We start from the raw sequence: 122856 nt of genomic DNA on the forward strand, positions 1-122856 counted from the left end.
AAATTCTCAACAAGATTTTTTTTTTTTTTTTTTTTTTTGGGGGTGAAATAAATTCTCAACCAGTTGCTTTCGCTCTAATAAATGGATCCACTAATTGAGGACTTGGATGATTTGATTGAACCAATAGTAAAATCCTTGAAATAGATTCATCTCATGAGTCAAAATACTAAGAAGGTGGCAGTCAAGGAATTGGGTGGTCCACGACTAATAACAAAACCTAAGGGATAGGGTGGCACACATATTATAACCAGTTATTTTACCTAATGTATTATATATGTGTGTGTATATATATATTATATTCCCATCTCTATTTCTGTATTTCTTTACAAAATCCAAATAAAAAAATAGACATCGCTTTTGATATTTTTCTTGCTGTTCAAAGTTCAAAAGGAGTACCGTGCTGAACACGCCGTCCCAAGACAGAATGAGAAATTGATGCTAGCTGGTTGAGAGTAAGGTAGCAAACATTGGCCATGAATATTTGTTGAATTTAAAGTTATTTTATAGTAGTCCCTAGTGTACCAAATCGAATGCATGTATTTAGACAGCATAAAATCTAACCCATTCAACCATAGGGATGGCAAAAATCCTTTTTAATTCCATCCTCGTGGGAACCCATTCCTAATAATATAAGGATTTCTCAATTAAATAAGGAACGGAATAAGATTGCTTGTCGTGTATTGGAACTAATTGCACGGAATAAGATTGCTTGTCGTTTCGTGGATTGGAACTAATTGCACACGGAATAAGATTGCTTGTCGTGGATTGGAACTAATTGCCTGCCCCGGCTTGAGACAGGAGTTGTATAAAACTACTCATATATATACATATTTTGTTATATTTTAAATATATATTTATACTTTTTTATAAACTTATATCTATATGATATATTCATATTATTTACAATATGTTTAAATATTTAAAATATATTTTTAAATTGATTTTTTTATTCTATTCAACGCATAAGGATACAAGAACCAAATTCTTAAGGGGCCCAAAAAAAAAAAAAAAAATAGTTGGTTCCCTATCAACCTCAATGGAATATTTAAGCTACACTTTGTTCAAACATTATTATATTTTACTGAAAAATTGGGTCCAATCCAAATGTAAATCCAGCAACAAAGAGTAAACTGAGAACCATAATGAGGCCCCAATCCATGCATTTGTAAAAATAACAAATCAATATAAATACACCCCAAGGATTAGTTAATTACTATACAAAAGCCTTCCCCCAACTGTTTGTGGATAAAGATGCATAGAAGATTCAGGTCCAGAACATGAGTTAACACCATGCCTATATATAATAGATTAGACTACATCATCATCATCATCAGAGTCCATCCCATAAGAATTTCAGCATGCGGTTAAATAATTTGAGCTTTTGATGAGATGACCTCCACCGTTTAGCTTAATAAAAATGATCATAGAAATTCAAAGAAAAATGATTTGAATATAGTAGATGGTAAACTGATGTTTGCTATATCCACTTAATTCTCATGTCTTAAATACTAAAGTAATTACAGCTTCTGCTTTCATCAAATCCAAGATATAGATATGCTATTGCTAACACAACCTGCCAAACAAAAAAGAACAGTTTAAAACGTAAAATTTAGCATGATAATACTTCCAGTCAATACCAACAAAATACTATAGGACAAATATATATATATATATATATATTACAAAAGAGAGACTAAGTTACATCTAACAAGATTTAGATATTAATAGGATTACATGAAGATCTCTATTTTTGGCGTGTGTGGTTTCTATGGCATAAGAATTAGGACGTGTAACACGTTCTCATAAAGCGGTTTAATCTATTAAACATGTTAGATCCAGACCAAAAGCAAAGAGTTCAGTTCAGTACCGAGGATGCTTACCAACAAGGTCCAGGCAGATGCACTCATCAGCATGGAGAGAATAAATAAAATATGATTATTTGTATAGATTAAAACCGTGTCATTTGCTGCAGCATTTGAGAACTATTTGATTGTGAAACCAACTGCTCCGAACTCAACGAAGGTCTTATTAGGTGGTTCGTACCAACTGGGTTCCCAAGTCCTTGTCTAATCATTTCTTTGGGATTATTTGTATTTGTTTCTGAGTGTGAGGATTCCCTCAGTGTTCGTATCTGACAAAGAGGTTAGTAAACAAACTTTTAATTCCTAGGTTAAACAAACATATGTACAGACAATTCTAACTTACCAGATCCAAACGCTTCTTATGGAGATCACTTGACAACTGCATGTTTTACGATCGAAATATCAAATAGGTCTTTTGAGATAATAATCATATTAAATAATTGACATGGTAGAAAAAATAACTGTATTTATAGAAGAAACTAATCAAACTTAGATTTCCATGCCATAGAAATTCACTTGGCAGTCAAGCATCAAATACAAATTTCAAGTAATCAAAATTTTTGTGTCTCCAAAGATCTTGAAAGAAAACAACACTTACATGTTTATTTTGGTGCTTCCGCTCTTCACTTGAAAATCCTGGAACTGTCAAATGCCAATTTTTTTCTGCAGATTATCCATGCATTAGACGATAAGGTAATCACTCTAATTGCCTCAACAAAAACGAAAATAAGAAAAACAAGTGGCATTACACACTTGTAATGGGATAAATCATAATTCCAATTGTTCACTTACATACAAATAATTATCCATTCTAATTGTAGATATATCCATATAACCCAACTTCACATTCCATCTCTTTAAAGATCCCACAATTCCCTTGCTGTCTGACAATTGTTTATCACTTTTATTTGGTTTAACTCAAAACTCTTTGAAAATCAGGTAAACTAAATTTATACTATCTATTTACCTTAATTTTATATTTTTCTAAGCATAACTTAACGGTTTGGAGGGAAAGCCATTAATATTGACCATAGAAAATATTGAGTTGAACTCTTAAGCAAAAATTAAATCATGGATTAAATGAAATAATGTATGGCTTCAAGGAAACAAATTCCAAGTTAGGGTACAGGAATACTATACAATTTAGGTTAAAGTAATTGTTCCACTTCTGGAAAGCAATATGCGTCTAGAAGTAAAACTAAGGCTAAGCTGGTTAAAACTACACTTGAGAGGGGAGGGGCAGTGGAAAGAGAGGCTTCAGGGTATCACAAAACATGCAAATTTGAAAATTCAGATTTTAACCAGATATGGTTAATAAATAGTACAGCTAAGATATGGCTTTTTTTCTTTTTCTTTTTCTTTTTTTTTTTTTTGGGTCTTATCCTTTTTAATATAGGAACTCATATAAGATCTCTAATTTTAAAGTTCATTTGATTAATTCAACATATAAAAATGTTGTGATATAAATCATAAAAATGAAGAAACAAGCTAATCAAGGTGTTAGCAGATACCTAGGTGTAGTAATAAATCCTTCGACTCTAAAGTTGAAGATTTTCGATGCTTTGCTAAACTGCATGCAAATGTTGTCACCTGCAAATGGGTAAGTAAGTTCGATCTGAACGAAAATAAATAACTCCTCTCATACACAGAAATCATCATGCATTTAAAAATGTGCACCATATAAATCATGCATTAACTAGCTATAATATCATGACTTACAAAAACACAGTGATCTCATATATGTTAATAGGTTCTGTTAAGGAAATGTTATTACAAAAACTAAGCATAATTGCCAAACTGCAGACCAAAGACTCTCAGTTCCATACAGGAAAGCAAATGGCTCATATGAAATCGCTTTTCTTATGCTAACTGCTCGCAGAGAAATCTATACTGCAGCTCTGACAGTAATTGAGAGAGATGCATTAAATGCAAAAACTTTGAGAGAGATGCATTAAATGCCAAAACTTAGTCATTTTGGAGACACATTCACACCTAAGCACATACAAGATGAGTACAGAAAGCTAATCATGTTAATAAGCCTCACAGAATCAATGAAGTCATCAGCAATCTCCAAAAGAAGGTCTTCAACTTCAGGATCCAGCTTTCCCTGTGAATCCACCTAAGCATGCAAAAGCTTATCAACAGTGACCAATCTACATGGGAGTGAACAACATCGAGAAAGATAACTTTGATATACTTTTAGAAAAAAATTAACAGAGTAAAAATACAGGAAAAACCTGTGAAACTAGATCCTGTATCTTCCTTTTCCCAAGAAGTTGATTGGTTGCTTCTGTTCCTTGGCTTGAACTCCCCCCTGGTGTAGTTGTGCCAGATGCAGTAGCATCTGGCTGTGATCCTGTTAAGCTAAGAGATTTCTGGCCTGAGGGTCCAGGAATCCTTGGGGAATGCTGCTGCTGATGCAAGGAAGGTTGTTGCTGTGATTGTTGTTGTGTTGGTTGCTGCATTTGCTGCTGCTGCTGCTGTTGTTGCTGCTGCTGCTGCTGTTGTTGCTGCTGTTGTTGTTGCTGCTGATGCAGCTGTGGATGCCCCATTGGTTGCTGCTGTACAAGCTGCGATAACTGTTGAGGGCTTAGTGCCATAGAACTTTGGTGCAACTGATTGGATGAGGCGAACTGCTGCTGCTGCTGCAAGAGAACCTGTTGCCTCTGATGCTGAAGACGTAATGAAGGTGAGCCAGGTCCAGATATTGGTGGCATTTGCTTCAACCACTGTTGCTGTGACAAAGAGTTCGGCATTATAGCTTGCTGTCCGTTCTGAGCTAACCCAGATAGTGGGTTCATAAATGCCAGTGATGATGACCTTGGTAAGTTTTGAACCTGTTCTATGCCAATTAGATTGGATGCTACAATTGTAATTTAAAATTTTAGCATAAAAACATACATGGAGAAACCAGAATAACTCTAGTACCTTGAAACAGCATACAAATATATGCTACAATTGTGAATTAAAATTTTAGCATAAAAACATACATGGAGAACCCAGAATAACTCTAGCACCTTGAAACAGCAAACAAATATTTTGTCTCCAGAGAAACAGAACAATGATTCTATACCCGGAATGGTAAAGACTAATAACAGAAGGTAAAGGTTGCAAGTTGAAAGAAGGCTGCATCACTCACTTAACAGAAAATCCCTGCACCTCTGGGAATAACACTCACAATTGGGGTCTCTCCTATCAAACCTTAAAACAATGGCCTTCATACGTTTGCCCTAATCAAGTTGCATTAAACATGCTCGGTCCAAACAAAATACCAAGATAATCCCCTTATGAACTCAACTTATAGCAGGATCCATAATAAACACAAGGGTTGGTAAAATAGACAACACTGATATTAAATCAGAGGAAGGAAAGTTAAAAAGATTTCTGAATTACCATATTTAGCAACAAGATAACAAGCCAATAGTACCTGCTGAGATGTAAGTTGGCTTTGCTGTGACAATTGCTGCCTTATTGGGCCCTGATTTGATCGCTGTTGAGCATAAGAGGCAAGAAGAGCCCCATTAGCTCTTAGTTGTGAGTTCAAATTCATAGACCCCATCATCCCCATTGCTTGCATTCCTTGTAAAGCTTGCCCAGGAGAATTACCTGGATGGAACTGTGACCCTTGTACTAATCCTGCTTTTTGCCTAGGCTGCACCAAAATTTTGCTTGGTTTACTAAAAAGATTTTCATTTGAAAAGCATAAATTTTTAATGGTTTTCTAAGTATAGGTCTATAACTATGCAACAATTAGAGTAAAACATCTAAAATCTAAACTACTGATCCAAAAGGACAAAGATAAACAGTATGCAAATGACATTGTTCTAAGCTTTTGTTACAACATCATAACATCCTCAAAGATACTTTCATCATTATTATAAACTGAAAGCTATACAAGTTCCAGTTCCAGGAAAACAAAGAAATAATAGTAATTCAAAACATGCATGCTGATTATTACACAGCATATAGCATTTAAAACCGAAAGATAACAGCAAAATATTATCAGGTGGATAAAATAACTCTATACCGAGGCTAACAGTTGGTTCTGCAAATTGAATTGAGCAGCAGCCGCAGCAGCCGCACCTGACAACATGGGCAAGGGTCCACTTTGCCCCATCAAAGCCGACCTCGACAAATTCCCGGCCCCGATTTGCTGCTGCTGCTGCTGCTGATTCTGCTGTTGCTGTTGATTTTGCTGCTGAATTGCATTGGACCCACCAAAATTCACCTGTCCATACATCCCAGCTTGCTGCCTCATGACACCAAATTGCTGCTGCTGCTGCTGCTGTTGCTGTTGCTGATTCTGCTGCTGTTGTTGAATTTGGTTCATCCGAGACATCGACGGAGACCGCTGCAAGCTTTGTTGGAGCTGGTAACTTGCCATGGGATTGACATTCTGGGTGTTTTGCTGGACCAACGGCTGAGATTGTTGCTGCTGCAGCTGTTGTTGCTGTTGGTGGGGTTTTGAAGAGTAATCTAATCCAACGCTCGAGGCAAGTTGTTGCTGCTGTTGCAGCTGTTGTTGTTGTTGTTGCTGCTGCTGCTGCAATTGTTGAGATTGAGAAAGAGAGATGTTGGAAAGAGGAGGGAGAGGAGGGGAAGAGATTTGAGGAGATTGAGAGAGGGTTGGAGGAGAAGGTACAGGCGGGTTCGTGGAAGAAATTGATGGGTTCGATGGGTTTTTAGGAATCATTGTATTGGTGGCACTGGCCGTTGTTGCTATTGTTTGTGCTGGTGGTGGTGCTGTTGTTGTTGGGTCTATGCTGGGGTTTGCGGATGGTTGGAGGGGTTTTGGAGAAGACGATGCGTTTTCTGCCATTTTTTTTTTTTTTTTTCAAAATTGGGATTCTGGGTTAGGTTCGGCTTGGTTGTACTTGATCCTAATTCATGGCAGAATTGGATTTTAAGAAATCGCGGCTTTTCCGAATTGGAAACCAGTTTTCAGAGTCGGAGAGATTAGAGAGGAAGGGAAGGTTGGCGTAGGGAGGTTGAGTTTGAGGCTGGATGTTGAAGGTCGAATCTGGGTCGTACACGTGGTAGATGAACCCACAAATGTGTGGGCCCACTTTGAAAGAAACTATGGAAGTCAACAAATCGTAGGTAGAATCCGGACCGTTTATCATCGGTAATAAATGATAAAAACTTACAATAAAAAATAATATGTTTATAGTGATTGGTCGTTTTGAGTGTATGATTGTTACGTTTGAATGCAGAGGAATTCTCCTTTTCGGCTTATGATTGGGATTTGGGTTTTGATATTTGGAGGCAGCTCTACACTGTGCTCTCTAACCCGCACACATATGCACAAATATGCCACGTGTTATGAATATTAAAGCACAAAATAAATCTACTTTTATTTTATTTTATTTTATCCCTGCAGGCAACAAATTTACAAGTCTATTTTACTTTTTTAAGAAATTTAAAAGATTACTTTAATAAATATTTTGTGTGATTTCAAATTGATTAAATAAATATTTTATATGCAATGTCTGAATAGATAAACCACTGTTTTTTGTAAAATGTGGCCTATAATTTCAATTTTGAAAAGTTACGTACTTCTAATCATATCTGAAAATGGAAATATGATTGAACATATTAGTAATATATCAAGTGAACAAATCCTATTTAATATAAACAAACTTACTCGTTATCACCAAAAAAACGAGATTGTTCGTTAAGCATATTAAATTAGGGAATTAATGGATTTTAGACAGAGACTATTGAATGCTAGTATTTATTATTTAACGCATGGGCAATGCATAAAAATTACAGGTGAAATTAAGATTTCCTTCCTTATGGTGCAAAAAGCTTGATAGATCATCCGAAAAGTTGCTAAACTCATCTAAAAGTTTTACGTTTCAACAAAAATACAAAGAATAATAATAATAATAATGATGATGATAATATTTTTTGAGAAAACTTATTTTACATACAACAAAATACAAAAATATAAAAGGTAATACGTATTAAATATACAATTTACATTTTGGGCCTTTACTTTCGCGGCGCCGAGCTGTAGGATACCACACAAAACAACTTCACTAGTCACTATAGTAAGGCTGTACTCATTGGATTCGCAAAGAAATGTTCACGGCAAACCAACTTTGATTTGCTGAAGCTGCTTCCGAAGAGTGTTCCTAGAATGAGAGGAGGCCCATTGGATATATATTGATGCATCTTCCTTACATAGATGTGATTATCCAAAATCATCAACTCCAACAATTTTCTACAACTCTGCAACAAATTAAGTGGATGGATTTACATAAATACACAGAGAAAAAAAATACACCTAAGGTTGGCGAAAAATCATCACTATAGATGAGAAATTCGTTGCCATACCTGAGGGTTCAAGACATCCATCCGCCGGATAATGTCATCCTAGAACAGAATTTGGGGGTGGAAAGGAAAATGACGTGAGAAATAATAGTCCAAACTTGCTATAACCAATCAGACAAATTTCTATCAAAAAAAATCTAATATGAAAGCTCACTGAGACAAGTATCAGACCTCGTTTTCTAGTAGATGTGAATTACACAAAAGTTTCCAACAATTTGATTATATGCATATGATAAAACAAACAGGATGAGGGTTACCAAGAGAAAATAATAATAATAATGGTATCTTTGCAAACCAGTAAAAAATTTATCATATGTATAAATTTGAAGCAATTTGCAAAAGACAGCACTTTCTGCAAGACACTGCCAAATTATAGATCTCTAAATGTTATGGCAATGGTGGACACTTTAAAATGATAGCTTTTCACACCACTAATGGGCGGGTAGAGGAACTAGTAGATGAAAATGTGAGACATAGTAGCAAACCAAATTTTACCAACCATGAGTACAACCTATAAAATAAAGCATTGATGGGAAATGTAAATACCTCTAGTATCCCCGGATTTTGCATTACAATTCCAAGGACACGTCTTCTTAGTCCCTTGTAAATAATCTTGTTAATTCTTCCATCTCCATTTATCCAGGGAAATATTGGTACACATAATTCACCAGAAGAAAATTTTAAAGGTTCTTCCTCTTTATCCCCTCCAGGTAAAATAACTTTTTCCAGCATATCGCATTCATGCACATTGCTAGATTGATGTTCGTTACAGACATCAGCAACCTCTTCAGGGAAATTAAGAAAAGTAACTTTATGCACATTATCAACATTCATTTTGGTTTCCCTCTGTGGACAAGCACTGCTAAAATCATTGTTCTCTGAGTGGTTGACAAAATGGCCGTCATCACCTTTGATGGATGTTGTACAGGAAGGCGTTTCAAGCTCTCGAGATATAGTAGCAACTGAGGTCAAAAAATACTTGGAACGGTACAAAGCATCAACAACATGTACAGTATCATAAGCATTAACCTGCAGTAACAACAACCAGAACAAAAATCAACAAAATACTTTTGAAACAGTTGTTTGAAGTTCCCACTGACAAAATTTAAACTCCTAAGCCAGCCCCACTTCAAAAATTTAAAATTTCATAATCAAAAAGCATCCTCAGCCTCCACTTTGAAGAGTCGGCTCAATACATGCTGACAAAAACTTTACCAAAATAAAATTGTCCCCCTATTTTTCAATTCAAATAAAAATAGTCAAGACTGTTGTCATTTGTGTACTAAGTGTGTTAATTAGGGGCCATAATAAAATATGAGGCAGAGATGATAAATACAAGCTGCCATTTGGAGAGATGTACAAAGGCCTGTCAACTTAGTTTTAAGAGGTGTAATGCCATACTGCAGTTATACAACTTGGCAGTTTTATATCCATGTATTAGGGACTAAATAAATAAATAAATAAGCCTCTACCATAAAAAAAAGAAACCTAACCTTTAAGGCTCGTCCAAAAGTTTGGAGCACGTTAATGATAAGTTCTGGCATTTCTCCTAAAAAGAAAAACCAAAATAATTAGTTATGTAATATCCTCATTCCTGAAATGACAAGGAATGCATACATACAGAGACACAAATCACATCCCCAGACAAAAATCATACCACCAATACCTGGCATGTTTATGACCTGGGAAACTTCTTTGATGCTCAAACCTTGGTCACCAGCCTTCTGAATGGCAGTACAAACAGCTCCAAAGACCTCAGGGTTGATGGCACCATATTTTTCTAGATCAAAATTTATTGGTAGCAAATTTTGAGCATAATCTGCCATAGCTTTCCAAGTTGATTCATGGGAATTTTCAGCTAGAGATCCGTTGCTGTCAGAAGAATGAATATGCTTGAAGTGGGTGGAATGAGAAAAACTACTAAGACCTGAAGTATTGTGGAATAACTCATTCCCGCAAACATATTGTTCACCAGCACAAGCATTCTGATCTTTGAACAAATCTACAGCATCAGCTGTAGAAAAGGCTGTCCGATGTATAGAAACCACAATACCTGGAAAACCTTTTTCTCGTCGAGAAATAATTTCACCTTCTGATACCACAAAGGATTTCAGCTTCTTAGACTTAACACCATCAGAAGATTCATAACTATCAATCTTACGTTTTGAGCTTCTCAGATCTTCAGCTTCTCCAACTCCTTCATCTGGCAAGCATGGAGAAATTGACAGTTGACCTGAAGAAACTAAAGCAAACAAATGGAAGACGTCCCCACACTGTAAGTCATCAGTTAGATCAATCCCGCCTTCCATAAGGTCCCTCTCTCTCTCATGCAGCCAATTAGAGAATTTAGTAGCTCTGTCTCCACAATTAGTTGGAAATGATGACTTGGAAATGCTATGCAAAAACTGTTGTGAAAGGGAAAATGGTTGAGTGCCAATACCCCCCACCTGCCAAATTGTGCAGAAATGTCATCAGAAAAATTAATAATAAACAAATAATTGTATGGACTGTTAAAAATGGGAATCCAGAGCAAGTGATACATACGAAACTTAGATGCTTTTGAAAAGAAAAAAAAAAAAGATATGCACAGCGATGTTATTCAGTAATATAAGTAACCATGATGAATTTACAAGTCTTAAGGTGAGTGAACAAGGGACAATTTAGATACAGAAAGTGCTAACATTTTCGAATTACTAATAGTTGCCCTTTACTTCAACAACGAATGGAAAATCCATTTAATGAACACATCCAATCTTCTAGCACCTCAAATCCTCTTTCTGAGGCCATAGTACCAATTCTTTTGGAATAAGCAGCACGCTTTCTCAAAAGTCCAACACGATAAAATGCAAAACCTACTTTAACACCAGAACTGAAAAACGTTGCTCAATTTCCCATAACTGAAGTATTTTAGTTAGATCAAATATGACGCTCAAAAGAGTCTATATGCATGGTTCATACACAGTGAACATTCAATCAAAGATAAATATATATATATATATATATATGTATACATATTTAATTTAAGAAAAAAGAACTGACCATGATTCTCTTATCCCTAAGGTAATTGAAAGCTGAAAATAGATCATGTTCTGAGTATCGCCGCAGAATTTCTGCCAGAAGATTCGGTACTTCAGGCGCTGTAGAGTTACTCAAGAAGACAAGCTTAAACAGCTCTACAGCATTCGAAACAGCCAATGAATTATATATTTGTCTGCTAACATTAACTTCTTCATTTAAGAGCTTAATAAACTTCTTATGAAGTCGTTGACGCCGTGATCTTCGTGTACCAGTTTTCGATGGTTGTCCAGGCTGATTACGAACATCCTCACAGGGAGTTGCTGCGAGATTTTCATTTTCTTCAGATCCTTGAAATTCCTGCAAGCATACATCAATATTAAGTCAACCGGCTCCACAGAAAATGAAGCATAAATTCAGATGACAGAAATTTGCACATAAGCTTGGCTCAAATGGGAGAAACCATCATAAGCATCAGTTTCCATGTAAATAAGTTACTGATAAGGGTGAGTATGAGAGAGAGAGAGAGAGAGAGAGAGAGAGAAGAATCAGTTCAAAATTTTGTAGCAACTGTAAGCTTCAGTAAGTCCAGACTATAAATCATATATATGGAACTTAAGGAAATAAATGAGGTTATAAATAAAGCAAGAAAGTGTAATGGATTAGGGCTTTACATATTCTTCAGCATTCATATTTAGATCTTGCCACTCCTCACGGGAAGACCCAACTCCTCTGGAGGCCTCCAATTTAGCTATCCTCTTGTATCGAAGAACCTCATCTAGGGCAGCTTTCAAGTCACTTTTATGAAAATCATCCCATGATTCTTCCTCAACATGTGTCTCTTGAGTATGCTCACTGCCATCTGAAAACTTCCTGCTAAGAACTCCTCCTAAAGAACCTTGCATTCTGCAAATATCTTTTTCTGGAAACCTGTCTTGGGTCTTCTCCAGGAGTTTCACATACCGTTCACTGAGCAAGTTACAAAGTCTCATCAAAGCTTTTCTAAATTTTATGTTAATTTTGAGTGATGCCATCCTTTTCTTACAGGTACTTGGAGGTGCCGGAAGGTCAGGAAGTGAAGCCCAATCTGTACGGTGAAATTTTGCCCCAAGAGCTGCACGGTATCTAGCATACTGGATCAGCATTTTCCTGAAAGGATAATGTTAATGAACATGAAATGCCATTGGGAAAAACTAAACATGTATGCCAACAAAAGCAATAGTTATCAATTAAAGTCTCCATTGTTTTGGCATGACATATGGTTGTTCCTGTATGGCAGTTATCAAGTATCTGTTATTTTGGCATGAAATATAGTTAAATCCACTTTTGATCAGCTTAAACTTTTCAAAAATTTAGTGTAATCTTAAAATATGGCATGAACACTGTAATTGTCTATCAGAAAGTGTATTTGCATGCATGCCCAATTTCTATCCCATTACTGGACAAACCTACATGTGAGAGGAAGTATTAAGCATCTATTTTATCTGAATTTTTTGTCCTATTATTGGACTAACCTATACATGAGGTTGAGTTGGTTTGAATTACTTGAATCCATATGATATGCATGGATAAAACAGAAAAAAACTAGAAATTCTAAAATATCCCCTTTCAGGTTTTCTCTTTTTACATATATATATATATATATATATAGGAGATTTTTTAATCTGTGGTTTTTACCTCTTCAGGTAGTCTTCTATCTTAACAATATAATTTATCATCATTACCATAACCTTCCATCTTTCAGAGTAAAAAAAAATAGTTATATTGCAAGCGTTACTCAACCAGCCCGAGCAATGGCAGTAGGGGATTAGATATATGGACCTATCCTTTAAGGATCCCATGCTTCCCTCCAGCCGTTCTTTCACAATTGACAAGACTGCTAGCTTTACAGATTAATCTCATGCTATATAATATATTTTATATATTTTATTTTCTTACCTATCAGCCTCCTCTGTCCATGAAAACCTTCTTTGACGTGTTGGCTTCATCTTAGAAAAGGCACACTTACTAATAACAGAATAACACCCCTCATCATCTTCATTTGGTTGAGGTTCCTCAGTTTCTAAATGATCATCCTCCTGAAATAGCGGTAAATTGTTTTTGTTCTTTCCTAAAGGAGAAACTAAGAGATCTTGTTCTTCCACAAATTGGTTCACGGCATCAGGTATTGTTGCACATCTCTGCTCATTCAACTGCCCAGTTGCCTCATCAATTTTTCTGAACTTCACTGACCTCACTTCTGGAGATCTCTTCCTTCTCCGTGAAGATGAACCTCTTTTAGTCTTAACTGGTTGAAAGTCACCCCCTTCACCTTGAAATCTATTAAGACGTTGTTGGCGCTTATCATAATACACACGAAGCACCTGCAATTGGCAATTAAGAGATTAACATGCATAACTCACAAGCAAAGGGTTAAAGAAAAGATCCTCCTATAACGGTTAGGAAAATCAGCAAATAACCAGTAATGACCATCAAAATAACCATTAACAACTCAAAAAAGAAACCAGAATTCATGACAATAATTGACCATATATATTAGCAAGCACCATTCAGTTATAAATAAACCATAAAATCCTCAGCAGGATTATAAGCAGCAGTAAATCAGGACATAATCTTATATACCACATTCTCAGCAGGGAACTTCAAAATAAGAGTTCCCCCCCCTCTTTTTTAAACTTCAGCAACAAATTCAACATTATTCTATTCTACTTTTCAATAAAAGTTACATCATTCCACATGGTTAAATCTACAACAAAAAATTTTAAAAATTTTCATTATCACAACTTACCAAGTCAGGAAATTGGCTTGGAAGGATTGATAAACTGTACATCTTAGGGTTTCACTTACTACTTTATCAATTCACATAAGATAAGGTTTGGTAATTCATCATCCAAAGCCATCAGTGAAAAGTATAACTCTGTCAATTTAGATGATCAAATTTGATCACCTGTAGAGTCCACAACATGGTCTTCTTCAACGATAGAAGTAAAGAAAAAACAGGTGCATACCTAATATATATATATATATATGAAGCTCTGCCTTGAATCAAAATTAAATTGAGAAAAGACATTCAAACCCTTAAAATTCTTGGTTATGCAAGATTAACACAACAGGAGCACAATATTAGTTAAACACCATGCATAATTTAGCAGACAGCAAACTTAACAAAAAAAGAGAGGCACTCAAATACTGAATCTTTCACAGCTTAGTTGATAATCCATTACAAAGGGTACATCTTGCTTAAAAAGTAACTCTAAAGTCAATAAATCCAAGTGATTTAAAAGTTACAAAGTGGTTTTAAAAAAATAAAGTGCGTAAAGCCAAAAAACACGTTAAAAAAGAACAGCAAAACAAATGAATGAACCAATGGAAAAATGATTTGGTACAAATGTAAGGCATGAAAAGAAACAGTAAAGCCCTCATGTCCTGAAGTTGAAAGTCACTGACGCCATGGCAAAATGCTGATATGGCTTTAGATAAGTCAAATCTCAAAGACAGATTCCTTTAACTGATAACTAGTCGGTGAGATCAGAAATTCTTTGTGTTGGAATAACTTGGTCATCAAATAGGCCACCATCAAAAGGACTCTCCTTATTTTGAACCAAAGAGCAAGCACCCAAACCAAATATTTCTTACCCCAAAAAAAAAAAAAAAAAAAAAAAAAAAAAAAAAAGTCTAATTTGTTACAATGCTAATTCTAAGTTCCAATTTTTAGTCAAGTAACAAGATTTCAGATTTGCTTTTAACCAGCATTTTGTACATGTCTTTACTTTAAATAAACCACTACCAACTACAGTTTTCTAATTTCATGCATGGTTAACATTTTTGACAAACAACCAGAAGTTACAGCCATTTAACTGAAAAAAAAAAAACAACAATCCTTATCCTCAGGCAAACTTCTCAATATATATATATATATATATATTTATTCGATAAACGCATATCAGTTCCAAGGTGGTATATATAATCTACTAACATTCAAAATCATGTCAGCACATAATATTTGTATTTAACCTGCTCTAAAGTCAAATTCAGATCCTTTGCAATCTTTCCACATTGTTTATATGAAAGTTTTTCACTTAGATCACCCTCTGTTATGCGTTTCAAGAGCTCTGCGCGCTGATCAGCTGTCATAACTCGAACTGAAGCCCATGACCCCCAAGAAAATAGCTGCAAGGAGAAAGATAATAGCAAAGATATAGAGGGTCAGACAATTCTGCCTAGGCAAGTCCCTCGGAAGGGTGCTTCATGTAAAAGGCAATCTAAAAATTACAAATACATAGTGAGTTTTGAAAAAGCAGGATAGCTCCATTAGTCAACAAGAAAAAAGGAGTACTATAATAGGTAAGCAAGCACTTACCATGAATTTAGCTATAAAGTTTCTCACTTAAAAAAGAATTGAAATCAGTAAATGGTGTAAAAAACAAAAATAAAACATACCCTAGGCATGAATGAAAAAAGTATAGATAAAGAATCTCAAAAACAGAGAAGAATTTAAGTGTAAAATATGCTTAATTAGGAGTAAGCATTAAACTTTGAGCTACAAAAATAATAAATTAAAACACTCCGTAGACAATCGTTAAAAATGAGGAAAAAATTACTACAGCTCATACCTCATGAACAGCAGATCCAGGGAATGCATGCAAAGCAGCTTTTGGGTGAGCAGCTGCATAAGCATACTCTAGAGTTTGCCAATACTCATTAACGGCTTCTCTGTTTGACAAAATAAAGTCATGCCTGATTCTTGGGCGAAGATCAAGATAACCAAAATTCAAAGATAGTGCATGCTTTGAAATCGGTTCCTCTATATAAGGCTTTAGCTCCATTGCATGTGTATAGGTGGATTGCAAAACTTGGACTCCATCTTTTGGATGCTCATCACTAATCATCCGAATCAACTACAAATAACAATTTGTTAGGCATGACAATTGTAAACATGGAATATGAGCATAGAATGAACCAATTCAGGTATGCTATCAAATACAGAAGGGTACAAGAAACACCCTATATATATAGCCCATGGTTGTGACCTGTGGCAGGAGGGGAAGAGGGTTGTTTCGATCAAGAATACAGTTTATATGCCACATGAGCTCATCAAAGAGAATTGAATGGAAATAGAGATTATTCAATCTAAAAAGAGCAGAATACGGGTGAGGAAAAACTTATTTGAGAGCTTTGGGAGTGTAGAGTTTAAAGCCATCAAACATTCTATTTTTATTGCTGTCCCTAAATGATCTATTAGTCCATCTAATGGAAGTGTTTATTTATTAAGGAGGGAAGGAGGAAAAATAGAAAAAAGAGTTAGACAGAGAATCATACATTGCTGGTTATCAATTGTTCCTCTCGCTGCACCAGGAATGTATCATAATCTAGATTAACTATGAATCAAAACCAATTAAAACTCAATAATAGCTAACCGAAGTTAAAAATACTCAACCTCCAAAAGGAAAAAAAGTTAAATGCTTCAATACTGAAGCAAATCCAAATTATCAAAACGTAATAACTCAAACAAAAGTTGTTGAAGTGTGTTATGTTGACCTCAAATACATAGTTGAATCCATTTCTTATCAGCTTAAATTTTTCAGATTGATAATAATATTACATGATATAAGAGAGGTTATCTATTTAATCTTGTATCAAAATCTTGTGAATCCTCATTTCCGGTAATTAATTTCTTTTGCACAAGCAAAGCCCAAATCTAGTCACCATGTCTGCAGACCTCTACGGATTAGGGAGTCTGTTGACTTTATTATGTTGACCTGATATATATAATTGATTACATGCCCTATCAAGTTAAACTAAAAATGAATGATAACAAAAGTAAATTGGATTTGGTTACAACTCTGAAACCAATTAAGTTACCTTGCATAACTATTTCACACACCTAAGCACCCAATATTGACACGAATATATTTCATATATGTGTTGGATGTAAATATTTATGCAATGCATACAAAAAAATAAAATTGTATAATATATTGTAAAAAAACTACTTAGTATTAAACTAATTTGAACCAAAGACTGTCACTTTGGGATCAGTAAGTTTCAGTTAAGAAATTGGATTCATCTAGATGCAAATGAGCCTCACCTGTATCCTGTTAAGTCCACACAGATTCAACTTATAAAAAGTGGTCAAACAGTTTAAAATGGAAGCACTGATTGAAATCTGATGAACATTCTTAAAGATGGATGAACCTTTGAAAGTTTAAATGGATGAACTGACGAAAAATGGCAGATACTCTGACAGATAGACTAAATGTATATAGGGCATGTAATACATGATAATAGGTTAGGATCAAGATGTAAATGAAGTGATACTAGATTAGGAAAGAAGAAAAAAGAGAACAGAAGATTATAGAATTAAGCATAGGATGAGAATTCTTTACTCTCTCAAAACCATCATGTATTTATATCATTAAAATAATTGCAATAAAAACAATACTCTTATTAATATATATACTATCATAATAAAGAACATTATACGACTCACAGAAACCAAAAAATAATTATACCTTTATCCGTCGTAAGATGTCAATAAGCAACGAAAGCCTTCCAGTTGCACGGGTATCCATGAGAGACTTGTATTCCTGAACAGAGAGGTCAGATAGATGCAAACCCATCTTACACTTCTTGATCATATCATCAAACTTTTGAGTGGATCCAACAACTTGTAAGAACAGCTCAACCGGAATGGCCCTAATTGCTGCTTCTAGGGAAAACAATTTACTACTACTATGAGGATTGCTTAGCTTGTTGACATGTTCCTTAGATGATAAAGAATTATTAGAAACTTCAGAACTATAGAGATAATCCCAAAGGAAACAATGTAAAAGTTTTGCACGAATCATTTTTGCCAGAATAAAGCCATTAGTGCGCATAGCTTCCGATTTAACTGCTCGGTCATCTGAATTGGCATGGTTCTGAGTTCTCTGAATATCATCTAATACAGGAACAGATTCATTTTTCTTCCACCGGGATGAGCATGTCCCACGACTTTGAATCTCAAAAGACCTCTGTCTATCGTGAATTTCAGAAACTAGTTCGGGAGATGGCCTTTGAATGGATGGATGCATAACTACCTGAACCGTACGGCTATGGCCAAAATTTGTGACAACAGGGACACTGATGCTCCTAACTATGCAATTTCCTTGTTGCTGAAGTTTGTTTACAATTCGGTCAACAGTTTTCCTGTCTGTTGTTGTGCACTTGTCCTTCTCAAGACTCACAAGCCACTTATACAGCTCGCCTCGTAAAATGAACTTCTCATTCTACCAAAAAAAAAAAAAAAAAAAAAAGAAAAACAAAAGGAACGGTGACAAAGCTCACAAAAGAGTAGATAAAACAGAAAAAAATTATTTATAGAAAAAGAGCCATAAAGGAAAGGGTGATGAAACAGACCTGTAACCGCTCAAGTATCCTTTTCTCCCTCCGAGAACTATCCACAGTCAACGACAAACATGGATACCTCGGGTATGACCCAGAAGAAACTGGCTTCAACATAGGGGGTGGTGTTTCTGATGAAGTAATATTTGTTTCCGCTTCTCTACTCACTAGATTTAGTTCAGGCTCAGAATATATATCTCTTGGCTCAAGAATACACTCCTGGGAATTGCCAGGACAAGGAAGCAAAAGGCTCGACTGAGTATCCACAGGGGATACATTAGAAAGGTCAATGTCAGTTTTTCTACTCTCCATTTCTTCAGATGTAACAGTATCACCTTTCAAAGTTAAAGGCTCATTCTCTGGACGGGTCTCCACTGAACTGTCAAGAGTATCTAGATTGCAAACGTGCACATTAGAAACTTTATCATCATTGACTACATTAGCCAATTCAGAATTGCGTTTTCCAGATGTCCATAGTCGATATACTGCAGTTTTCTTGTGGTTTTCTGCCTGCAGATCCATTCCAAACCTAGAGACCATATTAAAAAGTCGGTTGTGGTTCTTCTTGTTGTCAAGCCCAAGCCTCCTGCAGACCTGTTTGTAACAGATACAAAATTTCAAGATAGTTATAGTTAAATTATTTATGCATTTGAGAAAATGTATCATGCAAAGAAAGCTCTAGACATACACCTCTTAAACAAAAAGATGTTAAGTTGCCAACTTATCATCAAGCCAAAAAGATTAAGCATGCCTAACCATGTATATCAAGATAAAACAATAGACAGTTAACACTCACCCTTACACGTAAGCGTGTTCAATATTAAAAATGAAATCAGGCTTTACACATGTGGCTCTATAAATTAACAAAAATGCAAATTAGCAAAGATTCAAATATAAGATTGATTACATAACTAGACTTTGATACCACGTTGAATTTCCATAAATATAAATACTTAAATTGTTAGGAAGTAGGCCTAACTACGTACACAAGCTAATAAAATGGACAATTAACCAAAGAGGAGAAGAAGGGAAAAAAAGAACATATATACCACCATATACTTAATCCAAGAATCCAATAAATCAACTTTAGTACTACATCCCAAGACACACAACTACAAGGTAACTAGTAGTTAATGCAGTCTTATATTGCTAGTCAATAAAGGCAAGGATGCAAGACTATTTGATTGATGCATGGACTATATCACAACTCTAGTTCTTACTCCATCGAAAACTTTTTGTCTACCAGCCTTAAGAATGAGTCTAGCTGAAAGATTTATAGCATTTGAAGCTTTACATATATACACGTACTGAAATATCATCCTCCTATTTTTCTTGATCCTTCCCCATGCATTTTTTGATGCAGTGTAGAACATAGAAGGCACTTAAATTTTCAATGTTCCCCACAACACTGTCAGTTCTACTTCTCAAGGACACTCATGCGGATCAAATCAGCAATATTAGGCATCTTAGGCACCCTTAGTGCCAGTATGAGTGAATGATGCTACAATTTAAAGGGATCCTTTCATCATGTAGACTAGATGTTGGGTTTCATATGTTTGACTCCACTGATCTCAACAGTTTAGATTTAATATAAGAGCTCGATGCCAATTTCATATGTGATAGAGAGCAAATATAGACATTAAAAAAGTGTAAAATAAAATTTATGACTAAATATAGAAAGCTAACCAAAATAGACTAAAAACCACAATGGCAGCATGTTTACATATTAAAGCAAAGACAAGAAATCAATGCACACATCCACACACCTCCATGAAAGTCAAGCCCTCAGATCCAGCAGCATCAATCATATCATAAATTTGATGCTCAATAGGAAGTTCCATAAGCTGACTGATGGCTTGACATTTCTTACCAAATCTCAACTGTTGTACCTCACAGCCATCACCTACACATCCAAGAGCTTTTGGCTCAAAACTCTTTGGAGAAAACTGTTTAAGCATACGGAGGCAACATTCAACCTGCCCAAAGTGCAATGGAAAAATCAAGTTTTGACACATGAAATAACCTGAATGATCCTTGTTCCTAAAAGGCCAAAAATTAAAACCAAGTAACCTTATCATTCACTTTAGCCTGAAACTCCTCCACAATATGAGCATCTTTCAACCTGGAACGAACCTGGAGAACAAATTGTAGGAACAATGTCATGAGAACAATCCAAATAACCAACTTACGAAGTTGCTAAGTTGAGAATTCAGAGATTAGAGTATATAGATGACAAAAAAAATAGTTTTACCCTCCTCCACTCCTTATGTCCTGCAGAAGATCCAACATAACCTAGCTCTTTCTTAATATCTGCAACAACAAGAACCTTCAACAACAAAATATCATGGAACAAAATTAGCATATTTTAAAATCAATATGGCTTAAGTTATAAATACAAGCTGATAACAAGATTAACCTTGCCATTGGCTTTTTCAAGTAGATCGCAGACTTTTTCCATTGCTGGCAGGTAATCCTTAACCAGCACATCCTCTTTAACCCTATTGCCCGTAAAACCATCTTCATTAGTAGTACTTCCATTAACATTCTCAAGAACTTCAGGAGCATGTTCTTCTTTGGTGATCTCCAATTTTTGTTGAGATCCCAAATAATTAGCATACCGAGATAAGTACATTAAATTGGTAGTTACACTTGGACTGTTTCTTGACTCCCCTTCATCTAGAGCTTCTTTAGTTTTTACAAGTGCAGCTTGCCTCACTATTAACCCTTGACACTCAAGGTTCTTAGCTATATAATGGAAGTTTCTCCCTTCTATGCCAAATTCTTTGGCAAGTTGATTTTGTGTAATTCCATTTTTTCTGCCAAAAAAATAAAAAATAAAAAGCCACAACTATAAACGTTCATTTGCAGTCACTCTACAGTTCTATGCGTACGCAAGTGCATTGGTGTCTGTGTGAGAGAGAGAACAAGAGACAAGTAAATAAACAACACAATCCAACAACAGCAGGAGTTTGCAATAGCCTAGAATCATTACGTTTCATGTTAGTCTTACGAAATATCACCTCATTTCCATATAATTATTCAAGTTTAAATACCAATTATACAGTCAGAAATCCAATTAAAATTGTCTAATCCATCATTACAATATTTGGAATTCTTGGGAAAAAGAAGGAGCCATTTTTTCATCCACAAGACCAATGACGCACATAATCATTGATTCACTAATTAAACACGTGCTAACTTCGAAATCAATAACCTAATCGAGCATATAATTTCCAAATTACTGCCATTTGTTATATTTACAATATTACACCCAAATTTGGAGTCCTTCCAACTACCTATCCATGCTACGATACTAGCTAATCATATCCATGAAGTAAATTTCAAAATTCAGATATCAGAAAACCAGGAAAAGAGTCTTAAAACTCGAAGACTAAAAAGCGAATAGGAAAACGAACCGAGCAGTAGCAAGGCGTTGGAGGGAGCGTCGCTGCTTCTCAGGTATGCTGACATTGGCCGAGTGGACGTTGTAGAGCCCCAGAAAGTTGTCCCTGAGACGCTCTTCGGCAACAAGCTTCAAATTGAGTTTCTCGGCGTCTTGGAAAGACTGAATGGAGAGGTCGGAGGCGCCATAGCACGCCTTGTTGGCTTGGAATTGGATAGTGGGAACGCCGAGGAGACCGGTCCATACGGCTTGCTTCAGTGCCGGAGAGAGGTCGAGGTTGGCGGAAGAGAGGGAGGGGTTGAGCCTGGACCATAGAGTTCGGAGAGAGACACCGGCTTGGCCTTCCAAACAGATTTCTTCCAACGCGGAAGATATGATCGAGTCCATGCTATAAGCATATACGGAATCGATTCTCACCTTCCTGTTTGTTTCTATAGAAAAATAGGCATTGATTTTCTCATATCGATTTAGAGAGCGCGGATGTTTGGAAAAATAGGTTGAACCAAAATAAATAAATCAATAAATAAAAATCAGTAAAAATTAGTGCGGTGTCGTACGGCCGATGCCAACCGGCATTATTTTTTATTTTATTTTTGAGTTTTGACTTAACTAATTGCATTATTAAGGCCCCATGTCCATTAGCAATACCAATATAATCAATCATTTTTTTTTGGCATTTCTATCATCAAAAACATAAAAAACTGCATATTTTGTTTTCATTATTAATTTATGTATTCAAATAAATAAATAAATAAATAAATAAAAATATATATATATATATATATCAAACACTTTATATAAACTGTTAAGATAGAGAGAGTGGTTGATTTAATATTATATCATAATTTCTTACTAACATTACCTGAAAAAATTAATCAAAATAACCAAACTTTGACACATCACATTTCATGGATATTTAAAAACTAATTGAACAAGATTTTATAGTACACACAAAAAAAAAAAAAAAGAAGGAAAAGACGTTATTTTTAAATTTGAGAACAATTGACATTCACAGTATAAATATACATATTTCTCGTCCTTCCAAAACATGGCGATTCGCTTGTCTTTTATTTTATTAATAATTATAGTAATAAATAGATATAAAAACATATCTATATCAAACTTATCTCAATAAATGCTTCGTCCTCATGATAAAGAATTTATGGCAAAAATCTTCAACAGCGTCCCAACCTCACCCCCAAAATAAATAAATAATTACAAAAAAATAATATTAAATAGCAATGGCATCCACACCCAACCCCACGGTGTGGTGTACAGTATCACATATTTTCTCCTCCATAAGACAACATATGAAAGCAAAAGTGACGCAGGTGAAGTAAACGAGGACAACTAGGTTAGAGAGAGAAAGAGAAAGAGAGAGAGAGAGAGAGAGAGAGGGTCTGACTGTCAATCAAATCTCATACAAACTCTTATCCCTCTGCTCCATGTTTCTTTCATGATTTCTGGGCCTTCCACTCCCGCCAGCGCCCTACGTAGATTCGATTCCTTTCCAATACTTTCTCGAGAAAATTCATTCTTGTTTTCTTGAGGAAACTAAAAATAAAAATTGCTTTATTTTATTATATTTTTCATTTTTTTTCTCCCACCTTCTTATCATTGCTTCGGGGTCTTCCCAACATGCTCTATATTTTCAAGGTAAGACAAAACCCAAATGCTGAAAGAAATTTCAGGATTCGATTCTTCTGTTGACTTTTTTTTTCAGGCCGTTTCTTTGGTTTCTTGGATTTATGGGTATGCTGTCTTTTTTTTATTTTTTATTTGTGGTTTTAATTTATAACTCTGAGGACTCGTTGATTCTGTTTTTTTTTTTTTTTCTTGTTTTTCAATGTTTGAAAATTTTGATATATATGCTGTCTCTATCTTACTTATGAAAATATATATATATATATACAACAAGAACAACTTTGTTGTATTTTATTTAGTGTTTGAAAATCTGGGTCTTGATATTTTTCTTCCTTATCTTCAAGTCTGAATCACACAATAAAGAGTCTTGTGCAGCAAAAAAGGTATTTTTGGAAAAGAACTTTTGGGGGAAGCGAGGTGTTTAATTTTGCAAGTTTGATGAAACTTTGTTGTTTTTCTTCTTAGAGGCAATTTTTTTTTTTTTTTTTTTTTTAATTTGTTCTGAGTCTTTTGGCATGGGATTTTTAGAAGGGGATGGATGCTCATTGTTGAGATTCTTTTTCCACTCAAAAATTAAATAATAACTTATGTTGGAGAACACAAAAAGGAAAGGTTCCTTTTCAAGGTAAAGGGGTCTGCTTTCATGTCATAAAACAACACCTGTTCCTGGTTTAATTTAATTATTTATTTTATTTACTTATTTATTTATTTTCTACTTGGTAGGTTCTCTTTAATGTACAGTCTTTATTATCTTGTTTGGTTGCTTAGAATACAGAGGAAAGAAAATTAAAATAGAAAAAGTAGCCTGTTATTCTGCTGAAACATAAGAATTGAGAGCATAAAGGAATTGTGGTTTATGCATACCTCGGTCCCAGATTGCAAAAAATTAAGAATTTTTAACTTTATAATATAGTTTCTTTTGTTGTGCCTACATTTATTGCTAATTGAATTATAACCATTCATGTTGCATCTTGATTTTCACTGTAGAAATACTCTGAGACTGACACAAGAAACAAATGGGTGTCCGCTGGATTCAAGTTTGAGTATAGCTTGTTCTTTGTTCATTTCCATTTCCTGATTCTGCTGTTTGCTAATGCAGGAAAATTCCTGGTCTTGATTGAAGTTGAATGGAAATGGAAGGTGGTATATTTACAGGCTTAGGTAATGGATCGCAAGTGGATGGCAAAGTTTTACAGACATTCCAGACTAATTTTGTACAAGTTCAGGACATTTTGGATCAGAACAGGTTGCTAATTAACGAGATTAACCAGAATCACGAGTCGAAGATCCCAGATAACTTGAGCCGGAATGTGGGATTAATCAGAGAGCTTAACAACAATATCAGAAGGGTGGTAGATCTCTATGCTGATCTTTCAAGTTCCTTCACCAAGTCAATGGAAGCTTCATCAGAAGGCGAATCAGGTGGCACTTTGAAATCGGATGGAAAAACTAGTCAGAAGAGAGTTAGATCCGGGTAGTTGTTCTAATTTGATCTTTTATTGATTCTGTACTCTTCCGTTATTAAATAAGAAGAATATTCTAACATCCGAAGGCAAAATTCAATGACAGTGTATAAAACTCTTTTGTATCCATTGATTATGTATGAGGTTCCTGGGATTCACATTGATCTTTACAAACTTTAATTGAAATATCATTGCAAAATTTACCACTTTGGCTGTAGATATTCCATGCTGGATCTACAACATAATTGTGAACTGAGCTATACCCTTTGTTAATTTGGGGTATCTATCCCTTGTTATCTTAAGAGTTTCAATTTTGGGTTCCATAAATTTCTTTAATCTATTCAGATTTTAGGTTTTAATTGCTTAAAATAGTAATTTGTCCAAAAATCTAAATAGAATAAAGGGTTACATGTGCTTTTATTTCTTCATTCGCTATGATGTTTTGATGAGTGACCGTAAAATTATTTCATAATAGTACTTTGTGTGATGTCCAATTATTGGTTAAAAACAAAATGCCATCCACTTTGAAATTTGCAGCATTTAACCTCTTCCTTCATCTTTAAGAATGTAATAAAAGGCTGATATTTTGATTTTTGGTTGTTGTCGTTTAGTTTTTGTTTCACAATCATTATCCGGTATCCAATCTTGTTTTTGATAGGAGCTTTCAACAACCCCACTTTATTCTTTTCCCATGTTTGTCAAAAGAGAATTCTCATTGTGTCTGTACCTTCTCAAGAAGTACCGTGGAGGATTGGTATATACTATTTTTCTTTTTTTTCTTTTTTTTTAACCTCAAATGGTGAGTTTCTTTGTGAGCTCTGTTTATGATTCTTTTTTCAACTTTGTTTCTGAGTGTGGAAGTAAGAACATTCACTTTTTTTTTCTTTTTTTCTTTTTTTCAATGACCTTGAGCATTATTGAGCTTTTGGGGATTTAGATGCTTTGGACAATTGAAGAAAGCAGCTTACAATTAGATTACAATAATAAATATGTGGTTCTGAAACAAAAATACAACAGAAATTTGAATCTCCTGCAGTAAATGAGTATCCTTTTTGACCAATGTTTTTTTTTGTTGGGATAGTTGTAAAAAGAAAGCACAGTTTGCTTCAGGAGACAGAAAGATAATCAAGATTACAGTACATGGACCCCCCAGTGATTTTTTTCATTTAGATGTGGAACTGCCTCAACTTTGCGTATCTTTGCTTATGCTATTACTTCTTTCTGATTGATTCTCTTCCTTCTTCTAAAGTTTCAATATTGTATCTGCTCTTGGACCACTTCCTATCTATTTGATTGGAGGATTTTTTTTATTTTTTTATTTTTTGCGTGGACCCATTAGCTTTTGATTTATTAATTTTTTTTGGTAAATAGCTTTTGATTTATTAATGCTTGCATGCATTTACTGAGCACTACATTAGCTGGAAAACCCATGTGGATGGTTGCTGAAAATAGCTTGTACCTACTGCCATAGTTGTTTTAGACTACTTTATTAGTTTCACTTGTTATTTATAAATATTAGAATAAGTTAAGATTTTGAGAAATTGTTAATAAAAGCAAGGCCACCAAAATCAAAATAATTGTTAAATTCAATTTTTTAGTACATAATCAGTTTTTGAAAACCCAGTCAAAACGAGAGCCCCTTCGTATTTCTCTCACCATGATTGTAATTGCGCTGGACCTGCCCGTAGCTTCAATATAATATTACAAATTTTATGATCGTTCAAACCGACTAGTTCTAAGTCGTATTGATGTCTCCTATTGAAATTTCATGCTCAAAGAACTCGTCATTGGCCAAGAATGATTCATCTCCTAACAAAGAACGCATTATGACAAATACAAAAGGAACACTTTTTGGCCAAGAGATAAGGAAAAGGAAAATGTCAGAAGACACTTTGATATTTGGATTATTGACGACTTAGAAAATACATATATGTACATATATATAATATCTTTCGGGAATCTAATGGACTTTGACAACGATGGGGAATAAGATTTTGGTTTTAATAAATTAAAAATGAAAGGCATGCACTCCACTTGAAGTGGTAAATTAATCAGACAATAAAAAATTGTTGAGATTGCGTCCGTACTTTAATGTTGTCTTCTAGGTTTTTTTTTTTTTTTTTTTTTTTTTTGAGATATTATTGAATAATAGAAGCCGGTGAAGTGTTTTCCAGTTGGGCTTGCACATAGCTAGAAAAGTCACTTGTACAGACTCATTTTGACCCATGCATGTTGCTCCGAAGTCATGCATAAACACGCAAACCTGCTTATAAATAAGCACACACACACACACACACATATATATATATATATATATATATGCATCTATCATGGTGCAGGTCATGCAGGAAAGAAATTAACAACAAATCCATATGCTCTTCTTTCTGATGCAAAAACATTACAATCCATAAATCACCAACTAATGAAAAGAAAAGTCAAAATGAGCAAATTGGGATGATCAGGGTTCCCCTTCTACTTTATCCATCAATCTGGCCAAGCATTCTTTCCAATCTGAAATTTTCTCTCCTCCATTTACCACCTATTGTCACAGTAAGACCACCAAAATTGAAAACTCTTTCTCAGAGAAAAAAGTTAAAATGGATAAAAATGAATTGATGAAGGCCTAAGGGGTAGTTTCATGGATGAGTTTGTCTCATTATATGAAATTTCATCTTTGAAACAGATCCCTTTTGTATTTATGTACTGCTTTATATTATTCAAATATTTAATTATGTAGTACCTACTTTGCGGTTGGTCATGAATTATTTCCAATGCAATGGCTCTTTCTACTTTGTTGCTTTCTTAAGAATCAAATATGCTCTCTTACTATAGTGGAAAGCAAAATTTTTAAAATAGCAAGTTGACTGCATTTGGCAAATGACCAAGAATTTCATTGAAAAAGACTGCAACGGAGGTGTCTTGGAAATATTGGCCTCACTTCAAGTAATATGCTCTTGCATATATGATACCTAAATAGTTCAGTGAAAGTGACTAATATGAATATATGCATGCTCTCTCTGTTTGGCTTCTTCTTTTTAGGTTTTTCATATTGCAGCACAAGAAAAAGACAAAAAGTTGAAGTTACTTATGTGGAATTGTTGATATAGTTGAGGGATTTTCTAGGAATCTGAATATGTGTGTGTTCTACTTGCCTCAAATGTGAATCCTCTTTGCGGAACTGTATCAACAGCTTCCACACAAATAAAGGCAGCATCCTCCTTGCTAAGGCTTCCTTTTGCAGCACTGCCCTGTTATGGAAAGAACCAAGCAAAGTTTTAGGAGTTTGATCGAAAAGCATTCATTCACATTACATGTGCTTACCAAATCCCACGACAGTTTTCCGTATGTGCTCGATTAAAAAATTTTAATTTTTCATATATTTTGATTATTAAAAGAAATTGCATAACAGCAACAATAGTTTCCAAGCCATGTTGAAATTTTGGGTATATAAGCTTTGCTCTTATCAGTCCTGTCTCGAAAACCAGAACAACTAACATCGAAAAGTACCTTTTCAAAGCTAAAGCCTAGCGTTCCACCTGGAGAATCTTTTAACAAGCCAGCCCTGATGATGGTGTATGGGATTCCTGATGCTACCAGTACTGATTCATCTTGCTCAGCCAATTTTCTTGAATTGCTTTTCATGAAGGCTTGAATTCCACCGGCACCTTTATAAACAGACAACTGCAAGCTAATTAAACCGCAATAATGAATATTTGTCTGTTTGAACAGGCAAAGCTCCATCGCCTCTACCAAACAAACATGCACACAGATAAAGATGTACCTGAGATAAAAGAACTACGTGTTGTACCCCTTTCAAGCTTCCAACATTAGATAAAAAACCTTCCTGAAAAGAGTCATAAGGAACACTTGAGTAGCATGCATGACCATACTTACCAGCAAAAAACAGATAAACGGCAGTAGTAATATGAAACATAAGGATTATAAGACGAGTAAGATTGAAATCAAGTTACAATTAGATGGCTCAAATACAGTTAGCAGAGCACGTAACCTCACAAGAGATAACTGCTAGCACTTAATATGGCAGTTAGTTAATTTTCAAGTGAAGATGAGAGATTGAGACATATGGATCGAGAAATGCATACATTTGGGCAAATTATTGTCCGGACTCCTCTTAGAGCTTTTCTCAAGAAGGGTTTGTCCCTAGAATCTCCTGTCAATGACTGCATGTGCAACAAGGCAAAGACAATCATGTAATGAATAATCCATGATCCATATATAAGAAAGAAGCACAGAAAAAAAAGGGAAATCAGATCACCAAAAAGTTACACTGTCAAGATGGAGGGAATTTAATTAATTAATTTTGTGAAATTTTACTCTCACCCACCTCAACATATGTCCCAAATGCTTCGAGTGCAGCCCGTTTGTCCTTCACCAGCGCTTTAACTCGCGCTCTTTTCACAATCAATGACAATATTACCATCTACATTGGCTAGATATCACAAGGCTCAGAGTTTACTAGCTATAACCCGATCCACAGCCAAAGACAACCGTGCCTTGGGGGAAAGAGGGTTTGAAAAATGCAAAGAAAGATATATAAAGAAAACAGTACATATGCTCATTGATACTATCAACATCAAAGGGAGATCATCAGGGCAAAACACACCTGACCAATATCACTATCTCCATTGCTTACTAAAACTGCATCCCTGGCTTCATCTACTTGTGCATTTCAAAACAACAAGTCATAAATCATTCAAACATACAAAGGGGCAACATGAAACATGAAACATGAATAATCCTTGAATTAATTATGTTAATTAGATTACCTTGATCTTCATCCTCATCTTCAACAATGGACCCATCTTTAGGAAGGAGATCAGGTGCTCCATACCATTTCCTCAACTTGGGACCCCCTAAACATATACAATATGCAAAACGACGTATGAGAAGGTAGCCAAGAAAAAAGCTTCAAACTTCTAAATGATCTTAGCAAGCACAGTCGACAATGGCAATTCTTTAGAACATGTTATAATGGGTCTCCAGTTAATGGGTACGAGCTAATTAAGAAGACATGCGGATTGTAGAATATTATCTGATAATATAATATCTAATAATATAATACATACCTTCTATGTAATCGAGAATTTGGTCCGTGAAGCTGATTTTCTTCTTTGCCCTGCAACGAACAAGAGCACGCTTTTCCTTTTCTTCGTTGAAGATGAAAGAACTAAAGTTCATGGCTCTGCAACTGCATGGCTTTTGATAAGGACGAGTGAGCGAAGTCTGTGGAGAGAGTATTGAAGGAAGCACACCCGCCATGGATATCCGGTACGTTTCTGTTTGTCTCTCATCCAACCGTTTTCTTTACTTTGTGGTATAGAATATAAGATAAACAAAAATAATTTTATACATATGTTAAAATTTTAATGCCTCTGCGATTATATATTGATTGAATTTTAAAACCTTTAAAGTGAAAAAAAAAAGAAAAAAAGAAAAGAAACTCCGAAATAAATTAGCTCCAATTCATTTCAAACCTCATTATATGTGTATATATATATATATATCGCCACCAATTTGTAATTTGTAATAAAGTTCAAAGTTATTTTTAACATTCATAAAATTTCTATATATGTGATTCTCAATCTAATAAAAAGATTTCCTATATAATTTTAACATTCCACATGTACATGGTGATCTATAAATAATCTATATTAACCACTATATTATGCTTTGTTTTTTGCCAACAATAATAATAATAACTACACTATTTCAATTTAGCAAAAAAAACAAAAAAATACTATTTCACTTTAATAATTAGATTAGATTTTTTTTAACAAAATAAATTATTTTTTTAACATTGATAATAATTTTTTCTTTTGATTTTGATATCTTGAACCTATAATTTTTCCATTATAAATATAAATAATTTATTAAGTAGACTAATATCACTTAACAATGAATTGTGTGATATAGAAAGGAAAATACACCTTTCTTAGGCATAACAAATAAAAATACTCGCTTCGTCTGTTTTTCATGTTTGTTGACAAATATTTTTGCACAAACAGAGATACTACATGTTACTGAAAAGTGCTTATAATGATCCGTCGTTACTAGCTCTATCAAATATATCCATACGACATGTCGTTCACTCTCGATCAAAATCCACAAACGACCTTATGATCCTAACCGTCAAAGTAAGGCGCTTTCACCGTCGGATTATCTTTATCAACTCCAGTATTACTCTTCTAGGGTTCTCTTCAACCAACAAGGCTTCGGGCAGCAGAGCTTCTCTAGTCCAATACTAACATCCAACTATGGCGACTCAAATGAGCAAAAAGCGAAAGGTAAGTTTTCTTTTTCTTTCCGACTAACCAAACGGCCCCGGCTTTTTTTTTCCTTCCTTATTTTGGTTCTTTTTTGCAGTTCGTAGCTGACGGAGTTTTCTTCGCGGAGCTGAACGAAGTTTTGACCAGAGAACTGGCGGAAGATGGATACTCTGGCGTTGAAGTTAGGGTTACGCCGATGCGAACGGAGATCATCATCAGGGCCACTAGGACTCAGAATGTTCTTGGTAATTTTATAGAACGCCTCTTTCAATCGAATAGATTATCCTTCGTTTTGCTTTGATCTTATTTCAATTGGAAGTATATAGAGAAATACGAAGTGTTCATGTGCATTTTGCTTTATCAGAATGCAAAATTCTAAATTTCTGCCCCCCCACCCCGCGGCCAAAAAAAAATGCTGGAATTGTTTGAGATTTTAATATCTGGAGCCATAAATAAAATGGGAGGTTATGTATTTAAAAATTTTGTTTTAATTTAAAGACATATTATTCGTTAGTTGAACAATTTTGTTTTTTTAAAACCAAAGAAAAGCATGAAACAAGCAAGTTTGGATTTAGTTTTACACGTTTACATTTGAAACATATACACAAATATAACTGATTATTATGTCTTTGTTTAGTTGTAAATGACACATACAAATGGAAAATATTTTATACCAAAGTACTTGTCAGATGATGATTTGATTGCTATAGCATTGGTCAATCTGGATATTGAATGTTATTAATTACAATTTAATACCAGTGAACCTTTTTTTACATAAAATTAATTGTTACAAAACTTTTTAGATTGATAAAACCCATTTTGAATTTTATATAAAGAACAGCACCAACGTATCGTTGTCCTATTGTTTGGTTATTTAAATATATGATTGTGTAAATTTCCTTGTCTACTGTTAATAAACGTAAAATTTTTTTTCACTAGGATAAATTGGGAAAGAGTAAAGCTATTTGTTTTTGGTTTAACTTGTTAAGATGAAATTTAGCTTTCATTTTGCATTTTCTCATTTTCGTTTATTTAATGGTCTAGGTGAGAAGGGAAGAAGAATTAGGGAACTTACATCTGTTGTTCAGAAACGTTTTAAGTTTCCTGAGAACAGTGTTGAGCTATATGCTGAGAAAGTCAACAACCGAGGACTCTGTGCTATTGCTCAGGCTGAGTCATTGCGCTACAAGCTTCTAGGAGGGCTTGCAGTCCGAAGGTAATCCTGGATTTCTTACCAGATACATTTGTGTCAATTTGTGGGCAAAAATATCATTATGGGTCCTTAAATGTGGAACATAGTGGTCTTGTTAATTAAAGTAATTGCAGTGTTGGTTGGTGTTGAATTTGTTGGTTGTGAAGTTAATTTGTTAAGCTTTTATTGGGTACATGATATTCTCCAAGTTCTTAAATTACCATATACTTTTTTAGGTTTCTGTTGCTTTATAGAAGTCTAGATGCCCTCCTGTTGTAAAATATAATTTACTTGAAAAATTACTTGAGATAGAATTTGACTGAAACTGGTTGTGTTATGTCAGATGTATTCTTTTAGAATATTTGTTAAAAGGCATATCTTTTAGAATACTCGGGTACAGTATATATCTTGTATTAGCATTCATTACACACATCCTTTGCCCAACATTTATTGGTCAACAGGATCCTTGAGAATGCTTATATTAATATTAGGAGTTTTGTTAGTCTCTTTGAACTGTTTTTATAATTGGTTCTTGGAGTTCGGGAACTTCTACATTTTATGATGTCGCTGTCATCATCTAATACCTAGAGGACAGATTACTTTGATGATCAGCGTAACTCTATGCAACGTAAAATGTTTAAACAGTTCAATAGAAATATATTTAGCTGGTGTTCAATCCTAGTTGTGTTCCTTTTGGTGTGATAACTTCAAATGAAAGTCTGGACCCAAAAAAAAAAAAATATATATATATATATATATGAATATTCTGTATCGTCTGCTTTTATTACCACACATATCCGTCTATGAGAGTCCACATATGTGTTTCCTGTTTTAGAGAATCTCTGTTTTTGTATAACAGTTATGCTAGTTACCTGGCAATTGAGGTCTTTTACTTAGAATTAATAGTCTTTATCACCTTTCTTCTCCAGGGCTTGCTATGGTGTCCTCAGATTTGTCATGGAGAGTGGAGCAAAAGGATGCGAGGTGTGTTCATGGAGTTATCTATCACGTAGCTGATATCCTGTTGCGTTTAGAATTTGTATATTTATTTTTTCAACTTGCAGGTTATTGTCAGTGGTAAGCTCAGGGCTCAGCGTGCAAAATCTATGAAGTTTAAGGATGGATACATGATATCATCTGGACAGCCCGTGAAAGAATATATTGACTCTGCTGTGAGGCACGTGCTCCTTAGACAGGTTAGCTTCCTCTTATACTAGTTAAAGATTGGATAATGACAGTGAAAATTGCACCAGGCTTCTCTTGTCTTTTAGTTTCTTTTCAACTGATAATTCTTTTAATTAACAATTTTTTGCAGGGTGTTCTTGGTATCAAGGTAAAGATCATGCTCGATTGGGATCCCAAGGGTAAGCAAGGTCCCACAACGCCTCTACCTGATCTGGTTACCATCCATCCACCCAAGGAGGAAGATGAATACAGCATAAGGCCGTCTTTTGCGGCGACAGATATACCAGTTGCTGTTGCTTAAAATTTCTTTGTTTTCCTTTTACTTTGAGTTCCTCTTTTTCTTTAGAAAATGGATCTAGTATTTGGTTAAAATTAGGAAGTATTGTTTTGGAGTCTGTTTATGATATATTACTATCCTTATGGTTTATGATATTTTGAATCTGTCATGAACTGTTGTATCCTTGTTTCTGAACCAAAACCTGGTGCCAAGCAGTTGTTTCATTGATAAATAGAGATGGTAAGAGAAATTTTTTTTTATTACATACAATATAGTTTGGGGATGGTGCACGATTATGAAGTGGATCTCAGCTTGTTTTTTATTGGTACATTTTTGCATTCGAAACGACATTTGATTGCTCAACCATTTTATTTAACCCAAAAAGGAAAAAAAAAATTTAATTCCTGAATGTCTTGTTCAAGACAATACTTGATTCGGATAGCTCAAAATCGACAATTGCCAGAGCAGTGAATATTTGATTCAGATGTTTGCTTAAAATCAAAACGTTTCAATAGACCAGAGTATGTCAATTCAAATGATAAGTTTTAATTCATTTTTAATTCAACAAGCGTCCAATGGGCATTTGAGAAGGCCCAAGAACACACCAAGCCCAAAATGGTATTCGGACTCCACGGCTCATTTCTCAACTTCAGTTTATAATAAACTTCGAGTCCGAAACTGTATGATAGAGGAAATCGCAGCGTACTAAAAAAGCGAGCCAAAACTCACACATTCACACAGTCACTCGCACAATACCCTGATCCGATTGTTGTCATTAATTCCCCCCTTTCGTACAACTCAAGCTTTCTTCTTCTTCTCCTCCGACGACTCGGTATCCCCTACTCAGTTTCCGGCCTTTCTAGTTTTGTCTTAAGCTGGGTCGCTTTCCTGGTCACACGGACTGAGTCCACTCTGCAACACGCACCAGTCCTATGGTGAGTCCCCAACTCGCTTAATTTCGCTTACAATTGTTGCGCAATTTCACCATAATTCTCTGTGTCAATTTTCTGCTTGTGCATGTGAATTTGGGAATTTAGGTTTGTTTATTTTATTTTATTTTTTATTCTTAATTAAATGCTAATGTTGTAAGCAACTTTCAGTTATTATAAAGGTCGTTGTGTTTGAAACTTTTTGAAAGCATTCAGAGCAAATTTGGTCCAGTAAACACTGTTTTCTTCACTCTTAATTAGTTTTTTTGTTAATTTTTAATATTTGAATTGTATAAAATAGAAATTGAGCCGTATTTCTCTGGTTTGGATTGGTAGTATGGAATGTCAATTTTGAATTTGTATTTTATGTCATTTCATATGTTTTTTCAGGGATTTTAGTGTGTATGCGTTAATTGCATGTATTCAATAAGATTTTAGCTTTAACAAGATAACACTTTTAACTTTGTTTATTTATTGAGTATGTCTGCTTGAATTTTGAATATACATTTTTATGTCATTTCATAAGTTTTTTCAGGGATTTTAGTGTGTATTGAATTGCATGTATTCAATAAGGTTTTAGCTTTAACAAAATAAATTTTTTTAACTTTGTTTATTTATTATGTACGCTTGAGTAACCTGTGTTGGTTAAGGTTTTGATCATCAGAAAGATAAAAAATTAACTCTGTTTATTTATTTTTTTGTTTTCTTTATGTATCTTTGTTTTCAGTTTTTGTATTTGAGTTGCATGTGCTGGATTTTCCATGGAAACAGTGGTTGTAGTTGAGGGGAATGATGAAGAGAAGTATGAGGACAGTGGGGTTGAGAAAGGTAGCACTTCTTTGTCTTCACTGAAGGAGGTTGCTGACCCGGTTGTATACAAGCTTGTCCGGGTACAATTTGATTTGTATACATATGTATTTACATATCTTAAAGATGTTTTTAATGCTTTTTCGATACTGTTTCTGAGGAGGCATCAAAATGTTGCCTTGGGACTGTTCATGATGTAGAAATGCCATCTTGTCTTGCATTGATTTAATTATGACAGTGTAGCGAGGAATAAGTTTTACATATATAATTGGAGTCATTATACTGTCGAATAATTTCAAAGAACTTACTGCCGTCTTGTTTAGCTTTGAGATGTTGTTGAGCATGATGGTCTTGTAGGGTATTTCTTTCTATGAGACTGTCAAGCAAACATGGTGCAATGGATGAAATGGTTTTTTGCTAATATTTTACAGTATGGGCACCGTAAAATATTATAAATGTTGTAGCAAAAATTCCATTGAGTATATATCTATTTATAATTTGTTATTTTTTTGATTTCCAGGTTGAAGGTGATGGGAGATTAGTGCCTGCAACTGATGATGAAGTGATGGAGGTTGAAGATTTTCTTATAGATGACAAGACTGAAGTAAATGTCACTACAGACACTGGAAAGACTGAAGAGTGCATATCAAGTGGAGGGCCTTCCTGTCTGAAGCTTCAGTTAGAAAGTTCAGAAGGTTTTTAATGTTACAATCTTATTAGTTATTCAGTTCAGATTTATTAATATTGAGATTTTGCTTTTTAATTACCACTTTAGAGTCAATAGTATTAAAATTTGCTTATACGGTGCCTATAAGGGTGAGCAGTTCAAGATCTCCCTATCAAATGACTAAAGGGATATTCTAGCTTTAATCAATCCCTTTCTCTTGTTCTGTTTTGTTTACATTCTTTCTTTCCCTAATTGAGTTCTTCTTTTGCATGTTTCAGATCTTATTTGCTTCCATAAGCGTTACTAAGTCTTTCTCTCTGTTATTTTTAATTTTCATTTGTAGTGAAGTCTTAAGTAAATGTAATAAATGGATGGCTCAAAGATCTTCTAACCATCCAGTATGCTTAGTCATCTAGTCATTCGAGCACATTTTGATTTCCATCTTATGGTATCGGTGCAATAGTATTGTACATGTCTAAATGAGCACTATATTCCAGGTTTGCCAGATTCTGAGAATAAAAAAGTTGATGCTGAACAATTAACTTCACGACTAGAGGTATGGATTTTTTCCCCATTACTTGTTTAGATTGGTTCCTATTAATGGTTCATAATAAATTGAATGGTAGCCAACGGATTATTATTCTTGTGTACCACGTCGTTTCATAGGATAATGAGTATATCAAATGAATGTCTTGTTGGAAAATATCTGTAGCAAATGGTTCTTATGCATAGTAGCATATTGGTGGGTGTTGCCTGTACGGTTTAGTGTTATGAAGAACAGTTTGTTAGTTTCGAAATGTTTTGAAGCATAGTTCTTACTTCATGGTTGATTTAATGTAGTTGTTTATCTGCAAAAATTTTGTAAGGCTGGAAATTCCTGCCCCTTATGCGGCATGTATAATATGTACCTGCTGCATCTTTATAAACTTCTAGAGAAGGAAATCTTTGTTGAATCTGTTTTGTGTTTTAACTACTACTTTGGATTTCTTCTCCAAATGGTTCATTTGGTTTCCCTTTCCTTATAACTTGTGTGTGATCTTTTTTTGAAGAAACAAAAATTCTTTGCTTGTATGTCTGAAATTATATCATAAATATAAGCTTGTCTGCTTATTGATTGTCTTGGATCCATCTCGACTAAAAATCTCTTGTAGTACATCGAGGAGATGTTGCAAAAGGTCAAACAGGAAGAGAGGCTCCGCTTAGCATGTGGATCTCCTGATGATTCTTCTGCTTTTATGAATGTAGACAGGCAGTGTTCTGATCCACATGATAAATTGCTCTTTATTGATGTGAAGCTCCAATCTGAAATTCCCTTGCAGGAAATTGTTCCTTCTTCAGCATTGATTTTAAATGGAAACCATAATAATGAACCTAGAAGCATTGGGGAGTGCTCAAAACCTGCAGATGAACCAGGGGAAAGTAGATCACCAGCTTCTGGTGCGTGTGCTAGTTCAAAGCCCGATTTTTCAAAGTTAAAGGGAGAAATTTGCTTGGACAACTTATCAATTCGAGAACTTCATGAATTATTTAAAGCAACTTTTGGGCGAGAAACTACTGTCAAAGACAAATTATGGCTTAAGAGAAGGATTGCAATGGGATTGACTAATTCCTGTGATGTTGCGACCACAACATTTACAATTAAAGAAAATAAATTGGTTAAGGGAATGGAAGAAAGCTGTAAGAATGCTGATGGTACATTGACTGGGCCATCAATGGTTGAAGCAATGGATATCAGCTGTAAGAATTCACCAACTAGCCACTGTAGTCAGATAGAAGATCATCAAATTGTTTCTGGCAAGAGTGTCAGAAATAATAGAGTGGAATTTGATGGTGGTAGTGACGATCTTCAAACTGAACAAAGAGCTGCCAAAAGAGTCAGGAAGCCCACTAGGAGATATATTGAGGAGCTTTCTGAAGTTGAATCTAGAGATTGTAGTCCAAAAGTGTCTAGTTCGGCTAAGAATATTGGATCTGAACAAACATCTCCAAAATCTTGGGTCAAGCCTATTAGAAAGGTGTCTTCAAATGAGAGACCTGTGGTAACCAGGTTAGACTCTCTTGGTGGGTCTGGAGTTCAGGTTCCATATGTTTCTCGGGTGCGAAGAAGCCGTCCTAGGAAAAATATCATGGCTCTTATGGTATGTAAAACTTTTATTTTCCTGATAATATGACTCTCTCTCTCTCTCTCTCTCTCTCTCTCTCTTTCTTAAATACATTTTTCTAAATTTAAAATCTGAGTATTGTTTTTTACATCTCAAGCTTAGAATTCAAGATTATTTTGGAAAAGAATAATTGATGCACACAAAAAGAATTGAACAGTTTGGAATTTGCCTTGCAATCAATTACTTGCCTCAGGAAATTTAGGCATGTGTGCTGATTTTGAAATTGCTTGGATTTCTGTTGGCATATTTGAGTTGAATAGAAATTAGAGGCCTTTAAGCTCATCTGAAGCTCTTGTTACTGCTGCTTTGACGAACTTCTATCACTTTTGGATAAACTTTTTGTTTTTTTGTTTTTTGAATTTCTATATACAGTTCCATCCGAGTGGTATGGGAATGGGCATGGCAGCTAAAGTGGTGAAAAAGACCCTTATGGTGCATGGTTCTCAGCCAGATAGTGAATGTTTGGATCAAGTCTTGAAACCCAGATCTGCATCTGAACAGTTTCAGCCACTAGTAAGACCTATTTTGCATATATGATGTAATAATTTGTTCATTTTATTTGAGAATTATCTCTTGCCACTGGGAATTGTGATATTGGGCTGGAATAAATACGGTTTTCATTTCATTTTGTAGTATTTGTAATGGCTCTGTAGCAGGTTATACACCTTACCCCCGGCTCATTTCTAATATCCCTGAAAATTAGTTTGACTATATCATATTTAACCTCCTGACTATGAGTAAATGGGAGTGCCAAAATCAAATTTTACTTTGGAAGTCTTGTAGCTTTAACCTAGTGCCATTGTCTGTTGTGTTTTGTATTTCTAAAGGTTTAATATGAGTGGATATTCTGCTTGTCTATTGGCTTTGTGGCTATACAAACCAATTCTGTGATGCATAGCATGGACAAGTCAAGAGGCCTGAGACAAAGGTTTTAGAAGGGCTTCTGAGGACATTAAAACAGTGTCCATGCTGAAGGTAGTGTATTTTAGGGTAATCGTATGAAGAGAAGGCAACTGAAAGGTTTTGTGCACATTTATTCAAAGAATTCTTTCCGTGCCAAAAATTATCAATTTTTATCTTTGTTGAAGAATTTAAGATGTGATGCTGCAGATAGAAGGATTTGTAAAGAAAATGGAATAATTCACAATTCAAAAGTATCACAAGGCCTACAGCATTGCGGAATAGTTTTCTCATATGGATGTTTTGTGAGGATGTGTGTTCTCCCAGCTTTTACCAGGGATTCAATTCAATTGATTACTATTTCCGTTTATGAGTGCTTTTCTGGTTTCTTGGTTTTCCATGTAGCGAGTGATATATTGCCATATCATGTTGTTTATGATTGTGTGCATCCTAATTGTCGTGTTAATGTTTCATGTCTTCGTAGTTAACTCCCGAAGATGAGAAAGATCACCAGTGTTCAGTAATTGACACGATTCATCTGGGGAAGAATCTGGGTTTGAAACAGTCAGATTCATCTGAAGAGGCTTCAGATGATAACTTGGCGACTGTTCCCACAGCAAAAGGTGGTATGAGAAGGAAACATCATAGAGCATGGACTCTCGTTGAAGTTATGAAACTAGTTGAGGGTGTATCTAAGTGTGGTGCTGGGAGGTGGTCCGAAATCAAAAGGCTTGCATTCGCATCCTATTCCTACCGCACTTCTGTTGATCTCAAGGCATGTATTGCCATCACAATTGGTATTGCTTTAATATCTTATTGATTATGCTGAGATATGGTATATAGCTCTCTTAGACTGAGAAGAGGCTTTATTCTGTAGGACAAGTGGAGGAACCTTCTAAAAGCTAGCTTGGCACAGACCCCTCCTGATGATGGAGTGAGTATTGGCTGCCATTCTTCTTCTGTGCAATGCCTGTTCTGTTTGAAACTTTTTCCTCAGTACTTAATGCATTTTCTATGATAATATTTCTGCTCTGCATTTCTGTTTTTCATTGTTTTACACATACATCAACCATATATCTATTATGCTCAAATTTTAGTTTATGCATGGCCACATACCACTTGATAAAAAAATAAAATAAAAATAAAAGGAAAAATAGTATTAAGTGAATGGGTATTTTCTGCCGTTGCTGCAATTTCAACCTAGTGGCCTATTCCTTGATTTTTCGTAAATTTGTTTTGCGAACGACCTTATAGAGGAATATGATTTTGAAAATCGAAACTCTGGGTATCATATGAGTTTCTCGCTTTTATTTATCTTTTTGGAGGCAGCTTTAACAGTCGTTTAAATTTTCATATTACATTTTTTATTTATTTTTTATTTGCCATTGACTATCTAGATAAATTCTCGGAAACATGCTTCGGTTCCCATTCCGGCCCCAATTTTGTTAAGAGTGAGGGAACTTGCAGAAATGCATGCCCAGGCTCCTCCAAAGCTTGGCTCAAGCAGACTGGCGGGAGTTGGTGGAAGAAGTGTACAAGAAACAAGATCGGGCTACTTGTAACATTGTAAATAGTAACATTAGCTGTCCAAATTGACAATAAGGATATCAAACTGTAACCCTGATTACCCTATGTTCCTTTGATGATTAGTATGGATTGCAGGTTGTAGGCAATCAAAGTTAATATTACGTTGCCATCAAAATGTTTTTTTTTTTTTTTTTTTTTGGGTGCCGTAGCCAGTACTCATTCTGCTAGCCTGAAAAAATTAGCACGTTTTTTCCTGCTGGATCCTTTGTATATATGCAAACCACATGATCAAATTAGAGCATTTGTACCGTACCGGAAAGTAATTATCCTGTTATTTAAGTTGTAAATATTTCCTTAAAGGTTCCTATTGTTCAGTATTTGGAGCTATAGCCTGGTGATTAAATGGAATGTGCGTTTGATTTATCGTTCAAATATCATTGTAATAAGCTCTATCTAATATTAATAAATTCTAGCGCTTTTATGTTGATCAATAAGTTAAAATTTCAATGTTTAAAATGGTGCAGAGTACAGTAATTTCGTACGACTGCTAAACTAGGTTTGCTTCCTCAGTCTGATGATAGATCTTTGCTTATTACTTCAAAAAAAAAAGGGCTAAAAAGAATGAAAAATAAATAAGATCTCATTAAATCAACGTAAGATGGCGGCGCATAAGCCGATCAACAACCAAAGGAATTCGGTGGCATCAACGAAGAAGTAACTGTGGGAACCATTAACCTCGCCATAATTTCTTTTGATGTTTATTTATTTATTACATTTATCAATATGATAAATAATTTTACAATTTGTTTGCTGAATGATAAATAATTTTACATTCAAAAGCCCTCATCGATTTCTTTGATATCTAAATCTATGGTAACCCAAAAAAATTGATTGATTTATTGTTTTTTTTTTAAAAAAAAAAAAAAAAGAAAACAAAAAAATTAAAGAAGAAAAAACCATAAAAATGTTGCTAAGCTTAATCCACCAGGCTTAAAGCCCAAAGAACATCAAGCGAAATGAAGTGGATCTGTTGTCGTCGATTGGGCCGATTAAAAAAACAAGTCCTCTTTTTCTCTCTCTTTTTGTGAGCCCTAAGGTCCATTACTCCACTCCCTCTCTCTTTCTTTCTCGCTCTGTCTGTCTCTCTCTGCGTTCTGCTTCCCAGATCGTTGCCAACTCAGTCACGGTGAGCACCAACCAATGCGATTTTCGCCATTTCCGATTCGCTTTATTATTCCTCTCTGATGTTGTTTCTTGTTTGCACAGAAACTAAACTCACCTTCTTTTTTTGTTTATTTTATAGAAACTGAAAATAAAAGGACAAAAATGGGGATTATAGAAAAGATCAAAGAAATTGAGGCCGAGATGGCTCGGACTCAGAAAAACAAAGCCACAGGTCCTTTTAGCTTTTATCAATTACTTTTGGTCCTCTAATTCAATATTTCTTTATTAAAGCTATTTTATGGATTGGATTGTACCTGATTATTTTGTTCTCTAATGATTGAAAAAAAATAAATAAAAAAATTAAGAGTATCATCTTGGTCAGCTCAAGGCAAAGATAGCAAAGCTGAGGACTCAGTTATTGGAGCCTCCAAAAGTATGACACTTTACTCCTCTGCTATATTTAATTGCTCCCTATTTATGTGTATTTATATTATATCTATAATTCGTTTGTATAAATTGTTACGTATATATTTTTAGTTTGATTTATGGAATTTTGATGTATAAAACTATGATTCAGGGTTCAAGTGGAGGTGGAGACGGTTTTGAAGTAACAAAATATGGCCACGGACGTGTTGCATTAATAGGATTTCCAAGGTTCGCTTGCCATCTTTATGATCCAAACATGTTTGATATATCTCTTTATTTAATAATCTGACTAGATGAGTTAAAAAAATGACCAAACTTTTTGCCTTGTTAGTTTTCACAAAATCAATGTGAACCCGTGTATGTGTGTGTGTGACAAAATATTGGAATGTATTCTCTTTGCGTACATGTTTACAATAATATGCTGGTCTATGCATGCTTTTGATTGCAGTGTCGGGAAATCCACGCTTTTGACAATGTTAACGGGCACTCATTCAGAAGCTGCATCTTATGAGTTCACAACTCTTACTTGCATTCCTGGGATTATACACTACAACGATACAAAAATTCAACTGCTTGATCTTCCTGGGATTATTGAAGGTGCTTCTGAAGGCAAGGGACGCGGGAGGCAGGTGAATTTCTGACTGCTTGTTGACTTGCAAGTTGGTGATAGTACATGGTCATCAGACTAATCTTGCAAATATTATCAACAAGAATTTGACAACACTATGTTTCACTCAGGTTATTGCTGTTTCCAAGTCTTCTGACATTGTTTTGATGGTTCTTGATGCCTCAAAAGTAAGTACCTATCATGCAATGGAGTGTTGTTGCTCATTTCTTGTTGTTGTCTTTCTCATGAGCTATTAATAGTTTTTGCAGTCTTCCATTTTGTTTTCTGTTGATTGGTTTAATCTAAAAATCTTGTTTTACTCAATTTTTTGTAAACTGTATTAGAGTGAGGGTCATCGGCAAATATTGACGAGGGAGCTGGAAGCTGTGGGCTTGCGCCTAAACAAAAGACCACCTCAAGTATGTTTGTTAATTGATATTTATTGATGTGTGATTCGCCAAAACTTTCTTTATTGGTTGCTCTGTTTGTGTATCTCTGTTGTTTCATAGGCTCTTTGGTCCTTAACTGGATTTTTGTCATTGTTTTTTCGCAGATATACTTCAAAAAGAAAAAAACTGGGGGTATTTCGTTCAACAGCACTATTCCTTTAACTCATGTGGATGAAAAACTCTGTTATCAAATTCTACATGAATACAAAATTCACAATGCAGAGGTACTTAGATTTCAATCTATGTTAGTTAATGTTCTGCTTTAGCACAATGAGCATTAAGTACTGATACTTTTTAGTTAATCATGTACAACCCATGGTGATAAAGAGAACAACTTCCTTAAAAATTTACAGGAATATAAAATAAAACTAAGCCATATTGCTTAGCCAGGTCATAAAACTACTTGGTTATGAAAATACCTTTATGTTCACTGTCATGACTTAAGAAATGGTTGATAGATGGGAACCTATGAATTCCATTAATAACATGTAGAAGAATAAGTTGCTTAGCCCTGTTCTGTTAACTGTAAATTCATACTATCTGATAAACAATTTTTTGCAGGTGTTATTTCGTGAGGATGCTACAGTAGATGATCTTATTGATGTCATTGAGGGAAACCGTAAATACATGAAGTGTATATATGTGTACAACAAGATAGATGTTATTGGTATTGATGATGTGGATAAATTGGCTCGGCAACCTACTTCCGTTGTCATTAGCTGTAACCTGAAGGCAAGTTCTATCCTTCATTTTGCTTAATTTGAATGGAGAATCATGGGTAAATTCTTGTATATTATGACCCTTGGAGCAACCTTCAAATGTTGCTAAGCATTTGGCCAGTTGTCAATGATGGATAACAAGTACAGTATCTAATGTTGCTTTCTTTCCATCAAATTTTATTCAACGTGTATTATTATGCATTAATTTGAATGGTTTGAGGTACATAAATATTGATTTATCATGTTTCCTAAACAGCTGAATTTAGATAGATTGCTTGCAAAGATGTGGGAGGAAATGGGGCTTGTTAGAGTTTATACCAAGCCACAAGGCCAGCAACCTGATTTCACTGATCCTGTAGTTCTATCTGCTGTATGTTGCTTATTCTGATATATTATTACTCCAGATCAGTTTGTGCTTTAAACTGCCTGGTTCTATCCATATTCTACCTTCTTTTCTTTTTTTTCTTTTTTTTTCCCCCCCCTCCTTGATCAATAAAATATAATTCCTCTTGGCTTCTCTTTATAGGACAGAGGAGGCTGCACGGTTGAGGATTTCTGTAACCACATACACAGGAGTTTAGTGAAGGATGTCAAGTACGTGCTAGTGTGGGGTACAAGTGCTCGGCACTACCCTCAGCATTGTGGCCTTGGTCATCTTCTTCATGATGAGGATGTGGTTCAGGTTGTTAAGAAAAAGGTAAAAATTTAAATCTCCCTTTTTTAAGAAAAGAAAAGAAGAAAATGTAAAGGAAGTTGTACATGAAAAGTCTGCATAGCTGCTGTTTCATCATCATTTCATAAATGATTCTTTCTAGATCTTTTTAACAGTGGAAAGAATTCCAGGTCTTATGATCGTTTCAATTCCAGATTTTTTGGATTTCTGGTTGTACTTTCCTTCCAACCAATTTGAAGGTGTATTTTTTCATAAACGTCTAAATGTATTTGTTTTGCATTTCCAGGAAAGGGAAGAGGGAGGAAGGGGTCGATTCAAGTCTCATTCAAATGCTCCTGCTCGAATATCTGACAGAGAGAAGAAGGCTCCATTGAAGACATAATATTATTAACAGGCTTTACCATGCAAACACAAGCTTAAAATTAACAGGCTTTACCATGCAAACACAAGCTTAAAATTTGAAGCTGCATTGAGGATTGATCCATTAGGGAATAGTATAGAATATCGATTTGGTTTAGTTCCCTTCCCACTTCAATCAGCCTGAGAGAAAGGTAGAATTCTCGTGTCCAATTGTTGTAATCTCTAGTATTTATTTACGGGGAGTCATTTGAACTTTGAGATGTAGCCTACTGCAATCTCTGGTTTTGCGAAGAGGACAGATTAAATAATATAAATGTATTTCATATTTGTTTATTCTTCCTTTGGGAATTTTTCTGAACTTGCTTTAGAGTCGAGATTGATGTTCTAAAACCACTCGGTTCTGCTTTTTGTTCTGGAAATTCCAATATACCGTATTAATTAGTAATGATGCTTTATATGATGCTCTGGTACAGGATAAAAAATATATCTGCTGAAGATTGGTAAGGAACTTTGATACACCCTAAAGACCTCCTACTTCTGTCTGGAGGCTCTCTCAACTTTCCAAATGATAGCAAGATGTGATTTTTATATACAAATAGAATGAAAAAATAAATTTATAATTTGCTTTCATAAAATAATACGATGTTTACAGAGACAAGCATGCCCTTTTCTCATCGTCCCATTGAAGGTGAAGCAAGTGAAATAATCCACCTTCATTTATCTCTGCCTCTAAATCCAGCTACGTCCAGGGGATTTTCTTATACCTCTTTCACTCATCATCTTCCTCACTCTTTTAGCATCATCCCATTTATTCATTTCTGCATATATGCTTGCTAAAAGCACGTAATTCCCTGTATTCTCAGGCTCTATCTTAAAAAGATGCATAGCTGCAATTTCACCCAATTCAGCATTACCGTGAACCTTACAAGCTGCCAATAAAGAACCCCATAACTTGGCATCAGCAGCATCCTCATTTTCCATTATAAGATTGTATGCTTTTTCAACTAGCCCTGCCCTTCCAAGAAGGTCAACCATGCAAGCATAATGCTCATTTAGCGGTTCAATTCCGAAAACATGAATCATTAGCTCAAAATATCGGCACCCTTCCTCAATCATTCCAGCATGGCTACATGCATTGAGGACGCCAATGAATGTAACCTGGTTGGGGGCTATTTCTTCTCTATGCATCTTTGAGAAAAGTTCCAGTGCCTCCTTTGCCTTTCCATGATCAGCAAGAGCTATTATCAATGTTGTATAAGATATGACATCTCTGTAACTCATTCTGTCAAATTCTTTTCTTGCTTGGTCTAAGTTACCACATGTTGAATGCATGTGGATTAGAGCATTGGATACAACAAGTGTTCGTTCTGAAAAAGTAGTATGTAGCAAATGAGAAAAAGACGCTGATAAGATTTTAAAACATGGAAACATAATAGGACCAACATACAGAACAGAGAAACACCATAAGAACATATACTAAAAGAAATCACCACAGCAACCTTCATCCACATGCTTTGCTAATTTGGTTGCCATTTCAACATCCCCGAGTTGTATACAAGCTGAGAGAGCTCCCACTATTGCCACCTCATTGACTGCTATGTTTTCTTTCCTCATTTTCTCGTAAGTTTCAATGGCTTCTTTTGCATACCCATTTTGGGCATAGCAAACCACCATTGCTGCCCAACATGATGCATCATGCTCTGGTACTTCATCAAAAACCATCCGGGCCTCTTCCACATTCCCACATTTCCCATAGCCTGCGATCATGGCAACACATAAAACCGAGTTTTTTTCTGTCATTAATTCATATAATTCTTTTGCCGCTTTCATGTCACCCTTATTTGCGTACCCAGCAACCATGGTGGTCCAAGAAATTGCATTTCTCGTCCCCATGTTGTCAAACAACCACCTAGCATCATCCATCATACCCATCTTGGTATACCCATAAATCATGGCCGTCCAAACAACCACGTCTTTATCAACCATCCCATCAAAGACATCTCTCGCGTCTCTCACACATCCGCATTTTGCATACATATCAAGAAGCGCAGTCTGCACAACTTTATTTCCCAACAAACCTGATTTTACAACTGTTACGTTGACTTGTCTTCCTTCAAGGATCGCTGGTATGCGAGCACAGGCGTTGAGCACCGAAGAAAAGGTAAACCCAGATGGTGAAATGCCTTCCCGGTGCATCTTAGCATATAAACTGATGGACTGTCTGAAACGTCCGTGGAGAACATGGGAGCGTACAAGGGAGGTCCAAAGGAACTCGTTTCTGCGGTCGCGAATTTGATCGAACAGGTTTCGGGCATAGCAGAGATTGTCATCAGGGAATTGCACTAATCGTCTGAGCAACCGAGCCAAGAGATGATCATAGTGTAGGGAATTTGTTGAGGTTTTGAGTAAGAGAGAATGGGTTTGTTTCAGTTGGCCAATAGACTTGCTGATGTGGAGGTAGTGGTTGATGGCATCTGGCTGTCTGTAATGTGGATTCGGTTTGGATGATGAGGATAGAAATTTGGTTGACATGAATTTCATTCATTTTTTATTTAGAAACGAAGAAAGAAAGACACCAAAATGAACATGGTACTAATTAAAATATATTAACCCTCTTGATAAACCCAAGCCAACCCAAGAAAGACAAAGAATTATTTGCATGTACATCATACCTCTCTGGGTCTCTGTCTCTGTCTCTGTCTCTGTCTCTGTTATGCTAATATAAGGATCAAGGAAGGTTCAATAAAATGGGTGGGATGTGGGGCATAGCTTTACTTTATAGTGGTCAGGTAAAGCTGCTTTTTCATTTTATTTTATTTTTGCCTCGAGAGGTAGTTCCTAATCCTATCAAGTAATTAAAAGGCAATTTTTGAGCCTGCAAATATTAGCAAATAAAAAGCACGTCATTCACAGCTGGTAAGAAACTTAGCAGACTCCTACTTGAATATAAGTTTAGGCCTTGTTGCTTGCAAGTTGTAGCTTGTCATTTTGTGAGGTTCAAACAAGATAATTCATTTAGTTGTATATAGGGAGAAGAAGATAGAAATTCATACAATCTTTGACTTAGTTGTCGCCGCCACTATACTGTAGTTTCAGATATATATATATATATATATATACGGTGAGGATAGTCCGCGTATAAAAGCTTTCTCTCTCTCTATATATATATGTATATATATATTAAAATTAAAATTAAAAAAAACCGAAACATGGTCCTCCTACGCTATACCAAACCTTGAGGACATCGCGCACATTGTAACCCGACTATCTCAATAAAATTCTTGTTCATGCAGTTCACAGATTCTTTCTGGCTACAACATGAATCATAAAACCCAAAATGATGACTCAATATTAATTTTACGCAATAACCATTATGGTAAACTCCAACAAACTCTCCAACCCTTTTCATTTTCGAGTCCATCTGATCATTTGGAATCAACATATCTTGTGATAATCGGATGTGAAGTTTGTTTTTGTATATATATAAAACCTCAAATTCCTTGATTTGGACATATATATATATATATATATATATGAGAAAGAAATCATGCCCCCTATGGATTTATTCTCTGGCATTGTGGTAATTGGTGTATTGATCATTGCAGTAGCAATATACATATTTTGCATAATTGCTTGGTATGCTTATCGTCAGCACGTCTTGTCTGTTGGTGAAGGAAATGGTAATCTAGAGGAAGCCAAGATGGAAAAATACTTTCCTTCCATGAGGTGGAAGCCATTCTTGAACACATTCAATATTCTAAAGAAAGAAAATGGTAATGGAAATTATGCTGATGATGATCTAGAAGAAAACAGTGGCGGATCAACTGTTTGTGTAGTGTGCCTGAGAGTATTTGAAGATGGAGAGTTGGTGAGACAGTTTCCACAATGCCACCACACATTCCATGCAGATTGCATTGATAAGTGGCTCTATTCTCATTCTGAATGTTGCCCCCTCTGCAGATGTCCTGTCAATCCACAGGCTTCTTATTCGCGTTGTGGGGGTGAAACGACACCGGGAAATAATTCCCACGAGGTATCTGTAGATATTGGTACCTCAACCAGAGCCATCTCAACCTCTTAACCCCTTCAGATTATCTAAATGCTTTCGGAACTACTACTACTACTACTACAACAAAGTGTTCATCTTCATGTTTCAGATTTCTTTAATTTATTTCTCTTTCATTTTGTTTTCCATGGATTAGTCAAATAGAGATGTTAATTTTAACTCTGTAAATTCACAGATCAAACAAGAATGTGCTATTTAATATGCTTCAACACACATCAGCATATGCGTTCATCTTCATGTTGAACAAGCAAAGGCAACTAGAAAAATTCATGTCTCTTTGGTTTTGTTTTCCTAACAAAATTACAGACGTTCTATGATTAACTTATCTCTAGTTCGTCCAAAATTCTTTACAATGTTTAGTTGAACAGTTCTAGATTTATTAATTTGCTGCTAATTCATTAAGTAAAAAATACTGATCAAATGCATAATAGGATAAACTAATGCTTAGGATCAACAATGAGCATTACAAATATGCTTGATCTTGGCAAAAACGCCTAGAGTGGTAGTGAAAAAAACAAAATAAAGAAAAGAAGAAAACAATTTTTTATAACTAAACCAGCAAGATGTTGTTCATAAATACAACCCTGCTTTGCTTCCAGGTACGTGCCTTTGGACATATTGATATGCATTCCTTGAAATCAGTACTCTTCATATATATCGACTACATGTACATGGCCTGCCGGATATCTTGGGCTTGTACTAGTAGACACTTTTTTTTTTTTTTTTTTTTTGGGGGGGATATTTTGGTAGGCAATTTGGGCTGAAATACCCATATGGGACTCCTCTCTCTGTTTTATTTCAAACACGTTCCATTTAATAGTAATCCCTAATAGAAAACGCTCTTAACTTAGCTTAGAAGAAACTGTTTGATTCACCAAAAGGTTATTAATTATACATTCAAAGCAGCCAAAAATATTTTCCAAATTACCATTTCTTAAATTTTGTGTTGAAGATCAAGCAATGAAAGCAAGTAATAAGTTTTTTTTGCTTTTGTCCCACATTGAAATTGCTGCATCACAGCCAAATGAAAGCTGTGCCCTTCACATCATATTGCGGCCTGGTTTAGTATTAAAGTCTGCGTAAAAATGTAAATCATTGTCAAACAGAAGATGGGTCTCGTCTTGAATCAATTTTTCTCCTCACTTTGGTACTATTAGCAATGGATTAAGGTTTAGCAGCTGACAGTAGATTTGACTACACATACTGTTGGCTTTTACAGTCTCATGCCTGAAAATCAGTTCCAGAACTACACTATCCACGCAACTGCGACTCATTCCTAATTGCTTTTATGTCTGTTTTTTAGAATATACAGAAGCATGATATAGAAACCACTAACATAGATTAGCAATTAAAGAAAAAGAGCAAATTCCATACACATGTTGAGTGAATAATATCCTAAATTTCCCCAAATATTTAAGGCAGGAGTAGTATTATTACCTCTACTAGTGGTTCGTTTTCAACATTCAAAGCTCACTAGTTGTTGTCTCAATCAAGTAGCTAAGAAAGGACAACATGATATATATATATATGAAATCGATTGACATTCAAGCAGTTTCAGTACGTTGCTTTCATTTTACAATATTACAAATTTATTTCAACTTCAACTATAAATGTTAGGTCCACACTATTCTAATGGCTCTGCTTCGTTTGAACTATTATATATACTGTTTAATTTGGTTAGATATATTGGTTTGAAATGGAATCCAAACTTTAAGTTTGACAATGAATTCCATGATTTGATTACCTAAAAAGACCAAATTAGTACTACAACATACGAAATCTACCTTTCAAATTCACCACCACAACAAACAAAAAAGGGGTTAATTCAAAGAACCAAATTTCTTCAAGAAAACTCAAAAAAGATGAAATTTTACATACTCGTTTTGGTTTTGAAAATCCAAGAGCCAGATAAGTCTTAAGTATGAAATGATAATGACATTAGATTCCAAGGCTATGTGTTTTTTCCAAGGCAGACAGATATAGGTACACCATTGGTGAAATTGGCTTGAGATTACAATGTCACATACAACAAGCACAAGGTGTACATGTGCGGAAAAGGGCCAAAGGGTGTGGGGGCACAACCACCAATTCATTAGCCACCACAAATAATGATCTCCCTTTGAAATAAATTAATATGCTTTCCCCCACTATAGCTTCTCTTGTCAACGTTCATGAAAACTTACGATTCTATTAGATTCTTGTTAAAAGCCATAGTAGGCGTGACATAGCATTCTTTGGTGGCATTTTTATTTATTTATTTCCAAATAAGTGCACAAACTCTAAGCCAATTACTATCAATATCACAATCTCAAACTGAGTTGTTTTTTATTTTTTATTTTTAAATTCAATTCTCATAGAATGCCTCTGCTGAAAATTACTGGCTGACACTGTTTTTTTTTTACATTATCAATTGTAGGTGATTTAACTTTTGTCAGATCCCATGAAAAAACTTAAAATTGCTTCATCATTGGGGTGAGTGAATCAAAACTTTCTTTGCATGAAAATATGAAGCTGTCATTGTCTTTTCTTGTCAAAGATGAAAAGAAAGAGGGAAGCACTTCATGCACATTATAGCTAGGAAATTAAAACACTCCATAATTAAACTAATGACCAAACTATAGTCACAAAGTAGTATGTAAATCCCACATAGCTATTCCATCATAGAATCAAAAATAGTCCTGAAAACACTAAAACCATTTATCAACAATTCAATTTGGTTTGCTACTTCTAGTTTAGTCATAAAGGTACAAAGTTTAAAATCTCTATCACTCTCATGTAACATTGCCCAGTACCTAAATTTGTAGTTTCTAAGACCCCAGAACCCCAAACCACCGCCCAAAGAAAAAAGAGTGCAAGAAGGGAAAAAAGGCAAGCTCTCTTTAATTGGTTACCTAGAACAGTAAAAAGATTCATAGAGTATCACATGTGCCTTTATTTCATATTTATCCATTTTACATATTTCTCTCTCTCTCTTCTTTTCCCCCTCATTCCAAACACAAAAAGAAAAGCTGCAACCTGTTCAAAACAGTTTCACAATAAGCAATCCTCTTGGGATCACCAAAAAAAATAAAAATATACTCTTACCACTTTCTCTTTTTTACACACCCACACACATTCACACACATACACATACAACAACAATAACAACATCTTCTTTTCTTTTCTTTTACTAAAGCTGCCTTGTCTCCCTCTCTTTCTCTCAATTCCAAAATTAACCATCTCAAAAAGATGATTTCCCATTGGTGGTCCAGGGTGAGTTTAGTACTTTTATGAAGTAGTGGTGACGTATCACAAAGTAACGGAGCAGTACAGGTGTCAGAAGATAAGTGGTGGTGATCCTGTGCAAGGCAGTAAAGGGGGGCAAAGGTAATCAAAGAGAAGGGTGTTCGAATGAAAAAACAGAGAGAACGATATTTTGGTGTGTTTTGTGTGTGTGTGTGTGTGTGTGTGTGTGTGTGTGTGTGTGTGTGTGTGACAGCGGATCTTATGGGGATCTGTGTAGGAGGAGCCACACGTGTGCATGCGCGACAGCTCTCCGACATGATGGCCCACCCCATCACGTGCGGTGTATAAAGTCACTGTTCCCTGCCTTCCCAAATGTGTTACTACCACTTCTGTAGCACGCATGGCTACCTCTCATGCCTCTGTTTTCTTGGTCTCACGACACTATGGGCCCACTTTCTTCCTTCATTCTTTTTTTTTTTTTTTTTGGTTTTCTTATTTTTTTCTTTTTACTTTTTCCTCCTCTTCTTTTCAAGTTGTGGAAATATTCTCTAGTTTGAACTTAAAAGGCAAAGGAAAATTTCACTCAATTTAATTGAAAAATAGCATAAATGTAAATGTTATTCTTTGTTCAACTTTCTTTTAATAAAAAAATTACTTCTTTTTTATTTGGTTTCGTGTCCTGTTGGAAGACTATAAATATTTCTTGATTTTTATTATTTTTAAGAGGACAATTTGGAAAATAATGATCATATATTTATTGTTCAATTTTGATATCAAGCTGTGTATAGAATTTCTACCTCTAAATTAACATATGATGTTTTTATCTTTTCAATATGTTGAGACAGTCTTTACTGGAACAGTTAGCTTTTCTCATAAAATGATTGTAAGTTGGAATGCTCACATCCAATATACATATATTTATATATGTTAAGATATGATTATTTATTATTTTTACTATGTAGTTTAAATAAGAAAAAAAAGTTAAATTACATGGATACTTTGCTCTTTCCCACTTCAATTTAAAAAAAAAAAAAAAAAAGGAAAAAGGAAAAATAGCTTTTTAAAATCCATGCATGTAGAAAAAACAAACTTAACAAACCAAAATCTCTTAGATTTTATGAGTTGCTATGGCTGGCTATTTTGCCCCTCAAATTATTGAGAAAAATATAATCATTTGGCAAAAACTTGTGGATAAACACGCATAAACCAAAATCTGAGGCTCAGGTCCATTATCTCTACACTCTATGGACAGACACACATAAAAATTAGTACAACGTGTGTGACCCAGCTTTGCACCCTGATAAATGGACATGGCCTTGCCAATGAGTCAATGACCAAACCATTTATGGTGTAGGCTCGAACCCCTAACGGGTCCTACTACGTAATAGCCACAACATATTTACAATAAATCCAACACAAATTTCAAACTGCTCTTTTCTTTCTTTCTTCTCCTTTCAGCTATGTCAATGCCAGTGCTATCTGCGTGGTTGTTGAGTGACATGCCCAACCAAGGCTCGCCCACACAGTTACGTATTATAACTAAGCCTTCTTTGACAGCAACAACTCGTCTTTATTATTTGGAAACATATTCATTTTGGTTTTTGTAATTATAGTTATAATATATGCTTTCAAATCGACCATATCCAGTTTCAATAGTTTCTTTCCAAGTATTATTATTCATAAGATTCCGGTAATTTGCTTCGTTTTTCAATTTCAATCAAAATTAATATAAGTTGTAGTGGTTGAAAAAAGATTGAAAAAAGATTGTGAGTGTTTTTTGTTTGGGATATATATTTAAGATTATATATGTAATATATCTACCAAATTGTCTGTTCTTAAATTAATTATGTTTTATATAGCAATTAAGGCACACACAAAATCTCCATTGAAATGACTTGTTTTAAAATAATGCTTAAAAGCATGAATATTATTTAAAAGAAAAGGACAATTCTGACAATTAAGATGCATGTTCCAAAGCTCACAGATGATATATAGAAACAAATTAACAGACACTGTAAGCAAATTTTAGCTAGACCTTTTTATCATATGGATTATTGATTGATGGTACAAATTAATGAGGCAGACCAAGCAAAAAGTTTGTGATTACGCGGGGAGGGTAATATAATTAGAGTGATGATTAGAGTTTTATTGTGAGATTAAAAGTGTCAACGGTAGCTATGGATTGGGTAGGTGGTCTCACACCCACTAGCCGTTGTATTGGAAATCATGGTTGTCAACTTCTCCCACTTCACCAACCACATGGCAGTAGATGATATTCTTTTGCCCATAAAACGATCCATTAATTTATTACTAAAAATTAAATGATCCCATTAATTGGGGATCCATTAATTTATTACTAAGAATTAAATGATCCCATTAATTGGGGTTTTTGCATAGCAAATCTTAGATAAATCGATCTTTATCAGTCTATTTGTTTGGTTGTTCAAATTTGTGTAAGAAAAACCCAATTGAAGAAAAAGTAGCGATTTTAAAGGCAATCATTTTTGGGGAGTGCATGGCAATTTGGCCTTGACTAAGTTGCTTCTTAATATTAATATATTTTAATTTAAATATTCTGGTCCCATACAGTACTGTTTTAATTAATTTTTTGGATCTATAGCCATTTTGAGCCTATAAACACTTTTGACCCTAGGTTAGCCTTTTCTTTTCCTACAGTCCAAGCTAACTTTAAAAATTGTTGGCTTAAATAATTTAGTTAGGAATATTGGTTATCATAATTTAATTACCATATCACACTGTTATGATTTAGTGGTCCTCTTAAGTCTTTGAAATGACTAATTCGTTTCTTCCAACAGTTTTAAACATAATAACAATAATAGTCAAATATGTATATTTATATGACTCACATCTAGCCGATGGTTGGTGTCAAGAATCCATGTGAAAAAATAATGATTTAAAGAACCGTTGTTGTTATTGTTGTTGTTATTTTTTGAACATTTAAAGAACAAATTTCTTCGTACTACCATCGAATCTAGATGCATACATATATATGTATAGGCATTTTATAATGTGGTGTGGATATCCATATTAATACACGGATCTAAACATAAAAAAATAATTATCAATAATAGTTTTTTGAATTTATTGTTGATAATAATTTTTGTTTTAAATTGTATCCATAAGTTTTTATTTTCTATTTTCAATTTTTATATGTATAGATATACAGATATAGCATTTCAAATATATATATATATATATATATATATATATATATATAGAGAGAGAGAGAGAGAGAGAGAGAGAGAGAGAGAGAGAGAGAGAGATCTACATCTAACACACTAAATATACCATGTGTACATAGGCACACGAAATTAGGTTGTGCTGTATCCTATCATATTAACTTTGGTTACCAATATGTTAAATTAATCAAATAAACTTACTGTGTTGAGACGACAAATTCTACCTTTTTCAAATTAAAAGTTGCCAACAACAGAGGTTGTTTGCCTATGGTTTGGAGCTTGTAAAATTAGTGCTAGCTTATAAAAAAAGTAAAATAAAATATAAATTATTAAAACAGAAAACTTAAAAAGTAAATTTCGGCAATTTTTTTTATGAACAAATAAATGAAAAAATTATTGATGAATTAATTATATATGTACGTGCCTAGATAAGCTTTAAAATCGTCAAAATATTCAATATATAGGTTTGATTTGATTTCTGGATCTATCTAGATTAATAGTTTTATGAGTTGTCTAATTTGTTCTTTCCTTGATCATATTCCCAACAACCAAATGATTAGAGCTTCCAAAATATTTTCCATGTGTTAATATATTTTAATTTAAAAAAAAGTTGTGACTCCCTATAAAGTTGCGTTTCCTAATGACTTTTTCCTCTTACCGGTTGATATTTAAATTTTAGTTGAAGATATTTTTAAGTCTAAAATTGGTTTCAAAACCCTACTGTTAAAGTTTTTCTCTTTTTGACATTTAGCATTTTGATCCAATAAAGTTTTTAAGTTCTAAGCTAGCACCAATCGTGGGGACCCTATGATCAACAGCCATAAATTAAATTAAACTTCTGCAAAAATTAAGAAAAATGCAAAATTTAGGATGTTGTATAATTTATTTAAATTTTGGTCTCAAACTCAAAACAATGGTTTTTCTATATATATATATATATATATATATACACATGGAAGAAAACAAGCTTTCATTTCACTGCCAAAATGTATACTGTTTTCTTTGTACTTTTATTTGTGAAAGACAAGGGAGTAAAAAGAAAAAGCTAAGAGAATACCACGAATTAGCTTTAGACTGATTGGTTGCTTTGAAAATGAAGTTATATGGAAATACATATTAATTAAAATAATCCCAAAGAAATAAAAAATGAAATTGAAATAATACTTTTTGAGCTATTCTCTTAGCTTAGAAGCCAACCAAATTTGACATCTAAGGTTTAGAGGATCAAAGATTAGATCCTTTTGTCCACAGCTTTGGAGACCATGCATCTATCACCTTCTATCTTTCCATTAACCTCATCAATTCATCTCCTTTTTACTGCCCGGAAACGTCATCACCGGAAAACTTCTCTCCGGTAGGCAACTTTCTATAAAAGTATGCTAAAAAAGAATCTCTTATATGTGAAAAATAAACCTCCAAAGGATTAATAAGAGCCACTTTTTTTGAGTACTACTAACATATATCTTCTTCTATATTATATAATGTAGGAATTAGATGGTGTTATGTTGAAGGAAGAGAAGAAGGACCCCACATGGTGATGATCAGAAGGAAAGCAAAAGCTTTCTCTCTCTTCTCTTTGTCATGGATGAGAGTGTAGAAAATCTGCCTTTGCTTTAACCTCATCTCTTCATGATCATCATCTTCTTCCTCCCCTCTTTTAACTTTTTGTTTTCCATGTACAATTGTTGATATAAATATATATGTATACGAATGCAATCTCATAAAAATCTATATTTAAGAAATTAAAAAATGATCAGCTTTCATATTTTATATATGATCTTGTTTTTTAAATACCCAAAAATAAAAATTGAAATAAAAGACACACATTAATAATATACACTTAAAAGAAAGTAATTAAAAGAGAGAGATCAGAAAGAAGTAAAATAATTCACAAAAGTACAGAAAATAGAGAAATATATTATTATTCTCTAATGTAAACCCCCAAACCATTAATTCAAAAAAAAAAAAAAAAAAAAAAAAGCTAATAAAATTTTTACCATTTCTTCTTCTTTTTTTTTTTTTTTTTTTTTTGGATGATGACGAAAGAAATTACAAAATCAAACCATTAGCAATGGCTCGATTAGTATCGAAATGGGTAGTTTCATACACAGGCAATTCTTCGCTATACCTTTCAATCCCAATAGCCGAAAGATTATCCAATTCAAACAGATCAGAGCTTGAATAACTCGCCGCATCATCATCATCATCATCATCGTCGTCGTTTTCGTTATCATACATCACCACATTGTCGTTATGATGAACATGTCTCATATCCAACTCAACCACCATGTTATCGTTCTTCTTCTGATGATTATAACTCTTTAACAACAAGTCTCTAGCAATTACTTCTTGAACTCGACGACGATTATAATCAACGACCTCTTGTTGTTGTTGTTGTTGTTGTCGTTGAATATCTTCATGCAAATTTTTATGCCCACATGGACGACAATCCTCATCTACTATCACACTCACGGGACAAAACCTCACCGACCTTTTTGTTCCTCTTGAAGAAGGCGTTTTGGTTAAGCAAGACCTCGAGAACGACGAAGCGGAAGAACATGTCGAGGTGTTTGTGGATTTCGATTTCATTTGAGAAGCGGCCAGATCGTCGTGAATCTTCTTCTTGGGTGGTTTCTTTGTGTTTCCGGCCGTGAAAAGTGAATTCAAAAAGCTCGCCAATCGACCACCTGGAGATATTGGCTGCTTCACTTTCTTCAAGTCTCCGTAGATCTTCAAAGCTTTCGATTTCGTTTTCATGAAGCCGTTCTCGTTCTTCTGTTTTTGTTTCTGACCGGAATTATGATCGTAACTTCTCGCGTACTTCTCCAATTCCGGGCCCGAAACGCTGGTCCGAATGGGCTTGGGCCTCTGCTGCATGATTGAGCCGTAGGAGGAGCAAGATGATGAAGATCTGGATTTGGATTCGGACTCCGAAGACGAAAACCCGCTCGAATCCGAGGAGCTGGAGCTCGAATTGAGCAACATGAAATCATGATTGTGCACGGAATTCCGACGGACGACGACTTTCTCGGTGACTTTCTTCTCCATCCACTTTTCAATCATGCACGCTCTTCGAAAATCCACCATTTCTGAATCGTCACTCTGCTTCTTCCTCATGGTTTCTCTGCAAAATATCAAGTCTCGTTCACCGGAATCACCTTCACCTTCACCTTCACCTTCGTCGATGGAGCGGTAAATAGCGTCGAGAAGAGTGGAAGAGAAAGATGGGTTTTCTCTGCGGTTTCGTCGTCGATGATCTTCTGCTGCTAGTGATCTATCCCATCTATCCATATTTTTTGCCGCTCCTTCTTTTTTATATAGTTACAAAAGTACAAAAATAGGATAGCAGAGGGGAAAAAAAAAACAAAAAAAGAAACCTAAGTGGTTTTGCAACAGTGGGTTTCAAATGATATTCAATTATGTATGTCTCAGAGAGTGGCAAAAAAGCTGTGTGAGGTAAAAAAAAGAGAAAGGCAAAAAAAAAAAAAAAAAAAAAAAAAAAGAGAAAGGGATTATGATTATGTGAAAGGACAGAGAGAGTGAAGTGTTGAGTTATCTTCTTTTTGTTGCTCTCACTGTTTGAAAACAAAGAAGAAGAAAGAAACAAGGCAGGGACATGAGGCTTTGATGGGGTGTTTTTGATGATGGCTTTACAGAGAGAAAGAGTAATCAATGCCAGAGGCCACGCCTGATGAAGAGAGAAGAAGATGATTGAGTTAGAGAGAGAGAGAGAGGGAGAGTTTTTCTGTTTGTGTCTCTTTTTTACACACTCTTTATAAGGATTTTGCGAGCCAGTGTATGAAATGTCCAAGCTGGAAACAAAAATTCCAGATCGACATGGTGCCGTGGCATATTATTATTACGTTTTGTTTTAGAATCCAATCTTTATAATTTTTTTGGCCATTATTATTGAAATTAAACTTTTCTTTCTTATTCTTCCCCGTTCTACACACTTTGCCCTCTTCCCCTCATCACATGAATTGACATAAGATCCTTGCTTTTGCTCCAAAAAGAAGAAAGAAAAGAAAAATTAAATAAATTAAAAATTAACCACAATAATAATAAGCATATTTATTAATCGGTAGGGTCGTAAATACAAGATGTTGATAACTCAACCCCATATTGATTAGGGTCTACATTATTTATCTTTAATTTTTTGCCCCTTTTCTTGCATTCTTTGCAAATTTTTTTTTTTTTATTGGGTGTTCTGCAAATTTAAATTTTTTGTGAAACCCAATATTGATATGGGTCCAAATGGTTCTACCTTTTTGCTTTTTTTTTTTTAATGTTTATTTTTTCTTTTTCTTTTCTTTCAGTAAATTCCTCATACATACATATATGCATGTGTATATGCTTAATTTCCTCAAACAGAGAAGAGTGATCTGATATCTACCAGTTAATATTAACAAATTTAGCCAGTTGGAAATCCAATAGTTCATAATTTAGTATATATCAAACTAAATAACTATTATGAATCGTAAGTAATTAGGAGGACATATGTACTTTTGAAATAATTCAGATTAGAGACAAAGCAGATATATAAATAGTCCTTTAATTAAGGCTTTCCTTTTGACAAAGCACATGGGAGTTCCAACTTTGTATAGAAGGAGAGGTGGGAAACATATGTGAGGATTTGGAACACCACTGAGTTTGGTGTCGACTGTATCATTAACTACTATAATTGCCTGCTTGCACAGTCAACTTCTGCGGCTCACTATAACTCATAATACTAATTGCTTAGATATATATGATCGAGGTGTTGCACACCTTCATGCGTATACAAATATGTAATATATACACACATAAATGTAAATGTAAAGTTGTGTGTCTGTTAAACTCGATAATTTTTTGTCACCATTTTCCCTGTGATGTTCAATTCAAATAGAATTTGTTAAAAGAGGAATTTTGTCTTTTTCCTTACCCACATATATAAGAATATTGGATACCTGCCATCTAGAGTTTCCCATTATGTATTTGTGGATTTAACATTTCCCTTGTCTTTTCTTTTTACAGTCCATATATGTCGTGTATATAAATCATGCCGAAGTAAGATAAATCGCAAAATCTTGAGGGGTTTCTTTGATAATATATAATATTAGAGTTTTGCAATTTGTTATCTTTAAAAATTATCTTTAATAACAACCATATAGATTTAATATCTGCATTAATTGGTTACATTTATTTATTTTTTATTTTTAAAATCTAAAATTTTAATATAGACACATTCAATTGTAATGGATCATCAATAATGACATATAACAATTTTCATAGTATTATAGATCACATACCATTTTTAACAATTGTTGAACCATAGCCATTATTGGAGAGAAAAAGATTCAGTAGGACTGTAAAAGAATTAATATATAAAACACACTTGCTATAAGGCAAAAGGGGTGTCATAACATTTATGGAAATAGGAAATAAAAATGAAGAATGCTTGTTATTGAAAATTTGAAACATGGGTGACATACAAAAAGGGACAAGCAAACGTAACAAAAACTTAATAATTTGATCAGAATATTTTACAAATTAAAGATGATTAGCGTATCCTCTTATAATCACAGACCAGGCAATATTGTCAGTAGCAAATGAGGAATATAATTGTGCAGCTGATTTGGTAAACATTACCTTCACTTTAGCCATAGATAAAACAGTTAACTTCAATAGAATATAAGGAGTATAATTATGCAGTTTAATGGGTAAACACTGCTTTTCATATTATAATCGATTTTACCTTTGCTTTAGTAGATTTTGTATTGTTTTGTTCATATAATTTTACCTTAATTGTTATTCTGATCGATGGTGGGCACTCTTATTGCTTTCTGACTATATCCTGTCACAAGGTTCCAACAGTTTGATTACCAGCGAATCCATACATAATTTACCCACTATGTAATTATGTCGTTCTTGTGATGATCATATATAGATCGTCTTTTGGGATTTCCAGATACTATATATAAATATATATTAATATATATATATATATATATATATATATGTGTAATATGAACATTGACTACTGATTATATGTAATGGATGGGATAGGAGCAGAAAATTTCTCTATTTGCATAACACTGTTATGATTGTATACGATCTCACGACTCGCAGCATATACGTGTCGTTATTTTTATTTTTATTTTTTTTTATTTAAATATACATGCAATCCTTATATATACTTCTTTTCATAAATTTTCTTTATCACAAGATCAATATTTCAGACAGGAGATGGATCCAACTCATCCTATCCTTTTCCATATCTAATTAAATCTTTTTACTTTTTCCTTTTCTACTTTTTTTTTTTGTTTTCCCTAGTATTCCTTTAGCAAAATGCTATATGCATATCCTAAATGGCATATATAAACATAGATATATATATAGATAGATATACATATATAATTTTAATATGTTAAAAGATTTATGAAGAGAGATTATAAGGGATAGTCATCTACAATTATCAGATCATGAAGATTATGCAAATATGATAATTGTAAATAGTTATCTTTCACAGTCACTTATCATATCGTTTCTATATAAATATATATATATATATATATATGGGAATTTTTAGGTCAAGATCCTCATGATGATTTTCCATTATGATTCCCTTTCTCAATTTTTGCATTCTTTCAAAGACTAAAATTAAATATATATGAGTTTATACATAGTTTACTTTGTCATTTTAAAATTTTAACATTTTATGAGACTTATATAGTTTACAAATATTTTTTTAAATCTCAACATTTTAAGTAATTCAAAAGCTAATACTAAAAATTTTACCATTTCAAAATATTCCAACAAAAGAATGATTGTATATTATATGGTGATAAGAGAATGATTGCACATCATATGGTAAAACCATTAGCACTTTTATTATTAGAGCTTCTCCACTTAGAATATGAATTGTCAAACTAAACATGCTGCATGCAGAATATGGATAGTGTTTTAAAAAAATTGTTCTCCAATGAATGTAAGATAATGCAATCTAAATTTTGTCAATGTGAGTATCTACTTCTAAAGGCTTTGTAAACAATATAAAGTATCCTAAAATGTAAAATTTTCTTTAAAAAATCAAACTTTTCAATAAAAAAAATATAATTAATTAACAGCTATAAATAATTTTTGTGCATTGGAAAATGATTTTAAAATTGGCTATACATTTATGCTATATAAATGCATAAATTTTAAACAATATCAATTTCTATATTACATAGAAAGCAATTCATATTTGCCATTGAAGATATTTTTAGTCTTTGGATTAATTTAAAAGTTAAGAATTAAAAATGTAATATTGCACTATATGAGTTAATTTATTAATATAGTAAAATTTTAAAAGCAAAGTGAATTATTTGTAGACTCATTTAAATACTAAATACATTTATAAATTTTAGTTTTTGAAACAATTCTAATAAGAGAAACTTGATAATCTTTAATGAAGATGATCATTTGAATACATATATATATATATATATATACACATATAAAAGAAACAAATTTAGGAGTATTAATTAAAATGAAGTTGAAAGAAAATACATTTGTAAGATTGAGGTGTGGAACTTGTTAGCATAAGATATCAAGAAATGAATTTGATCAGCAGAGATGATGATATGGGCTAGGTTCACTTCAGTTGTCAAATCTTTTATGCGGATACATGTGTTTTATTTGTCGAGAAAGAGAGAGAATGCGTGTTCTTAGTGGGTAGTGCTTATTTGCAAAATGATTGCGCTCGTGGCTCCTAAACTTTTTGGGGGAGAGAGAGAGAGAGAAAGAGAGGAGATGGGTATTGGAAACTAAATCAAATAACAAAGGTAGAGATGTGATTTGCTTAATGTATATATATATATATGTGTGTGTGTGTGAGAGAAGATTAGTACAAGCTAAGAGAGTTTAATGTGTGTGTGTAAAGAAAAAAGAGAAAAGTAAGATCAAGATAATATATATCATTAGACTATAGTTAAAGATAAAGCCACACACCACAAAAAGCAACGTGCGTGTGCCTTGCTCTACCATCTAGCTAGCCACACCTTTCTTTCTTTCTTTCTTTCTCTTTTTCCTCACAGTACAACTCCACTGATTATCATCTTCTATCTAATTCCCTTCCAACTCAAGAAAATTCCCCCTTTATCTTAGATATTCTATTAATTTTCTATACCTATGTATGATGTAATACAAAATCCCTTAATACTTTTTACCTTAATTTAATTAAATATGGTGAACTAATTCTAAGCAAAATTGCATAGCTAGCATATACTTCTGATATGTATATATGTATACATATATATAAATATATATTCCTCATATACCATCCATGCAAATCACATGCATAGTGGAATTATCCATGAACTCAATTTAATGGGGCGTCATACTGGTAGTCAATGTGTAAGTTTGAAACATAAACAATATATTTAACTAAATATTAAGAATAAATTATTTACACTACTCCTCTAGGCCTACGAGAAACGTATCTATATTCAATTCCTCCAATATATCTCCGTTCTCTTTCTCTCCTATCGTAATGGAGAAAGAGAATTCGAAACTTTATGCTTAGCTAATTCAGCAGGAAGCAAAAGTTAAAGCGGCATATAGAAATTGGCTTGGTAGTTGCTGTTTGGTGAGAATGGAAAGTACTGGCTTTAAATGAAGGCTGATGATCTTGAACCTCTACCATATGCATGTACAGTAGAGTAGAGAGAGTAGGTCGGTATAGGGCTGTGGAAAGATTGAGAGATTCTTTTGCGATGATGTGAGAAACAATGAAAGAGGAAGATTCCATTCAGATCAATATGGAATGACCAAAATTGGGACCCAAAATCACATGGACATGCCCTGACCCACATTGAAAAAGTTGTTTACCACCCATACTTCACCCCTCCATCATCCCACTCCCCACCTTGGAAACGTATCAATTCCAAAAATTCTCTGATAGATGGATGTAGACTCCACACCCTCCACTACCGTCAATTTTCATTCATGGCTGTACCGGCACTTTTTTATATATGGAGAGCAATCACCTATACTTCAAATATAAATTGAGCACGTGTGTTAACATATCAAGTTTTAAAGATAACATTTTAATTAACAAATAATATTCATCAAAAAAATTACGACTAAAAATCAAAATTCTAGTTCTACAAATTGTACTAACATATTAAAATTTCTATATCGTATACATAGCAAACTTGAGGACAAAATAAAAGAAACTATAACAATTAATTTGATTCAAGGACTACTGCAAACATTAAATTAATTTATGAAATTAATGATGATATGATGAGTATCTTATTGAAATAAAATGGTTGAATATGAAAGAGAATATATATATATATATATATATGTGTGTGTGTGTGTGTAGTCTTGTGTAGCCTTTATATAATATATATCCACAAATTAAAAATTTAGAAATATACTTCATTTAACATATATTGCGTAAGAAAAAACATCATGAAACATGTTTTATATGCATTGGCAAGGTAAGATTTATTGATATCTGCACCATAAAAATATTTTATATACACATATATATATATATATATATATATATATATCTACAAATTAAAGTTGTAATTTAAAAGATATCCATATCATAAAATTAAAAATAAAAATAAAAATTATATGTATAAAATTGTCACCATGTAGTATTTGTTTGCTAGCACATAGGTAATATTGTCTCATTGCATGTAGAATTCGCTGAAATGATAGCATGCACACTAATTAATATCTGCATAAAATCCATAAATTAACGATATAAAGATTTCTGTTTTTATGTTTTTTGTATTTCACTGTATGAATAAATTTGTCCCTACAATTATTAATTTGAAGTGCATATATATATATATAATATGAGAAATTCACACCCAGCATGGCAAGGATGGGGATATTTCTTGATTTTGATCATTTCATTTTGTACTAATATCACTCTAACTAGTCTAACCCAAGTGGTGGTGATGCTTGGTGGCATACAAATGTCTATATATATATATATATATGATGGCTTCCACAGAATATTTCACATCAATATTCTTCCTTTTTTATGACTAATTTTATTTCTTTTTTTTTTTTCTTTTCAAGAAAAAAAATGGTTTCATTTTTCTTTCCACATGTCAATTTTCCACAATTCATTATATGTATATCTTATATCTTTCTATAATGTGAATATTGATAAATTTTTAATTTGCAAGTACACATCAAACAACATATTACTTGCTTTGGACTTCCATAAATTAACAATCCGTAAAAAAATTATAAATATATATATATATATATAACACTAAATATTCCACCATCTTATATATCCCGTATTTTTCGGAAAGATGAGAAAAATTGAGGTCCATATATACTTTTTCCACCTTATTCTTCATTCCACTTGTCAGTTGTGGGTCACCCAAAACTTAGCTCCAATTGAAACCCTAGATTGCTTTGCTCACACCTTCATCATTTTATTATAAAGCAAAGACTACCCAAGATGTTCCACCCTAACTATAAGTTTATAAACTATATACAAAATAAAATAAAATAAAAAGTAAAATATATATATATATATATATATATATATATAAAATATTATTGGCCTACGTCAATTTTCATAATGCAAGTTCTTGAGTCATGATGCGTAGATTTCTTTGGTGAAAATCTATTGACTATACAAATAATGCATTTTCTTTTAAAGTGCCAAACTATTAATTATAACGACTTTTTGAAAAAGATTGGTAAATACCACAAATATCTAATGCCCGATTTATAATCAAAACCAAAGATCTATAGGTTTCAAAAGTATTCTCGTAAAACTCAACACTTGAAGTTAGTGTCTGTTAATCAAAGATAGAATAATAGAATCACGGAACGAATAAAGATTGATCTCAATTAATTAACGACAAAACAAATTAAAAGTATGACCATGAAGTAAGCAGAATATATACATATATAAAATATAATAATTATAGTTTTTAACCCCAAAAAAATTATATAATATTTTATTTTATGTAAGAAGATATATCCCTCGGTTTTAGGTCCTTTTCTTTTTTCTTTTTTTCTTGTTTTCTTTTTTTTTGGGTAATAAGGTTTTAGGTCTTCTATTAATTGTTGAAGTTGGTGAATTAATATGAGAACGCCATGCTTAACGAAACGGCTACTCTATTATGTACGGGTTGTACGGAGAGATACTTGGAAGTGGACCCCAGCCCAACGTTACTCTGAATACACTACTTTTTATTTGGCTAAGATTTTGAATACACCACTTTAAACCCCACTCTCCATGGATGGAGAGAGAGAGGGAGAGAGGGCAATGGAAACAGCATAAATCACATTTGCACGAGTTGCCAACTATTCCTCTTCTTTTATTATTATTATTATTATTATAATAAATTATTTTTAAGGGAAAAAAAAAAAAAGAGCTATTAAGGAGAGGCATGCGTAAGAGTAGAGAGGACCACCATAGCACCAAGAAGCCACCCACTGACTGACAATCTGTCAGAACCTACACTTTACACTTACACGTGCAACCTCCAACCTTTGCTTCATTTGATAGTCTCCCTCATTTCTGTTCCTCTATATCATCATCAAAAGTTTTTTTTTTTTTTTTTTAAATGTATTTAGCAAAAGAAGATGAATTTTTTTTTTTTTTTTTTTTTTTTTACATAATCGGATAATATGGTCTTACAATCCATTATGTTCATAATGGATGTTTTATTCTATACCTGCATGACATTGTGCGACTTGATTAAAAATCGTTTTAAGTTCACATTGTCTAATTTTAAACAAATTTTCAACATTCTCTAAATTGAACTCTTCTTCAACTACCATTCTAAATTTTACATTCTTTCACAACTTGCAAGTGGATTTAGATCCTTTACATTCATTTCCCTTGTAATAGAGGATCTCAATTTAGTTTTAGTATTAATAAATTGAAAATTTTCTAACACAATTAGTGGGGTGTTAGCTTCCATTTAGACTAGATTTATACCTCGCGCAGAGATCATCAATCCGTTGCCCAGTCTCCTTTGTTATGTCAAAACATAAATAAATAAATCCCTTTGATGTCCTTTAAAAAGAAAAATCAATCTGCGTGAGCAACTCAAGAGTAAAATTTCAGAGCTGTTAGAACCCAAAAATCCTTGTATAAACCCCCCACACATTGTGCATACGGTTTTGTGAGATGTGAAGGTGAAACTAAACAGCTACCAAATGGACAAGATAATTTTCAGCCTCCCCCAACACCACCATCCAAAAAAATAAAAATAAAAAGACAGGATGATTGAAAACTAAAGGCCGGATGATGCATTAATAAAATTATGTGTCAATTCATTTCACCGGTAAAGAAAGAGAGACCCTTCTATAGCTAACTCCAGTCCCTTACAACGAAGTGAGGTTAGATTCACATTCACATTCTTTTTCAGAAGTTTGTTGTCCAGTTGAGATGGCTCAATTGAGGCTGCTGATATGCACCGACCTGTGCCCCAGGAGCAGCTGCTGCTACCCCAACTCCAACATTACCGCCCATTGCCGGGCCCAAATGGTGTGGATTGGCAATTGCTGCGGGCTGTGGAGGAGGATGATACAAACCTGGGAATTGCATGTGGGAAGACTGTGCTGCAGCTGCATTGAAGGAAGCGTGACCGGTGTGAGACGGCAAATAAGCAGCGTGAGGCGTTTGCCCAGGCATGTTGTAATATGGAGTGGATTGCAATCCTGGGATCTCCCTTGGGTTCTGAATCCAAATCTCTGATGTCTCAGCCTGTCATGTCAAACATTTAAATAACAAAGGTTAAAATCACACCAAATTGTAGTTTAATTCTTCATGCTAGTCATACGAACTTGTATCACAATAATTGGGGAGCAAATATGCTACAGCATAACATTATCTATTAAATCGGTTGTGCCAGGAATTTTACTACATCAATTAAGTATTTGACACAAAGAATAGAATGTTGAAGATATTTTATTATAGCCATATCATAGTAGCATGCATAGGATTCATTATTTTTCAAACGAACTATTATTCAACCATATGGCAGACATGCTGATGAGATAATCAGCCTGAAAGTTAAAAACAATTTAAATATATTGCTTTCTCAGCCATAAGTCACACTTTCGGTTTTCTATGATTCTATCTTTTACTCCTTTGCCAAAACAATGATGAAACAATGATAACTTATCCTTCTTTTCACTAGACTTGACAATGGATACACATCCTACTAAAAGCGTAATTAGATGTGATATAACATCTCAAAGTCATTATTTAGGCCCCAGGTTACACTTATTGGAAGTAAAAGTCCCTTACATTCTGCTTAAGTATCATATCCAAGCAATCAACTCAGGCCAATGCACTTCGAAAGTTTTAATAGTAGAAAGGTATTTTCATTTTGTCCATAAATCTTTGCACATAAGGGTAAACTTCTCACCTGAGGACTTGGAACATAAAGATTGCCATCTTTATACTTGATTCGAGATGAATCTTCAAGCCCAGTGGCACCCCCAACAACACCAGGTGCATTGATAGCATACCCATTTGGATTACTGAAATTTCCAAACCCTGTAGGACTGCCAGCAGGAACAGGCTTAAACTGCGGAACTCCATACTTGAGGCTGTTAGCATTTAGATGAGTACCACCTCCGGGCATCAGTACGTAACTGTTGCCACTGGATGGGTGAGGATAGGCAGGGTTACTAGAAAAGCCAGGCATGGCCATTGGCGGAACATAAACTGGTGAAACGAACTGTCGATATGGCATAAGATTTGCGAAATGAGAAACATGAACTTGCGGATACATCTGTGCCACAGGAGGTTGTTGCTGCTGGTGTACCATGGCAATGGTTGATGCAGGGCTGCTATTGGCATTGTGTGAACTCAAGCCCTACAGTCAAACAGAGTAAATAGAGTAAGTTTCAAATTAGAAAAACAATACATAAACGTCATAAACTGATGCTCAATCGAAAAAGAAACAAAAAACAATAGTATTTTCAGTTGTAGTTGTCCATGTAAAAGGCTCTGAATGCACATATAGATATAACACGCATGAATAAACCGCATATGATATATACAAACATCATTACAGATACAATACACCTTACTATGCAATCTAAACTTTTAGCTTAACAATCAATAAACATGACTACAAAAAAGCTAATGGCAATAGACAAGCTCGACCTATTCTACAAAACTCAAACTCCATGTCACCATGCTGGATAACTCAGCTTACCTCCTGAGGAGATATTAGGCCTTGACCTCTTAAAGTTTCATCCATTGTCGGTCTAAAATAAGGAATGTCATAACCAGTCTGGGGATCATAAGCCTGCTAGCAAACCAACAAGAATCAGAAACATTCAGCCACAAGTTAAGAACAGAAACGCCATATTAAAAAAATAAAAAATAATAAAAAAGTGTTTTTTAAGGGAAGTCACACATTTGCACAACCAAACAATACATCAAGTGAAGTACTTCATGGGGATCAAAATTTGGCTCAGAAACTGAACTGTCATACAACATGGAGAATAAACTCACCGAAAAACCTGGTAATTCTGGAGGAACTTGCTGATGCGACTCTGAAGGAGCATAGGATGGACTGTTATCTCGAACCAATCCAATATCTCCATAACTGTCCAAATTCTGAGGACTTGAGGACTCATTCTTATCAGTCAATTGCTGATCGGATGCTGCAGCTGATGGCGGGGAATCAGATCCAGAATTCATAACTTGGTCTTCAAGAGAATCTACCAGCTTGCTGCCTGAAGCATCATCATTGGAAGACTCCGGAATCGAAGCCGATAAACTGCACAACATTCAGAAATAAGTTAAAACATTATGCCACAGATCTTATAACCTATTTTGCTTTATTAAATATTAAATAAATATTTAATGTGTAAATGTATCATAAATGCCAACAATTGATGACAAATTCTTTTGACCTTCATATATTCTATGCTAATGGTAGGAACTCAACCAATCATTCCTGTACATGTAGGTTCCAGACAAATACAATTGAATAAATTCATGCATTCAAACTTTCCAATATTCTTCTTTCAGTTACCAAATTATAACATCCCAAAAGATGGATAATTATTTCAAAAAAGTAACACCAACCTGGCCACAGGTTCCCCATTTGATTCCTCCATTGATCCTGTTTGAAATCCATTAACTAGATTCCTAGCAGAATCAAACTCCACCCCTATGCTACCAAAGGTCAGCCGACAACGATCAGTCTCAGGGACTCTAATATGCTTCGCAATTATGACATTCTGATTCTCATATATGTTTACTCGTGAAAGCTTATCTTGCATCTTAGCTGCTTCAGTCGCCAAATCTTTAGAATCATGAGCAGGAGGTGAAACAGATATAGTAGGTGTTCCAATCACTCCAGGGCTACTAACACTTGGTTTTTGGCTTGATTTAGGTTTCCACTCCTTGTTAGGCTGGGAAGCTGCACAAAATCCCATTGTTGTCAGTATGAATGAAAGGGTATATTTAAAAAAAGAAAATCCAAATTTTATTGAACCAAGGATAGTAACTAAATGTGAAAAAACAAAAGAAAAGACCTTCAACAATTCAATAAAATTACTCCTTTAAAACTGCATAACTTTGAGCTTCTTATATAATGTTGTCGTGCTAGCAGCTTGTGTAATGGGTTCTACATAGCCCAAATTGGGTACACACAAAATCCCACACGCAACAAAATGAAAACCAAATGGAAGCTACTACAGAGCTTTCCCTCGTAAACTTAAGGCTTTTCGCTAAAAAATTTGTAATGCAAGGCTTTTAAAAATATAATTCAAAACATTAACTTGGACCATATTATAACACAGCTTCTCCTATATTTGAGCCATAATTTCCACTTAACAATGTTTCTCAAAAGACAGTTTGTTTCGCGTTTAATTATACCTTTCTGATGCCCCACTGGCTGTTGATGTTGCCTGCTATTATACTGACTACCAAGGAAGGATCTGCTCACTGGCGTTCCAGGCATAACAGATTCAGAAGCTTGACTAAGTTGATCATTTTTAGAAACAGTGTTAAAAGACCGAAAAGATTCTGTAGAACCATCGCCTCCCAAAAGTGAATTTGACAAAGAACCACTTGGTATAGATGACTTGGAGTCAGAAGACTGCCGACGAACACCCACCACCCCAACCTCACGCTTAATAGCTCCAATAGCAGCAGAAGATCTGGAATCAGGAGATGGCACATGGACAGGATCAGTGGAAGAGGAATACACCCCAATAGTAGAACTACTTGACGCCACAACTGCAAAATGTGGTTGAGAGGTGTTTGCCTTCCCTGCTTGTACTCGTGAAGCTGCATTTGAAACTGTAGTAAGCCGCTTCTCTTCAAATGCCTCTTTTCTAACCATGCCACCGGAACTAGCACCTTGAGCAATTCTAAATTGAGAATCAAATAACTCCTTCGAAGGTTGAGATGAAATTTCACCACCAGAGGGCTTTTGACTGCCTGAACTTCCTGCTGGACTGACAGGAGTAAAACGGCAAATATCAATGTCTTGCCAGAACAATAACATATCTTTGCACAGTTTTCCAACCAAAAGAAATCAACGCAAAAGGAAAATGCAAAATTGTGAGAATAGCACAAACTGACCCCTGAAATTGAAGGCTTTATAAAAAGTGGTCTCTAACAACACCTTTAAAATGATCATCTCTACCATCAAATGAAACTCAGTTTCCTTGAGGTCCCAGCTTAGCCTAAATAAATATCAAAAGGGTTATTTTCTGTATTGGTCTTATAAGAATATGGTTTTTTTTTAATTTATTAATGGAGGGTGAACACAAAAGGCTCCATTTAAGTTCCCTCATTGCTTCTGCCTTCTCATTTCTTGTTTACCCAAAATCCTTTTTAGAAGCATTCCATGTGAAGATCAAATTCATCAAATGCTACAGGTTGCAAAAATAACTCACCCTTGTATCAGTTATAGAGCCAGATTTTAACAAGAAAAGCGTCAAATTTAGGAAAAAGCCAAGCTCACTGGAAATTAGCCCTACAATGTCAACCTTGAAAAAGCTTACTATTTTCCAGGCACCAGTAATTATAAACATTATCACATTATTCAGCATAGATTACAGCTACCTTGAGGATTTTTTGACTGGTTCCTCAAAGAATCAGGAAACATGCAAATTTTTCTCTAAACCGAAAAGACCATTTTTGATGTTTTCTGCATTAAGCAATCCGAAAACTTTTCTCTAAACAATCCTAGATTGGTTTGTTGTTACAATTTGTGAATTAACTGGCTTGCATACTCTCCAAATCCAAATTCATACTTCACTACCAAAGCAAGATAAAACACCTTTTACATCGTAACAATGTAGCTCATACCTTTTACATCATAACAATGTAGCTCATCTAACCTTGCTTTTTCTAGTATTATTCATATATGTAAACAATAATAAATATATCCATACTACAATACTAGAAATATCTAAACGAATAAGGCATACTCTAATACTACATGGCTTCTTAGTTGCAAACAGATAATATCTAGATAATATATATATATATATATTACATTTTATCACAGTTTTGACAATCTGGTGTTCTTAAATAGAACTCTTTGATTCACAGGAACAACCCATTAAATTTTTTATCGTTAATATTTGATAACATTCAGTTAAGCATAACCTTACCAACCAAGTACCATAAAAAAAAATTAACACACTAACAAAAAGAAAAATACATACCCCTTTCCAGAAACACTCGATTTCACTTTCTCATTGACAGATTTTGGACGTTGTGGTGAAGCAGACTTCAATTCTCTGCTCACATTTCGGTTCACTCTATTGTCTCTCACAACACGGAACTCTTTGCTGACTCCTGCATGTAGTAGGGTATGAATGATCACTAGCAATAAAATGAACATAAGACATAGCAACATATGCCAATGAAATAAATTATAGAAAACATGCTGTCAGGAATTTCCATGCAAATATAACAGACAGAATGTACTGTCATACAAAATGACCAAGCTCAATTAGCTGAACTTCATGGAACATAATGCCCAAAAAAGATTCTTAAATGTACATAATGTCTGAAATACAAGCCACAACACAAGGTTTAAGAGTATGCCTTGAAGACCTTAATTAGAACCAATGTTGACCAAGTCATAAAATTTGACCATGCTACTCATCCTACTTAACCACAATCTAATAATCAGGTTACACAAGGTTTTAGCTTCCAATCAACCACTGTGTGAAGACCTTGAACACCATGTTGCGGCAAAATTACACAGTTTTAGACCAATTGCAAGAATGTTACTTTTTCTAAAAGAAACAGAAAGTAAAATGCACCAAGCAAAACATAAAATGAACTTCTAACATATCTGAATTACCAGGTAATACATTTCGAGCATAAGCTCCTTTACGAACATTACGATCAGAATACGTATTTGTTTGCATTCCTTGACCCACACTCTCAGAATATCTTCTAGGATCCGCAGAGCCCTCATGTCCCATATTCTAAGACCAAAAGTACATGTTAGTAAAAGTTAAAACATTACCTTGGAAAAGTTCAACAAAAGTTAATGCCAATACAAATAAACACAATTAATATTTAACAACAAAAAAGAACCCAGACATCTTCCATAACTGATGACATAATGATGCAAACAAGCAAAGCCAGCTTATTTGTTGAACAGTTAGGTACTATGAAAGTTTTTATCTCTTATTTCCCCTGTTTCTCCTTACTGTTTATCCATCACAAAAACTATAGGCTCTAACCATTTTTTTAAACTAAAAATGAAAGAAGCACATATGTTTATTTGCCAAATATAGTATGGTTCAAGCATCTAACATGCGGTCAAAGCTTGCATTGTTTCCTCCCATATCAAGTAGCCATAGTCGTTAAGCAAGAAAAAAACTGCTTAGGATCAAAGCATGCATACTCTAGGAAAATAAAGAAATAGTCTAAACTGACAGCTTATAGCATAAAAAGCCATGATGTCAAAAGCATTTTATCCACAAACACATTTTAGCTAAGACCATCAAGGAATGCACTTAAAATTTGCGTTATTATTTAAACGAGGTATTTATTACAATAACAACGCCGCACTAATAGTTGGAAGGCACAAGGATATATAATAATTATCCAAATCATAACATGAAAAAAATAGTAATAAAATATCAGACATACCTCTTTTTTCTTGTCTCTTTTTCTCTTCACCTCATGAAATGTATCTGCGTAATAACAAGTATACCCATAATAAGAAAACTTCATCTCCATATTAATTAAAAGCCATCATAATATTTTTAAAAATAATAATAATAAAGAGAACTCCATATTTCAATATAATAAAAGGTATATTATACAATTTGCAGAATGGAATAACAAATAAGAAATTTCTTCCTTGATAAGAAATTTATAGTGGAAGAAAGGTGAGAAAAATGAAGAGGAACATGTTCATAACAATATCCAACAAAATAGAAGCACAAGATAATTAAGCTATCACTACATCAAAATATCTGCTAAGCAATCTATGAATACGAGCACAACAATAAATGAAATAAAACTTAACCACTAAGACTGCTAGCAAAAGCCCACCTAACTTGGGAACTTCCAAACATGAACACAAGCATTCCAAAGAAAGCCAATTGTTCTAAGCATTAGAATCACAATCGCACAAAGACAAATTACACATATGGTTTCTTCAGCATAACAACTAATCTAGGAATACAGAATAATTCAAATTTAAAATTTCAGTAAATAGGCATCTTCACCAACTGAATTTATGGTCATTTTGTCTTCCTTCTTCTTCTTCTTCTTCTTTTTTTTTTTTTTTTTTTGGGGGGGGGGGGGGGATGACGATGGCTTTCCAAATAAAAATCAGGCTTCAAAAGTAAATATTCAGTCAGCCATAAACCAAAAACCAAACAGCAGTCAAAGTAAAGTTTTCATAAAAAACCTAAATAGAGCAAACTGAACTTATTTCATTATTCAGGGGCATTATGAACAAAGTTCAGACATTTAACCACAACCCATATGGCTATTTCAACCCAAAACTTTGAAACCAAAAGAAGAAAAATTTAGAGGTGAGGTACCTCAATACACACAAGTATAATTATGGCAGTCCATAAACCAACCCCTAGTTCAACATTAGTATTGAAAACCCAAACACATTACCAAACGACCTCAGTAACCTCAATACTCACAATAGCATCGTCAATATCCAAACCAAACACTTCCTCAACTCAAAAATATGCGGAAACCAGAAAAACCCATTATCTAAAACAACACGAAAAAGCCGTAAACAGAGAAGAAAATTCAGGAAAAAAACAGTCCACAGCAGTACGAATCCCACCTTGGTTGAGCAATTTCTGGGCGGTTTCATTAGGATCCATATTCGTTTCTTTGAGTGCCCAATATATATCAATATCAGAGTGATTACCCACTATCTCTTTGATGGATTGTATGGTTTTGCGCACTCCCGCTGAGAGTATCTGTGTCCCACCTTCGACTCGCAAGCCAGAGACCATCTCTCACTCTATTTTTCCAGGGGGGGGGGGGGGAAAAAAAAAAAAAAAAAAAAAACAAACCCAAACTAAACGGACCCAATATGTGTAAATTTTTTTATATGAATAAAATTTTATATCTATTGCTAGGAATCAAAACCCAAACGCTGGGAGAGAGGATAAGAGAGAAACGAGGCTAGGGTTTTGCTTAGCATCGGCACATAGAGAGAGAAAGTAAAGAGAGAGGGAGTGAGGTGGGGGAGCGAGGGTTTTGAAAACGTTATTACCACTAAGAGACTTTTGGGGTCAAATTCTTTGAATTTTGGAAACGCTGATTTGCCCTCGATGTTTAAACTAAATTGCGGGAATACCTTTCATGTTATTAGGAAATACAGTTAATGTGGATTGGGATTGAGATTAGCAAAACCCTAACCCAATGGATATGCTCATAACCCACCACGGGGTCCGCATACGATTTGTTATTTTCCTTAAATAAATAAATCATGTATTTCATTTTTTAAAAAGAAAATTAATAATCATATTTTACCACGTAAAAACTAAAGTAATTAAGTAAATAATTTTTTTATTAATGAATACTAATTAAGAATAAATTAAAAGTACCTTCTATTAAAGTATGAATTCTTGTTAAATTTTGAAGGAAAAACAGAAATAAGTTTTATAACTACACTTGATAATATAAATCTCTCCACTCAATAAAAAATTAATAATAAATAGAAAAAAAAAAGATCTCAATGCAGAAATAATGTCGTCATCTTAGTAATTATTTTCTTATCATTTTAGCAATTGTTATTTTATAATTGTCAATTATGACAATTTATTGTTTTTTTATAATTAGGAAAGTGGTAGAATAGTAATTTTTATTTTATTTTATTTTTTGGAAAGGGTGAAATATTAACTTGTCCAAGAAGTTTTTTCTTTTTCTTTTTTTAACCTTTTTGTTAAAAAATTTCAAATTGTACTCTTTTTTACCAAAAAAATAGTGCTCTTTTTTTTTTTTTTTTCGGTGTCACTTTGTGGGTATTTTGGTATACAACAAAATTAAGTGACTTTATTAGCTCCATTATTTTTATTTTATTATTATTATTATTATTATTTTTTTGCATTAGATCCAAATAAAAGTTATAATTGATCCCAAAAAAAAAAAAAAAGTTATAATTCTACTATCATTGTCAACAAGTTGAGACGTATTACATTTACCTTGTTATAAATTTTATTTAAAAAAAAAAAAAAGCAAAAAAAAGTACATTTCACATGCAACTTTATTTTGGTTTTCCATAAACGCATCTACCCAAAGCGGTCGGTTTAAAATGCTATGAGTCAATAATTATATGTTCCAGTTCCAATTTCATGTCCATGTGTGACTCAAAACTAAGTTTTGAAAATATAGTTGACAACATTAATATATAGTTGACAACATTAACAAACATCAAACATATGATAAAAGAAAATTTAATGTTACTATCACTTGCCTTTTAAGTCGTCAAATAAGATTTGGGCTTACCTCATCTTCAGATCTAGGTGGGTTTCCATTTTATCAAATTATATATAAATAAAATTTGATATGTATTGCTTGGAATCAAAACCCAAACGTTTGCAGAGAGGATAAGAGAGAAACAAGGTTAGGGTTTTGCTTAGCATCCACACAACTGAGAGAAAGTAAAGCAAAGATAGAGAGAGAGAGAGAGAGAGAGAGAGATGGTGGAGCGAGGACAAAGCGACTTTCGGGGCAAATTCTTTGAATTTTGGAAACGTTGATTTGCCCTCGATGCTTAAAGTAAATTGCGGGAATACCTAAATACAGTTATAATGACCCTAACCCAACCAAATGGATTTACTCATAACCTACCACCCGGGAGGGGCCCACATTTTTATTTGATATTTTTCTCTTAAATAAATAAATCATATATTTTCATATTTCAAAAAAAATTAAAATTAAAATTAATAATCATATTTTACCATGTAAAAAAAATTTTAATTAAATTAATTATTTTATTAATGAATAATAATTAAGAACCAATTAAAAATATCTTCTAGTAAAGTATGAATTCTTGTCATTTTTTGAAGGAATAACTGAAATAGTTTATGGCTACTATTTTATAATACAAATCTGTCCACCAAATCTGGCTACTATGGAAATAATTTTATTATTATTTCCTTGTCATTTTAGCAATTGTTATTTTATAATTGTTATTTCTTTGCCATTTTAGCGATTGTTATTTTATAATTGTCAATTCTGTATGACAATTTATTGATTTTATATAATTAGGAAAGTGGTAGAATAATAACTTTCTTTTTTTCTTTTTTCTTTTTTTCCTTTTTTTGGTTGGGAAGGGTAGAATAATAACTTGTCGAACAAGTTTTTCTTCTTTTGTTTATTTTCCTTGTGCCTTTTTGTTAAAAAATTTGAAATAGTGATTTTTTTAAATATTAAAATATTTATTAAATTTAGTTAGCAAATAATAGATATTAAAATATTATTGATTAATATATTCGAATTATATATATAAATAAATTACTAAATAGATACATGATTTTAATAAATAAATTAATTCAATAATATTATATTTTTGATAAATAAATTTAATGATCATTGTATTATGGTAACTCTAAATTTTTTTTTAAATAGTGCTCCTTTTTTCTTTTTGTCACTTTCTGGTTATTTTGGTATATAACAAAATTAAGTGACTTTATTAGCTCCAAATATATATATATATATATATATAATTTGTTTTGTATTAGCTCCAAATAAAAAGTTACAATTTATAAAAAATAAAAAAGCTGTAATTCTACAATCATTTTCAGTAAGTTTTTTACGATCATTTTCAATAAGTTGAGACGTACTACATTTACCTTGTTAATTTTTTTTTTTTAAAGAAATTATATTTCGCTCAAAACTTTATTTTGGTTTTCTTTTTCTTTTTTTCCTTTTTTTTTTTCTGTTTTTGATGAATAAGAATTTCTTGGGCTTTTTTTTTTTTTTTTCTCTCCAAAAAAAAATTGTTGGTTTTTCAAATATTTATTAAAATAACAATTAATGATTTGGGGCAGGCTCGGTACTTGCCCAACCACCAAAAGCCCATTCCAGCTGACAGATTTGATTTTTGAATCATTTGGCACAGAAAGGGCATGCATACATGTCCAATGCTTTTTAAGTGCCCGAATTCTAAATTTCTTAACCATGTCAAGGTCTTTCAAGTAAAATACATGAAAGCAACCATTTATGCAACAAAAACTTTTTCAGAGAAAATTCTCTCTCACATGTGCAGTGAAATTTCCATACATATTATAAGTGGCTGGTGAAGCATATATTTTGCTTAAGGAAGAAGTAAACCATTGCAGGACAGCAACTTTATGAATACAGACCCAATCTACGGAATGAATCAATGCTCACCTCATCCAGCTTAGGTTAGCAAATGACAAGAACATTCCACTGCAATGAATAAAAACAATTCTTAAAGAGGAAAAGTAAAAAGTAAAAGACAGTTCGAGATTAAGAATAAAGAGAGACGAGTTTGTCGCTATAAAATTAAATTTCATTTGTCACCGGTTAACATTTCCAGCATCTTGACTTCATTTTTCCCGCACCCACTCCACAGAAACCAACACTTACATATTATCCACCAATAAAGGAAAAGAACAAAGGGGGAAAAAAAAATCCACAATTCTCAAAAGATATATTTAACCAGAAGTAAGGTGATCAGAGTTGATCTATGATTGCTTTGTTGTCTTAACATTCACATGTGAAGAGGAAGCATAATTTGAGCTCCATTATCACGAAGATACGCCCATTCACAAGTATTGTTCTTGTATCCTGGCTTTATTCTCTTCCCACCACAACCTTGCATGCATTTCCCCGAACCTTTCTCGGCTGCAGAAAATAGAACAAATTATTATCCAAGCCAACTTGACCGTACTTGCAATTGCTTCACAAGAGGTTTAAAGTTTGAGTTATCAAAGTAGAAAAAACAGGGGCTATGCCAGTAGAGGAGTGTGTTTGTGGGGGGCATAATATCACCGTTGGGACAAGTAGAGCATAATATTTTATTAAGACAATTGAAGAAGCTTCATGTTCCATGATGGGATCAGAAGAACCATCTTCACAAGTCAAACAAAACTAATTAGAGCTTAACTATAACATGAATATCAATCAGGGACAATTTTGAAACCTTGGAAGCTGGTTGCATTCATTTGTACTGAAGAGTCATCAAATTCCAAGGCAGGAAGCAAATTCCCCAGCTAATGTTTTCAAAATGTTAAATGCTTTGTGGATTAAATTTTAACCCAGTAACCAAACAAACTTAGAAAAGGGGTGAGATTCATATTAAATGTTAGATAGAAAAATAACCAACTGTAAATGCTAATGAAAATGATAAATCATCTTAAAGTGAACACCCCTACTTATAATGCCTAATTGAAAAGGATGAAAAGGAAGCAGTATTTGCCAGGGTAGGTCTATCACTCATGGGATGTTGTTTGCAGAATAATCTCTCATCTTCGGCGGATTTGTGTTTAAGTACTTCACATGTAGGCCCAAAAAACAGCAAAAGATTGTGCATATCAGCGAAATTTGGTTTCTGATTTAGAAATTAACGAACAGAACACCCAACAATTAATATAACAGAGAAGCACCAAATAACACCGTATATAATAATTTCAAAATCCCACTATCATCCACACTGTAACCTACTAACCTGAATCTGACACGTCTAAGCTCCCGAGCACCGCCTGGCAGTGCTCTGATAGTGATGTAGACTCCTGGTTCATCCTGTTCAACCCATTCAGTCTCCATGTCACTGGCATTACTGATTGAAAGCTCTCCTGAACGATCTGCATCCCTTGATGAACTAGTCCTTACAGAACCATCAACTGATGATGTCTCAGTCTTCACCCCACTAATGCTAGATAGTTTAGGGGTTGAAGCTAGACCCCCTGCATCATAGTAATTACGGGATTGCATTGGGTGCTGGTCAAGTGAATCTGAAGAAGAGTAGCCCATCCCCATTGGGCGGAAGTTGCGGGGTAGGCGCTCTTTGCTCAGAGGAGGAGTTGCAGGGCTGTCTCTAGCAGATTCTATCTTTGGGCTCTGAAAGATAATGGAAAACACTTTTAACACCCAAAAACGTTTAAGGCCACAGATTTTTCACCAAAATATTTCAAATTAGTCTATAGGATCTTGAGGTGCCAATCCATCCAGTAATGGATCATTCCCATATTTAATAGTAGACAAACAAAATAATTGTGGAGATTCCAAATTCTCATAATGAAGAATAAAATGAAAAGAAAGACATACAGAGAAAGATACTAAACACATCTCCCCAAAGAGGTTGGTTTTAAATGCTAAATATCTATAAAATGCTATGAGTCGGTAATTCTATGTTCCAATGTCATGTCCATGTCTGACTCAAACTAGGTTTGACGATTTATTCAACAACATTAACAAGCATCAACATATGATTAAAAAAAAGAAAAAGAAAAATTAATGTGGCTATCAGTTGCCTTAAGCAGTCAACAACAAAGTTTTTGAGTGGAAAATAAGATTTGAGCTTACCTCATCTTCAGATCTAGGTGGGGTTGGAAGAGGGACTGCTTGGCGATTGAACCTCTGAACATTGTATAATTCCATGACCTTGTCATAATTTTCTGCCCACCACCTTTGAGCTTGCCATTTATTAAATAGTTCACGGCTGACCAAATTTTGAAAACAATCATTAGCAAAACCACCGATCTCCTACTAGAAAAATGCCCCAAGTACTTTCACCGCATTAAAATTTAAAGCTTAGGATATCAGAATCAGTTTTTGAATAATTCAAGAGAAGTTATTCAACAAAATCATATAATTATACATGTTAACATCTTATTAATAGTTTAACTCAGCTCAAGTCAACATGCACGGATTACTGTGATCAATTTCTTCAACATTATATACTATTTTTCAGATCCCTTCCGTCCCGACTGCTTATCAGACCTTGTCTTCTAATTCTCAACTGAAGCAAGCAAATTAGTAAAACATTCACCCAAGTAAAATGATTTAAACTACAGATAGGTTAAACGTATGAACGACCATAAATGCTAATTATTAACACCCATATTCAACTGGTAAACATAATAGATGATAATGGTTCCAGTGGATAATTGGATGAAGCTAAATTATGATATCAGAATCAATTTTATGCAAATTTAACTCAGAACTCCTACGATGGATAATAACTAAAGATGACTAAATGAATGCAATAGTTTTGAGATTCTAAACAGAAAGGCGTCATGTAGAAGTAGAAAGCATAGTTTTGAGATTCTAAACAGAAAAGGGGTCATGTAGAAGTAGAAAGCGCTGTATGCTTTGTAGAACTTCTGGTTCCATAGAATAGTGAATGGCAGTTAAAATGCAAAAAGAGCATGCTTGCATAATTGAAAAATAGTTTTGAGATTCTAAACAGTACATTACATTGTCACCTCCGCTGCATGGTGCAGATGATGTAAATTCTATTCATGACAAAAGGCACCATCATACCGGTATCCATACATACTTGGAACAAAAAAACTTGGATATACATACTTGGAACAGAAATTCTCTTTAGTGCTTAAAACGTTGATCAATCCAACATTCTACTGCCTTTAAAAGGATTCTGCATAACCAAAGTCCCAAGACAGTATAAAACCTAGTCACACCATTGCCTAAATAACTTATCAAAAGCAGGGGAACTAAAATATCCCAGTTGATTTCAATTAGGGCAATAAAATTATTGTTTTTATTGTATGAGTTTCAATTATAGACAAGGAAGAAAAGAGAACCTTGTTGACTCCACCATTATTTACAAGGAAATACAGAAAAGCTGTAACCCATATAGACCCCTCCTTTAGTCCATGCCTGTATTTAAGACCCACAGAGAGGGCTATCCACCGTACAGGTGAATATGAAAAGTAAAAACTCCACGTGCAATTTCCCAACCACAGTCTACTCATACTGTCAAAGACCTAAATACAGAGGCCAAAATATGGCAAAGGTTTAACCCCTAAAATTCGAGTTAAACCCATATTCAAAATTTTCCAATTTTCAGATGAGGATAATAGAAAAGCTCCAATCATAAAAAGACAAAGTCCAAACTTGACTAAAACCCTAATTACCCCCATTACCACTATTTTTACACTGTCACTACCAAATCACAAAACATGTGACACAACACTCAAAGCAGATCGGAATCTCCACAATCAGATCAATAAACAAAAAATAAAAAAAAGTACCTGAAACGAATCCGCTTGAGATCATTCCCACCCTGAGGCAATGAAATAAAGGTAATGAGCACACCAGGCTCCACTTGAGCAACCCATTCTTTTGGCTCATCTTCTTCCATGAACACAACCGACTCGGTTCTTCCGCTCACCGAAGCTGGTGTTCCTTCCCCACTTGAAAGCGCTTTTAATCTCGCTTCCATTTCCTTTCCCCACACCCTCGGCGTGGAGTTTGAGCTCCCTGTTCGCCGGTACACACAGTGGAACCTCGCCGAGTCCGACGCGGCATCGGATTCCGAGAAATTCCGATTCCGATTATCATTCGATGATCCCGAGCACGGTTTGCAGTTCTTATAGACTCCCGAGGCCTTCAATGCCATGTCTTTAATCTGAAAAAAAACAAAAACAAAAACAACCACACCCCAAAATCAGTTTTAGAATAATTCAATTCCTTTCCACTGTATTATCTACGAATATTGAGAATGCAACTGGAAGTGGAAACTTCAACATCTGTTTGGCTTCTAAGAAACTGAAGGAAAAAAATTAGAGAAAATAGAAGCTGGGTGTTTTACCTATTTACCAAAAGGTTGACAAACTATACCAATCAAACAAATCAAATTGGGGTCAAATAAAGTGGAATTCAAATCCTTTCTCGTCCCACATTTTCACGCAAAACCAAACAAAAGCCGAGGAAGAGCACCATTACCTGAGCAGTGAGAGTCTTGATGGCTTGCTTAGTCTTGGGAGTGCCGACGACTCCATCTTCATCTTCTTGGTGGGGCAGAGATCCATTGTTGAGCTGCTTCGAGCGCGCTATACACGTCAACATCTCCAAGTCCCTATTAAAAACCCAAAAAAATAAAAAAAAAATCCGTACCACCAAACGTACGGATCAGAGACTTGGCATAAACACAATCAGAAACCGAAACAAGCTGAAGATCTCCTTTCTACTCGAATTTGATCAAAAACCCACCATGGAAATTGACAACCAACAAAGAGAAAAGTAGAAAAGAACAAAGCTTGAGATAGTTTGGTGGTGCTTACAAATAGAAAATAATAATAAAAAAATAACCAGTGGGTTGAAGAAAGAAAAAGTCAGTCAGAGAGGAAGAGGTGGTGAAGTGACCGTTAATGACGGAATTAGGTCAGGCCAAGAACCGATTTTGTGAGGATGTTTTGGATCCAAAATGGCTTTAAAATTAAAACCCCATTTCATATTTATGTTTTTCTTTTATTTTTTTCTTTTTTTTTTTTATTAAAAAAGAATTAGAGAGAGACACAGAAAGAAAGAGGAGACGCTGAGAAGAAAATGCCAGTTAAAATGAGTAAGAAACACACTCTCTCTCTCTCTCTCTCTCTCTCTCTCTCTCTCTCACTCTCACTCTTTTTCTAATTTTCTCTTTATTGGGACATTGAGATTTGGGCAAACAATTTTGCTAGTGGTACTGCCAAGCTAATAGGCAAAGGAGGGCGTGTGTGGGCTGTGGGGGTGAATTGGTTTGGCCATGTGTGTGCGCGATCGACCAGCTGGTTTGTCTTTTGTGGGGGCTTGAGCCACCTGCGCCACCCTACAGGATCTTGTGGAGCAAACACTAAATAAAAAATTTTACTTTTCTTTTCTTTTTTTCTCTATTTAATATTTAATATATTTATAACTTAATATTATCAGTGATGAATATTTATGATGTAATTATTGAGCCTGTATATTTTGGTAATCCCCTGTCTATTGCAGTAAATGTTGGCGGGACAACACTGCTAGAAAAGTTACAAGTAAAAATGCTTTAGGGTACAAAAGCATTTCCTAATATACTTAGAAAAATCATAAATGTGTAAACAAATTTGAAAACATTGACAACTATTGGAAATCATGATTTGTGAATCCAAATATACATAAATTTTGGAAGCTAAACTTAAAAGTTAATGGAGCAAATTTTAAATTTTGAAAATGCAGCCCAAAAAATAAATAAATAAATAAAAGAGGTTAAAAAATAAAAAGAGAGGACATGGTTATTATTTTTCACTTTGGAGGTGATTGGACAGACATATTTTGCAGTCCTGAGCTAAAACAGCACGAGTACCCTACAGTGGTGAACATGGCCAAAATAAAAACATACATTGAAAAGAAGATTTTGACTTTTGTTGGAATGGATTGCGAAGCAAACTTTCTGAACACCTAAATCTAGTTTGTGCAATTTTGGGAGTGAAATGCCAGACTCTGTTTCCTCTCAAAAGACGTTATCCATTTTAAAAAAACCACTGCTTTTACAGCCAAAACACACACAATAAAAAGCATATTTTCAATTTCTGCTAGAAAATCATCTAATTTTCTTTAGCAATTGGGAAAATCACAATTGCAGAGATAGAGCACTTTGTCACGTGAACTACCACTTGCTTTCTTTTTATATGGGGATCATGTATGGAAAGCAATGAATTTTGCTCTTACATGTTTGGAGAAACCTATTGGTCTACACTAATCAGTTCCCAGTTCCCACTTTTTCACTCTTTTTTTTTTTTTTAATTGAGATTTTAGTTTTTGGGGATCAAACTTAAAGCTTTGGCACATTTAATAATTTTTTATGATTTTATAATTTTAAAAAAAAAAATTTGTTTAACAAAATTAGCATTCAAATTGATGGCTTTAATATATATGGGCACATAACATAGTACAAGTAATAATGTGTCACTAAGCTGTCTAGATTTTATGCAATCTTTTATGTAATCAAAAAGCCAAAGAACAACCGGGCATTCTTTGAGTGGACCATGGATACCCCAATATGATGAATCGTGGATTAATTATTTGCATTTTTTCCCGGGAAACAAACACCTTGGTCATGACCTTCAATCTTTCATTAGTTCACATGTAGGATATAGCAATGTTGGGGAAGATATTAATCTTAGTAGGACCCTCTACCATACTGTGATTGTTTTCCCCCAAATGATTTTACTGCTACTGGTTATTGTACTCCTTGTTTCCAATGTACACACAAGTTTCTCCATCGTGCAATCTTTTGACTGTTATTTTTTTACTTTTGATTTTTTTTTGTTTTTTTATCCCAACCCATAATATATAACATATAAAAAAACAAATTAAAAAAAAAAAAAAAAAAAAAGGTCTTTGTCTTCCTTATAACCTGGAGACCAGTGTTTTGTCAAGTTTCAAGTAAAAGGTCAAAATTTTTTGTTTTCGACCCCTCTGGGAAATGAGAGGACAACGCTGCCAAAAAACAAAAGAAAGTAATGTAGACCAAGTTGTTGGTATGCAGACAAAGGAAAATAAAAACGAACAGTACAACGACTGCTTTCATTTCTATGAGGTTGTGTCAAATTTGGTGGAAAGGAAAAATTGTTTTATCTTTTGAAAACTAAAACGATAAATAGGAATTAGAGCAACAGTTTGTAATAGAATTAATTTCATCTAACTCTTTCATGACTTAAATACAATTTAATCTTTAAATATCAAAAATATTTTCTACCCCTCATATTGGTTTAAAATTTGATCATTTATAATATTTTCATCTACACTTATTTAAAGGATTTTAATGTAATTAGCGTAAAATGTACACTTGTAATATAATGGATATTTAATAAAATTCCTAGTTTAAAAAGAAAAATAAAAGAATCTATCTAATAACTTTTATTGGAATTTTTGTTGACATATTTTGGACAAATTTTAGCCTGTGGACATGGTGGCCTAATTTTCAATGGATGGTGCCTTAACTTATACATGTATAAAAGTGGGTGACTGAAAATTGGATGAATTTGCCCATAATAGCAACTCTTAGGTTATAAAATAAAACATAAATCTTCCTTTTTTTTTTAATTAAAATATTTTTTTACAAAGCAAGCAAAGCTTAAGGTCCATTTGAAAATGTTTTGATACAAATTACATTTCATTTAAATAATGATTATTAAAAAATCATCTAATTAGTATTTATTCTAAAATCAACAAGTAAACAAATTTTCTAAAATAAAATCAATAAAAATACGCTATAGAAAGGGCCTGTAGCCAATTTGTAGCATTTGTATTGTCTATGAACAAATTGCTCTCAATTATCCAAAAATAAATCTAATAATTTTTGTATTGTCTATGAACAAATTATCCAAAAAGTCAAATGTAGTGAAGAAAAACAAGAGAGAGAGAGAGAGAGAGAGAGAGAGGTGATATATATATATATATATATATTTTTAAGATGAGGATATAGGTTAGGAAAAAAAAAAAAAGGAAAGAAAAGTGACATAAGGTGATAAAATTTGAGTGTATGATAGTGAATCATGGTGTTCAAGGGTACAATTATGCTTTTTGGAGAGGAGAAAAGGACATGCTGTCCCAATGTTCCTTTTGTTTATTTCTTACTATATCGACAACCAGCTCCTTTAGCAAAATTCTTTGACAATTGTTGCTATACTCTCTTCTAATCATATAATTTTCCACGACTTTGAATTTATGTGCACCTTCAATTTTTTAACCACTCAATAGCTTATTCTTTTTGAGAAAAAAAAAAAAATATATATATATATATAGAAAATTGATCTTATTGGAATTACATCCCAATAAACATTAAAAAATAAAAATAAAACATTTGTCTTATCCATTTTTCAGTCTATCTTTCTCTGTCGGTAGTTCATTATTTAAATGTTAAATAAATAAAATAAAACTGAACAGTTCGATTAAAAATAAATTAATATTTTTAAAAGCAAAGTGAAATGAGAATGTAAAAGATTTAATAAAATATAATTAAGCAATATAAAATATAGCATTTCAAAACAAAGAAAAGGAAACAAACACAGCAAATGACAAAAAGATTGTCTTTTTCTTTCTTTCTTTCTTTTTTTTTGTTTCTCTGGGTACTCACTTTCCCACGAGACCATCACTCTTTCGAATATTTTAGTGAGAGAAAAGATTTGGCATAATTCTCAGGTTAATTATTCGGAAATATTAATGAAAAATGAAAATCAGAATAAAAATTTATTGATAAATTTTTGCAATTAGTCAAAATAAAAAAGAGAGAGAGAGAGAGAGAGAGAGAGAGAGAGGGAGAAGAGTAAGACCGCCTTTTTTCACGCGCGAAGGAGAATGATGATCGCGCGAGGACTCGTGTCCCCAAAAAAGCTGGGCCCCGCATATGACAAACAAAGGTGGGTGTGGCCCACAAAAGCGCCTCTTCCTAGACTCACCCCGGACGATCCTCCCCCAAAAAGTAACTCCTCGTCTCCACTCTCACCATCTCTCTCTCTCTCTCTCTCTCTCTCTATTCCTCTTACATCTCACTCAACTGTTTGGCAACACGGCTCAACCTGTCCTTTCAAACTTCAATTTCCTGCCAATCCGCTATGAATTGAATTATCCAAAGTTTATAAAATTCCACATAATTTTATTATTAAAATAAGAATGCCCACTGTATTTGTCCATACATGGTACTATATATAGTCAAACGACATTATACATACAAGAATCTGTGTTCGATCTTTTTATGTTTCATAAATTCAACTTGGGGGATCATCCACTAAGATATGTTGTTTTAACTTTTATATGTTTTTCTTCTTCTTCTTCTTCTTCTTAGACTTCTTTTAGTTCTTCTGTCATGATTTTCCATTAAGCATGCTTTTAAATGAATTACCCACTTCGTAATATAATATATTCTCTTGTATTTATACTGATTATTTTGACTTTCTTCAAAAAAAAAAAAAAAATGGATGCTAACTATTAAAATGGGGCCACAAAGGGTAGAAAAATATTATGGTTTATGTTTTGTCTCACATTAGAATAATGAATGGAAGCAAAATGATTTATACACCGAACAAACATTGCGGAGTGGAACCTTATTATCACCAGCTACATTATTGTGATGCTTTTCTTTAAGGTGACAACCACCAGCATTCCTTTCCAAAGTGGAAAGTTCAAGTTTTTCTTCACAATACAGCCTACCTGTAGAGTATATTGTAGGTAAAGCCCCCTTCTTTCTCTCCTTGCAAACGAAGTATATATGTGGCAATATATATATATATATATATATACACACAGTTAAGCTATCAAGATATATTTAATTTTTTAAATTCTATATGAGTAAATTTAATCATTTAAAACTGTTGAATTATATATCATTAAAAATATGTAATCTAATAATTTTAAATAATTAAATCCATTTTTAAGTTGAAGATATCTTCATTTGAATACAATTATATATAAGCTTATAATGAATCCTTTATTAGGTCAATTTAATAATATTATTAAATATTTTAATTTAATTGATGAATATGATAGATTTACTTTTTGAAATTAATTTCAAAATTTTGATTTTATATATTTTTAGTATAATACATAACTAACCATATATATATATATAATTGTTATTTTGTAACAATTATATAAATGATACCTCAATACTTTAAAACTGAAAACCTAATTGAAGATATAGAATTTTATATATTTGTTATGCTATTATAACTTGAGAGATAATTCATAAGAAATCAAATCTGTACACATGCACGCAGTTTGGGTGACTGTCTTATATGCACGCAGTTGGGCTGTCTTTAGAGATTTAAGTATGGGTTCTTGTGCTTTCCACCTGAGTATCCTTTTGTATATTCAAATGTAAACTTTGCCTTATAATGTAGTTATATATGTATATATGCTTTGCTTGAAGTGTTCGAGATCGTACTGTAGGTGATAAAGTAGTCTCAGTGCCTAATAAAGCTTGTCCTAACTCTAGAAAGGCACAACAAAGAATGTACTTTTGGCTTTGTGTTTATTTTCTACATAAAACTAGCACGTTACCTTTAAAGTTAAGGACTTTGCATGTCTAATAATGCTGATCCTATATTTTTTAACTACTGTTAGCAAATTTCTTTCGGCCCCACAGTTACGTGCAAAGTCGAGCACTACCATATTATTTAATACTGTTTTACCCCAAAAAAAAAAAACAAAAAAAAAAAACAAAAAACAAAAAAAAAAAAAAAACAAAAACAAAATTCTTTAATACCGTTTCGAATGTTGAATAAATTATTGCCCTCCATAAGATAATTTTATTTATTAGTATTATTTTTTTAACATAATCATTGTTTTTTTGTTTGATAGATATTTTTTTTGGAGCTCAAAAGAAGTGATCCAAGCTTAACATTGACAGGAATTATAAGCCTAACTTGGTGCTAGCTGATGCTGGGGGGGTTATTGGAGATGACCATGGTCATTGGAACTCTAGTTTTGTTGTCAATCTTCGAAAAGCTAGCTATGTCCTAGTTGAGATATGAGGTCTCTACTTTGATCTCAAGCATATTCAGTCCTTAAACTTTAGTAAAATGATCATTGAAATGATTCTGCTGCTGTTGTTGATTGGATTGTCAAGGGCTTTCATTCTCAGCATCCTTGTACAACCTTATTCAGAGGTGAAAGAGTATTCTTCACCATAATAAGGACTTCCCTTTTGTTCATGCCACATGGAATGTAATAGGGTTGTTGATGGTTTACCTAACCTCAGCTCTAACTTTTGCAGATATGTTTTCACAGTACCATGCTATATTATTGAAGTTGATAAACATATATACATCTTGTACCATTTGATGCATTAGCCTAATACAGTAAGTTAAAGCAAAGCCATCACCTTAATCCCAGCATGGTGCTTGTTGACTATAAGAATAGTTAGTGGACCACTTTCAACATCCTCAGCCGCAACAAGAAGTGATCTATTTGTCTGTTTAACATTGGATTGCAAAAGGAAGAAGGAATGAGTACACCCACTAAAACATATAAGATTATTCAATAAGAAAGGCTCATCACCTTCATTACTAGCTCTAGTATTCTCACAAGTGAATTCATGTCCGAAATTTTCTTTTCATTAACGAGGATTAGAGGGCCTTCAAGTTAACCTGCCGTCATAGATAAAAATAGAAAGTAAATAAAAAATAATAAAGCATGATGTCAAGAAAATAAAAGTTGTTAAACAAAAATCACATGAGAGATGTAACAGAAAAACAGTGCCTTTGAATTATAGATAAAAAGATCAATACAGCATAACTTCAGACTGAATGAGAGCAAAACATACAATTTGCTGAATTTTTATTAAGCAACCATCACAGCATGATAAGTTGAGACTTTAGATCTTGTCTGCTCAAGTGCTCAGAAGAGAAAAAGTACTAAAGCAACTCATAGACAGTCAAGTAAAAATTATTTATAAAAACAACAAAAATCTTAACTTACACATTTGGGAGTCTTCTAATCCGTAATAAAGTAAGGTTAAATATAACCTCTGCCTAGCTTCATTCCTTCCACCACTTCCAGTTCATTATATAAAGTTTTTATACTTTCCAAGAGAATAGTGTACAAAACCAGGGAAAAAAGATGCGTAAAACAACAATAATGACACCTTCTTTCCCAATTTCTCCATTGCCCTTGCTATCAGTTCTCCAATTCTCACGTTCTCCATTTGCAGAAACTGTGGCGGCCTATATTATGTATTCAACAACAATTTTAAATCACCGCGAAATTGCCAACATGCAATTTTAAATGAAGATAAATGGGATGGAATAAGGCTCTACAACTTCTTCGATAACTTTGAACTAAATGAGATTTCAATCTATTTTCATCTTCTATATCAGAATAGTAGTAAGTTATCTAAAATTGTGACTTAAGGATCAATATATCGATAGTTACTCAAAGAAGCATCATAAGTCATAATCTTAGTAACTTATTTTCTTCAATAAGAAAAGCAGTCGCCTGGGTGATCTCATCTCATCTGGATGTCTTTGTCATAAGATTTTGAATAGAAGAATTCAAACATATTGACATAGCAATGAAGGAAATGAGTGTTTTACAAATTGTAAACACCTATCACCAAGAAAGTTCTTTCTTTTATAATTGTTATCATAGAATCAAAAAGTTAAGAAAAGATAAACTGCAATGAAAAATAAAAAACAACAAGACATATATTTTCTTCAAGTAGTAGGCAGCGAATCATGATTCATGAGGTGAAAGCAGGACAGGGAGCGGAGGAGGGATGACTCTTCACCGTGGAGACGGTGGACGTGACGGTGGTTCTGTTGAATTTCCCGCCAGTTTTTTACATCCTATAAAACGCACATACAGCTTGAACAATATCTATCTGTCCACAAAGAAACTTCCAGAGCACCAACTCCAGAATACTCGTAATCACAAAAAATACAAACCATCCGAATCGCCAAAATTTATCTTTCAGGTAGAACCCACTTGCAAATAACAGTCCTCAACGACCTTTAGATAGGTCCTCGTACTTGTCGTATGGCAAAAACCTTCCTTTATATTGTTCTATACTTTCGGTAACGTATTCCGACCAATGCAACCAATTGCCATAGCATTAGCTAACTACACCCCAAGAATAAAGTTCCGCATGTCTTCTTCAATTGCAGAATCGGTCGGCCACTGAATACATGCCCATCCTCAAGCTTCTCAGGTTCTGCAATTCGGCTTAACATTGATTTAAGCTTCGCTCAAGAGCTTAAAGTTGATCATTGATTTGCCGCCGTCGTCAAGGACTCTGGCTTCGACAATATACCTCCGCCTACACCGAAGACCTCTTCATAGGTAAATTTTGGATCTCCTCCACCAGATCCAGATTCTCCTCCATCGGACCCCCCCGATGAGTCTCCACTTCCTCCGCCTCGGCCGCCAAGGCCGAACCCACTTCCCTTTCCGCCGAGCCCAAACCCCCCTCAGTGACACATTTCTTCTAGGAGAATTTGGCCCAATATCCCTTTTTTAAGAGGGCCTGATGAAATATACCTTCTCCGCTTAAGTAGTTTTTGTTTTACTCATTTTTTTTTATTTTTAATATTCCTAAATTACTCTTATTTAATATAAAATCAAATAAAATTCATTTTCCTTTCCGGTAAAACACTACCTCCATTTTGGTCCTTCAAATCATTGTTAACATTCCTTTCGTTAGCGAAGCTTTCAAACTCCTTTACCTGCCATTGAAGTGTTCGTAGGTAGCCCTTATAGCAGGATCTTCATTCCAAGTAGCCTCCGACTGGTCGCCATGGTACTCTTCATCCTGGGAATGGTTCGACAGAATATTCAAAACTGCCATCACTCTTGTCACTTGGTTCTGAGAAGGGAAGCACTGCAGAAGTGCCCCTTCGGGTCTATTCAAGAACTTTTTTCCCATCTATCAAGCAATTTTTTTTTTTTTTGGTGCAAATAATCCAACTAAAAAAATACACAGATAACGAAAGTGAGGGATGCTTTTTCACGAAGAAAGAAGAAAGCTAACAGAAGAAAGTAGAGGTTTTTTTGTTTTCAATGGGAGGGATTATTTGTGTAAAGAAGGAAGAAAGAATGCAGGAATTTGGACACAAAATAGGTGCAGGATTATCTGGTGTGGATCTTTCAAAGGAAAAAGGGGGGAAAAAAAAAAGAAATAGGGACACTCAAGTCATTTAAATTTTTATTAAGGACAAAATAGATATAGAGGGGTAAATGAAAAAAGTATTAGAAGGTATAGGTATATTTTATTAAAGCCTCCAAACGAGGGATAATGGGTAGAATTCCCTTTTTTCTAATGATATCGCCAAGGCCAAACATAGATGACCTACTTTCTCCTCCACGATGGTGGCGAAACTCTGATGAGCCTGTTTGTCATGGGGCAAACCCTGATGACCACGTAGATGATGCTGGACCTCCTCAGAATGGGCCTGACATATTTGACCCAAATCTAACACCATAGCCCAAACTCAAGCCAAACCCATTAGCTTGAGGCCCACCACCCACCATCAGGGAGAAACCTGAACCAATGATCTAGATCCATCCAACACAAATGGAGGCCAGAAACTCAAGCCCTGAAGATGATCATGGCCATGTTATGCTTATATCAAAGTCAAACCCTGATGGTCATGACCGTCACATCGATTGTTGTCATCCTCTGAATGGGGTAGAATCATTGAGTCTAAAGCCCAAATGAAACCAATTAACAGAACCCAAACCCATACAATTTATCACCATTACCAGCCGAAAACAATCTCTTTCCTCCACCACCGTTTCTAGAATGATCATTGGGAACCTTGTTGGATCCAAAGCAAAACCTTAACCCATCACTTTCAAGGCCAAACACCCATAGATAATAGTCAAACTGATTTGCACTGTTACCTAACCCTCTCCTTTCACCGCTTCCATCATGATTTCCGAAAAGCTTTGTTAGATTAAGAGCGAAATCCTAGCCCACTATTTTCAGGGTCAAACACCCATAAATTAGAGTACTCATCAACATTGGAGCCGTTTCCATATATTTCATCATCTAAATAGTCAGTCAAGCAACCATCAACATTGTTGCTGTCCGATTCAACGTTGGTATATTCAAACGTTTCCTCTTCCGTATCTTCCATCACGTTGAGGATATCAATGGTGACATGAATAATGAGGGAGAGATAAAGATAGAATAAGGAGGTTTGGAAAAATACTCATTCATTCATCATAACCCATCCCATTATAAGCTTCCATCTACTTATATGAGGTATAGTTTCTCCTAAAGAAACTATAACTGAAAGTAGTGGACTACATGGAGTAATGACAATTAATAATAATTACTATGATAAAAGAAACCAACTACAAAGAACTAGTGGACCTTTCCTTCAAGTTTCTACGTGCATGGGATGCGGACCTCAAGGTTTTTATTATTCCAACCTAAATCATCTTTGTCTGCAAGGATGAAAACAAGATAGAATTTCCAAGAAAGCCTTGTGATGGATACTAGCAACCATTATAGCCGTAAGATCCTTCAAAGTTTATCATTAGATGACTAAGACCATTTGGGCTATATGACTTTATTACAACAACACGTGAATCACCTTGTCAATTTCAAAACCATTTTGAATTGAACCACCTTTTCGAGGATTCACAATGTTACCATCCACCATATGCTCCACATCATGTTGCTGTTGAACCACCTTATGTGAAGATTCAACAAGGGCTTTAAAAGATCGAAAGAACTCATGTAATGAAATACAAAATTTGATTTCAATCAAACCACCATTGATCAAAATATGCAGAAAATAGAATCCGAATGTTTTCATAAAATAAAACACATAAAATACATATAAAGATACAGTTTATGAATTTGTGTATTTTGGCTTTGATACCAATTGTTAGTGCTACCATAATATAAACAATTTCATATGCATCAACTATAGCATTGTAATCCAAGATCGTCATATATATAATTACAAAATTGTATTTAATTAAATTATTAACCTTTAAGTGCAGCAATTGATTTATCCGATTTACTTGCCAAATAGAACATGAGAGTAATAAAAGCAGTGCCTAATGGATACACTGCTCTCTAACATTTCTTCCTCAGATTTTCACCAAATAAACATTATGGATACCTCAAAACCCTAATAATTCAATATGTGAATGGTATATATCACCTGCTATTCATTCCCAATTTATTTATATATGTACAAAATAATTAATAAATAATAATAGTAATAATATAATATAACAATAATAATAATAAAACAGGGAATAAGTCAATTGGAAAGAATAAATCCTTCAGTCCAATGGGTCAATTGAAGTATTACAACGAGTGTGTGACCAAGAGCCCTATTGAAAATGTCAATAAATAAGCCAGTTCCATTACTGATATAAACAAACCTTATAAGTGAGTTACATACTTATGATTAGTCCACACAATATCTAACAGATTCAACAAGGGAGAAGGGGTTGATTTCTCGCTCCCCATCTTCCCATTTGAAATGTCTAGGCCTACAATTTGGTAGCATTTATCTTTTCAAACTTGGACTCATGCATATCCAAGATTTTCAGGACTTCGTTTTAGAATTCTACATCGATTTTCTTTGGAATCTCCAAAGAGTCCAAGGCTTTGATACCAATTGGTGTGTTCTTAAATTAACAAAAGAGAAAATAATTGAGAAAATGAGAGAGAGATAGAATAAGGGGGTTTGGAAAAATACTCATTCGTTCATCGTAATAATCCTATTACAAGCTTCCATCTATAAATATGAGGTATAAATATAATTGCAAAATAGTGGAGTACATGGACTAAAACAAAGCAACTGACAATTAATTATTACATGGACTAAAACAAAGCAACTGACAATTAATTATAACGACCATAATAAAGAAATCAACTACAAAGAACCAGTGGAGCCTTCCCTGAAACTGCATATGCATGGGATTCGGTCAAGGTTGGTGAGTGTTTAGATTAAGGTTTCATAAAGAAAACTGAAAAGAAAAAAAAAATGTGAAAAGAGAGAAAGTAACTATAGATTTTCACTTGTTTGGAAAAATGTTTTGAAATCAGACTATTAGAGTGCTTGAGCATTGTCTTGCATTTAGGCCTTACTAGTTCATTACTCTTACTAAGGCACTAGTGTACCTGCTCGGTTGCTTATTGTAATTTGGTTTTCGAACACCTATTTCTTTTTTCAAAACCAGCCTTTATTGTCTCAAACAATTTAGGAATACCAACAAGGCTGACTCAACATTAAGAGGCTTAGGCAAAGAAAAATAATAGAACCTTAATTATATATGATATTAAAAAAATAGTTGTTAACTTATATTAAAAAACAAATAATATATTTTATTCTATATTATAACATGAAATGACTTAATAAATTTATCAAGTGAGTTTAGCTTAATATTATACCCATAACACTTGTGTTTATGAGGTTTCATTACACTCACATTCATGAGAGGCATGTATTTTATTGAGAGTGTGAAAATACTTATCGTCTTACTTTTTAGCAACGAAACTTAGAAAATAATTTTGAAACTTTGACTTTTCTATACAATATTTCTTCTAAATTTTTAATAAAAAGAAGTGAATAATATTATTGTTTGTGGAATAAGAATTTGTTTAAATATAGTTAGTAGATTTAAAAAAAAGATGGAAAGATGAATAAATGTAATTATATATATATTTTGGATAGAGTTATTAAAACAATTTTATTTTTTTTTTAAAATAAAGTTAGGGACCTTTTTTTTTTTTTGGGTTTTTTTTTTTTTTTTGGCTGAAATAAAGTTAAGGACTTTGCATATCTAATAATGCTAATCCTACATGTTTTAACTACTGTTAGCAAATTTCTTTTGGCCCTACAATTACGTGGAAAGTCAAGCCTCCCATATTCTTTCATACTGTTTGGAATGTTGAATAAATTATTGCACTATATAAGATAATTTTATTTATTATTATTATTACTTTCTTTTCCTTTTTTGTTTTTTTTTTTTTTTTAATAACACAATCATTGTCGCTTTGTATGGTTGATATTTTTATTAGAGCCCAAGGAAGTGATCCAAGCCCAAATCTGGACTTACATTTTGGACCATTTTTTGGGTCAGGGGAGGGTGAACAGCTTAACATGACTGTGAAGAACCAGCTTGATTGGATGAGAACCAATAAACTTTCTCTTAATCAGTCCCAATACACTTAAGCCCTAAACTTGATGAGTGGACCCAAATCCATCCAAAGCATGGAATTTTTTTTGTTGGTCAGGATGAAATTGAAAGCTCGTATTTATTTATCTATTTAGGTTTTAGAAGGGAGCTTGTTTGTACTTTTAAGTAGTCCTTAAAGACAAGCATTTATTTGTCATTATATTATTATTTATTTGAACATGGATTTTGTAAGATATCATTATGAAAATATTTACAACCCAGTACAATTTAAAATATTAAAATCTATACATATACCTTTTTTTGATTTTGAAGGTAAGAAAATTCAAATTCAGAATTTAAGCAAAAATGAAAATTCAAATTTAGAATTTTATTCAGAAAGATTGACATTGTTAGATTGACATTGTTACTCATAAGGATAAGGAATAATAGTATATAAATGGGAAAAAAATAAAATATAACGGAAGCTCATAATAAATAAACAAATAAATGCTTGCACATGGATTGAACGTAAGGTCCCAATCTGAACTGCTCTGGGCAGTGACAAAATCCTCTACAGTGATAACAATCTCCTTTACATCTTAAAACTTAATGGACCAAAACCATGCCACGTGTTCAACAACAATTGAATTCATAAAGTTGGGCCCACCGTTAAGTAACCACCACTCAATAACCAGCTAGTCGCCCATGTCGCTGGTGATTCAACGCCCATTCCTTTGTTACCATTCCCACTCAATTTCCGTTAGCCCTACCGTTTGGTTGCCCAGAAAAAAAATAAAATAAAATAAAATAAAATTCCAACAATCCAACATCGACTGTATGGGTATTTACCGACTGTAGAGTTACAGTCATGGGCTTTGTAGATTTGTAGATTCGGTGTTATCTTAAAATATTGTGTCACCTTGAAGTTTGGTACTTTGATGTCGTAATTTAATAGCTTTTGAATCACTTTCTTTTTTTTTCTTTTTCGAAAAAGTTGTACTAGAAAAAGAAAAGAAAAGAAAATTTTCTCTGAAAATTCAAACTTGATTAATTAGCTCGATATTACCAAAAAAATAAAAAAATTCTTATATTATTTATTTTATTTTATTTTATGTTATGGGAAGCATATGAAACTTGAACAAGTGCGTACCGTTACTGTGCTTGAGATTCACACGGTTTTGGTATTTTTTGTCGATTAGTAGCTGAAAAGCTTCTACGCACAGTAGCGAATAATGGCTTTGTTTCGGCGAAGAAAGACTCCTTCGGATACTTCAAAGAACAGGAGCGAAAACAGCAAACAAGAAGAAGAAGAAGAAAAGGAAGAAGAAGAAATAGAGGATGATAAAAAGAAGAAGATACCACCGAAAGGTAAAATATGGAGGCAGAAGAAGAAGAAGAGCAAATGGTCGTGTTTGGATACATGCTGTTGGTTAGTGGGTTGCATTTGCACAATTTGGTGGTTTTTGCTGTTTATGTATAATGCTATGCCGGCTTCTTTCCCTCAGTATGTGACCGAGGCGATCACGGGACCGATGCCGGATCCGCCCGGTGTCAAATTGAGGAAAGAAGGGTTGAGGGCTAAGCATCCCGTGGTGTTCGTACCCGGGATTGTCACCGGCGGGCTCGAATTGTGGGAGGGCCACCAATGCGCCGAGGGACTGTTCCGGAAACGCCTCTGGGGCGGCACGTTTGGAGAAGTTTACAAAAGGTATTTTACGATTTCTATGATTTTTTTTTTCTTTTTTTTTTTTTTTGAATTTTTTGTGTAATTTTCATAACTTGACGTTGTTGTGGGATTGTGGTGTTGGTCGAATAATGAAAATTGGATTATATTGAGTTTAGGATTTAGGAATAGAAACTTTCCAAATTTGATTATCTAAGTTTACCAAACTTTTGTGATCAAGGTAACTGGTAAATAATTGAATTACTCTGCCTTAACAATAAGAATTCCGGAAATTGGTGGTCGTTGATAAGGACTGGGAGGTAATGATCAGATATGGTATTGCCTTACATGTACTTGAAGAACAGTTTATTTCTAATATTGGATTGTTTCTTTATTTGGTGCATCGTAGTAATATTAATATATTGACAATCTTACAGCTTTACTTCTGTTGTCTTTCAATTTGAAAAAGGTGAGGTCCAAGTGTCCAAAATTGTCGCCAAAGTAACTTTTATTGCATCTTGATTCTTTGTTTTGTTAGTGTGGAAGTTTTTTTTTTTGGCCAAGTGTGTGTTTGGCATTGGCTTTAGCTAAAGTATATGAGTGGGTTGGATCATTTGCAATTTGGAATGCAGACAAAATGTGGTTTCGGTTACAATGTAAAGTTTTTGCAGCCAGTCCAAATGCCAGCGCCTTTTAGGAACTATTTAGTCTAATGGAATATATTCATATAGGTTTTGTTATTAAATTTGATGCTTGCAAATTTTCATATAGTTAACTGGTTAAGTGCCTTTCAGGGCTAGCATTCCAGTGAGAATGGTTGGTTGGCAAGTTCTAATTAAACCTTTTGGTCTCGAGATGCTTTTAGAAATACACTTTGTTGCCCCTGTTTTGCATTTAACTTTAGAACTGGATGAGCTTTTGATACTTGGCAATCAAATTTCAATCGTGCATTTGATCTTTTTCAGACCCTTATGCTGGGTGGAGCACATGTCACTGGACAATGAAACTGGATTGGATCCTTCTGGTGTAAGGGTCAGGCCTGTGACTGGACTTGTGGCTGCTGATTACTTTGCTCCAGGGTACTTTGTGTGGGCAGTTCTGATTGCTAACTTGGCTCGCATTGGTTATGAGGAGAAAACAATGTATATGGCTGCATATGATTGGAGACTCGCGTTTCAGAATACTGAGGTATTCTTTTTAGCTTGAACTTTAAGTGTGTCGTTGTGCTTTCTGTGGATTTTTCATTGATGTTGCCATGTTCTATTGATATCCATATATTTTTACCTATTGTTTTCTTTGGCCACAATATTTATGTAATCTCATGTGGTTACTTGTTAGGTAAGAGATCAGACTCTAAGCCGGATAAAAAGTAACATTGAATTGATGGTTACTACTAATGGTGGGAAAAAGGCAGTTATTATTCCACATTCAATGGGTGTCTTGTACTTCCTGCACTTTATGAAGTGGGTTGAGGCCCCAGCTCCAATGGGTGGTGGGGGAGGACCAGATTGGTGTTCGAAGCATATTAAGGCAGTGATGAACATTGGTGGACCATTTTTGGGTGTTCCAAAGGCTGTCTCTGGGCTTTTCTCTGCTGAAGCCAAGGATATTGCAGTTGCCAGGTTCCTCTTTAATCTGCCATCTTAATGGCGAGTAGGAACTTAGTTTGCTTTATGATTGCTTGCCGAGGCACTTTCTTTTTCACCCTGCAATACTGTTTTCACAGTGTTTGTTCAAATTCATATATTCATGTTTATTTACTGTCTGAATATGACCAATCTAGTTTACCCGCATTCCATTTCAGCCAATATTTTGACAACTCTTGAGAAATAGCATACGAAAAGAAAATACATATATAAGATGTCAGTTTCTTCTTTTTATGTTAACTTGTTAATTTTATTACGCTATTTTCATGTGTTTATTGAGCCATATTCTCATATACATTTTGTGGAGTCATAGTCTCTTTTTTTCTACTACATACGTATAAATGAATGGTAGAACTTTCATGTATTAAATGTGTTAAACATGACATGGCGTATTGGTTACTTTTCTAACTGTATGTAATAACAAAAGTGCATGAAGCCAGTATAGCTGCATATGAAATATCATTTTCATTCCCTTTGATTCTATTCCGAGATCTCTTTTCTTTTTTTTCTTTTTTTTTTTTTTTTTTTTTCAAATTATTACAGCTGCATGTGGTCTGCTGTTATGTAAAATGCAAATTCAATCTTTATCTTTATTTTTCTCTTTTCAAATGAGAAATCTTAATGTTTTCGTATTATTTTTCTAACATAGGGCCATTGCACCTGGTTTTTTGGATAACGATCTATTTCGTCTTCAAACTTTGCAACATGTAATGAAGATGACTCGCACTTGGGACTCAACCATGTCTATGATACCAAAAGGTGGGGACACAATATGGGGTGGTCTTGATTGGTCTCCTGAGGAAGGGTTTCGTCCTAGCACGAAGAGACAAAAAAACAATGATACCCAGTTTACAAGAGAAAATAAGGCTCATGATCTAGTTTCTGAATCAAAAACTATTAAATATGGAAGGATTATATCATTTGGAAAAGATGTAGCAGAGGCACATTCATCTGAGATAGAAAGGACTGACTTTAAGGTAAGGCTGTGTTTTTGTGAGAACTCGTAATTCTAAAGAAATATTAGAGTTTCTATCTCCCTGTCTTTTTCCCTCTGTCTATTTCCTTAGTGATGAACAGAATGGCATGTGGAATCTAGGAGTTGGAAGGATCATGCGTGGGGGTTCAAAATAATTATTTAATTGATGAGATCTTGTGCCAAAAAGGTTCTATATTTGATGAGCTTATGAATTGTGGATGGCAAGTGTATTGTTTATTTAGGTTTAAACAACATTCAAGATTTTTGAATTATTACTATTATTATACATTATTTATGCTACGTTGAATCATACTTTGCAAACCCTTGTGCAATGATATAGTTTCCTATTATTTCCTTTCTTGTTGTTGGTTACCATTTTTTCCAAAATTTTATATCTTAAAATAAAAAAACCCAAAGAACAAGTTAACCCGTGTAGCAAAAAAATCAATGGGGTTGGGTGGTTTGGTATTACACTTTGGTTGTTCCGTGAGTGTTTTAACATCTTAATTATTCTGTATAAAGTTATTGCATTTATGTATTTTACCTTTGAATTGGTTTACAGGGTGCCATTAAGGGTTTTAATGTTGCAAATACTACTTGTCGGGATGTATGGACTGAGTACCATGACATGGGAATTGAGGGTATCAGAGCTGTTGCAGATTATAAAGTATACACTGCTGGATCAGTTGTAGACCTGCTTCAATTTGTAGCCCCAAAAATGATGGCACGTGGTAGTGCTCATTTCTCATATGGAATTGCTGACAATTTGGAGGATCCAAAGTACAATCACTACAAATATTGGTCTAACCCATTGGAGACAAAGTGAGGATTTTTATATCCTGTTGTTTCAAGTTTTTAAATATGATTGTCAATTATAATGCTATTGTCCATTATATGTTGTCAATTATAATGTTATTAAGAGGAGGGACCATCATCTATCACTTCATGTACATTAACCTCTACTCTTCGGTTCTCTCTCAGTGTCTAGCAGGAAAACATGCATGGATGGACTCTCGATTTTTCTATTATGATTGATTTCAGCATGAGAAAATTTAATATAAGTTTTATTAAAAAGAGACATCTTGTCCTCTAATAGTTTGGATTTACAATCCTTGTTTATTTCAGACAGCTTTAATACCATGCAATCCAAAACTTTTAGCAGTCCACAATGCTCAGATTTTATTGTTTCCTCTGGTTCAGTAAATTATAGCAATTTGCCTTTTTTTCAGATAATTAGGTTGATAACTTCTCCATCTTCACTTGTGTTTTGCAGATTACCAAATGCTCCTGATATGGAAATCTTTTCTCTTTATGGAGTTGGCATACCAACAGAAAGAGCTTATGTTTATAAGTTATCTCCTTCTTCAGAATGCTACATTCCATTTCAGATTGATACTTCAGTTAATGGTGAAGATGAAGACAGCTGTCTGACGGATGGAGTATATGCTGTCGAGGGGGATGAGACTGTGCCTGTTTTAAGTGCAGGCTTTATGTGTGCTAAAGGTTGGCGGGGCAAAACCAGATTTAATCCTTCAGGAATCCGAACATATGTTAGAGAGTATGATCATTCCCCTCCAGCCAACCTGCTCGAGGGTCGGGGAACCCAAAGTGGTGCTCATGTTGACATAATGGGAAACTTTGCTTTGATCGAGGATGTGATAAGGGTGGCAGCTGGTGCTAGAGGAGAAGATTTGGGAGGTGACCAAGTTTTCTCCGACATTTTTAAATGGTCTGAGAAGATCGATCTACCCCTATAAGATCCACTGGTATGTACTCTTTTGTTTTCAATTTCCTAAAATCGAAACTAAGACATTATTTTAATCGTAAATCTAATGCTCTTGGTGACAATCTTCTTAAGACGTTATTTTAATCGTAAATCTAATGCCCGTGGTGACAATCTTCTTATTGACATTATGCGATTATGGAAAAATGCATTTAAACATTGTTGGAAATTGTAAATTCGCATTGAACTGATGCACCAATAGGAGTATTGAATTTTGCCAATGAGCTTTTTTACATCTTGTTGTTCTGGCTTCTGAAAAAACAGGATAAGAAATAACAAGAACAGCTTCAGACGCGTGGAAAGGAGGTTTTACTTGTCGGTTGTTGATCTCTTTTGCATGAAGACCACTGGATCACAACCTTCTCTAATGGCTTCTTGTTCTTGTTATGTGGATCATGATTGTATGTGGATCATGATTGTATGTGTATACTAATTATTGAATGAGGTGATTTACACCCATATCAGTATATCTGTGGACAAGCTGGAATTTCTGGCTCAAAAACTAAATAGAGGTTGTTCATAGTGTTGTTTTTTTTTTTTTGGTTACTATTATTAATTAGAGGTATAAAAGGGAAGCCCTAAGAGGGAAAATGGAAGGACATTAGAAGGAAAGAAAAGACGTTGCACCTAAAAGTCCTAAACTTTCTGCTAAAAACATGAAAAGAAAAGTGATAGTTTTGTGTTTATAAAGAATTTGAAAAAGTTTACTTATTGTCCTTTTTTCAACAAAGTGGTTAGTGACATTAACATATATTTTTATGATTATGGAAGAATATAGAATATGACCTGAACAACATTCGAAGAAAGCCCATAGGAAGTAAGAGTGAATTTCATGTTGTGATTCTAAAATCTCCATTATTATATATTTATTTCAGTACTTGATAATAATTGCTAAAGTTATTTTTTATTTTATTTTATTTTTCTGATATGTTTATGTATATGTCAAGTGAAAATAAAAAAGTGTCCTATTGTCATATTACAAAAAAAGAAACAAAGAAAAAAGAAAAAGGGTAAAAGTGTCTTATTGTGAGGTTAGTTAATCAACACACTGATTCCCAAGTCTAAGTGATTCTTTCTTTTTTTTTTTTTTTTTTTGAAGGATACGCAGAGTGGTTGTTTTTTCAGTTGTTCACATTTTTATTATTTATTTATTTTTTCTAAAGCTATAAAATACATCATTTAATAATTTAACAGTAAAATAATCAAGTGGTCAATTTAAAATTTTACTGGAATTTTTTGTTTCATTCAAAAAATACCTTTTTCTTTTGGTTTGATCGATAACCATTTGTTACTATTATCATTTATTATTACAAAGGCTTATATCTTTATTATTTTTAAGGCAAATGAAGAAAAAACCAAAGTGGAATTAATATTTATATATATATATATATATATATATATAACCCACATTTTTCATACTATAGCATTAAAAAAAAAATTAAGATATTTCATAAAAATCAATTTACTTAGAAAAAAAAAATTGAGAGTGAGAGAGAAGAAAATATATTATGAAAAACGTGTTGGGAAATAAAAACAAAAAATGGAAAGCAAAACGAGTTTGGGAATATGGTGAGCACGTGGTGGTAAAAGGATCAAAGTCCATGATATTATCCAACTCCCTGCTGCAGGGGAGTCTAATCCACGTTTTCGGATTTACAATTTTACGGCCTTGAAAGAGGTCTTGCTGTTTCTCTCTCTCACCGTCTTCAAAAATCACAGACCCTCTCTCTCTCTCTCTCGCTCGCTCGCTCGATCACACCGAGGACTCTCCCTCCTCCTCCTCCTCCTTCTCTTCCTCCTTTAACCTCTTCTAGCCTGCCATCAGGGTTCGTGCTTTGATCCTCTGCTTCGATCTGTTCCTCTATTCGAGCCCTAAACCTACCTCTATTTTCTTAACCCTAACTCACTGAGTTCATTTCCCCAACTTCCCTTTTTCCAACTCGGAAGCAGCTTCAGAAGCAATTATAGCGCCTCTTAAGCTTTATTAAGGTGAGGATCATGTATTTTGGGGTTCTTGCTCTTGGGGTTTAGTTTCGGGAATTCGCGGTTTACTTACTTGCCCGGTCTGGCTTAATCTCTTTCCTTTTTTTTTTTTTTTTGGGGGGGGGGCTTTACTCGCTATTTTCGTTGCTGATTATAAATGGTAGAAAGTATATGAAACAGAAACTGGATTATGTGCTTTTTTTCTTTTTGGTCAATGGCGTTGCTAGGTTGGAAATTATAAAATTTGTATTGAGTTTGGACAAATTATTGGTTAGAGGTTTAAGTTGGGCTAATTAGGCTTTTAAGAGATTCAAAAATACATTATTGGATTGTGGATTGCATATGTAATTCATTGCTGGGTTCATATGGTTATGCTTTTCTTTTTGACATATTATGTTTTGCTTTTCCTTGACTCTATATTGTCGTAATTAATTATGTACGTCTTTTGTGTTTCTCCCCTCGTTGAGCTTATTTATTTACTGTTGTACTCTACTGACATTGGAGTATTGGTGACGTGAATGCTGAAACTTCAACTTCATGTGCTCGCACGCACTCTCATGCATGAGCATTTTAATTTCTTTATTTATTTTTGTCTTTGTTGTGGTTTTAAAAAAATATTTCCTATTTATCTTTATCCTTTTTATAGGTATTGATTGGAACTTCAGGTAGAATTATTGGGAGTAGCTCCAACTGAATAAAGGTGGCATCCAGTTTATCATTATTTTTTACTTAAGCTGTTGGAAAATTGTATTTGAATTAGTTTTTATGGAAATTGCTGTTGGGATATGTTGTGGTTGCTCATTTAGAATCTACTGCAAAACTTATTCTTTGGGCTTCTTTAACCTTGATAGAATACTATTATTGAGCCTGTGATGCATATTTGTGCATACGCACACATTTTAGAATTTAGATGGTCAATGGTTCTTAACATATTGGCTATCGTTGTTGAACTTCATATGTTGCTTGTAGTAATGAAGAAGGAAGTAATCAAGATTTGAGAAAAGAGTTGAAACAATATTTTTGACTTTCTAAGTGATACTTTTATTGCAAAATGGCACTTATTCTCCACTGTTCTTTGTCTAAAATGGACCAGAACTTTCGGGCCGGGGAAATTTTCCTGTATAGGTCATCATATTGCTTGTATTTGCACATTTGTACTCGCACATTTGTACTCCTAAAATAGTTTTTTAACTAAATATGTTGCAAAGTCATAATTCTTTTTTTTCTTTGCAAGTTATTATTTTATTATTGTGCTGTTCTTGATGTTATGTTGCTTGCATTCTCTATTTTAACTGCTAAATTATGTGTTGTTGTTGTTGTTGTTGTTGTTATTGATTTTTTCTTATAGTTTCTTGGTTCCACAATTCACTTCTTCTATATGTAAATTTCCATTTGAAGCACCGCTTATACATGCTATTGGAAGATTTTCCATATACTATATAAATATATATATATATATATATTTTGGCTTTTTGTTACCTCAAAAAATATAGTATTCCAGTGGCATGACTTATTCAACGTCAAGTTCTTTTTTCACAGGTTGAAGATTTGTGGTGAGGATGAATGTTCAACGAGCTGTCAGATCTTCATCAAATGGATTTGGTCGACGTAGAGGTGGAGAAGTGGGGACTAGGGCAGAAAATAAGTCGCAGTCTGGGAAATTAAATGCCAACAGATTAGCAAATGCAGGTTAATTTCTTTGGCATGATCCACATGAATCTTTTTATTGGTTGTGTCTTTCTTTCCTTACTTATCATGTAGATTCTCTCACAGGTACCAAAGTTGGTGGCTATGAGAGTTCTTCTCGTGATCGATTAATGTATTTGGCTACATGCTTTATTGGGCATCATGTGGAAGTCCAGGTGAAAAATGGATCCATATACTCTGGAATATTTCATGCAACAAATGGCGAAAAGGAATTTGGTAAGTTTTTTTAATTTTGCTTTTGTTGAAGAGTGGATGTTTCTGGGTTTGTGTCTTTTAAAGAGTTATCGACTGTTACTGGTGTTGACTTAGTTTCATGCATTTTATTTTACTAATATCATTATATGAATTAAATTAGTTAGATGGCATCCCTTTTTCTTCATGGTGCCAACTGCTTTTCTTAATGTTCAGTTGCTTGTCATATTCAGGGATTACCTTGAGAATGGCTCGCATGACTAAGGATGGTTCTCTACGAGGACAGAAGTCTGTTCAAGAGTCGGTTAGCAAGGCCCTGTCAAAGATTTTAATTATATCTGCTAACGAACTTGTGCAAGTTATAGCAAAGGTTTCTGCTATATTATCATGCTGTCTGAATTTTGGTTTTTAGAAACTTTTATATTTGTGGCAATTTTATGCTATCTGTGTTCTTGTTTTTACATTTGTAATTAGCATTTTGTTTCTGTGAGTGATAGAAGTTAATTCAAGATGTTGACATGTGGTTGGTGATGGTGCAGTCGTGGTTCTGATGTTCTAATTAATCATGGCAGGATGTGCCTATAACAAGGGATGGCTCAGTGGATGAAGTCCCGGGTGAAAAGCAGCAGGAAATTTTGATAGACTCCTTTATATCACAATCTCGTCAAGTTGAGGTGGAGAGAGAGCTTGAACCATGGGTCCCAGATGAAGATGATCCTCAGTGTCCTGAATTAGAGAATATCTTTAATGGCCCTTGGAATAGGTTGTTTTACTATTATTTCTTTCCCCAAATTGGTAGTTTTTTGTGTTCTAATATTTTCTCTGCGAAGTAGTATGCAATATAAGAATATTTTTTAATGCTCTCTCTCTCTCTCTCTCTATATATATATATATATATCCCCACACCAAAAACCCCTTTCCCCTGAGGAAGATATTTGACAATATTTTGTATCTCGGTGTTTGTGTATTTTATGTTTGCTGCTTCTTTGAGAATCTTCTTTTTTATATTTTTGCTCAACTGATTTACTTGTTTTGTTTTCCATTAGGGGCTGGGATCAGTTTGAAACAAATGAAGCGTTATTTGGAGTTAAAAGCACATTTGATGAGGAACTTTATACAACAAAACTTGAGAGGGGTCCTCAAACGAGAGAATTGGAAAAGAAGGCTGAAAGAATTGCAAGAGAAATTGAGGGCGAGGAGACTCATGATCTTCATTTGGCAGAGGTGAATCTATGTTGAATGTCCTGTTGTTTCTCTAAAACGTTTGTCATAATTTTCTTCAAATCCTTCCCTTTTGAATCTTGATATACATTTGTTTTAAAAATATGATGCAGGAAAGAGGTATCCACGTCAATGAAAGTTTTGATATCGATGAGGAAACCAGATTCTCTTCTGTGTTTAGGGGTAAGATGGTTGATGATAGTGGTTATGAAGAAAATGAGGACATATTGTTGGACTCTCATAATGATGAAACCTTTGGAGATTCATCTGATTCTATAATAAAGAATCCAATTGACTGGAGCAGTGGGAAAAGCAACGATGTGGCTCGAGTGTCATCAAGCTCTTGTGCTGCGGTAGTTTCCCAAGTACAAATCCCTTGAATTTAGCAACTGTAGCTAACTGCTGAAAGTTAAATATATTATGATTTGTTTGATCTAGTTCAGTGATCTTCTGTTGAACTGTGGATTCATTGTTAGGAAATTGTTTATGTGATATCCATACATGTGCATTTATTTTTTGGGTGGGTCATTGAAAAGTGATTTCAGAATGATGCTATAGCTTCTGCTGGACATGAGCTTAGTCAATAGAGTTTTTTATTACTGGTTCAGAAAATCTTGCAGAGGCCTTATGGTGTGATCTTATTAATTAGCTTTGAAGGGATAATGCAATTGGATGATATGCATGATGAATTCTCATGCATATAGTTGATGTTATACTATGTGATGGATGTCGTCTATAGGAAAATATTTTTTAGGGTTCATACTTGCCCTTCATTTGGTTGAAAAGTGTTTTTAGTATCCTTTGTTGAACTGAATTTTTGGGTGTGATCTGCTGTCTAATATTTGCTATCCTATCTTTTACTTGCCAGCTTGCTTCTGGAAGTTGTGATATATTTGATGGTAAAGTATGATTCATTAGTTTAATGGATACCTGCAGTTAGGTATTTACATGTCTGCAGTGTATTTACAACTTTGTTTGTTGCATATGTACACTGCATGTGTTCTGTAATGTAAAGGTCAAATGCCTCTTTTGAGTATCATGTTATGCTTCTAAACAATTGCTAACTGTATGCTTCTAAACAATTGCTAACTGTATTTGATGGGTTTTGGATATTTCTTCCAACAAGAAGATATCATTAAAAAGGAAGTTTTTGTATAGGAGCCAATTAAAGTATCCAAATAAAATGAACCACATAACATTTCGAAAAAGGTTATTATAGCTGTTTGGTTTTTCTATAATCCTGCAGAATGTGGCTCTTGGTAATCCGGATGTTAAGAGCTATTGCTACCCTAAAAAAAAGAACACTACAGATCTCAAGCTTTTACCCAAATGCTCTCTTTCTCGACATTTTAAGAGTATTTTTTTTAAAAAATTATGATTGTTTTTGGACAGAGTGCTGAGTGTATTAGCATTGAGAATTATTGATATTATTTGGCCTTTCGTAAAATTCCGTAAAGTTTATTTAATGTATTTGTAGTTTAACATCATCATACCTTGTTTTTTGAGGCAATTTACGCTAGTAATAGATTGCCGATTCTGTTCCTTCTTCTTGTAGGATGAAGCACAATCTTCCCAATCAAATCCTGGTTTGGACTTAAATAGGTCTGATTCTTATGATCATGTTGGGGAGCTGGCATCAGAATCATCTTTCAAAAGTTTGTACATTACAGCCAGTGAGAGCAGGTTTTTGATAAGTTTTTAATATATTATATATGAATGGCTATTCTGGAAATAAAATAATTTCAATTTTTTAAATTTTCCTTTTACCCAATGTTTGAAATTGTAGAATCCAAGATAATCTGCTAAGTGAACATGGAGGGATAAATAATGGTAATGAGTTTGTAGAAAAGCAGGCGGTGAGTTAAACTTCCTTTTCTTCTTCTCCTTCTTTTATTGGGACTGTCTGACAAGTTCCAGGTGCCTTGTATGCTTATTGTTTTTGGTTAGCTGCTTCTAATGTTGTTTTTTTATTTGTTCATTTTTTTTTTGTTGATTTATCTTTTGTACTTCTTCCTTTTTTTTTTTTTTTTTTTTTTTGGGGCATAGGTAATTGAGGACCCTCAGTGTTCAAAGTCTGACGGTGAGTGCAATTTCTTGATTGGCTGCCTTTCTTTTTCTCTTATAAAAGAAAAAAAAGTATTTCATCCTAGGACTTCTATAAGGTGACTTTACTGCATAAGTTGCAGGAGGAAAATAGACGAGTCTTATTTAGTTTTTAGATGCAATCTTGGTGAAGGTCTTGTCTTTCTCTTTCCATAGCTTAGTTTTCCTAAAAATAATGTGTTTCTTTGTTTTACTTGTGCCTACTCAAATATTTTATCCTCTCTGTCTGGCCACATTTTTTTTTATTTTTTTTGGGGGTTCTCCATTACTGAAATGTTTTGTTGATCATGGAATGTAGATTCACTCTCATCACTGGGTGGGAAGAAAGATGGCGCTGATAAAGGGGGACTATCCCCTAATGCTACCTCTTATGCTCCATCTCATGTTTCAGTAAAGGATAACGAGAAGGTGAATCCTTCTGGTGACCTAGTTGAGGGTTCAATAACTGGCAAAGCACATGGACAAACGCAAAATGTAAATTCTCATGGACGACCTGGTAGTTCTGCATCCTGCAGTTCAGAATGTGCAGCTGCTGCTTCTGCTTCTAGCGGTCCAGGATTATCACCGAGTTCATCAATGGGTTCATTGTCCTCTGAAAAGTCAACATTGAATCCCCATGCTAAGGTGTGATTAATTCTTCCTTTCTTTCCTTGCAGGGAAATGCTTTCTTGTCAGGTGGTTTTCTCGTATATAAATGATATATCTGGTTACTCTTTTTTTCCTCTCTCTCTCTCTCGCTCTCCATTCTTAACTTTTTTCAGGAATTCAAACTTAATCCGAATGCGAAGATTTTTGTTCCTTCTCAAGCTCCTGTTAGGCCTCCTTCCCCAGTGTCTGATAGTACCTATTATTTTTCACCTGCTGTACCGCAGATGCCCCCCATGCCCGTTGGTATTGGAGTAAGTACTTCAACATCTTTCATGCAGTATCTTCCCCAACTATATTATGTGCGTGTGTTTGTATATATAATTTAGAACTATCAATTAATCGGATGCACTAAGGGGTTGTTTTATTGGTTTATTCAAATGGATTTTGAATTGACATGTTACCGATTAGTTATAGGAAGAAGTAATTCTTTGTTAGATATTTGTCTGAGTGCTCTCTCTCTCTCTCTCTCTCTCTCTCTCTCTCTCTCTCTCTCTCTCTCTCTCTCTCAAAGAAATGACTTTTTGCTTCTGAAATAACCATATTTTGCATTTATGTTTGTATTGCTTTGCTTTAAACTTCCAAGTAATGGATACATATAAGTTACTTGAATCAATCAATTCTCCATCCTTCAACTTGAGTTTGAAACTTTTGAAAGATCTGCTTTATTGTATTCTCAGAATCTTGCTAAATTATGTATGTGCACTATGTCTACCCTGTCAGTTGAAATGGATTGAGAAACCATATTGTGAATTTGGGGGGTGGTGGTGGACAGAGTGTTACTGGTTGTGTCTGCCTGTTTGTATTGTTCAATGAGGGTATGATGATTGAACACCCCACCATTATCTTATTCTGTTAAACCATTACTATTGGGTGTGTTGTCATTTTTCAAAGGGAACTAATCTGAAAATTGCCTTCACAAAATTTTAGAGATTGGTAACTTGGAGTTTGATAGAAAATTAGTTATATCAGAACTGAAGGAGAGTGATTTATTGTTGAGTTGATGTAAAAGGAATGTTGGAAGTCAATTTGGATTGCAAAATGAAGAGTTAAGTAGAAAATGCAATTAAGTGGTAGTTTTTTGTTAAGTCTTAACAATTTTACCAGCTTATGAATTACATTTGGGGTACATAAGTTTATTTGCGATTGCTTCTAGGCTTCTCATGATAGGTGAATCTATTTGTCTAGTTGTGGTAAAGCACTATCTGCTTTGAAGGATGTTTTGATGATTTTATGTAGATGTAAAGATGTATGGAGGTAGTGACTGTTCGGAAAATGATAGCTAATTGGACTGGAATGTAATGAATTTTGAATTTGTATATATTTTTTAGCTCTGGGAAAAGAAACATTGATATGTAAAGAGACTTTTCCTTTAAATGGTCGCATGGATTCTTCAATTTCATTTAGAAATATGTTGGTAACACTGTTATCTGCTGTTTCTGGATACTGAAAAGCAAAAATAGAAGGCATACTAAGAGGGCGTGGTATTTATGGTTAATATTCACTTAGATATGTAATGGTATGGTATTTATGGTTAATATTCACTTAGATATGTAATGGTATTTGTAGTATGTTTTCATGTGTCATGTGCTAATTTCCATGCTGTTTACAGATTGGGCCCTCATATGTGCCTCAGCCTGTAATGTATAATACACAGGTTGGACCAATCCATCCACCACAAGCATATTTTCATCCAAATGGACCTCAGGTACTGCATTACTTAGGACTTCTCTGGGATCCATATTGAAACAGTTTGAATTCTATTTCAATTAAGCAGTAATGAATTTCATTTATTTTTCTATTTACAGTATGGGCAACTCGTTGGTCACCCCAGGCAAGTTTTATACATGCCAAGCTACCAACCGGTAAGTAATTTTCATAGCGTTCCCACTTCTAAGCTTGATTGTTCTAGAAAATGTGCTATCTGATTGTTCTTGAAAGTTACTTAGAATTGTGAGTTTTGTTTCAATACCTGGGAAATTTTGTTCTGAAGTTCAAACAGAACATAGTCAGGCGGCATCAGCCTTTACTCCGTTTCCCCCAACAGCTGATGCTTTTGAAAAATAATTAATATTAATAATTTCTTAGAATTCTAAAAGCATGTTAATTTGATTTTTCATGAGATCAATTATGTAATCTGGCTTCATCAGTCTAATGGTGTGGGATAACTTTATTGGTTACTGGGGGTGTATTTTTATACGTTGTTATGTATAATCAGTCACTGCATACAGATTCTTGTAGTTTATATGCTATATATATATATATATAGTTATTTATGTTGCTATTTATGATTGATGTTGAGCAATTCATGAAGGTGAGTTTTTTGTCCTGTCAGGAAATGCCATATAAAGGACGAGACTATTAACAAGTTTGTGACATGTCGGCTGAATGATTGTTGGTTGTTCTGGTCAACCGCTAAAGAACAGAACAACCAACCCCTGAAAGACTTGGAACAATTTTTGAAGAGAAAGAGCCCCTACCAGTCTATAATGATCAATCCGGTGGTTGACAGTTTGTATGCCAAGATGAAGGTTACTCCTCCCCAGATTTAGCTTCAGCTTCATGGCCCTCTATGCGTTTAACCCCCACTGGACCATGCTTGACTCAGGATTTCCCAATTCCATATAGTGAATTCACACTTATCCCAACTTTTTTTTTTTTTGTTTTTTTGGGTTTTTTTTTTTTTTTTTTTTTTGGGGTTAATTTAAGCAATATTTATATTTTATGGATTTCACTCATTTGGATTTATTTAACATTGATTTTACATTAAAAAAAAAATTGAAAAAAAAAAGAAAGTTTGTTGCAGACACTTATGCATGTTATCATATGGTGGCTATAGCACCAAAACCCGACCCGACCCCGTAATGTTATTATGTATTCTGACCCATATCCCCTAAATCTATATGTATTACAATAACTTCTGATACGATAATAAAAGTTCTCTATGTTGGAAAGTTCTCAAAGTTGATCTGCTAGTTTGTTTCTGAAAATCTTATTGGAAAAGTTTTTGAAAAATAATAGTAGTAGTGCTACGAAAAGTTACTTTTGTTAAACAGTGAAAATTGAAGAAACTAGAAACACCATTTTGAAAATTGAAATTCAATGAACCCACAAGGTAACCGCTGTTTTATAAAAGTGACAAAAGCAAGCATGATCACCTTATCTTAAAGAATTATTTGATGAGAGAATATTAATAAAGCTACTTACAAGAATTTCAATTAAATAACAAAATTTGGCCGCTAACATCATTTCCTAAGTATACGAGGTTATGGACGTAGGCTTTGCAATGGAAGCCACGACATGAGACATGACCTACAATGTTCCAAGAATTGTATGGTGGCAATTTTATTTCATTACATTATGAACTTAAGATTTGGATCGACTTTCTAATCATATATTATTAATATTAAATATCTACCCAATATTCAACATTGCCATAAAAACTTAAACGTGGATCATGCTTATTAGTTGTCCAATCGATTGATACCTTATAAGCCTGTTTTATTACTTAAAATAAAGGGGATATTTTTCTAGAGTACTAATAATTTAGTATTTAATCCTGTTTGGTAACGTGGATTCTTTTAACATTAAGATATTAATAAATTTTATTTGTGTACTATGATATGATTTTTAAAAGATAAAACCCTTTTAATTTATTTGATAAACATCGCTATTTGTATTCCATCCTTTGCTAATTATACCCTTGTTTATTTTATAAATTAATACTCATCTAACTGGTTTCTGTTTCTACTTTTAAAAAAATGTGTTTGGAATGATGCTTGTGGTTGTCATTGTTGTTGGTTTTAATAATGTTTCATCAAGATAAGAACATGTTTAATTAAATGCAATTAAACTAATTCTCTTATAGTGAAGCCAAAAGTATATAAACTTAATAATGTTATTATTAATTAAAGAGTAAAAAGACAATAAAGACCTTGGCTGAGTTTTGTCTCATAAAGGATAAGAATTTTGGTTATGCTTATGTCGGGGTGAGTTTACTATTTAACTTATTATTACCCAAAAATTAAAGGGTTATTGAGTTTGAAATTATTCAACCTTTAAATATAGGAAAATTTTCATCACTTATCACTTACGAGGTTTGAACAATCATCATTTACCACTATTGGATTTTTTTTTTTAAATTGATTTATGCAAAGTCTATTTTATTCTTGTATGTCAAATAAATATTACATTATTATTCTATTAATTACTTTATAATAATGTATATTAAAAAAATATCATTTACTATAAATTTCATTTATATAATGATAAACAATATATGTAAAAATGATAAATAAAATTATAATTTTTAACATGACATATAAAAAGACCATAAAATAATGTTTTGATATTTATCTTAAAATTAAGGGATAAAATAGAATTTTTATAAATCAGTTTATTTAAAAAAATAACTTAAAAAATGATAAATGATTGTTTTTTCAAATCTAAAAAAAAATGTAAATGATAATTTTTTAAATCTTAAAATATTAGTGAATTTTCATCAAACGTTAACGTGTAAAAGAAATTTTTCTTTAAAAATATCTGTTTCCATATATTTATTGACATTTGACATCGACTAACTCAAGCATTATATGCCACAGTATTTAGAAGATAAAGTTTGAAATTTCTTTGAGGTGTGTTTTGGAGTAATGGTATTTGGAAACGTGAATAATTTTGTTTCACTCAATTGCATTTTTCAAGCAGAAATTTAAAACCAAGTTGACGATTGAAAACAATTAATAAAAACATTAAATTCTAATAAAATGTAGGTTGTGGCACTCATGTAATAAATAACCATAAGCAGGGAGAGACATTAATCAAAAAGCTGCAATATCTCCTCCTTTTTTTCTGTAGCATGAAAAAAAAATTGTTGGAAAAATACTCACAGAGAAACGCGTGCATTAAGAGGTGGATTTATTAAGAGGGTGACAATCACACACGTATAAATGCTGAAAAAATTATCATAAGACTCATATTTATACATATTTTAACAGCGTTAAAAATTACAATAATGTGTACAACAGATAAGTATTAACTTAAAATACTATTGAATTAAAATTGACTATAAAATATTATTTAAAAAGGACTTAATAAGATATTTCATGTAATGATTGTATTAGATTTGATTATTTTATAACAATAACATAAATACTAAAATAATGGTTATTATTAAATTGCCAAATTTTTGTCTCTAACAATAAGTGTTTCCTAAATTGCCAAAATTTTGTGTTTAAGAATAAGTGTTTCCATATTTAATTGGATATGGCCTTAATTTCGTATTTTATTTTTAACATTTTTTTTAACCAACTTAACTAGCATTTTATTAGTGGTAATATCAAATTGCTAATTAAATAATAATTGTAAAAGTAACCATTTTTTTAAAATCAACCAATTTTTTTTACCATTCAAAGATTAATGAAAAACCTCAATTATTGCAATATAAATTCCTAAAATTAATTATTTGTTTTAAACTTATTATAACATGCTTTAACATATCTTCAAAAAAGAATAAAGATTGGGCAGAGGAGAGTGGGTATCACGGACAAAGAGCGCGTGGAGTGAAAAATGAAGGCGGCTAATGAGGTGGGGGTGCATTGAAGAGTGAGTGTGTGTAATAAGAAGAAGAAAGACAAATGAAGTTTGTGAGAGTGGATTTAAAGCACATTCATCATCATTACTACTACGCGACAAAACCAAACTACTATACATCATAAATAAAATCAAACCCTCTATTATATTAATTTAATTTATTCAGATAAAATAATAAATACAAAAACCATAACATTGCTTCATATATATATATATATATATATATATATATTTATACATATATTATTTAAAAAAAAAAAAAAAAAAGAGGAAAGATGGGAAGGTGGTAGAGGGAGTGGTGAAGTGAGAGAGAGAGTTTTAATGCAAAAGAAATCCGCATGTAGTAGACCTCTCAGGCTTAGCACCAAAGCAAACAGCGCTCTCTGGCCTCAGTTCTCAACCCCTTAGTGAGTTTGAGAGAGAGAGAGAGAGAGAGAGAAAAAGTGAGTTTTTTTTTTGTGGGATTAAGGTAAGGAAGAAGAAGACATGCACAATTCCAAGCTTACAACAATACCCATTAATTTTTTTTCTCTGCACTTTACCAAATTTCAAAGGTCTTTCTCTACTTTTCTATGCCCCCTTTTTTTTTAACCCCTTCAGCTGGGTTTAACTTTTTTTTTTTTTTTTTTTGGTTGTTTTAGCAACTTCATTTGGAAAATCTTTGTGGGTTTGAGTCTCTCATGTGATTGCATGTGGGGCTTAAGATGTTTTTAATGTTGAAATGATGAGCTACTTGATTTGGTAAGGCTCATATGGGTAACTGGGTTGCTGGTTTATGGGTATTATATGTTGTTGGTGATGGGCAGATAGTTTCCTTCACGTTTTGATACTCCAATTCCGAGTATTGATGAAATGGTTCTGTTTTAAGCATCATATTTCTTGTTTTTTTCTTTGCCTCCGATTTTAAAAGTTGTTTTTTCTTTTTTTTTTTCTTTTTTTTTGTTTTTTCTGTGACAATTTATTCAACGTTTTCGCCTATGGTTCTATTTTCCGTATTTTTTTTCCCCATTTCCTGGATATAAAATGATTTTCTTAATGAATGATTTATTTACTATTTGCAGTCTGATATTTAAGGAAATTCATTTTGATTTTGTTCCCTGTTATAAGACCTGGTTGCGAACCCATTTTTGACTTATTTTGTTCTTTAATGTAATTTCTTTTACTTTTTATCTGTATGTGTAGTGATTCGATGTGTGCTGCCTTTTGATTGATCTTTTGGGTTAATTGTTAACTGAACTGATCATATTTTCCAAAATTATTTTTACTTTTATTTGGCCATGTCAGTTGAAACATTTTTAAATTCTTGGTTTTCTGTACGGCATGTGAAAGTGAAATTTAGTACTGACGAAAAGTAGACATGCAAATTGGTACCTTGATTTGGGGGATACTGACTTGGTTCTTATAGCCTATATTTGTTGGTAATATAAAGGCTGCCGTACTGAAGTTGAATAGATTTAAAAGACATTTATGCCAAATTATGATCATGGTAATGGAGGGTAACCTCTGCAGCTTAAAGCTTATGTACGATAAAAAGATGTCTGGAAATGATTTTTCTTGGCTCCAAGATAATTTTTCTTTCATGGTGTCGTTAAGTCCATAATATGAACTTACACATACTCATCACTTTGCCTAAGTTCTTTGAACTTCTCACTGATAAATCGACTTCTGTCTACTCTTGTAGGTTTACCTTTTTTGGGATGCTTCGCATTATCATCTAGTCAACTTTCCCTCTTCAAATTGATTTTCTTTTTTTTTCTCTTTTTTTTTTTTTTTAATTTTTTAAAGGTGATGTTGCTTATAATTATAATGCTTTGTGGCAGCATATGCTAGTTTGGTTGCCCGGTTGCTGATGAGTGTGAAGCTAAATATATTACTAGGTTTCTTCTTTTTGACATACTTGAAGATCTAGAAGCTTATCCTTGTAATTTCCTTATGGTCCAAGTGGTAGTTTAAGACAATGCAGAGTTTGTGTAAGAGAGATTCTGGTATCAGTTCTGCTCATTTAGGATCCCCTTTTATTGTTGGTTGTTCGTCATGGAAGAATCCAACTGAATCAAATGTCTATCAATCTTCCATATCCAAAAGTCTAAGCTTAACTATGGGAGTTCCAGCACAACACGGTCACTACGCTAAGCAATTAAGTTTCCAGTTTCAAGATCAGGATTCATCCTCAACTCAATCAACTGGTCAATCTCACTCTGAAGTGGCTAGTATGAAGGAAAGCAACCCTTCTGGACAAGGCATGGTTTCATCAAATTCAGGTCAGTAATTACGCACCTTCCCCAAAATTTTCATGTTCTGTTATGAAATTTTAAAATGTTTATGCTTAGCTTTTGTGAGAAATTTCGTATCGATGCTTGTAAGGGTGTTTTCGTCCACCTCAATTTCTATAGATTGTGTTTCCATGGGGAACTTTTTGATTTTCATAATGAACTCCTTAGCATGACAAAAAGAGAGAGATGTTGAAGGGACCTGCAGGTCGCATAGTAACTACCTATTGAAATAGTAAATATTACGTGATCATGATGCATATATCAAAAATTGTGTTCTCTGTTCCCTTTGCCTTAGCTGCTATCAAATGAAAAATTGGCTTTTCACCTTGAATCAATGATTTATCTCATTTATCTCTAATACTCGCTAGGACACAATGAAGCATTGGTGAGGTCTGTGGGAGGTGACATAAAACTAGTCTCATCAATGGGAGCTCAGGACTTTGTCTTTCCTTCACAACTTGATTATAGCCAGCCAATTGTAAGTCAAAACCCGCCCATCTCTTGCTGCTTATGAGGGTGGACCAGAATCTTACATTATCACTGTTACTATTATAGGGTCGCATTCCATTTCACTATGCTGAATCTTGCTTTAATGGCTTATTGGGTGGTGCCTATGGGCCACAGGCTATGGTAAGTGTTTCATACATTATAGTGTAAGCTCTGATATGCTTTTATCATTTGTTGCTGTAATCATCTACTAATTTGTTTGCATATGTTCTATGTTGGTCTCCAAAGTTGAGTTTCCAAAATTAGTGGCTTTGCACTAAACTTGGCCTGCCATAAGTAATTTCAACAAGATTTGGTAATTTCTTTCATTGGCCCACGTTTTTAGACATGTGGTACTTTCCCAGGCATCTATGATTGTTTATTTCAGTAAAGTGAGTGCTACGTGTTATTTCTCTGGCATTATAAATTATTCTACATTTATAAAGTAAGTTTATAATGTATTTTACAATTTTACAACTTTTCTGATTCGTTTTTGCTTTGCATCTCCTTTGCTTTTATTCTCTTCAGAATGCTTTATATAATTTATAATAGTAGGAAGGGAAAGTTGTCTTCCTAACTATTAACAAAAAAGCTATTTTCTAATGACTATTGAACTTTCAAGGCATAGATGCAAATGGTTATAACCAAGCGAGGTTATTCTCGATGAAGTATTTTGAAGTTGGGTAGACAGCCAATAGTCCACAAGATATTATATTATATTAATCCTGTGGATTCCACTAGCCAGTAATTTTGACATGGATTCTGATTCCCTTAACAATCAATTATTCTGTGATATATAAAAGTATCTCAGCTGTATTGTGTGTCATATGAAGATGTGTTTCTCTGTTGTCATCTTATGAGATATTTATTACTTGAATTTCACATTCATCATTCCCAGGTAATGGGATTGGCTCCTGCTCGTGTGCCGTTGCCTCTTGATCTTACAGAAGATGAACCCATTTATGTCAATTCGAAACAGTACCGTGCAATTCTCAGGCGGAGACAGTATCGTGCCAAGCTTGAAGCTCAGAACAAACTCATCAAAGCTCGAAAGGTATGTGCCTTTTTGATTACCATTCTCAGTATCCAGGAAGGACATTATGAAAATGGATTGATGTTGTGCTGATTTGACCTCTTAAGGAAAGCAATTTTGAACTATATATGTGCAGCCATATCTTCATGAATCTCGGCATCTTCATGCACTAAAGAGGGCTAGAGGATCTGGTGGACGCTTTCTCAATGCAAAGAAAGTCGAAGAATCCAACCCTAGCCGCAAAATCCATGGTGTGGATGCAGCAGGCTTTGCTCAGCTACATTTGACTGGAAATGTTTCAGAATCTGAAGTCCATCAGGCAGAAAACTATAAAGATGGCTCGTCCACCACCTCTTGCTCCGAAGTCACAAGTGCATCCAACAGTGACAGCATCTTTCAGCAGCCAGATTTCGGGTTCTCCAGCTATCCTGCTCATGTACGTGGGAACATGGGAACTCATCTAGTTGATGCAAGTGGGGGTAGGAACCGCTGCCATCTTTCAGCCCTCCAGTAAGAGACGTGGCCCGCAAATCATCACAGCAGCCTGTATTCGATGGTGTTCGAGAAGGCTGCTGTTTTCCATTGGGAAGTCATCCTTGGCTCAGTTGCAGTTTGATTTTAGTATTTTCTAGTTTTTTAGACACAAAGATACGTTACTGATACTGGCATTACAATCAGAGACATGATTTGGTAGCGAATAAATGTTAACATGTTGATGAATTGGCTTTCATTTGTGACAAGAACTGAAGACTACTACTGCTTGTCATGATGAAAATGTTGGTCCTTTATGCTTGCAATAGACAGTTAATTTCTAAATATATATATATATATGTATATATTTAATTTATATTTCTAAAGATTCAGAGGAAAGGAAGAGGGAATGACACAGCTTTCCTGTCTGGATTTTGTTCCTTAGGAAGGCTTGGAATTCTTAATATATGGGTTTCTAAATTTCAATCTTTCAAATCTACTTGCTCTCAACAACTCGTGACCATAATTGGGTTCAAGAAAGTTTGAAACCGTATAGCTAATTGATATGTAAAATTTGATTAAACAATTTATAAAGTTTGATTATTCCTATCATATATATTAATCCGGTTATTGAATACTGCGTGCTTGCTAGCCTATAGGATCACTGACAGATTCACTTATGATATCTGTAAACTTAATGGGATGCCATATCATTCTAGTGTTTATCCATGAAGCGTATTAATTAGATTTTTCATATTTTGTTGAAGTACATTGTAGTTAATAATCTGTTTATTGTTATCGTATGATTAATTTATAAATTTGTTATTGTTTATCCCCGACTACTCTCTGGAACCATATGTTCCCCTCTTTATCCTGTCTAAACCCTGTAATATTATTTTTCAACTTGTAGACATTCTGTTATTGGTCTCTGTTTCCAATTCTGTCCAGAATGACACACACACACACACACATATATATCTATATATAGAGAGGGTGAGGAAAGTGGCTGCCCTCTTACAGTTAAAAAACAATTTTTTTTGTTTGGGGGGGGGGGGGGGGGGGGTTGTTTGAAATTGAAGAAGATGTTTTCAGGAATTTCAAGACTCTCCCTCAT

At 33.9% G+C, this 122856-nt stretch overlaps 14 protein-coding genes and 1 long non-coding RNA gene across 35 annotated transcripts; 7 read left to right on the plus strand and 8 right to left on the minus strand.

Moving 5' to 3' along the window:
- Positions 1 to 1121: 1121 nt before the first annotated feature.
- Positions 1122 to 6862, minus strand: LOC107408460 (transcription initiation factor TFIID subunit 12b). Of its 2 annotated transcripts, XM_048477389.2 has the most exons (9): positions 5890 to 6861; positions 5290 to 5514; positions 4100 to 4699; positions 3907 to 3981; positions 3374 to 3452; positions 2461 to 2525; positions 2206 to 2241; positions 1881 to 2131; positions 1122 to 1573 (listed from the first exon to the last, which is right to left on the minus strand). In XM_048477389.2, the coding sequence occupies exons 1-8, from the start codon at positions 6679 to 6681 to the stop codon at positions 1949 to 1951; spliced, it is 2055 nt and encodes a 684-aa protein (XP_048333346.1). In that variant the 5' UTR covers positions 6682 to 6861; the 3' UTR covers positions 1122 to 1573; positions 1881 to 1948. The 2 variants fall into 2 exon arrangements, with proteins under 2 accessions (XP_048333346.1, XP_048333357.1); XM_048477400.2 differs by lacking the exon at positions 2206 to 2241 and having other exon boundaries at positions 5890 to 6862.
- Positions 6863 to 7677: 815 nt separating this feature from the next.
- LOC107406981 (uncharacterized) lies at positions 7678 to 22573 on the minus strand. 2 transcript variants are annotated; one of them, XM_016014198.4, is made up of 17 exons: positions 22013 to 22560; positions 21013 to 21412; positions 20848 to 20922; positions 20667 to 20729; positions 20363 to 20572; positions 18612 to 19190; positions 17726 to 18481; positions 15827 to 16111; positions 15228 to 15383; positions 13152 to 13576; positions 11888 to 12362; positions 11238 to 11573; positions 9865 to 10645; positions 9692 to 9747; positions 8745 to 9227; positions 8202 to 8240; positions 7678 to 8096 (listed from the first exon to the last, which is right to left on the minus strand). In XM_016014198.4, the coding sequence occupies exons 1-17, from the start codon at positions 22384 to 22386 to the stop codon at positions 7911 to 7913; spliced, it is 5679 nt and encodes a 1892-aa protein (XP_015869684.3). In that variant the 5' UTR covers positions 22387 to 22560; the 3' UTR covers positions 7678 to 7910. The 2 variants fall into 2 exon arrangements, with proteins under 2 accessions (XP_015869684.3, XP_024925441.3); XM_025069673.3 differs by lacking the exons at positions 7678 to 8096; positions 8202 to 8240; positions 8745 to 9227; ... (4 more) ...; positions 13152 to 13576; positions 15228 to 15383 and having other exon boundaries at positions 15821 to 16111; positions 22013 to 22573.
- Positions 22574 to 23155: 582 nt separating this feature from the next.
- LOC107406881 (protein ELF4-LIKE 4) lies at positions 23156 to 26424 on the plus strand. 4 transcript variants are annotated; one of them, XM_048462506.2, is made up of 3 exons: positions 23156 to 23655; positions 24631 to 25117; positions 26188 to 26424. In XM_048462506.2, exons 2-3 carry the CDS (start codon positions 24771 to 24773, stop codon positions 26333 to 26335), a joined length of 495 nt encoding a protein of 164 aa, XP_048318463.1. In that variant the 5' UTR covers positions 23156 to 23655; positions 24631 to 24770; the 3' UTR covers positions 26336 to 26424. The 4 variants fall into 4 exon arrangements, with proteins under 4 accessions (XP_048318463.1, XP_048318459.1, XP_048318476.1 ...); XM_048462502.2 differs by having other exon boundaries at positions 23167 to 23655; positions 24743 to 25117; XM_048462514.2 differs by lacking the exon at positions 23156 to 23655 and adding an exon at positions 23667 to 24268 and having other exon boundaries at positions 24743 to 25117.
- An 828-nt stretch (positions 26425 to 27252) lies between these two features.
- LOC107406386 (uncharacterized) lies at positions 27253 to 30464 on the minus strand. Of its 2 annotated transcripts, none has more exons than XM_048462488.2 (9): positions 30194 to 30464; positions 29894 to 29980; positions 29731 to 29786; positions 29452 to 29547; positions 29210 to 29287; positions 28888 to 28950; positions 28614 to 28787; positions 28259 to 28354; positions 27253 to 27645 (listed from the first exon to the last, which is right to left on the minus strand). In XM_048462488.2, exons 1-9 carry the CDS (start codon positions 30384 to 30386, stop codon positions 27565 to 27567), a joined length of 924 nt encoding a protein of 307 aa, XP_048318445.1. In that variant the 5' UTR covers positions 30387 to 30464; the 3' UTR covers positions 27253 to 27564. The 2 variants fall into 2 exon arrangements, with proteins under 2 accessions (XP_048318445.1, XP_048318449.1); XM_048462492.2 differs by having other exon boundaries at positions 29731 to 29783; positions 30194 to 30461.
- Positions 30465 to 31250: 786 nt separating this feature from the next.
- LOC107403537 (small ribosomal subunit protein uS3x) lies at positions 31251 to 34317 on the plus strand. Its single transcript, XM_048463532.2, has 6 exons — positions 31251 to 31411; positions 31491 to 31638; positions 32438 to 32609; positions 33515 to 33569; positions 33650 to 33781; positions 33901 to 34317. The coding sequence occupies exons 1-6, from the start codon at positions 31382 to 31384 to the stop codon at positions 34069 to 34071; spliced, it is 708 nt and encodes a 235-aa protein (XP_048319489.1). The 5' UTR covers positions 31251 to 31381; the 3' UTR covers positions 34072 to 34317.
- A 420-nt stretch (positions 34318 to 34737) lies between these two features.
- LOC107403503 (uncharacterized) lies at positions 34738 to 41428 on the plus strand. 6 transcript variants are annotated; one of them, XM_016010435.4, is made up of 9 exons: positions 34738 to 34982; positions 35704 to 35866; positions 36304 to 36478; positions 36948 to 37006; positions 37602 to 38588; positions 38985 to 39125; positions 39997 to 40309; positions 40390 to 40446; positions 40910 to 41144. In XM_016010435.4, exons 2-8 carry the CDS (start codon positions 35738 to 35740, stop codon positions 40416 to 40418), a joined length of 1833 nt encoding a protein of 610 aa, XP_015865921.1. In that variant the 5' UTR covers positions 34738 to 34982; positions 35704 to 35737; the 3' UTR covers positions 40419 to 40446; positions 40910 to 41144. The 6 variants fall into 6 exon arrangements, with proteins under 6 accessions (XP_015865921.1, XP_048319460.2, XP_048319462.2 ...); XM_048463503.2 differs by having other exon boundaries at positions 34739 to 34982; positions 35704 to 35804; positions 39997 to 40287; positions 40910 to 41428; XM_048463505.2 differs by having other exon boundaries at positions 34739 to 34982; positions 35748 to 35804; positions 39997 to 40287; positions 40910 to 41428.
- Positions 41429 to 42066: 638 nt separating this feature from the next.
- Positions 42067 to 45770, plus strand: LOC107403430 (developmentally-regulated G-protein 2). The gene is made up of 12 exons (XM_016010318.4): positions 42067 to 42225; positions 42343 to 42435; positions 42569 to 42636; positions 42781 to 42857; positions 43078 to 43258; positions 43368 to 43424; positions 43581 to 43655; positions 43790 to 43909; positions 44247 to 44417; positions 44661 to 44774; positions 44931 to 45101; positions 45364 to 45770. The coding sequence occupies exons 2-12, from the start codon at positions 42366 to 42368 to the stop codon at positions 45457 to 45459; spliced, it is 1200 nt and encodes a 399-aa protein (XP_015865804.1). The 5' UTR covers positions 42067 to 42225; positions 42343 to 42365; the 3' UTR covers positions 45460 to 45770.
- Positions 45771 to 45909: 139 nt separating this feature from the next.
- On the minus strand, positions 45910 to 48505 carry LOC107403449 (putative pentatricopeptide repeat-containing protein At5g37570). Of its 2 annotated transcripts, none has more exons than XM_016010343.4 (2): positions 46937 to 48505; positions 45910 to 46804 (listed from the first exon to the last, which is right to left on the minus strand). In XM_016010343.4, the coding sequence occupies exons 1-2, from the start codon at positions 47976 to 47978 to the stop codon at positions 46167 to 46169; spliced, it is 1680 nt and encodes a 559-aa protein (XP_015865829.1). In that variant the 5' UTR covers positions 47979 to 48505; the 3' UTR covers positions 45910 to 46166. The 2 variants fall into 2 exon arrangements, with proteins under 2 accessions (XP_015865829.1, XP_015865825.1); XM_016010339.4 differs by having other exon boundaries at positions 46928 to 48503.
- Positions 48506 to 57825: 9320 nt separating this feature from the next.
- On the minus strand, positions 57826 to 59753 carry LOC107403389 (protein BIG GRAIN 1-like A). The gene has a single exon (XM_016010272.4). The coding sequence runs from the start codon at positions 59217 to 59219 to the stop codon at positions 57978 to 57980; it is 1242 nt and encodes a 413-aa protein (XP_015865758.3). The 5' UTR covers positions 59220 to 59753; the 3' UTR covers positions 57826 to 57977.
- Positions 59754 to 68175: 8422 nt separating this feature from the next.
- LOC107403488 (GBF-interacting protein 1-like) lies at positions 68176 to 76653 on the minus strand. 2 transcript variants are annotated; one of them, XM_016010377.4, is made up of 10 exons: positions 76214 to 76653; positions 75049 to 75092; positions 74249 to 74375; positions 73602 to 73734; positions 71797 to 72380; positions 71002 to 71338; positions 70423 to 70690; positions 70121 to 70216; positions 69323 to 69775; positions 68176 to 68655 (listed from the first exon to the last, which is right to left on the minus strand). In XM_016010377.4, the coding sequence occupies exons 1-10, from the start codon at positions 76386 to 76388 to the stop codon at positions 68314 to 68316; spliced, it is 2559 nt and encodes an 852-aa protein (XP_015865863.3). In that variant the 5' UTR covers positions 76389 to 76653; the 3' UTR covers positions 68176 to 68313. The 2 variants fall into 2 exon arrangements, with proteins under 2 accessions (XP_015865863.3, XP_015865871.3); XM_016010385.4 differs by having other exon boundaries at positions 70121 to 70213; positions 76214 to 76652.
- Positions 76654 to 79875: 3222 nt separating this feature from the next.
- Positions 79876 to 85027, minus strand: LOC107403439 (protein Brevis radix-like 2). The gene is made up of 5 exons (XM_016010330.4): positions 84319 to 85027; positions 83625 to 84001; positions 81934 to 82069; positions 81077 to 81468; positions 79876 to 80253 (listed from the first exon to the last, which is right to left on the minus strand). Exons 1-5 carry the CDS (start codon positions 84439 to 84441, stop codon positions 80175 to 80177), a joined length of 1107 nt encoding a protein of 368 aa, XP_015865816.2. The 5' UTR covers positions 84442 to 85027; the 3' UTR covers positions 79876 to 80174.
- A 5714-nt stretch (positions 85028 to 90741) lies between these two features.
- Positions 90742 to 93912, minus strand: LOC132799828 (uncharacterized). Its single transcript, XR_009634737.1, has 3 exons — positions 92615 to 93912; positions 91387 to 91475; positions 90742 to 91300 (listed from the first exon to the last, which is right to left on the minus strand). It is a non-coding gene; the product is annotated as an uncharacterized LOC132799828 (long non-coding RNA).
- A 4790-nt stretch (positions 93913 to 98702) lies between these two features.
- On the plus strand, positions 98703 to 104572 carry LOC107403549 (phospholipid:diacylglycerol acyltransferase 1). The gene is made up of 7 exons (XM_016010457.4): positions 98703 to 99679; positions 100600 to 100822; positions 100973 to 101256; positions 101930 to 102257; positions 102819 to 103078; positions 103530 to 104022; positions 104304 to 104572. The coding sequence occupies exons 1-6, from the start codon at positions 99204 to 99206 to the stop codon at positions 104011 to 104013; spliced, it is 2055 nt and encodes a 684-aa protein (XP_015865943.2). The 5' UTR covers positions 98703 to 99203; the 3' UTR covers positions 104014 to 104022; positions 104304 to 104572.
- A 1136-nt stretch (positions 104573 to 105708) lies between these two features.
- Positions 105709 to 114853, plus strand: LOC107403465 (polyadenylate-binding protein-interacting protein 4). 4 transcript variants are annotated; one of them, XM_016010353.4, is made up of 16 exons: positions 105709 to 106028; positions 106669 to 106722; positions 107562 to 107711; positions 107796 to 107945; positions 108155 to 108291; positions 108494 to 108684; positions 108968 to 109145; positions 109256 to 109507; positions 110698 to 110825; positions 110929 to 110998; positions 111189 to 111222; positions 111544 to 111869; positions 112007 to 112144; positions 113503 to 113598; positions 113699 to 113755; positions 114226 to 114853. In XM_016010353.4, the coding sequence occupies exons 3-16, from the start codon at positions 107582 to 107584 to the stop codon at positions 114253 to 114255; spliced, it is 1917 nt and encodes a 638-aa protein (XP_015865839.3). In that variant the 5' UTR covers positions 105709 to 106028; positions 106669 to 106722; positions 107562 to 107581; the 3' UTR covers positions 114256 to 114853. The 4 variants fall into 4 exon arrangements, with proteins under 4 accessions (XP_015865839.3, XP_015865846.3, XP_015865852.3 ...); XM_016010366.4 differs by having other exon boundaries at positions 105710 to 106028; positions 109256 to 109495; XM_016010360.4 differs by lacking the exon at positions 106669 to 106722.
- A 2877-nt stretch (positions 114854 to 117730) lies between these two features.
- On the plus strand, positions 117731 to 122120 carry LOC107403570 (nuclear transcription factor Y subunit A-3). Of its 5 annotated transcripts, none has more exons than XM_048461778.2 (6): positions 117731 to 118033; positions 119161 to 119740; positions 120121 to 120230; positions 120308 to 120382; positions 121137 to 121292; positions 121408 to 122120. In XM_048461778.2, exons 2-6 carry the CDS (start codon positions 119437 to 119439, stop codon positions 121783 to 121785), a joined length of 1023 nt encoding a protein of 340 aa, XP_048317735.1. In that variant the 5' UTR covers positions 117731 to 118033; positions 119161 to 119436; the 3' UTR covers positions 121786 to 122120. The 5 variants fall into 5 exon arrangements, with proteins under 5 accessions (XP_048317735.1, XP_015865962.1, XP_015865980.1 ...); XM_016010476.4 differs by having other exon boundaries at positions 119300 to 119740; XM_016010494.4 differs by having other exon boundaries at positions 119310 to 119740.
- Positions 122121 to 122856: the final 736 nt, after the last annotated feature.

The sequence above is a fragment of the Ziziphus jujuba genome, chromosome 1 (assembly GCF_031755915.1).
Source record: "Ziziphus jujuba cultivar Dongzao chromosome 1, ASM3175591v1".
NCBI lineage: Eukaryota > Viridiplantae > Streptophyta > Magnoliopsida > Rosales > Rhamnaceae > Ziziphus > Ziziphus jujuba.

Excerpts from the sequence above, each read along its gene's own strand:
- LOC107403570 (XM_048461778.2), top strand. The coding sequence starts at position 119,437 with ATGCAGAGTTTGTGTAAGAGAGATTCTGGTATCAGTTCTGCTCATTTA. Across the intron at positions 119,741-120,120 it reads CATGGTTTCATCAAATTCAG|GACACAATGAAGCATTGGTG; the intron begins GTCAGTAATTAC and ends AATACTCGCTAG. Across the intron at positions 121,293-121,407 it reads AACTCATCAAAGCTCGAAAG|CCATATCTTCATGAATCTCG; the intron begins GTATGTGCCTTT and ends ATATATGTGCAG.
- LOC107403488 (XM_016010377.4), bottom strand. The coding sequence starts at position 76,388 with ATGGTCTCTGGCTTGCGAGTCGAAGGTGGGACACAGATACTCTCAGCG. Across the intron at positions 73,735-74,248 it reads TGCTCGAAATGTATTACCTG|GAGTCAGCAAAGAGTTCCGT; the intron begins GTAATTCAGATA and ends TACTACATGCAG. Across the intron at positions 68,656-69,322 it reads TTTATGTTCCAAGTCCTCAG|GCTGAGACATCAGAGATTTG; the intron begins GTGAGAAGTTTA and ends TTGACATGACAG.
- LOC107403449 (XM_016010339.4), bottom strand. The coding sequence starts at position 47,978 with ATGAAATTCATGTCAACCAAATTTCTATCCTCATCATCCAAACCGAAT. Across the intron at positions 46,805-46,927 it reads TGTGGATGAAGGTTGCTGTG|AACGAACACTTGTTGTATCC; the intron begins GTGATTTCTTTT and ends CTACTTTTTCAG.
- LOC107403503 (XM_016010398.4), top strand. The coding sequence starts at position 35,738 with ATGGAAACAGTGGTTGTAGTTGAGGGGAATGATGAAGAGAAGTATGAG. Across the intron at positions 35,867-36,303 it reads TTGTATACAAGCTTGTCCGG|GTTGAAGGTGATGGGAGATT; the intron begins GTACAATTTGAT and ends TTTGATTTCCAG. Across the intron at positions 37,007-37,601 it reads AATTAACTTCACGACTAGAG|TACATCGAGGAGATGTTGCA; the intron begins GTATGGATTTTT and ends AATCTCTTGTAG.
- LOC107403549 (XM_016010457.4), top strand. The coding sequence starts at position 99,204 with ATGGCTTTGTTTCGGCGAAGAAAGACTCCTTCGGATACTTCAAAGAAC. Across the intron at positions 100,823-100,972 it reads TCGCGTTTCAGAATACTGAG|GTAAGAGATCAGACTCTAAG; the intron begins GTATTCTTTTTA and ends GTTACTTGTTAG. Across the intron at positions 102,258-102,818 it reads TAGAAAGGACTGACTTTAAG|GGTGCCATTAAGGGTTTTAA; the intron begins GTAAGGCTGTGT and ends ATTGGTTTACAG.
- LOC107403439 (XM_016010330.4), bottom strand. The coding sequence starts at position 84,441 with ATGTTGACGTGTATAGCGCGCTCGAAGCAGCTCAACAATGGATCTCTG. Across the intron at positions 82,070-83,624 it reads CTCAAGCGGATTCGTTTCAG|CCGTGAACTATTTAATAAAT; the intron begins GTACTTTTTTTT and ends AAATTTGGTCAG. Across the intron at positions 80,254-81,076 it reads CTTAGACGTGTCAGATTCAG|CCGAGAAAGGTTCGGGGAAA; the intron begins GTTAGTAGGTTA and ends TATTTTCTGCAG.
- LOC107406881 (XM_048462506.2), top strand. The coding sequence starts at position 24,771 with ATGGAAATGGAAGGTGGTATATTTACAGGCTTAGGTAATGGATCGCAA. Across the intron at positions 25,118-26,187 it reads CAGAAGAGAGTTAGATCCGG|TTGTAAAAAGAAAGCACAGT; the intron begins GTAGTTGTTCTA and ends TTGTTGGGATAG.
- LOC107403465 (XM_016010353.4), top strand. The coding sequence starts at position 107,582 with ATGAATGTTCAACGAGCTGTCAGATCTTCATCAAATGGATTTGGTCGA. Across the intron at positions 107,946-108,154 it reads AAATGGCGAAAAGGAATTTG|GGATTACCTTGAGAATGGCT; the intron begins GTAAGTTTTTTT and ends TGTCATATTCAG. Across the intron at positions 110,999-111,188 it reads AGTTTGTAGAAAAGCAGGCG|GTAATTGAGGACCCTCAGTG; the intron begins GTGAGTTAAACT and ends TTTGGGGCATAG.
- LOC107406981 (XM_016014198.4), bottom strand. The coding sequence starts at position 22,386 with ATGGACTCGATCATATCTTCCGCGTTGGAAGAAATCTGTTTGGAAGGC. Across the intron at positions 21,413-22,012 it reads CAACGCCTTGCTACTGCTCG|AAAAAATGGAATTACACAAA; the intron begins GTTCGTTTTCCT and ends TTTTTTTGGCAG. Across the intron at positions 11,574-11,887 it reads ATATGAATGCTGAAGAATAT|GAATTTCAAGGATCTGAAGA; the intron begins GTAAAGCCCTAA and ends GTATGCTTGCAG.
- LOC107403389 (XM_016010272.4), bottom strand. The coding sequence starts at position 59,219 with ATGGATAGATGGGATAGATCACTAGCAGCAGAAGATCATCGACGACGA.
- LOC107403537 (XM_048463532.2), top strand. The coding sequence starts at position 31,382 with ATGGCGACTCAAATGAGCAAAAAGCGAAAG. Across the intron at positions 32,610-33,514 it reads GGAGGGCTTGCAGTCCGAAG|GGCTTGCTATGGTGTCCTCA; the intron begins GTAATCCTGGAT and ends TTTCTTCTCCAG. Across the intron at positions 33,570-33,649 it reads GTGGAGCAAAAGGATGCGAG|GTTATTGTCAGTGGTAAGCT; the intron begins GTGTGTTCATGG and ends TTCAACTTGCAG.
- LOC107408460 (XM_048477389.2), bottom strand. The coding sequence starts at position 6,681 with ATGGCAGAAAACGCATCGTCTTCTCCAAAACCCCTCCAACCATCCGCA. Across the intron at positions 3,982-4,099 it reads TACAGGATCTAGTTTCACAG|GTGGATTCACAGGGAAAGCT; the intron begins GTTTTTCCTGTA and ends TTGCATGCTTAG. Across the intron at positions 2,132-2,205 it reads ATAAGAAGCGTTTGGATCTG|ATACGAACACTGAGGGAATC; the intron begins GTAAGTTAGAAT and ends CCTCTTTGTCAG.
- LOC107406386 (XM_048462488.2), bottom strand. The coding sequence starts at position 30,386 with ATGGCGGGTGTGCTTCCTTCAATACTCTCTCCACAGACTTCGCTCACT. Across the intron at positions 29,548-29,730 it reads GAGATAGTGATATTGGTCAG|ATGGTAATATTGTCATTGAT; the intron begins GTGTGTTTTGCC and ends TAGCCAATGTAG. Across the intron at positions 27,646-28,258 it reads AAAGAGGATTCACATTTGAG|GTGGTAAATGGAGGAGAGAA; the intron begins GCAAGTAGAACA and ends CTGTGACAATAG.
- LOC107403430 (XM_016010318.4), top strand. The coding sequence starts at position 42,366 with ATGGGGATTATAGAAAAGATCAAAGAAATTGAGGCCGAGATGGCTCGG. Across the intron at positions 42,858-43,077 it reads GCATTAATAGGATTTCCAAG|TGTCGGGAAATCCACGCTTT; the intron begins GTTCGCTTGCCA and ends TTTTGATTGCAG. Across the intron at positions 44,418-44,660 it reads TCATTAGCTGTAACCTGAAG|CTGAATTTAGATAGATTGCT; the intron begins GCAAGTTCTATC and ends TTTCCTAAACAG.